We start from the raw sequence: 124442 nt of genomic DNA, 5'->3' as shown, positions 1-124442 counted from the left end.
CAGGGGGAAGATTTAGGAAAGAAATGAGGAGAAACTGCTTTTCCCAAAGAGTGGTGAATCTGTGGAATTCTCTGCCCAGTGAAGCAGTTGAGGCTTCCTCACTAAATATATTTAAGATAGAGTTAGATAGATTTTTACATAGTAAGGGAATTAAGTGTTCAGGGGAAAACGCAGGTTGATGGAGCTGAGTTTACAGACAGATCAGCCATGATCTAATAGAATGTCGGGGCAGGCTCGATGGGCTGGATGGCCTTACCCCGCTCCTATTTCTTATGCTCTTATGTTTTTATGTTCTCCTCCCTGCCACATTTTGCGAACACATCACCCTCATATTTCACTCACGCGCTCCTTGTTGGGGATTTGACAATTCCGTCTTTAATGAGCTTCCAAGATCACAGACAGTGACCCCACTTGTGCTGGTTCCAGAGTACGGATCAGTGTCCCTGATACCTCTGTGTCTGGGCTGATTTTGTTCGGCTTTCTCTGCGGCCGGACTGCATCCGCCTGGGACACCGCTCTCAATCCGACGCTGCTTTGGTACCTTGCTTCCCGTGTCCTGATTATCTTCCATCGATGCATTGCCTGGGAAGAATCTCTTGACTGCTGTCCAGAACCATTTCCCACCTGAAATAAATGATGAATTGCAGGTTATACTGGAGTGATTTAGAGCTGAGCAGAACAAGGATTCACAATGGGTGGGTACAACTGAGCCGAAACTCTGGCTGACCAGATTTGGATTGGGACCGAGCTGGTGAACATGAACTGCACGTCCTACTAGTTACTGATTCTGATAAGCCGGTGACAGGACACATGCACTCCCAGAAAAAGAACAGGATAGACACAGTAATACTGATCACTAACTTGGTGCTGATGACCAGGGAATCTAAAGGGAACAGTGTCAGGTGATACCGGGTAATATTACTGAGTGTATTTTCCACAAGCAGAAAAATCCCTGGGTTACACGCTGTCCAATCGCCTGTGTCACACACAGATGAGCCACTGGATTACAGACTGTCCTATCCGTTTGATCACACATACTTCATGCACTGTGCAACAAACTGTCCACACCACTGGGTGAAAAACAACTATTTGCTATGCATCTCCTGCTCTCTTTAACTTTACAAAATGAACCTATTCTTTGGTGCACTTTTCACGTTCATCTCAGACCCCTTGTAAATTTACATAACCCCCTTCACTGTCCGTTCTACCACCAATATTGCTGACACCTGCAAACTTCCAAACAATATTAACAACTTTACCTACCTGATCTTTAAAATAAGGAGCAAACAATAGACCTTGTGCCCATCCACACTACAGGTCATAAGCCTCCAAACTGAATAGCCCACCAATTATTAACCTTTGTATTCCTTCCTCCTAGCCAGTTTTGTATCCAGGTGGCTGGCTTGCCCGCAAGAAAATAACCTCAGTATTTTTTGTGGTGTCTATATGTACATTGATAATAAATTCAATTAACTTTGAACCCCAAAGTTTCCAGGTATACAATGTGTGGAGTCGACAGAATGTTTGCTGTTATTAGCTGCAGCGCAGAATATAGGTGCAGGGAGATCTTGTGACAAGGTTATAAACTATTGGTTGGATCAGTTGGAATAGCGTGTGCGGATCTTGTAATAATACCTGAGGAAGGATGTATTAGCACCCGAGAGATTGCAAATTGAACATTTCAATGACAAGAGATTGGATTGGATGATCACATTTTCTGATTCAGAGTCTCAGCTCAGACTTAGATTATTCATTTCCCTCCATAGTTGCTGCCTGACCTGCTGAGTTCTTCCATCATTGTGTGTGTGTGTGTGTGTGTGTTACCCGCTCTAGATCCCATCTTGAAATGCAGTGGGATTCATTTTATTCCTACACACCGATAACATTATATTGACCCGATTCCTTATTTGATTCTATGTTTGTCTCCAGCTGTTTTATTTTTCCTGTGGCATTTCAGCATTCAACGTCGTAAAAACTTTTTTTTTGAGAAACCAAATTCACCATTTGTCAACAGCGCAGACATTCATTGGGGTAGTAAAACACTGAAACAAACCACAAGTATATCTACATATCTACAGTAAGTCATCTCCTGATCCTTTGCCATTCCCAACGCTGGCAATGTTCTCGGCTCGGCTACAAAAAATACATTTCGTAAACTCCCCTCATCTCCTTTCCGCAGCAGCCAAGAAAACCGGGGGTGGGGGGTATGATAGCTGCCTGTCCAAAACATGAAATGCTGTGTTATCACGCAATTTCTGAAATTGTGGAAAAGTTCCTATCAGCTGGCACTGAGTTTTATTAATGAAAGTTGGAGATGTCTCACACATCAGTACCTCTCTGGAAGCAAAACAGACCCTGACTCTTGACTTTTATATAACCTAAAAGCCTACTGTTGCATTACTGTGTTTCACTCACCACCACCTAATTCAGGACGTCCTGCTCCTTTTACACAACTGAAGCTTTGCATGGCGAGCGGAGTGATTTCACCATTACCGGTGACAGGTCCCTGAGCTGCAACTGTTACGTTGATCAATTACTCAAGGCCGCAATACCAGTAGGATCAATGGCCCTGCAGGATGATACTTTTCTGTGCCCTGTTAACAACTGTGCAAGTTTCTTCATCTTAACTAACAGGACATAAGGTTAATTATAAAGATCCGAGTGAACATACCTGTAGCCATTCTGATTCTGACTGAAGATTGCTAATAGTCATCGACTTGTTTACACTTTGTTTCCAGTGCAGGGAAGCTCCACCTGTTGGTGATTCTGTGAATTACACAACAAGCAGACGGTGAGTCAGAGAGAGTATGACTAAAAATATGGCAATAGGTCTATCCCCTGTATCAGAGCAGCAGTTGGCTTAGGGGGCCAACCCTTCCCCGTTCCAGTGATATCTGACGCTTCCTATCGATAGAGTCACAGATCAACAGAGCACTGATACAAACCCTTCAGCCCAATGAGACAATGCTGACCACAGTGACCACCGAGATGGCCCCAGTTTCCTATGATGGGTCCATTTTTTCTCTTGGCTTCCTCACTCCATCCACACATCCCAACTACTTCTGTAATTAGACAATTGTGCCTGCCTCATATACTTCCCCTGGCACTAACCTCTGCATGAAACCGTAGTGGGTTTTGCAATCTATTTACCACTCCTGCCCACTTAGATCACCTATAAGCTCCGATAATCTTCACGGTGAGCACCGTCTACTAATTTTGTGTCATCCGCGAACTTACTGGCCAAGCGTTGTGCACTCGCAAGAGAATGATGCAAAAACACCAGACATTAAATTCACTGGGTCTCTTATTTGTTAGAGTGTTGAATGATTAACAGGACATTCCTGATCCACCATTCTCTATGATCACAGCTGGACCGTGATCTCAGTGGCACATCCCTGCGACCGGCTGCAACACTTCACTCCCTTGTCTGTAGAGAATCTGTGTCTGCAGAATTAAACACATTGAAAAAAAAACTCTCCTTCTCTTTCCCTTTGAGGACGAGAATTCCAAACGCACGGAATTTCCACCTCATAACAATAACCTCATGTATCTTCGCCAGTTTCAGCTATCCCTACAGCAGCAAACTTGTTCTCCACATTCCTGCCCGGACTCCACTTATTATTCAATGTATCCAGCAAGGGCTCAATTCATTTATAATATATATATTTATAAAATCTCCTCTCCATCTAAATAATAGTGACTACATTCAACTCCCGTGATTTTTTAATAACCATATAACAATTACAGCACAGAAACAGGCCATCTCGGCCCTCCTAGTCCGTGCCGAACGCTTACTCTCAATTAGTCCCACTGACCTGCACACAGCCCGTAACCCTCCATTCCTTTCCTGTCCATATACCTATCCAATTTTATTTTAAATGACAATACCGAACCTGCCTCTACCACTTCTACTGGAAGCTCGTTCCACACAGCTACCACTCCCTGAGTAAAGAAGTTCCCTCTCATGTTACCCCTAAACTTTTGCCCCTTAACTCACAACTCATGTCCTCTTGTTTAAATTTCCCCTACTCTCAATGGAAAAAGCCTATCCACGTCAACTCTATCCATCCTCCTCATAATTTTAAATACCTCTATCGTCCCCCCCTCAACCTTCTACGCTCCAAAGTATAAAGACCTAACTTGTTCAACCTTTCTCTGTAACTTAGGTGCTGAAACCCAGGTAACATTCTAGTAAATCTCCTTTCAATACCAGCGAATACAGTCAAATGCGCCCATCCATCCAGTACCCGAGGGTAAAATCATTCTACCTGTATTTCTACTAAGTCAATGAAAACAAGCTGAGGTTGATAAATGTGGTGGTGCGGTATCGTAGTGGCCAGCATTGAAGCGGACGGTAGCGCAGTGGTCAGCATTGAAGCGGACAGTAGCACAGTGGTCAGCATTGAAGCGGACGGTAGTCAGTGGTCAGCATTGAAGCGGACGGTAGCTCAGTGGTCAGCATTGAAGCGGACGGTAGCGCAGTGGTCAGCATTGAAGCAGATGGTAGTCAGTGGTCAGCTCTGAAGCGGACGGTAGTCAGTGGTCAGCACTGAAGCGGACGGTAGTCAGTGGTCAGCTCTGAAGCGGACGGTAGTGCAACGGTCAGCATTGAACCGGACGGTAGCGCAGTGGTCAGCATTGAAGCGGACGGTAGCCAGTGGTCAGCATTGAAGCGGACGGTAGTGCAGTGGTCAGCATTGAAGCGGACGGTAGTCAGTGGTCGGCACGGAAGCGGACGGTAGCGCAGTGGTCAGCACGGAAGCGGATGGTAGCGCGGTGGTCAGTATTGAAGCGGACGGTAGCGCGTTGATCAGCATTGAAGTGGATGGTAGTGCAGCGATCAGCAGTGAACCGGACGGTAACGCAGTGGTCAGCATTGAAGCTGGAGTTAGTGCAGTGGTCAGCACTGAAGCAGACGGTAGTGTAGTGCTCAGCATTGAAGCTGACGGTAGTCAGTAATCAGCATTGAAGTGGACGGTAGCCAGTGGTCAGCATTGAAGTGGACGGTGGTCAGTGGTCAGAATTGAAGCGGCCAGTAGTCAGTGATCACCATTGAATCAGACTGTAATACAGTGGTCAGCATTGAAGCGGACGGTAGTCAGTGGTCAGCATTGAAGCGGACGGTAGTCAGTGGTCAGCATTGAAGTGGATGGGGAACAGCAGCAGAAGCCCCCGGACATGCACTCAGTGGCCACATTATTAGGTACAGGGGGTACACACTAAAGTGGCCAATGAGTATAGAATTGGCTTTTTTTTGTCTTCGACCAGTGAGAATAACCACAATATTTTTTAATATAAATATCACTGTCTGATCTACCTTGTCTTTGCTAAAAAAATGCGCAGTGAATAATGAAGCACACAGACCCTAAAGCCGCGTGATTTTAAAGTCAATATTGATATGGTTGCAATGCTATGGTTGCCGTGACAGGTGGGCTTATTAAAACACCAAACCCTGTTCTCACCTGGTGCCGGGCTCCTGACTCTGTTCTCAGCGAATCCGAGCATCTGAATTTTATTGGCCCTAACAGTAAGTGAACACACCCTGAGCAATGTTCAGTTGATAACACGCTCATAATCCTGAACTTGTCTATTCTGCATGTAACGCCACACCTTGTTCCACAATGCTTGTGTTAAACCACACAGAGACTCATTTTGCTCAAATGTCTTCCTAACATGTGGATCAGGCCAGAATTACTACTTCAGTACACCTTTGCAATGGTTACCTTTCTCTCTAAAATTTGTTCTGCTCCAGAGTGGAATCATACCCCGCATCCAGGTTCAGTTTATCTGTCCAGTCTGATTCATTGTTCACCTTAGAATCAGTTTATCGCCAGACTATAAACCGCAGCACCAGCTAAGGGCAAAGGTCGCTGTGGGTTTATGGCACATAGATAGTAGAAGGAAGGGCGCTGTGAACTCTGGCGAAAAGTTATATATTTGGGATAATCTTTTGCATTTAACACTGCACACTTCCTTTCTCCAGATTTAACTGTGCAGCAACTGCCTGGAGATGCTGTCACCTCAAGTTCAGCTTTTTTAGAAAGTCATTTCCAACAGTCGTCTGCTGTTGGATCATAAGAGAAATGGGCCAGTTGGGGAACAGCTGTGCTGAGATTACCATCTCCCAGGGATAACAACCGGTCAAAGTCGACAGCAGGAGAAATGTGCCCTTCTCCTTCAGTTTATTGCTCAATTACTGGAAACAGGTTACCATGGCAGAGCAGCAATCATGAAATTACTTTGAATTTGCCTTACATCGCCTTTATTTTACAGATATTTCAACTGGTTCTCATCAGTCAGTGATGGGAAATGGCTGTAATTTAAATTCACTTTGTCTCCTTTTTGTCTGAGCCTGATGCTGCAATATTGGATTAGTAGCAGGACATTCGGCCGCTCGATCCTGTTCCATCATTCTATATGCTGAACTGTCAGCTGAGCTGCCAGACCCTGCTTCCGCCTGCAAGAACATTTCCTGTGCTCAGCGGAATTAATCACATTGGCAAAAAACTGTTTCATCTCCCCCTGCAGTAGCAAACATATTCTCCACACTCCTGTCAAGATCCCGCTTGATGTTGTGTGTTCCAAGCAAGCGCTCAACTCGTTTATCCAATTATTATCAAATACAGCCAAGTCTCCATATTTACCTAATACCACAAATACAGGCATTTTCTCCATTCATCCACTAATAGCACATCAGTTAGAGTCAACTCTAATTCTTCCAATTCAGTGAAAACAAACGAAAACTCAGAGATACTTCCTGACAAAGGAATTCATACAAACCAGCTATCAATGTACTAACTCTTCTTTGAACTACGGCATTCATTCTGAAAAAAGAAATAAAACATCATGGCATGCGGTGACCCCCATCAGGTCTGAGAAACAGGCAATGAAATGAACACATCAACTCCTTATATCAGCAATATGGATAGAATCCACCTCCACATCCTTTGCACTGTATTCGGAACTGTACAGAAAGTGCGGTGTGGCCAGTAGTACCGGGTTCCCAATGGAACTGCTCAGAAAGTTGCTTCAGATATCTGAAGGAAATAGTTAATCCCTTCAAGAGTGAATTTGCCACAATTCCACTATTCAATAGTCGAACAATTTCTTCCCATTGACCTTCCACAGCCATGTATCTCTTTTACCAATCAAATTCCCATCTCTTCCCTGTAAAGAGGTTCTAAAGAGAAGGTACTTGTCTTTAGAAGGTTCACATTTATGTATCTCACCTGGGCCAGGTGTACTACATCTCAGGGTTCTGCAAGTGTTAGCTGTAGAGATTGTGGTGGCATTATAACTGACCCTTCAAGAAAAGAAAACCAACTGCTGAATATTTTAAAGTAATTATATTTTCTAACTGTTCGCTGTTCAACACTTTGCTGAAAATGGTTGGTTCTTAGCAGAGGCTTGCAGAATGATATACTCGAAGGTAAGTAAATCATTGCAGCTTGCAACAGTCGGATGAAACAATAGCATGTTGCTGTACTTCATGGTAATTCCACATTTCTGAAACCAGGACAGCTCGAAGCATTTCAGGCATCTTATAAAGGGACAAATTGTCAATGCATTTTGAGATGATTGTGACATAACACAGCCAAGCAAAGAAACATCAAAACTGACCAAAAGCTGCTGCAGAAGATGCAAGATCTTGAAATGAGCAAGCACTGAAGGAGTTGGAGTGGCTTTTAAGAGCCGGGCTGCTGACAGCACATTAGCAGTTCGGGGGTGATAGCAACTGGGTCTGACAGAGGTATAACTGGTACTTCTGGGCACATTCAGTCTCACTCCAACTATTTCGTACCTTCCCTTGTACAGACATGTGCTGTCTAAAGGACCAGTGTTTGAGTAAATGAGACTCACCAAACTTTCTCCTGACTGATTCACTGGAATCTCCGAGTCAGATGGGTTCTCTCCAGTTAGATAGAGATAGATAGATAGATAATTTATTCATCCCCATGGGGAAATTCAACATTTTTTCCAATGTCCCATACACTTGTTGTAGCAAAACTAATTCCATACAATACTTAACTCAGTAAAAATATGATATGCATCTAAATCACTCTCTCAAAAAGCATTAATAATAGAAGACCACAAAGAAGAGGGCGCTCTCCACAACTGACCTATAGAACATCTTCAGCATCTCACTGCAGACATTGAATGACGCCAACCTTCTAAGGAAGTACAGTTGATGCTCTCAGTCCTCTGGTCGGTTCACTTGTTGCTATTCCCTCATCTTTAGTTGTGGTTCTATTTTAGTTATGTGCTTTTCTTCCAATTAATATCTCACCACAGGTTTAACATTAACCAGAGAGTTGATGAAGCAGGTTAAAAATACAAAGAAGAACAGAACATTTCTGCACGATGTCCCTAAAAACTAAACTCACTGAAATTTCAATGTTGAAGGCAAATATCTCTGTGAATAAATCTGTAATTGTCCCTCGCACTTCACCAAACCTCATATGGGATATGAAGGAATCATCATTCAGTCATGGTAAGATATAAGATATCGGAGCAGAATTATGTGCTTTGGTCTATCGAGTTTGCTCCACCATTCAACCATGACTGATTTTTCCCCCAATGCCATATCCCTGCCCTCGTCCTGTAACTGATGGTACTTAGCAATAAGAAATTAATCTCTGCATAAATATACTCAATGACAGCCTCCACCGCCATCTGTGCCAACGAATTCCACAGATTAACCGTCTATTATCTTAAGATATTTTTCTCATCTCAGTTTTAAAGTGAAGCATCTTTATTCTGAGCCTGTACTGTCAGACCCCAGACTCTACGTCTAATGGAAACATCCTCTCCATGTCCACTGTCTCCAAGTTTTTCAGCATTTGTTGGGTTTAAGATACGACCAGCATTCTGAACTCCACTTGCAAACTCCTTGTGAACATTGTTAGCAACACGATGCTGCACAAATTCCCGGGAATAAGAGGCAAATTGGTATCAGAATAAATTAGCGGGGGGGGGGGGGGAACTGTGGTTTCTTTACTGTTCTCCTAACTAGCACGAAACAAGCGCCTGTGCACAGGCCAATTTCCAGGAGACTAAAATCATTTCAGGGTGAATGTAATTTTTTTAAAAAGCACGGGAATTACCGAGCAGTTAAGGGACAGTTGTGGGGAGAGGGATAAAGTGCCTATCTAAACATGTGCCTATCTAAAAGTCCCTTAAAAGTCTCCAATGCATCTGCCGCTACCACTACCGCAAGCAGCGCATTCCAGGAACTTAACACACTCTGCATAAAAGACCTTGCTTCTCACATCTCAATGAAAATTATCCCCTCTCACTTTAAACTCAAGGCCTCTGGTGTTAGATATTTCAACCTTCTGGGGAAAAATATTGTTTATCTACTCTATCTATGCTTCTTGCAATCTTATAAGCATCCATCCAGTCTTGCCCCAGCCTGCGCCGCTCTGGAGAAAACAACACAAGTTTGTCCAGCCTCTCGTTATAGCTCATGCCCTCTAATCCAGGCAGTATCCTGGTAAACCTCTTCTGTGCTCTCTGCAAAGCCATCGAACCCTTTCCAGAATGAGGCAACCAGAACTGCATGACATATTCCAGATGTTGACAAAATGCAGTTTTATGAAGCTCCTGATTTTTTGAACTCAATGCCTCGACTACTAAAGGCAACCATGCTATTTGCCTTCTTGACTATCTGACCAAACTGTGTAGCCATTTTCAGGGAGTGATGAAGATGGACTCCAAGATCCCTCTGTTCATCCATACTGTTAAGGGTTTATTTACATTTGACCTGCCGAGGTGCCAATACGATCATCACCTCTCAAATTTGATGAGTTTTCCCAGTTCCTGTTGAATTTATTGCCAAGTGTACAAGTACGGGAAGGTACAGGTACAGAGAAACACTGACTTGTGGCAGCATCACAGGCAAGTACAGTCAGATAACACCCGGAACAGAAATTCTACGATTCTGTGTGATTAACAATATAGAAATATATTTATGTCATTAACATAGAAACATAGAAAACCTACAGCGCAATACAGGCCCTTCGGCCCACAAAATTGTGCTGAAAATGTCCCTACCTTAGAAATTACTAGGCTTACCTACAGCCCTCTATTTTTCTAAGCTCCATGTACCTATCCAACAGTCGCTTAAAAGACCCTATTGTATCCGCCTCCACCCCCGCTGCCGGCAGCCCATTCCACACACTCACCACTCTCTGAGTGAAAAACTTACCCCTAACATCTCCTCTGTACTTACTCCCCAGCACCTTAAACCTGTATCCTCTTGTGGCAACCACTTCAGCCATTCTCTGTCAATAACAAAATAGAAACATGTTTTACGTCATCCTACTAATAGGACCAGAACAACAGGGGCCGAGCGGCGGCTCATCTCAGACGGTTCGGTGTGAAGGTCTCACAACCCGGACCGACCCCGGCAGATTCTGTGAAGGAAGCGAGGCGAGGCCGCCAGTTCGGGAAAGTTCATCCCCTCCCCCTTCAGGTTTCACCGATCACCTTGTGTTTCTCTCTCCCTCCCCACCCCCACCTTTTATTCTCCAGTCCTGCCGAAGGGTTTCCGCCGCTAATTTCGACTGTATTTTTCCCCTAGATGCTGCCCGGTCTGCTGAGTTCCTCCAGCATTTTGTGCACGTCGCTCGCATTTCCAGCAACTGCAGATTTTCTCTTGTTTGAGTTCGGGAAAGGTAAAGGGACTCACTGCCCAACATCAGACCTCACCGCTTGGGACTGACTTCAATACTCACCGAATGTTGGTGTTGTCCCGCTGAGAATAATCCGTCTCCGGCTCCCCACCGCAGGGGGCAAGGACCCCCTCCTGATCCCGATCCCACCCGCTTGAACGAAGTACGAAGAAACGATGCTCATGCAGGACTGAGCATGCGCGATGTCGTCAGCGAGTCATCAGGACGGTGGGCGGGGCCTCAGAAACAAACTCGTAGATGGTGCGGATCCGCGGCAAACGGGTCACGTGACGGGTTGAGAGCCTCTCACGTGACCCGGTGACTCCGCTCCTCACTCTTCACATTGACATCGCTTCGCACCAATGGGAATAGCGCAGCGCCTGAATTCTCTGTTGACAGCAGTGGGGGAAGGGGCTGGTCACGTGATTATTATCCCAGCCGTTCAACCCATAAAGCTCGAGCACAGCAGCGCATGGGTGACGTAGGACACCACGCACATGAGGGCAGATCCCGGTGTGGGGACTCCATGTGTGACGTCAGGCGCGTGGGGGGAGGAGCTGTGTGACGTCACATGTGGGAGACCGCTGGCATTCAAAAGCACCTTAATGGACTTTTCGGTGGCACAACAAAATTAATCACGGGTTTCATCACTGAATCCAAAGTTGTGGGATGTAAAGTCCCCTGTTATGTGTCCGGCTGTGCCGTATTCTTGGTGGAGTGGGCAGCGTGGTGTTTGTCTCGATTCGGGTCACAACACCAGAATTGCCAGCAGCGTCCACACACAGTGTATTAGTCAACAGAAAACCTCTCGTCCCTGCAGTCTTTGTCTCCTGGTAAACTCAACACCCTGACAGTGTGGACCATAGATACCCCTTCCTCTCAGAGTCAGGGGATCATTCAGACAGCTGATCGCTGAGAAGAATTATATTTATTGGTCATTAAAGTTCGCCCAGATTCGTTTGGACGGATTTGATGTGGAGTTCGGGGTGTCACAGTGAAAGGGCCGGACGGCCGAACTCTCTCCGTTGTCCAAACATCCTTCCAGGTGAGGCGACACTTCACCTGTGAATCTTCCGAGGTCGCCCGTTGTGTCCGCTACTCCCGATGCGGCCGCCTCTACATTAGTGACACCGGCTCCTCCGCAGTTGTGCGGGGTAGGGTTGTTATCTTAGAATACGTACACTGGGTTGTTTTCTTTATCGGGGGTCGATATTATTGTTCCCTTTTGTGCGGAAGGGTGGGTTTTGGGGGTTGATGATCGGGATGCTGTCCTTTTTTATGCGGGGGCTGGGGTGGGTGTTTGATTTTTCTATCTGAACGACTTTCATGCTTTTTTTGTTTCGTGGCTCTGGAGAAGAAAAAACTCAGCGTTATTTATGGATACCTGCTTTGATAATAAATTACCCTTTGAACTATCCGCTCCGAGCGGGACTTCCCGGTGTCCAAACATTTAAGTTCCGATTCCCATTCCCGTTCCGACGTGTCAGCTCATCCTGTGCCAAGATGAAGCCACCCTCAGGGTCCAGGATCAGCAACTTATACTCCGTCTGGGCACTCCCACCCCCACAACCTGATAGCTTAAATATAGATTTCTCCTTCCGGTGAACAAATTTCCCTCACACCCCTCCCTCCCACTCCCTCTCTTCCTCTGACTTTTCACGTCCTCTCACTTGCTTATCACTTCTCTCTGGGTCCGCTGCTCCATCCCTTTCTCCTATTCTGCACTCTCCTCTCCTAATAGGCTCTATTTTCTTCTGCTCGAGCTTTCCCACCTACCTGGCTTCACCTATCACCTTCCAGCGAGACATTTCCTCGCCCACCCCGATTTTATTCAGATATTTCTCCCATTCGATCTCAGTCCTGAAGGAGGGTTCAACTGGAAACGTCGACTGTTGATTCTTTCCGATAGATGCTGCCCGGCCTGCTGAGTTCCTCCAGCATTTTGTTTGTGTTGCTCTGAATTTCAAGCATCTGCAGACTTTGTCGTGTTTGTGATTTACCTCTCCGTTGTCCCTCCCGCCGCCTGCCACTGGTCCCTCTGTAGGGACCTCCGGCCACGGCTGGTGCAGCCCAGAACCTCCTGCTAAACGCAGGCGCAGTGCCGACCGTAGCTATTATTCTGTTCAGGCGTCTGTGAAGAAGGGTCTGATCTCGGGTTTGTGGAAATCAGGAGCCGGCTGCCGTGGAATCACAACTTTGTGGGCCGAAGGGCCTGTATCGTGCTGTAGGTTTTCTATGTTTCTATGAAAAGTGCCGGGAACGAGCTCTGCCGGACGGCTGGAGGCTCCGGGCTCTCCGGTCCCGCAGCCCCGGTTTTAGCTTTGCGCCCGAGCCCGGGCTGTGGGATCAGTTAGTTGTGGTTCCCAGGCTGGGAGTTGTTTGGGGTGAAGGGGGATCTGTTTGTGTGTTATGGGTGGACTCTGGGTGTGGGGTGAAGGGAAGGAAGGTGTGGAACCGTAGTCGGGGGGAGGGGGGAGGTGTGGGTGGGGTTGCTGTTGTGAGAAAGTTGGATGATCGGACGTTCCGTGACCCGGGTCAAATAAAGTTGTAAACAGGGGAGGATCTGCTCCGTTGTATCGGACGCTCGCGCGTCCTTTCAGGAAGCAGCAATTCTCTCTTCAAATGAATTGCTGTTTAATCTTGCTGTTAACATGGTGTTTGTTACAAAGCCCCAGTGTCTGGAAGAGCTGTCAGCGTCATGGGCTGTTGGTGCAGATTGGGATGGCGGTGGGGTGTCAGTGACCTCTGTATCAGAGAACAACACGGGTTTCTACATCCTCCTGTGAGATATAAATGTCCTCACAGTGGGTTCGGATCAGCTGGCATATCTGGAGTTTGCAAAGGGAAAGGGAATAGGGAAGGGGCTGAGGAGAGAGAGTTTTAATCAGCAAACCATCGTCCGGGATGGAGGGGTACAGGAGCTGTCTGATAGATCGTTTTACAGTTATTGTATTTTTATATAATCTCACAGATAGTGACTGAGGGAGAAGCTCGTTGAGGGAGGATACCCGGGGGTGAGCAGGTCAGACACGGTATCAGGAGAGTGACAGTGATGTGATTTCCTGTGTCACGGGTACAGACAGTCGTCTCAAGTGAGGAGTTTGTGTGGAGATGCAGCTTCCCTGGAGGTGGAGGAAAGAGGACACACCAACAGGTGGAACCAGCTGCGGGAAGACATGGTTTGTCAGGTCTGACGACGAGCTGAATGTACCATAACCTTCAGACTGAATCAGAAAACCATTCTGAGGGTATTTGAAATGTCAGAAGCAGGGGAGATGTGATCCCATGTCTCCGTCAGACACTCAGTGAGATGGTTCCAGTTATAACGTGCAGGGATGAAAGCACAGTGTTTGGGGTCTGATTTAATCACTGATTCTGACACAGTGAGAGGGTTAGTTTTGCTGTAAGGCAGCAACATTAATGGAAGAAGACACAGAAATTTCATCAATTGTCAGTTGTTTAGCAAAAGTGAACAATTTGTATGTTACCTTGACAGAAACAGATATTCCCAGTGGTGACAAAGGGGTGCAGTCTTGTTTATTTCAGGTTAGAGAGGGGTGTGGAGTTTTGAAATCAATGTCTTGCAGTGCCAGCATCATTAATTTAGCATGTCCGGAGTGGTGGATCACACAGCACGGAAACAGGCCTTTGGCCAGCCATACCTGTTCTGACCATCCACTCACTGTCTACACTGGTCCCATTTATCAGCACTTGGATCATACCCGACTGTATATCGGCAGTTTCAATGCTTATCCTCTTCGTAAATGTTGTGAAGGGACCTGCCTCCACCACCACCTCGGGCAGTGTGTTCCAGATTTCAGCTACCCTCTGAGTGAAAAGTCTCTTCCTCAGATCCCTCTAAACCTCTTCATCCTCTGCTTGAATCTATGCCCTCTGATCGGTGACACCTCTGTCCCAGGATCGGGGTCGATATGGGCATCAGTGAGGCCTTTGATAAGGTTCACATGGTAAGTTGCTGTGGAAAGTCAGATCACACGGGATCCAGGGAGAGCTGGCTCACTGGATGCACAGTTGTCTTGATGGTAGGAAGCAGAGAGTGATGGCGGGAGGCTGTTTATTTGACTCGAGGCCCGGACCTATTGAGGTTCCCCAGGGTTACACCCCATTGCTCTCATTATTCATTGATGTTTAATGATATTTCCATTTGCACAGTTTGTTGAATTCTATGCTCCACTTGATCTTTCATTGATCCTGTTACTATTCTATAGATTTGCTAAGTGTTCCTGTAGGAAAAACAATCTCAGGGTTGTATGTGGTGACATATATGTACTCTGATAATAAAATTTACTTTGAACATCACGCATTGCTACTTGTCATCTAGATCAATAATTTGATTAAGAATGTACAGGGTATGGAGAGTAGGTTTGCAGCAAATTCAAACAATTACATTTTTCTGAAAGATATTCAGTATAATCTCTCTGCTCTGTTTCCCTCTCTGCATTTGACCACCCCCTCCCCTTACTGTCTTCCCTCTCTGCCCCGTCCTCCCGCTCACCCTGACATTGGACATACGTTCAGGGTGAAAGTGAATTATTTTCGGGGAATCTGAAGGGGAATTCTTCACTCAGAGGTTGGTGAGAGTGTGGAATGAACTGCCAGTGGAAGTGGAGGATGTGGGTTTGATTTAGACACTGAAGAGGAATTTAGGTGAGGATGTGGATGGGAGGTGTATGGAGGCTCTTGTGCAGGTAGCTGGAACTAGGCAGTAAAAACAAAAACAGGTCGACATTGACTGCAAGGGCCGAAGGGCCTGTTACATTGCTGCTGCTCTCTTTGACTCCAGTAATATAGTGATTTGTAACTTCCACAGTCAGTACTTTGTTGTTTATGACTGAACCCAGACATTTACCCAAACAAGAATTGTAAGACTCTTGGCTGGCTACAAAAGGCGTTTACAAGCTGTGTTTCTTGCCAAATGGGTTGTTACTAAGTACCGACCATGCAGGGCACCCAAACTTTTGCTTCGGGCCCTTTTCCTTTTTTGTTATTTTGAAACTGTAAAAGATGGAAATTAAAATGTAATCTTGCTTAAAATATTAAAGAAATGTGTCATCTTTGACTTTATGCCTTTTCGAAATCAGGTCATCTTTTACTCGCTGAGCTATTCACAGTAACAGAAATTTTGACCAGGGGTGCCCAAACCTTTGCAAGCCACTGCTGGACTAAGTGTGTAAATGCAGGACGGGACCACGTTGAAAAATAAATGTACTAGGTTTTCCGAAATTGACCCCTTCCACCTGAGGCCACGAATATATCAATCACCCCTCATATAAATGTTCATCCAAAATGAAGAGGATTCAGCACTCCATGTGTGTACATGCAATCGTGATAAGAAATACAGAACAGAAAACGTAAATGAGAGGCCAGCTCAGAAAAATGAATCACCACTCTGGAAGAAAACATGAACGAGTGGAATGAGTATGACCCTCCATGGGAGACATCCCAACAATCTGAGCAGACGAGATGGTGACAAATGAGCCCTGAATAAGGACGTTAACTCCCAATGTCATTCTTCCTCAGCCAGAGATCTGAGGGGCGAAGAACATCTCAGACTGAACTGCAGTCAGCTCGACTTCTTCAGTCTGCAGGAAATTCAAGGGAAACCTCTTCACCCAGATTGATGGCAATTTGGAACCCATCACCACAGGGAGAGCGAGAGTTGAACAACAGGTGAGGATTTGAAAGATCTGTTGTGGAAGAGAATCAGGTCCAGCCGGCCTGAGTTGACACTCTACTGTACACTAGGTGTGTTATAAATTCACTAAGTACCAGAGACAGTGATTAAAATAGAGCTGATTTATTTGTCACAGAGCTAGTCCCATTAAAGGTGAATATGCAGCAGAAGAACTCCTCCCATGCCCAGTGACCAGGGTGCAGACTTGGGTGTGGTGAGCAGCAGCAATAACTGCAGAGTTCAGCACCGACAGTCACTCTCGAAATTGCATTCAGCAACAGTGGTGGACAAATATCCAGCATCCAGCTCATTGAAACTTTCTCCCCAGTTTGAACCCGGTAGTGTTCGTAAGTGCAACATGCTGTAAGGTTTCACTGCTGATGTAATGGACTCTCGGCAATGTTTCACTGCTGAGTTATTTGCTTCCCTGTTGCAGCAATGTTTAGGGTACGACTAGAGATAACAGGGTTTTGGAGTGTGGGACTATCCAATGACAGAAATGTTCTTTCTTGTGAGTCTGGAAGAGAGATTTCCGTGGTCTTTTGCCGGGGAGAGATGAGAAGAAGAGAGAGTGGGCCCTTTTTCTTTCTTTTTGATTACTTAACTAACCATATAGTCAAAGTAAGAATTATACATCTCAGTCATTTAATCACATATTGTGTACTGTTTGTTATTTCAAGGTACTGAATTGTAACAGGGGACACATCACACAGCATCCACCCAAACAAGATTTCTTAAGTTTGGCCGGGCTGGGGGGATATCACCCCCTGTATTAAGCTGTTAGCCGAAGAAAGAGTTGCATAGGGTTAGATTACTGAGTGAATCGCTTCCAAAATACACAGCAGGTGAACGGTCTCTCCCCAGTGTGAACTCAGTCATGCACATTAGGTTGATTTCGCTGAGAGAATCTCTTCCCAAAGTCTGAGCATGAGATCGGCCTCTCCCCAGTGTGAACTCGCTGGTGTCTCTGCAGTTGAGATGTCCGAGTGAATCCCTTCCCACACACTGAAGCCTGAATTATGCTTCACCATGGAAGCTACGCCGTACGCTCCGCGTAGCCGCATACCTTACGCGGCACCCTAGGCCATACCGTACGCCGTAGCCTAATGCGCACCTTACGAAAATGTAACTGTGCGTCACAGACCGCGAGAACTGTGATCGGTCAGCTTGGTAGCAGCACATTCGTCCTAGGGATTCCCTGTTGCTTCGATGTTGGAAAATGGACTAAATCGAGGAGAGGTTAAGTCAGGAAGTCAGAAAATATGTACATTTGTACGACTCTTCATTGGTATACTATAAAGACGTGCAAATGGCACGAAATTCGTGCAAATAAATTTCCACAAACATCAGTTTGGACGTCACGGACTGCACAAAGAAATGGAAAAGCTTCTCTCTTTTCTGTGCTGCAGTAATTTCAATAATAGTAACTCTTGTTCAACATCGATTAGCTCCAACTCCCAACAAGATGTACTCAGCAGTCGCCATCGTTCCCAACGCCACATGAGTCAATTCAACACAGTGGCATAGAACTCCAACGCCAACTAGCGCAGACTACACACCCTGCATGGTCGTCGCCCGACTTGGTAGACTTGGTTCTGTCATGTTTTGGCTCAGCCCTGGTTTCTCTTCTACTCGGCTCTTCATCCCTCAGTTGCTCGAGCTGCTCATCTATGTTCTCTTGCTCTTTGAGGAATCCCAAGAGACTGTCAATCCGATTATCTGCTGCCACAGCATTTCCCCCTGTCAGCGACATAGACCGGCCATTCCTTTTTGAGAGTTCTGGAAGTTTACTTTCAATTGATCTCGTCACCAGCGGATTTTTGATCGCACCCGTGTCTCCAAGGTCACTCAAGTCTTGAAGTGCCTTCTCCACAGTTTGAATTAATTCCACTATTTTCCGTGGCTGATGATTTCTGACAGCTGGCATTTTCTGTAACTCTTCCACTGTTGCATTAGCAATGCACGTTCGATTTCCATAGCGGTTTTCTAGAACACGGAAGATGTCATCTGCAGTTTTATAAGTTTTGAGGCGAACGTCTCTTCTGACTTTGTCGTCAAGACTGTCCAGCAGTTGAACCTTTTTCACATCTCTTGAACCGGTCGGCTCTCCCTGCCTCTGGAGTGCTTCCCAGTCCTTTCTCCACCTGTGAAAATCACGTCTGCTGCTACGAAACTTGGGAAGGGACGTCGGTTTCAGTCTGATGGCTGGCGTGGGAAAATTGGAGGAAAAGCCCAACGCCGTCGGTGTTAGTCTTTCAGCATCCTCCTTTCTCCTTGCCTGTATGAAGTGGGCCTTCTTGGAAACCAGCTTGGGGATGTGGAGTTCCAGCCCCTTTAGGTGACTCTGAAGGTGCTTCTGATCCCCTGGCGGGATCCATCATTCCCACCTACCATGCACCTCCTTCGCTGTCTTTACCAGTCCTTGCAGGTGGTTAAGCATGAAGCCATACGCCTCCTGGTGGCCATCAGGTTGTACAGCAGCGTCGTCTTCACATTCATCCTCTGCTGCTTGTAATACTGTGAGCAATTCAACATTTCCAAAGTTATAGACAATAGGTGCAGAAGTAGACCATTTGGCCCTTCGAGCCTGCACCACTATTTTGAGATCATGGCTGATCATCCACTATCAATACCCGGTTCCTGCCTTGTCCCCATATCCCTTGATTCCCCTATCCATAAGATACCTATCTAGCTCCTTCTTGAAAGCATCCAGAGAATTGGCCTCCACTGCCTTCCGAGGCAGTGCATTCCAGACCCCCACAACTCTCTCGAGGTTTTTCCTTAACTCTGTCCTAAATGACCTACCCCTTATTCTCAAACCATGCCCTCTGGTACTGGACTCTCCCAGCATCTGGAACATATTTCCTGCCTCTATCTTGTCCAATCCCTTAATAATCTTCTATGTTGCAATGAGATCCCCTCTTAATGTCCTTAATTCCAGCGTGGAATTCCAGTTGGTCCAAAGAGTCTCCTGGATTAGCCTTCTGATTTTCTTTAGTTTCAACTCACACTCATTTGCCGTCTTTGCCAGCTCGGCTTTTTGCTGTTCAGTTGACACAGCTACTTTCTCTGTGTTCAGCTCCGCCTCCCGTTCTGCAGTGAGTCCGGCCTCCGCATCATCATTGGCTTCCATGACTCTCTCGGCTTCTATTGTGAGTTTATTGAAACTCACTCTGAGTTCCTCTTCAGACATGTCTTCATAGGTCCTGGTAATACTGTTGGCCAGACGAGAAAACAATCTTTTTGCTGTCATTCTCTCTAGGTTGAATTGCTCAACTGATTTCCCAATAGCTTGATCAGCCATGTTTGATTCCCTCTGCAGGCTGTTCACAGGCGAGAGTACAACTTTTTACTGATGCTTTGATGTTGTTTTATCTAAACTTGATTTCCTTCCTTTTTCAGGACTCCAGGTTATTGCTCTTGCTGTTCCAGCTCAAAGCTCCCAGATTTCTGTTTCCTAGTCAAACAGTTTTGTCAAGCAGTATTTTCACTGTCAACCAGTTTTTCACTGTAAGGTCGGAGTTCTTGCTCCCATGTGCAGCTTCCCCACTTGAAAGGGACTGAATACGCCTACCCGAAGGTTTTAACCGGATTCCACTCAATGAACAAACAACTTTCCTTCTTTTTCCTTTGTTATTTTTATTTTCGCAAGTGTGGCAGTTGATAATTATTAGTCAGTAGTCATAAATAATCAGTGGTAAGTCAGTCATTAGTCTAGTCAACGTGTTACGTATTCAGGCAACAATGAACAGATGAGTTAGGCAAGTGTTTTTATAACAAGTAACAAGTTTATTAAACACTGAAAACAAACCCCCCCAAAAGTAAAAAAATACTAACGTAACCGGAAATCAGCTGCTGTGCGGCAGCTTAACAGTTCTTAAAGCGATGCAGCTCAAACAGTTCTTAAAGCGATGTTGCCAAAAGTTCAAAATGTTCACAGGCCATTTAAAAGGAGAGACTTTTTAAGGCGATTTAAATTCTCTTCCACGTCGTTTTGTTTCGATCCCCGGCATCAAACTCTTCCCACGAAGAATTTTATGAAACGTAATGGCTTAAAGGCACTGACCTTTCCTTTATCACACTGTCCTCAATCTTCTGCTATCCCGCAGAGATTAACACGAGAACAGTCAACCAATTCCTTTCGAATCAGGATCAAATAAGGTCAAACCCGTTTCACCATCGAAATTCGATTCTCCTCGATCTTTAACTCCCGAACTCCGATCTTCACACTCCACCGATTCTTAACCAACAGTATTGTAAAGAAACTGCTGGCAATGACTGTGACGCTGCTCTCGGACTGTCACTATGACGCTGCTCTCGGACTGTCACCGTGACGCTGCTCTCGGACTGTCACCGTGACGCTGCGGGTTCCGCCCAAATGGCCTCTAATCGGCCTCTACCCAGTGTGAACTCGCTGGTGTGCCAGGAGTTTGGATGACTGACTGAATCCTTTGCCACATTCTGAGCAGGTGAACGGCCTCTCCCCAGTGTGAACTCGCTGGTGATTCCCTAGGGTGGATAAATGTGTGAATCCCTTCCCACATTCTGAGCAGGTGAATAGCCTCTCCCCAGTGTGAACTCGCTGGTGATTCCGTAGGGTGGATAACTGTGTGAATCCCTTCCCACAGTCTGAGCAGGTGAATGGCCTCTCCCCAGTGTGAACTCGTTGGTGACTGCGTAGGGTGGATAACTGTGTGAATCCCTTTCCACAGTCTGAGCAGGTGAATGGCCTCTCCCCAGTGTGAACTGATCGATGTGCCAATAGGGTGGATGACTGTGTGAATCCCTTCCCACAGACTGAGCAGATGAATGGCCTCTCCCCAGTGTGAACTCGCTGGTGACTGCGTAGGGTGGATGAATGACTGAATCCCTTCCCACATTCTGAGCAGGTGAATGGCTTCTCCCCAGTGTGAATTCGTTGGTGACTGTGTAGGCTGGATAACTGTGTGAATCCCTTTCCACAGACTGAGCAGGTGAACGGCCTCTCCCCAGTGTGAACTCGTTGGTGACGGCGTAGGGCGGATGAATCACTGAATCCCTTCCCACAGTTTGAACAGATGAATGGCCTCTCCCCAGTGTGAACTCGTTGGTGACTGTGTAGGATGGATAACTGAGTGAATCCCTTCCCACAGTTCGAGCAGGTGAACGGCCTCTCCCCAGTGTGAACTCGCTGGTGATTTTGTAGATCAGATAATTGAGTGAATCCCTTCCAACAGTTCAAGCAGGTGAATGGCTTCTCCCCAGTGTGAACTCGCAGATGTCTCTCTAGGGTGGATGAATGACTGAATCCCTTGCCACAGTCTGAGCAGGTGAATGGCCACTCCCCAGTGTGAATGTGTTGGTGACTATGTAGGTTGGATGACTGAGTGAATCCCTTCCCACATTCTGAGCAGGCGAACGGCCACACCCCAGTGTGAACACGCTGATGTACCTTCAGTTCAGATGACCGAGTAAATCCCTTCCCACATTGTGAGCAGGTGAATGGCCTCTCCCCAGTGTGACCTCGCTGGTGACTCTGTAGGTTGTATAACTGAGTAAATCTCTTCCCACAATCTGAGCAGGTGAATGGCCTCTTCCCAGTGTGAACTGACTGGTGTCTCAGTAGGTGAGATGACTGAGTAAATCCCATCCCACAGTCTGAGCAGGTGAACGGCCTCTCTCCAGTGTGAACTCGCTGATGTACCTTCAGTGCAGATAACTGACTGAATCCCTTCCCACAGTCTGAGCAGGTGAATGGCCTCTCTCCAGTGTGAACACGTTGGTGTGCCCATAGGTCAGATGATCGAGTGAATCCCTTCTCACAGTCTGAGCAGGTGAATGGCCTCTCTCCAGAGTGAACACGTTGGTGAACCAGTAGGTGAGATGACTGAGTGAATCCCTTCCCACAGTCTGAGCAGGTGAATGGCCTCTCCCCAGTGTGAACTGACTGGTGTCTCATTAGGTGAGACGACAACATGAATCCCTTCCCACAGTCCGAGCAGGTGAATGGCCGCTCCCCTGTGTGAACTCGCTGGTGAGCCATTAGATCAAATGACCGAGTGAATGCTTCCCCACAAATTCAGCAGATCACCAGCCTCTGCCCAGTGTGATCTGAGTGCTGTGTCCACAGGTGGAAAGACCGACTGAATCCTTTTGCACACACAGAACATGTGAATGGCCTTGCCCAGTGTGAACTTGCTGATGTACCTTCAGATGAGATTACCGACTGAATCCATTCCCACTGTCTGAGCAGGTGAACGGTCTCTCCCCTGTGTAAAATGACAGACGTGCTAGTTGGTCAGATGACCGAGTGAATCCCTCCCCACAGTCTGAGCAGGAAGGATGGTTGATTGAATCCCTTGCTCCTTAAATATCTAGACAGAGACAGCACAACTGGTGCGCTGTGTTTGAATTCCCATAGACAAATTCCTTGTCGATTTTAACCTGTAAAAAGATTTAAAAATCCATCAGTGGGTGAAGGACAACATTTGAGATGAGATCACTTGAGTTGCCAAGGTGTGATCTGACATCACACTGTCACAGTGAACTTCAACCCAAGTTGGACAGAGAAATCACCTTCTAACTGGGCACAGTGCTGGGATCTGGAATGATACGTTGATTCATGAAGGCCAATATGTCAAAATCTTTCTTTCTGTCCCTATCGAACTGTGGCACCACTTTCAGTGAATTATTGACCTGTATTCCCAGATCCCTTTCTTCTACAGCACTCCTCAGTGCCCGGCCAGTCACTGTTTAAGACCTAGTTCCTACCAAAATGCAACACCCCACACTTGTCTCCATTAAATTCCATTTTGCATTTCTTAACACATTTTTCCAGCTGATCCAGATCGCACTGCAAGCCATGACAGTCCTCCCCGCTGTTCATTACACCCCAATTTTGGTGTCATCCAAAAATTTGCTGATCCAGCTAACCATGATATCATCCAGATTACTGATATAGATGACAAACGACAACAGATCCAGCACTGATCCCTGTGGCAACCACTAGTCACAGGCCTCCGGTCAGAGAGGCAACCATCTGCTACCACACTCTGGCTTCTCCCAAAGACAGTGTGTCATTCAATTTACTGTCTAATCCTGAATGCTGAGTGACTGAACCTTCTTGACCAACCTCCCACATGAGACTTTGTCAAATGCCTTGCTAAAGTCCATGTAGACAACATCCACTGCCTTGTCTTCATCAACTTTCCTGATAACTTCCTCGAGAGACTCTATAAGATTGGTTAGCCATGACCTACCATGCACAAAGCCATGCTGTCTATCCTTAATCAGTCCACATCTATCCAAATACTTATATATCCGGTTCCTGCACATATGTTCTAATAACTTTCCCACAACTGATGTCAAGCTCACTAATGTAACATTTCCTCGTTTCTCTTTAGAGCCCTTCTCGAACAGTGGAACAACATCGGCTGTCCTCCAATCCTCCAGTACCTCACCTGTCACTGAGGATTATTTCAATATCTCTGCTTGGACCCCGACAATTTCTGCACTTGTCTTCCTCAGGGTCCCAGGGAACAACTTGTCAGGCCCTGGGGATTGATCCATGCTAATTTGCCTTAAGGCAGCAAAAACCTCCACCTCTGTAATCTGTCCAGGGTCTCTGAAGTTGATGCTGCTTTGCCTCACCTCTATAGACTCTGTGTCCATCTCCTGAGTAAATACGGATGCAAAACTACTACTTAAAACCTCCGCCATCTATTTTGTGTCCCGTATAGATTACCATTCTGATTGTCCAGAGTTTCTGTTCTGACCTTCTCTATGTTTCTGTGACAGAGAAGCTGGCCACACTTGAGTGGAAGGGCAATCTGGTAGGAGTGACGACGGAGCAGCAATGGCTGGAGTTTCTGGGAGCAACTTAGGAGCTGAGTAATCGATACATCCCAAAGAAGTGGAAACATTGGAAAGGCAGGAGGACACAACTGTAGCTGAAATGAGAAGCCTAAGCCAAAATAAAAGCCAAAGAGAGGGCAAATAACAGAGCAAAAAACATTGGAAAGCTTTTAGAAACCAACAGAAGACAACTAAAGAAAGTCAGATGAGCTCAGGGTGTGGAAGTATGATATTGTAGTCTTTAATGTGTCTTGGTAGCACCCAACAGCCTGAGGAATTTAGTGGAACAAAATATCCGGGGCCTCGATATCAGTTGAAAACAAAGGTTCCCTGCACCAGTTACCTTTCACCTTTTATTTTGGTAGGCACATACAAACTCTGCACCTTCAAAATTTCACTTCTGAAGAACCCCCACTCACCAAGTACTCCTTTGCCAGAAAACAGCCTGTCCCAGTCCACACCTGCCAAATCCTTGCAAATACCATAAAAATTGATCTTGCTCCAATTTAGAATCTCAAGAGAGGTCCAGACCTCTGTTTTTCGGTACTTACTTGGAATCTCATGGCAATATGATCACTAGACACAAAGTGTTCCCATACACTAATTTCTGTCACCAGCCCTGGATCGTTTCCCAACAGCTTATTGCACACTTCTACGCCGGATGTTTTACGTACTGATTAAGGAGCATTTGACAAACTCTACCCCATCTAGTCCTTTTACAGCATGGGAGTCCCAGTCAATATATGGAAAGTTAAAATCACTTACTATATCAACTATTGTTTCTTGGTGTAGTCTGTGAACTCTCTACAAATTTGTTCCTCTGAATCCCTCAGACTGTTGAGTGCAACCAATTCCCAGTAATGCCTACGATATCATAATTCCATGCCCTGGGCTCATCTGGCTTTCCTACAATGCTTCTTGCATCGTGATTTCCACAGCTCAACACATTCATCGCACCGTGCTCAAGCATTTGATTGCTGACTCTATCTGAGCTCTGAACAACATCTGTCTGGTGTCAAGAAAACAACCTCTCCCTCAATGTCAGAAAAAGCTCTAACGCTGAATTTTGTGGTGGGGATGCAGGAAAGGTTTTCTTCTGATGACTCTTCCATGAAGGTCATGTTTGTGCAGGTGTTGCTGCACAGTAGAACAGTGCACCACCACTCCAGAGTCTGCTAAATCTTCCTGAATGTTTTTTTACAGTCAAATGGGGGTTTCGATTTGCCTTTCTAGGAATCCTACGAGTAGTTCTCTCAGAAAGTTTTCTTGGTCTTCCAGACATCAATTTGACCTCCACTGTTCCTGTTAACTGTCATTTCTTAATTACATTGTGAACTGAGGAAACGGCTACCTGAAAACGCTTTGCTATCTTCTTATAGCCTTCTCCTGCTATGTGGGCATCAATTATTTTAACTTTCAGAGTGCTAGGCATCTGCTTAGAGGAGCCCATGGCTGCTGATTGTTGGGACAAGGTTTGAAGAGACAGGGTATTTATAAAGCTTTGCGATTTGCATAACCTGGCCTGCCCTAATGATGACTGTGAACAAGCCATTGTCCTAACAAGCTAATTCAGGTCTGAGACCGTGGTAAAATTTAACTGAGAGCTCAAATCTCTTGGGGTGCCCAAACTTTTCCATGGTGCTCCTTTCCTTTTTTTCCCCCACTCTAAAATTGTACAAAACAGAAATAATACACTAAACTCCTCATGAAGGGTTTCAGCCCGAAACGTCGTCACTACCTCCTCCCATAGATGCTGTCTGGCCTGCTGAGTTCTGCCAGCATTTTGTGTTTTTAATAACACACTAATCTTACTTAAAATGTTGAAAAGAATGTTTTGTGAATAACTTTATGACTTTTGGAGATCAGTTCACCTTCTACTCACTAAATTATTCACAGTAACAGAATGTTTGACCAGTGGTGCCCAGCTGTTTGCATACCACTGTATTCAATGAGGTGGTGAGCATGGGGTGTGATGGGGGGGGGGGGGGGTGAGGAAGAGGACTGACAGGGAGCAAAGAGGGAGAATGCGTGGGGTGAGTGGTAGATTTAGAGGGTGATAAAGAGGGGAAGACAATGTGGGATACAGGAGCCAGCAGGGAGAGTGTTTGAGAGAGGGGGGAGGGTGGAAGGTAGGGAGAGAGATAGAGAGGGTGAGAGCTGGAAATGGAGGTTACAGAGTGGTGGAGGTGACTGAGTGAGAGAGACAAATTTGATTGAAGTGAGAGGGTGCATGAGAGAGGGGGAGATGGAGAGGGGAAGGCAGAAGGTGAAAGAGAGTGGGAGAATGGTCAAGTAGCAGTGTCACTGAGGCGGATAGAGAAGAGGGAAGGGGAGGGTAGAGGTGGGGAGGAAGCAAGAATGATTGAGAGGGGTGATGATATGGAAGGGGTGAGGGAGAGGTGAGATGGCGAGGGAGAGACTGAATAAAAAGGGAGGTCTGGAGTAGAGGGCAGGAGGATGAAGAGGGACTGTGAGGAGGGAGTGGTGAGGGAAACGGGGTGCGTAGACAGGGATGAGGAGAAATGTGAGAAGATGGTGTGTCTGATTAGAATTGTTAGACTAACTATTTATTCAGTCCCCAGTTGCAGGGTCGTTAATCACATATGTTCACAATCACCGAACAAATCCACCATGCGATTACGGTTCCATGCCTTGAGATTTACTGTGTATGATTCTGGTCAACATATCCGACAGTGGGGAGCTCTAACACGTACGGTTCTGGTCAACATATCTGACAGTGGGGAGTCTTAACGCGTACGGTTCTGGTCTACATGTCTGACAGTGGGGAGTTTCACAGCATACGGAGACCTACTGCAAATCGCAGCGCAATGCCAACCCCAGCTGATGCTGGTGTTTCTCCTGTTCAGGTAGTGGTGAGGAAAGAGTTAATCTCGGGTTTGTGTAAATCGAGGGCCGGTTGCAGTGGGAATGGGCTGCGATCGATCCAGACAGCTGGAGGCACCGGGTTCTCCAGTCTTTTAGATTTGCGCCCGAGTCGGGATTGCGGGATCAGTTTGTTGTGTTTCTCCTCCAGCTTGGGAGGGTGGATGTAGGTGAAGGGGGCCTGTCTATGAGTGGGTGTGGGGTGAATGGTCAGAAGGGTGTGGGGCCACTGGTGGGACGGAGGGTGGTTGGGGTACTGTGGGTGATCGGATGTAACATGACCTGGGTGGATGTGCAAGGGGTAAATTACATTGTCAACGAGGGTGGATCTGGTCCATTGAATCAGACAGCTCAGCTCACGTGTCCTTTCAGGAGGCCACAATTCTCTCTTCATCTTAATCACTGACTAATCTTCCTGTTAACATTGAGTTTGTTACAGAGCCCCAGGGTCTGCAAACAGATGATTGCTAAGAGGCAGAGTGTTATGGTGAGAGGCTGTTTCTTGAACTCGAGTCCCGAACTTAGTGACGTTCCCTGGGGTTACGCCCATTGCTACTTGTCTTCTATGTCAATAATTTAGTGAGAAAGTACAGGGTATGGGGAGAGAGTTTGCAGCAAGTTCAAACAATTAATCTTTTTGAAAGACAGTCAGCATAAACACTCCCCTCTCTTTCCCTCTCCCCACTCAGAACTGACCAAAAGCTACAACAGAGGATGCAAGATCTTGAACTGAGTAACCACTGTGAGGGAATGGGAGTGATTTCAAAGGGCTGGACTGCTGGAAGCACATTACCAGACCTGGAGTGATTGCACCTGGGTCTGACAGAGGCATAACTGGTTCTTCTGGACACATTCAGTCTCACTCCAACTATTTCCTACCTTCCTTTGTACAGGTATGTAATGTCTAAAGGACCAGTGTTTGAGTAAATGAGACTCACCAAACTTTCTCCTGACTGAATCACTGGAATCTCCGAGTCAGATGGGTTCTCTCCAGTTGATGCTCTCAATCCTCGGGCTGGTTCACTTGTTGCTGTTCCCTCGTCTTCAGTCGTGGTTTGCCTCCAGTTGCGGTTTTTCTTCAAATAAATCTCTCACCACAGGTCTAACTTTAACCAGAGAGACAATGAAGCACATTAATAATGAAAAGGAGAACCAAACATTTCTGCGTAATGTTACTAAGAACAAAACTCACTGAAATTTAAACACTGAAGGCAGATTTAATTATCTCAGTGAACAATCTTTTATTGTCCCTCACATGTCACAGACGATATGGGATAAGAAGGAGCCATCATTCTGTCATGGTAAGACATAAGACACAGGCACAGAATTAGGTGATTCAATCCATCTGGTCTGCCCACCATTCAACCAGGGCTGATTTTCATTCCAACACCATATTCCTGTCTTCCTCCTGTAACCCTGAAGCTACTCAGCAATCATGAATATATTAATCTCTGTCATAAATATACCCAAATGGCAGCCTCAACCAACTTCTGCGGCAACAAATTCCACAGATCAGACATCTTTTAGCCAAAAAATTCTTCTCATCTCAGTTTTAAAGGGAAGCATCTTTATTCTGAAACTGTGCTGTAAGATCACAGACTCTGCGTCTAATGGAAACATCCTCACCATGTCCACTGTATCCAGGCTTTTCAGCATTCAGTAGGTTTAATTAACCATACATCTCCCACCACCCCCACCGTCCCTCTGAACTCCATTGAGCACAGGTCCAGAACCATCAGAGACTTGCAGAGACTCCAACGGAGGCCTACAAACTATCACAGCCATTTTCATTTCCAGGTTAAAACAGGTCCATTTCATGAAATATAAACCAAGAAATAAAAAGAAACTGGAATTACCAGAAACACTCAGCAGGTAAGGAACAGCTTACAATACAATTCAATTAATAACATTTCATCAGAATGACTTCAAATATTTTCAGTTTTTAGTGTAGATCTCCAGCACAGCTACATGATTTCCACTGTGTGACAGTGAGGGGGGGGGGGGGGGTGGATTTCCAAACACAGTTTGAACACCAAACTCAGGGTCTATTTCTACTGTTTAAACACGGAACAGCCCATTTACTCACAGCCGAGACAAAACACATTTCCAAACCTCCCAAATGGTTGCTCTCCTCCCGTTAACATTTATCACTTCCAAAATACAATATTTTCTATTCGTATAGATGTGATAATAATTTATGTAAAGATTCAAGCTTCTTTAAATTTTTATATATTTAAAGACTAAACAGGATCTGTAAAGGTCTAACCATGTAACAACCGATGTGTGAGGATATTGTGAGTATCGACACTCACAGGTACACTTCCTGTCCAACCATTTCTCCGAGAGAAACGGTACAAGGCAGAGTTGCCAACCTACAGCTTTTGAGACTAATATTCACCAATATTCATGGCTTTAGCAATAGTTCATCAGACGTTCTTTTTTCATACTCGATTACTTGGTTCCAATTTAGGGGCTAAAAGTGTAAAAAAATGAATTGCTTTATTTCTGTTATTTTTATACCTCTGAGTAACACTGCTAAGCGCTGCGGGCCCTGCCGTCTGCTCCAACTCAGTCGTATTAGTAAGGCTACATCTGTGGTGGTCCGTGGATTACTCGCTAAGCCTAAAGTACATTTTTCTCACTAAAAACCCTTTGACTTCTAAGCAAACAAAGTTATTTTACTTGCTTGATAATTATATTCTATGATAATCAGTTAAGTGCAACTGTGTAATACTTTGTCATATTATTAAATTAAGTATTATATGTTTAATTGTACCAGATATACACTGAAATGTAGTGAGAGGCTATAACCTTGTTAATGTCTTAGCTATCACTATATTTCTGTGGAGCTCTGGAATTCATATATTTCTTTAATCTTGGTTTACTGCTTGACGTTACAAGAAGCCCTATATATGTCACACCCAATTTGTGTACCTGCTCATTACACGAATGGGGCAAGGAAGTTGTTCAGTACATGAAATGAGCAGGTACACAAATTGGGTGTCACAAACTAAGGGTGATTGATACGTTCGTGGCCTAAGGTGGAAGGATTCAATTTTACAAAACCTAGCAATTTTCAATTATCTGAAACAGAAATACCACAAAAGTTATTAATTTCAAACTTTCTGCATAATCACTCAAAGAGTTGAACTACACGTGCAGGTACCGAGCGCTGGATAACTTCAGGCCGCGAACTTATCAAACAACCAACCTCCTCCCCCCGTACAGATCCGGCAGCTAAAAAATTGCCACTGCACCCCTGCTCCAGCCGTCCGGTAGAGCTCGGACCCGGCCCTTTCCCAATGCAACGGGCCCACATTTACACAACACCGGGATCATTCCCTACTCACCCCTGCTCGAATCAGAGAACCGCCAAACAGCTGCAGTCGGCACCGCGCATGCGTTCACAGGCGTTTCTCCGCAGCACCACCGGTGGCCGGCGATCCACACAGCGCCACCAGTGGCCGGAGATCCGCACAGCGCCACCAGTGCCCGGAGGCCGGAGGGACAACGGAGAGGAAAATCACAAACACGACAAAGTCTGCAGATCCTGGAAATCCAAAGCAACACAAACAAAATGCTAGCCAAACACAGCAGGCCGGGTAGCAACGGGAATGGAAACCGGAATGAAAATGTTTGGACACCGGGAAGTCCCGCTCGGAGCGGATAGTTCAAAGGTTAGTTTATTATTAAAGCAGATATCCATAAACCACTGAGTTTTTTTCTTCTCCAGAGAACCACGAAACAAAGAAAGAGCATGAAAGTCGTTCACAGGGAAAAATCAAACCTACCCCACCCCCCGGATCAAGAAGTACGGGATCCCAATCTTCAAACCCCAAAAACCACACCTCCCGCACAAAAGGGAACAATAATATCGACCCCCGATAAGAACACTCCTACCCCGCACAACTGCGGAGGAGCTGGTGTCACCAGTGTGGAGGTGGCCGCATCGGGAGCAGCGGACACAAGAGGCGACCCCGGAAGATTCACAGGTGAAGTGTCGCCTCACCTGGAAGGATGTTTGAACAATGGAGAGAGATCGACCGTCCGGCCCTTTCACTCTGATACCCCGAACTCCACAGCAAATCCGTCCAAACGAATCTGGGTGAACTTTAATGACCAATAAATATAATTCCTCTCAGCGATCAGCTGTCTGAATGATTCCCTGACTCTGAGAGGAAGGGGTATCTATGGTCCACACTGTCAGGGTGTTGAGTTTACCAGGAGACAAAGACTGCAGGGACGAGAGGTTTTCTGTTGACTAATAACTGTGTGTGGACCCCGCTGGCAATTCTGGTGTTGTGACCCGAATCGAGACAAACACCACGCTGCCCACTCCACCAACAACACGGCACAGCCGGACACATAACAGGGGACTTTACATCTCATAACACTGGATTCAGTGATGAAACCCGTGATTAATGTTGTTGTCCCACTGAAAAGTCCATTAAGGTGCTTTTAAATGCCACTGCTCGCCCACAGGTGACGTCACACAGCTCCCCCCCACGCGCCTGACGTCACACATGGGCTCCCGACACCGGGATCTGCCCTCACGTGCGCGGTGTCTTACGTCACTCACGCGCTGCTGAGCTCGAGCTTTATCGGTTTAACGGCTGGGCTAATAATCACGTGACCAGCCCCTCCCCCACCGCTGTCAACAGAGGAGTCAGGAGCTGCGCTATTCCCATTGGTGCGGAGCGATGTCAATCACAGCTTACAACCAGTCGCGGGGGCGGACAAGCCGAGTGGGCGTTACCCCGCTGAGTCTGTCTCCCGCTCAAGCGCCGACCGCCTCATCAGAGCGGAGAAAACCTCAAAGTAAATGTCCGCTTTCTGATTTATTTCCATTTCCCTCCGAGGGAAGTTGGGGCGTTTGTGAAGCGTCTCCCGCGGCCGGAGTCTGATGTATCGCTGAGAGGTAGGAGGAGACCGCTCGGCCCGTCGGTTTGATGCCGGTTCCCCGGGGAGGGAGGGAGAGGGGGGGATTTTATTGAAAGGGTAAAGATGGTGAGAGAGGGGGCGGACAGGATGTTTGTCCTGGTGGGGACAGGAGGGGCTCATCTGTGGAAATGTCTGAGCCCACGGTGGTGTCGAGCAGAGGATTCACCACATTGGGGGCAAACACCGGCAGACTGTTGCCCTGCAAGCGGGGCCAATGGTCCGGGCAAAGTGACAATTATTTGGGCTTTGTTGAGATTGTACCTGGAATATGGTGTAAAATCCCGCTCCCCATACTAACACGGGTTATACAGACCAAAGGACAAACTGCCGGAGGAACTCAGTGGGTCGGGCAGCATCTGTGGAGGGAAATGGACCGTCAACATTTCGGGCCGAGACCCTCCCTCTGGACTGAGTGTGGACGGGAAATAGTCAGAGAAAAGAGGTGAGGGGTGGGGATGGGTCAAGAGCTGGGGAGAGAGAGGTGGATCCAGGTGAGGGGGAGGTGGGAAGGTGGAAATAGTGACAGGGGTGGGAGGTGAGTAGTTGGGGCAACACGGGGCTGCAGAAGATGGAAATTAATTCCATAGAGGATGAACAAAGAGGTTAGAGAGTATTTGTTACAGAGAGTGCAATGAAGATTCACCTGACTGATCCCTGGAGTGGTGGGGTCATCATATGAAGAAAGATCAAATGTGATAACCCTTTCATTTAGAGAATCGGGGACTGAGAGGTGAACACATTGAAATGCACAACATCATTACCGGTTGAACCAGGGATCCCAGTCTCTGAAACAGGGATGGACGGTCCGGGACTGTGATGAGGGTAAATGTCTCCATTCCGAGGGTGGTGAATGTCTTTAAATCCACACCACAGCGGGGCGGTGAAGTCTCGGTGATCGTCCTCACATAAAACAGAGGCCGGCAGATGTGTGGGGACCGAAGGGATCGAGGAAATGAGGATCGGACAGAAACATGTGGCTGAGAAGGGAGAGCAGCCGCCATCTTGCTGATGGTTAGAGGGGCTGAATGGCCGCCTGCTGTTTCTCACTTGATGTTTCAGTGTTCCTGTCCAGCAAGGCTCCAGAGGAATGTGAATAGAAATTAGTGTTTATAAACACAGAACTGATATAAATGAAATGTGAATATTTCCTGATTTGGTCTAAATTATGTTTTGGACCGGGATGGGAATTGAGCCGGTGACTCTGTGACCTGGAGGTGGAGGGAAAGGGATCGGGGAAGATATGGTGATCAAAAATAATCATGTATCTGGGGTCAATATGGAGTAATGTGGAGAATGCGGCGGATGGGTCGGGCAGTGTGTGAGGGGAGAGGAGCAGAGTCACCGGTTCAGGAGGGAGACGCTCCACCCGTCACCTGAACCCGTTTCCTGTTCACATTTTTTCTGCAGATCTGCAGCATCTGTGGGTCACTGCTCTACGTGTCCGTGTAGCTTCACCTTTCCCCGTTCAGACAAGGCAGTGAGATCCGGATCGGTCACGTCCTCTCGCTGTGGGTGGACAATGTTTTTTTCTCTGCAACAGTTTCTGCATGTTTCACTCCACTGTTTTGAGGTGCTGAAGTGCAGCCGATGTTTCTGGGTGGCTGACCCGTTTATGTGAGAATTTAGCCTTTTCTATTTATCTGAGCTTCTCATAAATGTGTAAAATTTAGTTCAGCTTCACCTCAGAATTTCCAAACCAACACCCAGTCAGTCAAATTGCTCCACACAATTAAAATAGCTTATTACATTTTTTTCCATTTTTGTACTATATATATGTATATTCTTATTTTAAATCACAATTGTTAAAATCTTTTGTTATGAATTAGGATCTACTGCTGCCACAGGGACAACGAATTTCATGACATATGCTGGTGCTATCAAACCTGATTCTGATATGATATGGGAGACCCACCACCGGTCAACTGATCCCAGTTACTGCAGATCGTAATGTGAGATTGAAGCATTTTCCACATATTTGCTTTCCTCAGAAATGACAACAGTTCAGTTTCCTTCTGAGGTTCCAAAGCAGAAGCTCAGTCTGTCTAATATTTCCACACAATTAAAATCGGAAATTTGTTTATTATCATCATGTACTGAGCTACAATGAAAATCCTGCCTGATGTACCATCCACACAGATGGATACATTACAACGGTACATTGAGCTGATATACGACAAAACAATAACTGTAACAAAGCATTATTGCTGCAGAGAAAGTGCAGTGCAGATAGACATATGGTGCAGGGTCACGTCGAGTTACATTGTGAGGTCGAGTCCATTTTATCATTCATTTGGCTTATAACTGTAGACAGGAAGCCGTCCTTCAGCCTGGTGTTACGCACTTTAAGGCTTTTGTATCTCTCCGCCAATGTGGGAGCGGGTTTGCAGCAAGAATGTCCAGGTTATGAGGGTCTTTGTGTACATGGCCTGCTTTTCCGAGGGAGGGGAAGTGTAGGGAGAGTCCATGGAGTGGAGGCTTGTTTCTCTGATGTTCTCTGCTCTCCAAAGTTCTCTGCAGTTCCTTGCAGTCATGGGCAGAGCAGTAGCCAGACGAAGGTGTGAAGTATCGACAAGGAGCTCAGAGACCTCGGCCTTCACCCTGCCTTGTGTAGCTGGATCCTGGACTTCCTGTCAGATCGCCGGCAGGTGGTAACAGTGGGCTCCATCTCCTCTGTCTCTCTGACCCTCAGCACACATAACCCACAGGGTTGTCTCTTTGGCCCTCTCCTTTACTCTCTGTGCACCCATGACTTGTGTTGCCACCCACAGCTCCAATCTGCTATTTAAATTTGCTGACAGCACTACATTGATTGGCCTAATTTGAAATACTGATAACAATCAATCAAATGCCTTCTGACAAGGCTCGGTCCAAACAAACTTTTCACCCTTCTTCAGGAGATTGGTCAGAGGAAGAGCAATAGCAGCAAAGTTCTTACAGAACTTACGATAAGATCAATCCATTCCCAGAAACCTTCTAAGAGCCTTCTTAGCAGTCAAAATAGGAACTTGAGAAATTGCCTGGACTTTTGCCCGAACAAGAGCCAACTTGCTTTGACCTACAACATAGCCAAGACAGGTCACACTGGCATGGCCAAATTCACTCTTAGCCAAGTTAACTGTAAGGTTGTCCTAGGAAAGCCTGTCAAATAGCTTTTCTACTGCAGAGATATGCTCTTCCCAAGTGCCACTCCCTGTAACTAAGTCATCAATATAGGTATCTGTGTGTTCTAACCCTCGAATTACAAAATCAGTCATTCTCTGGATGTTCCTGGAGCATTTTTTCTTCCAAAAGGCAAAACATTGTATTCATACAATCCAGATGGTGTCACAAATGCAGAAATTTCTCTACCTCTGTCCGTCAATGGAACACACCAATACCCTTTCAACAGATCAATCTTTGTAAGAAATTAGCTTTTCCAGCCTTATCGATGCAATCATCCACCCTAGGGATAGGATAGGCATCTGTTTTTGTTACTGCATTTACCTTTCTATATTCAGTGCAAAATCTAACACTGCAATCAGGTTTGGGCACAATAATGCAGGGTGACTCCAATCTCATTTTGAAGGCCTAATAATACCATTCTCCAGCAAATACTCAATTCCCTGGTCAGCCAATTTACACTTTTCTACGTTCATGCGAAGTGGGTGTTGTTTAATCAGTTTGGCTTCACCAACATCTACATTATGTACTACGACTGTGGTTTGCTTGGGAACATCGGGAAATAAATCTTTAACCTTCAGAATTAATTCCTTCAGCTGCTGTTGTTGCTTTGGCTGCAGATGAGACAACTTGTTAGCAATGTTTTCTGGAACAACCGAGTTCATTAGCCTAACTGGGACCATGTTTGGCTTGTAAAAAGTCTCAGACAAGTGAATTGTTTCATTCTCAGGGTTGCCAGTTTCATTTGTTTTGACAACAACACACATAGATGGTACCTGCTTGTCAAAAAAGGCTTTATCATATTTATGTGTACCACCTGTGTTAGTTTACGTCGGTTGGATGTTTTAATAACATAATTCACATCATTAATTTGAGAGACTATTTCATACGGTCTATTGAATTTCGCCTGAAGTGGATTCGTTAACATAAGGCAAGCACCTTATCTCCCACCTGGTATTTTCTTTCGCTAGCCCTGTTATCAAACCAACACTTCATTTTGTTTTGAGAAATCTTTAAGTTTTGTCTCGCTAGACTACTGGCTTGGTGTAGTTTATTTTTGAACTTCAAAACATAGTCTAACAAGTTAAAATGTACATCCCCATCAATCCACCTTTCCTTTTAACAATGTCAAAGGTCACTCTGCGACCAAATACAAGTTCAAATGGAGTAAAGCCCAGTGATTCCTGTACTGACTATCTTTCTGTGGACAAAAGCAAATGTATTCCTTCATCCCAGTCTTTTCCATTTCCAACGCAATATGTCTTAATCATTGTTTTGAGGGTAGAATGAAATCTATCTAATGCCCCATGTGATTCTGTATGGTACGCAGATGATGCAAGTTGTTTTGCTCCCAATTCAGAAATTACCTGCTGGAATAATCCAGATGTAAAACTACATCCTCGATCAGACTGGATTTCTTTAGGCAAATCGAATAAAGTGAAAATCTTGGTAAGAGCCTTCGCCACAGATTTAGCTTTAATATTTCTGAGAGGTATTGCCTCTGGGAATCTGGATGCAGTACACATAGTAGTTAGCAGATACTGATGGCCAGCTTTAGTCTTTGGCAATGGGCCATCACAATCCACTATAACTTTGGAAAAGGGTTCACCGAATGCAGGTACAGGCCACTGGGGTGAGCTCATTCGGTTTACCCACAACTTGACAAGTGCCTTTTGGAAACTCTTATTCAGGGTAAACATAACTTTATGAGTTAAAGCAAACTGTTCTGCTAATCCAGCAGATTCCTGCATAGTGGCAGCATCTAAATTTCCATCTAAATACGTCTTTATGTCATCAGGGACATAATTCTTCAATTAAAACCAACTCTTTCAAGCTGTTAAAATCATCATTTACATGTTCAGATGTACACCAGCGGTCAATACACACAAATTTCTCATCAGCAAATTCCATATAAGTCTGGTTCACAGATTTCATCAAATTTCTAAACTTTTGCCTGTCTGCTTCTGGGACCAACTCATAAGCTTTGAGCACAGCCTGTTTCACTATGTCATAATGTGTGGTGCGTGGCCATGTGGTTAAGGTGTTGAACTAGCGATCTGAAAGTCATGAGTTCGAGCCTCAGCCGAGGCAGCGTGTGTGTCCTTGAGCAAAGCACTGAATTACACACTGCTCCTGCACATTTATAGCCCAGTGGCGATGATTGGGGCAGCATAAATAAATAAATAATAAGCTGCTTCAGCAACTGTCAAAGCAGAATAGGCTTGCTAAGCCTTCCTCTTAATTACACTTTGTAAGATAATTTTCTTTCTGCTTTTCTGCCTCTCCAGCCTGAAACTGCCTCCATCTTTAATTTTTCTAACTTGTACTGGAGCTCAAGCTCACTAGGTTTACTTTCAGGAAACTCCAACTCCTCCACTTTAAACACACCCTCAGATACATAATGTTCAGCTATTATCCTCTGCATCTGTGCCCTCCTCATTGTCAATTTCACCTTAGCAAGTATTAACGTTTTAGCAATACTCAACAACTCAATCATTCTGGTGTCCTCTAATGCCTGAGAGGTTCACACTTCCAGATATCTATCAACATCCATTGCTGCTGATTTTCCACACACAAATAAATCAAAAGAGATTTCCTCAATGAAATTGATATCAAATCAATCCTTAAATTTGTTCATATCCCAGACGCAGGCCCCATTTTGTTACAAACCGTAACACTTTAGAAACGAACCAGCAGCAACAGACTACTCCCAGAGGCCACACATTTTAATTCCACGTCCCATTCCCATTCTGATATGTCTATCCATGGCCTCCTCTACTGTCAAAATTAATCCAAACTCAGGTTGGAGGAACAACACCTTATATACCGGCTGGGTAGCCTCCAACCTGATGGGATGAACATTGACTTCTCTAACTTCCGTTAATGCCCCTCTTCCCCTTCTTACCCCATCACTGACATATTTAATTGTTTGCCTGTTTTCCATGTCTCTCTGGTGCTTCCCCCCCACCTTTCTTTCTCCCAAGGCCTCCTGTCCGATGATCCTTTCCCTTCTCCAGCTCTGTATCACTTTCGCCAATCACCTTTCCAGCTCTTAGCTTCTTCCCACCGCTTTCGGTCTTCTCCTATCATTTCACATTTCCCCCTCCCCCCACTACTTTCAAATCTCTCAGTATCTTTCCTTTCAGTTAGTCCTGACGAAGGGTCTCTGCCTGAAACGTCGACAGTTCTTCTCCTTATAGATGCTGCCTGGCCTGCTGTGTTCCACCAGCATATTGTGTGTGTTGTTTGAATTTCCAGCATCTGCAGATTTCCTCGTGAGCGTTATGTGTATAAATATAACTCCCAAACTATTGAGCTCGTGGGAAACAAGGCTTGGAGTCTTGAGATGGTAAAGTATGAAAGTTCAGTTCAACCACAGAATAGGTGATGAGAGAGATATTTGTAATCCAGGATAAATGTTGAGAGAAGGCAATTATGTCGTATTCCACAGGTTCCATGGTGGTAAAATGAGACCAACAGTCGCTGTAGATTTTATCTGTCATCCTTCCAAATCCACATACTAATTATCACCCGAATTGTCTTGTCATAACGGGTATCATCTTCAAATGAATTACCACACCACAGCCAGGCAAGGGTTAACACATAAGTCCTCTCCACAGGATACCCCAAATCAGATCCACTCCTATGGATCAAATAAGGTGACAACCACACATTTGATGTACGGTGAATCGATAATTAACCCACCCTTGTGGGCAAAGGAAAGTTCCAAACAGTGACCCTTGGCCACTAGTTCCCTGGTTTTGATCCTTCCATTTTTCCTCCTTCGTCTCTGTCTGACTCTGAGTGTCTGTGTCCTCGGTTAAAACTAAACAAGCTGCAAGTCAGACTGATTTGCCTTCTTAATCTCTCTATTTCTCTCTCTTAAAATGACAGTCCACAGCAAACAAAACCTAGGGATTCATAACAATGGCCACTCCCCATTGTGAGCTGACAGGTGTGCCAGTAGGTGGGATGACTGAGTGAATCCTTTCCCACATTCTCAGCAGGTGAACGGCCTCTCTCTAGTGTGAACTCGCTGATGTTTCTGTAGGGTGAATGACTGAGTGAATCCCTTCCCACAGATTGAGCAGGTGAACAGCTTCTCCCCACTGTGAACTCGCTGATGACTCTGTAGGTGGGATGACTGAGTGAATCCCTTCCCACATTCTGAGCAGGTGAATGGCCTCTCCCCAGTGTGAATTCGCTGGTGTCTCTGCAGGTTAGCTAACCGAGTGAATCCCTTCCCACAGACTGAGCAGGTGAACGGCTTCTCCCCAGTGTGAACTTGCTGATGTCTCTGTAGGGTGGATAAATGAGTGAATCCCTTCCCACAGACTGAGCAGGTGAATGGCCTCTCCCCATTGTGAACTCGTAGATGATCCTGTAGGGTGGATGACCGAGTGAATCCCTTCCCACAGACTGAGCAGGTGAATGGCTTCTCCCCAGTGTGAACTTGCAGGTGATTCTGTAGGTTAGCTAAGTGTGTGAATCCCTTCCCACAGATTGAGCAGGTGAACGGCTTCTCCCCAGTGTGAACTCGGTGATGACTCTGGAGGGTGGATGACTGAGTGAATCCCTTCCCACATTCTGAGCAGGTGAACGGCCTCTCTCCACTGTGAACTCGCTGATGACTCTGTAGGTGGTGTGATTGAGTGAATCCCTTCCCACAGACTGAGCAGGTAAACGGCTTCTCCCCAGTGTGAACTTGCTGGTGTACCAGTAGGGTAGATGACTGTGTAAATCCTTTCCCACAGACTGAGCAGGTAAACGGCTTCTCCCCAGTGTGAACTCGCTGGTGTACCAGTAGGGTAGATGACTGTGTAAATCCTTTCCCACAGACTGAGCAGGTGAACGGCCACTCCCCAGTGTGAACTTGCTGGTGACTCTGTAGGTTGAATGGATCAGTGAATTCCTTCCCACACTCTGAGCAGGTGAATGGCTTCTCCCCAGTGTGAACTCGCTGGTGAGCCATTAGGTCAGATGACTGAGTGAATCCTTTCCCAGAACTTCAGCAGATGACCAGCCTCTGCCCAGTGTGGTGTGAACTGATTGGTGTGTCCACAGGTGGGATGACCGACTGAACCCCTTTCTCACACACAGAACAGGTGACTGGCCTTGCCCAGTGTGAACTTGCTGATGTACCTTCAATTGTGATAACCGAGTGAATCCATTCCCACTGTCTGAGCAGGTGAAAGGCCTTTCTCCTGTGTAAAATGATGGGCTTGCGAGTTGGTCAGATGACCGAGTGAATCCCTCCCCACAGTTTGAGCAGGAAGAGTGGTCAATTGGATTCCTTGCTCCACTTCTTAACTGGTGTGCTGTGTTTGAGCTTCCTGGAGATGAATTCCTTCTCATTTTTAACCTGTAAAAAGATTTACAAAATCCATCAATGGGTGTAGGACAACATTTCAGATGAGATTACTTGAGTTGCCAAGGTTTGATCTGGTATCACACTGTTACAGTGAGGTTCAACGAAAGTTGAACAGAGAAATCATCTTCTAACTGGGCACAGTGCTGGTATCTGGAATGACCATCAATTCTCTGATGCTCTTCCTGTCTCTATAAGAATGGGGCATTTCTGCCGTCTCCAGTCTGTGCCTTGGCTCAGTTTTACTCTCTCCATTGATATTATTCCTTGTTCCCACTGAGCTGCATGGGTGCCTGGCCCCACAGTAACTGAAACAGTCTCACACAAATAGTTTTTCTTGACGTGCAGCTGGGACCTTCTTTTATGTATTATTAACTTAAAGTGCCACAGTTTTAACGCCATATAAAAAAATCCTGCTGAAATGACTGGTTGGTTCACACAGCTATCAAAAGGGGTTAGAGTGAATTTTTGTATTATTTCAGGTTCTTGTCACAATCATAGAAAATTTCAACACAGAAACAGGCCCTTTGGGCCATCTAGTTTGTGCTGAACTATTTAAACAGCCCACTCCCACACCTCTACCATCCAGGTACCAACACAAACCTCTTAAATGTTGAAATCGAGCTCGCATGCACCACTTGTGCTGGCTGCTCATTCCACAGCCGGATAACCATCTGTGTGAAGAAGTTTCCCCTCATGTTCCCCTTAACATTTCGCCTTTCACCCTTAACCCATGGCCTCTGGTTGTCGTCCCACCCAATCTTCGTGGAAAAAGCCAGCTTGCTTTAACACTAACTGTGCCTCTCTATCACAATCAAATCTCCCCCTCAATCTTCTGCATTCCAAGGAGTAAAGTCCTGATTTGTTCAATCTTTCCTTATAACCTCCAGACATGGCAACATTTCTCTGAAATCTCTGAACTTCTTTTACATCTTTCCTGTAGGTAGGTGACCAAAACTGCACAGAATTCCCCAAATTAGGCCTCACCAATGTCTTCTGGAAGTCAACTTAACATCCATCTATTATTATCAGTACTTTGGTTCATGAAGGGCAATGGGCTGAAATCATTCTTTCCATCCCTATCTACCTGTGATACCACTTTCAGTGAATTAAGGACTTGTATTCCTAGGTCCCTTTCTTCCACAACACTCCTCCATGCCCGACCAGTCACTGTGAAAGACCTCCCTTGGTAGGTCATACGAAAGTGCAACAACTCACACTGGTCTGCTTTAAATTCCATTTTCCATTTCTAAAACCATTTTCCCACCTGGTCCAGATCACACTGCAAGCCATGATAGTCTTCTCGCAGTCCGATAAACCCCCAGTTTTGGTGTCATCCACAAATTTGCTGATCCAGTTAACCACACTATCATACAGATTACTGATATACATGACAAAGAACAACAGATCCAGCACTGATCCCTGTGGCACACCACTAGTCACAGGCCTCCACTCAGAGAGGCACCCATCTGCTACCACACTCTGGCTTCTCCCAAAGACAGTGTCTCATCCGATTTACTGTCTCATCTTGAATGCTGAGTGACTGAACCTTCTTTACCAACCTACCATCTGACACTTTGTCAAGTGCCTTGCTAACGTCCATGTAGACAACATCCACTGCCTTGTCTTCATCCACTTTCCTGATAACTTCCTCAAGAGACTCTATAAGATTGGTGAGAGCCATGCTGTCTATCCTTTATCAGTCCACACCTATCCAAATACTTACAGTATATACTTGGTTCCTGCACACACATTCCAATAACTTTCCCAGTTCTGATGTCGAGCTCACCAATGTATAATTTCCTAGTTTATTTTTACAGCCTTTCTTGAACAGCAGAACAACATTGTCTGTCCTCCAATCCTCCAGTACCTCACCTGTCACTAAGGATGATTTAAATATCTGTGCTAAGGCCCCAATAATTTCTGCACTTGTCTTCCGCAGGGTCCTAGTGAACAACTTCTCAGGCTCTGGGGATTGATCCACACTAATTTGCCTCAAGACAGCAAACCCCGCCACCTCTGTAATCTGTACAGGGTCCATGAAGTTGATGCGGCTTTGCCTCACTTCTATTGACTCTGTATTCATCTCTTGAGTAAATACGGATGCCAAAAAAATCTCCCCAACTCTATGTTATCCCTTCATATGGATTACCATTCTGATCTTCCAGAGAATTATTTTTTTCCCTTGCAATCTTTTTGCTCTTAACATATCTGCAGAATCCCTGAGGATTCTCCTTCACCTTGTCTGCTGGGGCAACCTCATGTCTTCTTTTATTTCTTTCATAAGTGTTCACTTGAATTTCCTGTATTTCATAAGTACCTCATTTGTTCCTATCTGCCTGTACCTGGTATGCACCTCCTTTTTATTGATCTGGGAGAGGAAAGCCAAAGGGGTGATAGATCTGCATGGTGGGAGGTGGGGGTAAGGAGGGTTAAACTAAAGTTGCAGGGGGAATGGGAGCCTGAATAACAGAACAAGTAGTGGAGGGATTGTGGAGACAGTTGTTGATCAGGCCTCAGACAAAGTCAGGAATGAAAACGTTGAGCATGGTGCAGTGAATATGCTGAGCCCTGTATATTTCAATACAAGGAGCAGTGTTGGAAAGGTGGATGTGTTCAGGGCATGGATCAACACCTGGAATTATGACACTAGGATCTGGCAACAGTGGACTGAGACAGGCTGATTTATGGCAAAGGTGTGCTTGGTAAATGGGAGGCCTTCAAAGCGAAATTTTGAAAGTACAGAGCGGGAATGTCAGAATAAAAGGTAAAGATTGAAACTGTAGGGAAACTTGGATTGCCAGAGATATTGAGACCATGGTAAAGCACAAAATGGAATTCCATAACAGGGATAGGCAGTCCGTTTCTTATGGAGTATCAGAAAAGCAAGAGAACACATAAGAAATAAATCAGGATGGCTAAAAGATGGCATGAGGTCGCTGTCACAGAAAAGGTGAAGGATAATCCTCAGGGATTCTAGTGATAGATTAAGAGCAAAAGGATTGCAAGGCACAAAGTTGGTCCTCTGGAAGCCCGGAATGGCAATCCACGTGTGGAAACAAAGCAGATGAGGGAGATCTTAAATATTTTTCCATCTCTATTTACTCAGGAGATGGACAAAGGGTCTATGGGAGTGTGGAAAAGTGGCATTAACCATTTCAACCCTGGGGGGAAAAAACACTCCTCTGGCCACTCACACGCTCAATACCCCTCATCATTTATACACCAAAATATGTCTCTAAATATAAACAAGGAAATTATACATTGCACAATCTACTTTCCACGATTCAGTACATTTACACAGACAGGTGTGTAAAAAGGGCCCAAAGAATATCAGGGACAAACAGGCCCAATTCACCAGAACCACAAACTGTTCCTGCTGCTACCATCCAGGAAACGGTATCACAGCAAAAGGAGCAAAAGGCTCCGGGACATCATCTTCTACCAGGCCATCAGACTGATTAATTCATGCTGATATAATTGCATTTCGATGTTATATTGACTGTCCTATGTGCAAACTATCTATTATAAATTACTATAAATTACACATTGCACATTTAGATGGAGATGTAACGTAAAGATTTCTACTCCTCATGTTTATGAAGTATGTATCTAATAAAGTCAATTCAATTCACCCTCTCCACTATCTGTTCTGTCATTCTGGCTCCCATTCCCCCTACAACTTATTTTAACCACATCACCCCCTCCCCTGCTCATTACCACTAGCAAGCCTTACCACTAGGATATTCGTCCCCTCTTGTTCTGTTCCTCTAACTAACGAATCCCCTATCAGCCTTTTGACTTTCCTCTGCCAGGTAATTCCCCCCAACAGTTTCTAAAGTGATCCACCTGTTGTTGTGGGGGATGGCCACTAGAGTACTCTGTAATGGCTATTTAACCTCATTCCCCTTCCTGACTCTCACCCAATTTCCTGTGTCCTGCACCTTGGGTGTAACTCACCTCTATGCATGTCACATCTATCACCCCCTCCAACTGCTGGATGATCTGGAATTCACCCATTTCAAGTTGCAGCTCATTGAAGTGCAGGGTTACAAACTGCAGCTGGATGCACATCTTGTAGGTGAGGGCATCAGGGACACTGGAGGTCTCCCCTCCTTCCCTCCAATACCTCTCTAATTTGTAATAATCTCCCCTCTAACTTATAATAACCAGTGTGCAGATAAATCTTGTACTGTGCATGTTTTACCCAGTGACAAGATGTGCACAGTGAATTTTATATAAAGAGGTATTCATCTTAACAGCTAGCAAATCACTGTCAATAGGAACTTTGATCTCCTCTGGGTTTGATCCAGTTCATCTGCACTCTCACACAACCTATGTAGCAGGCCTGTAACAGGAAATGGAGGATATTCTCACCAAAGTTTTTGCACATTGTCCATATGTGGTTTGCTTGCTAAATTATGCTTTAAAAAGTCAGATTTCCAAATATCACTCCACTTCTTCCCACTTGCAAATTCTCCAGCAACTCTTGCATCACCAAAATGCAAACAGGCATCACTAGTTTCTGTATTCTACATAAATATTTCCTCTGAACCCTCCCCCAATGACTGACGGTGCTGGACTCAGTGATGGTATATGAAGGGGAGGGCAGTAGCCTGTCTCACCGGAGTCTGGCACATGTGTGATGTGAAAGCTACTTGTTGCCCAAGACAAAGGTGTTTGATATCATTATGTACACAGAGAGAATTGGACAAAACATGTTCTCACCGGTAGAAAAGTCCAGAGCAAGAGGAGGTAGAGCAAACAACACACACAAAAAAATGGAGGAGCTCAGCAGGCCAGGCAGCATCTATGGAAAAGAGTACTAATGCTGATTTTCTGAACTGCTGATGTAAAAAATTTTGTTCCCTTTCTCTGAGTTCCTAATCCTTACATTTAGATAGCTGGAGCTCAGCTCTGTCTGAGAGATCCATCGGTTCCCATTCCCTCATCAACCGGAAGCTCCCCGGGGCCCGTGTACGGATCGTGGGGCTGAGAGAGAGGGAAGAGGGCAGGACTGTCCCGGGGTTGCTGGTCACGGTGTCAGAAATTCAAAGGAATTATCCCGAAGTCGGTGTTTAAGCTAAAAACACGGAGAATCGCTCTTACCCGCAGCCGACATTTTCAAGGCCTTCTGTGTACTGCGCGCATGCGTGATACTCGGGGACGTCCTCAGCCTGACGCCTGCGCATTTCATCGGCGCTTCAGCGCCGGCGAAATTCTTAACGCCTGGCCCTATGGGTAATCACGGTGCCATTAAATATTTCTGCAAGCACCTGTTCAATGTCCATACCTCATTTTTTCGTGTGTGTATAGAAAAATCTGCAGCTGTTTTAACGCAGAAAGCGGCTCCTATAAGCAATATACTCAATATCAACGTGTATCTAATGCCAAAGTAAAATGCAGATATAAAACACAGGAGATTCTGCAGTTGCTGGAAATACACAGACGCACACACACAAAACGCTGGAGGAACTCTGCAATTCAGAGAGCAACTAAGTAGCGGAGTAGACAGGCTAGACACGCTGAAGGTGCTCGGCCTAAACGTTTCCTTTTTATGCCTCTCCACAATTGCTGCCTGACTGTTGATTTCCACCAGTATTTTGCAGAAATTAACCACCTTTTTTTTCGATCAACCAGTTTCCAAATGCTTCTAATCTTTCTTTTGTAGCCACATCCTGTTGGTCTGATTCCTCCTCCTCGTAAACTCTAGACCCCATCTCTCTTTGCAGCCCCAAAGCCCTGACTCAATCTGGCAACTCTTTGGTTTCTGACACTGCACCATCGAAGATTCACTCGCTAGCCTGCTGTCACACTTCAGAGGCGCATTGTGGTACGAGACCGCAGGTTCGCTAACTGTGAGTGTCGCTTTAAGTGCCTGAGTGAGGCGGGGCAGTGACGTCAGACACAAAGGGGGAGGGAGGGAGAGAGAGAGGGGGAGGGAGAGGGGGAGGGAGAGGGGGAGGGAGAGGGGGAGGGGGAGGGGGAGGGGGAGGGAGAGGGGGAGGGAGAGGGGGAGGGGTAGGGGAGGAGAGGGGGGAGGGAACGTCAAAACCACAGTGAGCTCATCGTCTTATTCAGACTGGAGAAAATCATGCGGGTGTATAGGATGATGAGAGGCATTGGTCGTGTGGATATCCAGAGGCTTTTCCCCAGGGCTGAAACGGCTAACACGAGGGGGAATAGGTTGAAACTGCTTGGAAGTAGGTACAGAGGAGATATCAGAGCTAAGTTTTTTTTTAAGCAAACACTGATGTGTGTGTGTGTGTGTGTGTGTGGAATGCACTGCCAGCGATGATGGTAGAGGCGGATACAATAGGGTCTTTTAAGAGACTCTGAGATAGGTACATGGAGCTTAGGAAAATAGATTTCTATGATTCTGTGAAATTTATGGGAAATCTCCTATCCCACAGAGTGGTGACTAGTTGCAACCTGTCACCTCAGGGAGAGTGAGAGGGGAACAGCAGGGGTAGATTTTGATATACGGATATGGAACAGAAACATGGGCAGGACCAGATGGGCTGAGTGGCCTTTCTAGTGTACATTGTGAGTGTGGTAGAGACAGTAAGTACCTGAGACACGGGATTTGATACAGAACTGATTTACCTTTCACAGATCCACAATATTAAACACCAGTCTAGTTTAAGGCTAACATCAGCAGTACAGACTCCTCCAATGCTCAGTGACCAGGGTTCAGTCCTGGGTGCGATGAGCAGCCACAAGAAATGCAGAATCTGACAGTAACCGTCCCTCATGAACCTGCAGCTGCCTTCAGTTACTGTGATGGTTAGACTTTTAACACAGAGATGATTTGAACTTCCTCCCTGATGTAGGAGGTTTCAGACCAAATATGTAGGGGAGAAGGAAAACAAAAAGATAATAAAGTTGCGTGCACTGTTAGGGATAAGCAGAGAGGGTAAGAGGTGGAGAGTTTCTTAAATGCATTTATTTTAATGCTAGGAGCATTGTAAGAAAGGTGGATGAGGTTAGAGCATGGATTGATACCTGGAAATATGATGTTGGAACTATTAGTGAAACATGGTTGCAGAAGGGGTGTGATTGGCAACTAAATATTCCTAGATTTCGTTGCTTCAGGTGTGATCGAATTGGAGGGGCAAGAGGGGGAGGCGTTGCATTGCTTGTCCAAGAAAATATCGGGGTGGTGTTTTGACAGGATAGATTAGAGGGCTCGTCTAGGGAGGCTATTTGGGTGGAATTAAGGAATGGGAAAGGTATAGTAACACTTATAGGGGTGTATTATAGACTACCTAATGGGGAGTGAGAATTGGAGGAGCAAATTTGTAAGAAGATAGCAGATATTTGTAGTAAGCACAGGGTTGTGATTGTGGCAGATTTTAATTTTCCACACATAGACTGGGAAGCCCATTCTGTAAAATGGCTGCATGGTTTGGAGTTTGTAAAATGTGTGCAGGATAGGTTTTTGCAGCAATACATAGAGGTACCAACTAGAGAAGTGGCAGTGTTGGATCTCCTGCTGGGAATGAGATAGGTCAGGTGATGGAGGTAAGTGTTGGGGAGCACATACCATTTGATCACAATACCATTTGTTTCAAAATAATTATGGAGAAGGATAGGACTGGTACCAGGGTTGAGATTTTTGATTGGAGAAAGGCTAACTTTGAGGAGATGCAAAAAGATTTAGGAGTGGATTGGGACTATTTGTTTATGGAAAGGATATAATAGAGAAATGGAGGTCATTTAAAGGTGAAATTTTGAGGGTACAGAATCTTTATGTTCCTATTAGTTTGAAAGGAAAGGTTAAAGGTTTGAGAGTGCCATGGTTTTCAAGGGATATTGGAAACTTGGTTAGGGAAATGAGAGAGATCTATAATAAATATAGGCAGCATGGAGCAATTGTGGTGCTCGAAAAATATAAAGAATGTAAAAAGAATCTAATATAAAGAAAGTAAAAATGTAAAAATAAATTAGAAAAGCTAAAAGAGGATATGAGGCTGCTTTGGCAAGTAAGGTGAAAATGAATCCAAAGGGTTTCTACAGTTATATTAATAGCAAAAGGATAATGAGGGATAAAATCGGTCCCTTAGAGAATCAGAGTGGACAGCTATGTGTGGAGCCAAAAGGAGTGGGGGAGGTTTTGAAAAAATTATTTTCATCGGTATTCACTTAGGAGAATTATATTGAATTGTGTAAGGTAAGGGAAACAAGTAGGGTAGTTATGGAAACCAAGAGGATAAACGAAGAGGAAATACTAAAGCTTTTAAAGAATATAAAAGTGGACAAGTCTCTGGTCCTGACAGGATATTTCCTAGAACCTTGAGGGAAGTTAGTGTAGAAATAGCAGGGACTCTGACAAAAATATTTCTAATGTCATTTGAAAGGGGGATGGTGCCGGAGGATTGGCGTATTGCTCATGTTGTTCCATTGTTTAAAAAGGGTTCTCAGAGTAAACCTAGCAATGATGGGCCTGTAAGTTTGACATCAGTGGTGGGTAAATTAACGGAAAATATTCTTAGATATGGTATATATAATTATCTGATTAGACAGGGTCTGTTTAGGAACAGTCAATGTGGATTTGTGTGTGGAAGGTCACGTTTGATAAAACATATTGAACTTTTTGAAGTGAGTATTAGGAAATTTGACAAGGGTAAAGCAGTGGATGTTGTCTATATGGACTTCAGTAAGGCCTTTGACAAGATTCCACATGGAAGGTTAGTTAGGAAGGTTCAATCGTTAGGTATTAATTTTGAAGTAGTAAAATGGATTCAACAGTGGCTAGATGGGAGATGCCAGAGAGTAGTGGTGGATAACTGTTTGTCAGGCTAGAGGCCGGTGACTAGTGGTGTGCCTCAGGGATCTGTACTGGGTCTAATGTTGTTTGTCATATACATTAATGATCTGGATGATGGGGCGGTAAATTGGATTAGAAAGTATGCAGATGATACTAAGATAGGTGGCGTTGTGGACAATGAAGCAGGTTTTGAAAGCTTGCAGAGAGATTTAAGCCAGTTAGAAGAGTGGACAGAAAGATGTCAGATGGAGGTTAATGCTGATCTGTGAGGTGCTACATTTTGGTAGGTCTAATCAAAATAGGACATACATGGTAAATAGTAGGGCATTGAAGAATGCAGTAGAACAGAGTGATCTATGGGCATAGATAATAGAATGATGGTGAATAGTCCCCTGAAGGTGGAATCTCATGTGGATAGGGTTGTGAAGACAGCTTTTGGTATGCTGGCCTTTATAAATCAGAGCATTGAGTATAGGAGTTGAGATGTAATGTTAAAATTATACAAGGCATTGTTCAGGCCAAAGTTGAAGTACTGTGTACAGTTCTGTTCACCGAATTATAGGAAAGATGTCAATATAATAGAGAGGGTACAGAGAAGATTTACTAGAATGTTACCTGGGTTTCAGCACCTAAGTTACAAAGAAAGGTTGAACAAGTTAGGTCTTTATTCTTTGGAGCATAGAAGTTTGAGTGGAGACTTAATAGAGGTATTTAAAATTATGACGGAGATAGATGGAGTTGTTGCGGATAGACTTTTTCCATTGAGAGTAGGGGAGATTCAAACAAGAGGACATGATTTGAGAGTTAGGGGGCAAAAGTTTAGGGGTAACACAAGTGGGAACTTCATTACTCAGAGAGCAGTAGCTGTGTGGAGGAGCTTCCAGTGGAAGTGGTAGAAGCAGGTTCGATATATTTTTTTAAATGGATAGGTATATGGACGGTAATGGAATGGAGGGTTATGAGCTGAGTGCAGGTCAGTGGGATTAGGTAAGAGTAAGCTTTCAGCATGGACTAGAAGGGCTGAGATGGCCTGTTTCCATGCTGTAATTGTTATATGGTTATATAATAACCATCCGGAAATTATATTACAGGATGAACAAGCAGGAATAACTCCCTCAATAGATATAACCATTCCCAACACCCACATCTTCGTCAACCAATGGAGCACCTCACAACAGGTATTGTTTCTGTCATCAGTCAGGCAACCGAATTATTTTCTGTCAATCAGCTTCGAAGTGTTCCTACTCTGTTATTCGGTTCCACTCCCTGCTGCTGATTCCCTTCTCATGATACGTTCTTACCCCAAACATCTTCCAGAGCCCCACACTCTACCCTGTGCAGACCTGCCTCTGGTTTCTGATCATGATTCTTTGAACATCCAACTGATGGTTTCCAATTCTACTTCCAGTCTTTAAAGGACACTGGTGTTTTCAACAACCCTTTGTAAGCAGGAAAAATGACCCATAAAATGGAAATGAGTCATGACTGAGGAGGTTAACTACCAATGTCATTCTTCCTCAGCCCAGAGATTTGAGGGGCGAAGAATTTCAGACAGAACCGCAGTCAGCTCAACTTCTTCAGTCTGCAGGAAATTCAAGGGAAACCTCTTCACCCACAGAGTGGTGACTGTTTGGAACCCATCACCACAGGGAGAGTGAGAGGTGAATAACAGGGGATGATTTAAAAGGACTGTCGTGGAATTGAATCTCGGCAAGGTCGAGGCAGCCTGAGTTGACTCTCTACTGAGCACTACGTGTGTTATATATTCACTAAGTACCAGAGACAGAGTTTAAACTAGAACTGATTTATTTGTCTCAGGTCCAGAGTATTAAACACATCTCATTAAAGGTGAATGTGCAGCAGAAGAAACTCCTCCCATGCCCAGTGACCAGGGTGCAGAACTGGGTGTGGTGAGCAGCAGCAATAATTGCAGAGTTCAGCACCGACAGTCAATCTCGAAATTGCATTCCCAACGGTGATGGACACACATCCAGTGAACGGTCTCTCCAGTGTGAACTCAATGATGCACATTTGGTTGATTTGGCTGAGTGAATCTCTTCCCAAAGTCCGAGCAAGTGACCAGAGTCTCCCCGGTGTGAACTGACTGGTGTGCTCGCAGGTGGGATGACTGAGTGAATCCCTTCCCACAGTCTGACCAGGAGAATGGCCTCTCCCCAGTGTGAACTCGCTGATGTACCTTCACTTGAGATGGAAAAGTGAATGCCTTCCCACATTCTGAGCAGGTGAATGGCCTCTCTCCAGTGTGAACTCGCTGATGTGCTTGTAGGTGGGATGACTGAGTGAATCCTTTCCCACACTCTGTGCAGGTGAACGACCTCTCCCCAGTGTGAACTCGATGTGCTTGCAGGTGGGATGACTGAGTGAATCTTTTCCCACAGTCCAAGCAGGTGAACGGCCTCTCACCAGTGTGTACTAATTGGTGTTTCAGTAGGTGAGATGACGACCTGAACGCCTTCCCACAGTCTGAGCAGGTGAATGGCCTTTCCCCACTGTGACCTCGCTCATGTAGCTTAAGATTAGATGACGAAGTGAATCCTTTCCCACATTCTGAGCAGATGAACGGCCTCTCCCCAGTGTGAACTCGCTGATGTAACTTAAGTTGGAATGATGTAGTGAATTCTTTCCCACAGTCTGAGCATGTGAATGGCCTCTCCCCAGTGTGAACTCGCTGATGCACCTTAAGGTTAAATAATGAAGTGAATCCTTTCCCACAGTCTGAACAGATGGAATGGCTTCTCCCCAGTGTGAGCTCGCTGATGTGCTTGTAGGTTGGATGATGAAGTGAATCCCTTCCCACAGACTGAGCAGGTGAATGGCCTCTCCCCAGTGTGAACTCGCTGATGTACCTTAAATTGAGATGATGAAGTGAATCCTTTCCCACAGTCCAAGCAGGTGAATGGCCTCTCCCCAGTGTGAACTGACTGGTGTGCTTGTAGGTAGGATGACTGAGTGAATCCCTTCCCACAGTCTGAGCAAGTGAACGGTCTCTCCCCAGTGTGAACTCGCTGATGTACCTTAAGTTGAGATGATGAAGTGAATCTTTTCCCACAGTCCGAGCAGGTGAACGGCCTCTCACCAGTGTGAACTGACTGGTGTCTCAGTAGGTGAGATGACAACGCAAATCCCTTCCCACAGTCTGAACAGGTGAACGGCCTCTCACCAGTGTGAACTGACCGATGTGCTTGTAGGGTAGCGAATCGTGCGAATGCCTTCCCACAGTCCGAGCAGGCGAATGGCCTCTCCCCAGTGTGAACTGACTGGTGTGCTTGCAGATGAGCTGACAACGTGAATCCCTTCCCACAGTCTGAGCAGGTGAATGGCCGCTCCCCGGTGTGAACTCGCTGTTGAGCCATTAGGTCAGTTGACTGAGTGAATCCTTCCACACAAATTCAATGTGCACTGACTGGTGTATGCAACAGGCAGGAAGACTGTCTCAATCCATTCTCACCCACAGAACAGATGAATGGCCTTGCCCATGGTGAACCTGCTGATGTACCTTCAGTTGAAATGACCGTCTGAATCCATTCCCACTGTCTGAGCAGATAAATGGATTCCCCCGTGTAAATTGACAGCATGCCAGTCGGTCAGATGATCGAGTGAATTCCTCCCCACAGTCTGAGTAGGAACGATGATCGAGTGAATCCCTTGTTCCACTTCTTAAATATCTGGACATAGACAACAAAATGGCGTGATGTGTCAGACAAACCCGTAGATAATTTCCTTATCGTTTTTAACCTGAAAAAAGATTTATAGTACATCATAAAGTGAAGGACAACATTTCAGATGAGATCAATTGAGTTGTCAAGGTGTGATCTGACATCACACTGTCACAGTGAGGTTCAACCCAAGTTGGAGAGAGAAATCATCTTCCAACTGGGCACAGTGCTGGTATCTGGAATAAGAATGGGGCATTTCTGCCATCTCCAATCTGTGACCTGGCTCAGTTTGACTCTCTCCATTAGTATTATTCCCTGTTCCCAATGAGCTGCAAATGTGCCTGGCCCCACAGTAACTGACCTCTCTCACACAAATACCCTTTGTTGATGTGTAGCTGGGATTTTCTTTTATCTACTGTCAATATAAAGTGCCACAGTTTTGAAGCCATGTAAACATTTCCTGCCCAGATGAATGGTTGGTCCACACAGCCGTTAAAAGGAATTAAATGAATAATCATATTATTTCAGGTTCTTGTCAGTCATAGAAAAGTACAACACAGAATCCAGCCCTTTGGGCCATCTAGTTTGTGCTGAACTATTTAAACTGCCCACTCCCATATTCCTACCATCCAGGTACTTATACGAACCTCTTAAATGTTGAAATTGAGCTTGCCTGCACCACTTGTACTGGCTGCTCATTCCATACCCGAATGACCGTCAGTGTGAAGACGTTTCCCCTCATGTTCCCCTCACCTTTCCCCCTTAACCCATGGCCTCTGGTTGTAGTGCCACCCCATCTCAGTGGTAAAACCCAGCTTGCATTTACCCCATCTATAAACTTCATAATTTTGGTATACTTCCATCAAGTCTCCCCTCAATCTTCTACATTCCAAGGAATTCCAATTGTGGGGAATTTTAACATGCGAGTGGATTGGGAAAATCAGGTCGGCACTGGATATCAAGAGAGAGAATTTGTAGAATGTCTCCAAGATGGCTTTTTAGAACAGGTTGTTGTTGAGCCCACTAGGGGATCGGCTGTACTGGATTGGGTATTGTGCAATGAACCGGAAGTAATTAGAGAGATGGAAGTGAAGGAACCCTCAGGAAATTTTCGAATGGAAAAAGGATGCAACCATTGCTGACAAGAGAAGTCAAAGCCAAAGTAAAAGCGAAGCAGAGGGCATACAAGGAAGCAAAATTATTCGGAATACAGAGGATTGGGAAGTTTTTAAAAGCTTACAAAAGGAAACTAAGAAGGTCATTAAGAGGGAAAACATGAATTATGAAAGGAAGCTAGCAAATAATATCAAAGAGGAGACTAAAAGCTTTTTCAAGTATATAAAGAGTAAAAGACAGGTGACAGTAGATATAGGACTGATAGAAAATGATGCTGGAGAAATTGTAATGGGAGATAAGGAGATGGCGGAGGAACTGAACGAGTATTTTGCATCAGTCTTCACTGAGGAACCATTTGACAAGGTGCCACACATGAGGCTGCTAAACAAGGTAAGAGCCCATGGAATTATGGGAAAGTTACATATGTGGATAAAGCGTTGGTTGATTGGTGGGAAACAGAGAGTGGGAGTAATGGGATCCCATTCTGGTTGGCTGCCGGTTACCAGTGGTGTTCCACGGGATTCTATGTTCGGGCCGCTTCTTTTTACATTGTATATCAACGATTTGGATTATAGAATAGATGGCTTTGTGGCTAAGTATGCTGACAATACAAAGATAGGTGGAGGGTCTGATAGTGCTGAGGAAACAGAGAGTCTGCAGAGAGATGGATAGATTGGGGGAATGGACAAAGAAGTGGCAAACTAATTACAATGTCGGAAAGTATCGTCATGCACTTTGGTAGAAGAAATAAACGGGCAGACTATTATTTAAATAGGGAGAGAATTCAGAGTTCTGAGATGCAATGGGACTTAGGAGTCCTCGTGCAGGATACCCTTAAGGTTAACCTCCAGGTTGAGTCGGTGGTGAAGAAGGCAAATGCAATGTTGGCATTCATTTCTAGAGGAATAGAGTATAGGAACAGGGATGTAATGTTGAGGCTCTGTCAGGCACTGATAAGACCTCACTTGGAATACTCTGTGCAGTTTTGGACTCCTTATTTAGGAAAGGATGTTCTGTCTTTGGAAAGGATTCAGAGAAGATTCACTAGAATGATTCCAGGAACGAGAGGGTTAACGTATAAGGAATGTTTGACCATTCTTGGACTGTACTCCTTGGAGTTTAGAAGAATGAGGGAAGACCTGATAAAAACATTTCGAATGTTGAAAGGCATGGACAGAGTGGATGCGGCAAAGTTGTTTCCCATGGTGGGAGAGTCCAGTACAAGAGGGCATGACTTAAAGATTGAAGGGTGCCCATTCAGAACAGAGATGCAAGAAATGTTTTTTAGCCAGAAGGTGGTGAATATGTGGAATTTATTGCCACGGGCCGCAGTGGAGGCCAAGTCATTGGGTGTATCTAAGGCAGATATTGATAGGCATCTGAGTAGCCAGGACATCGAAGGTTATGGTGAGAAGGCGGGAGAATGGGACTAAAGGGGAGATTGACTGGATCAGCTCAAGATAAAATGGCAGAGCATACTCGATGGGCCGAGTGACCGACTTCTGCTCCTTTGTCTTATGGTCTTATGGAATAAAGTCCTGACCTGTTCAATCTCTCCTTACAACCCAAGTCCTCCAGACCTGGCAACATCCTTGTGAATTTTCTCTGAACTCCTTCAAAGTCTTTACATCTTTCCTGTAGGTTGGTGACCAAAACTGCACTCAATACTCCAAATTAGGCCTCACCAATATCTTGTACAATGTCAACATAACATTCATCTCCTGTACTCAGTACTTTGGTTCATGAAGGCCAATGTACCAAAAACTTTCTTTCCATCCACATTGAACTGTGACACCACTTTCAGTGAATTATAGACCTGTATTCCCAGAATCCTTTCCTCTACAACACTCCTCAGTGCCCAAACAGTCACTGTGTAAGATCCACCCTGGTAGGTCCTACCAAACTGCCACACCTCACATGTTTCTGCTTTAACTTCTACCTTTCATTTCTCAAAACATTTTTCCAGCGAGTCCAGGTCACACTGCAAGCCATGATAGTTTTCCTCGCTGTCCACTAGACCACCAATCTTGGTGTCACCCACAAATTTGCTGATCCAGTTAAGCACACCAACATCCAGATTACTAATATAGATGACAAACAACAACAAAACAAGCACTGATCCCTATGGCACACAACTAATCACAGGCTTACAGTTAGAGAGGCAACCATCTGCTACCACACTCTGGCTTCTCCCAAAGACAGTGTCTCATCCAATTTACTGTCTCATCTTGAATGCTGAGTGACTGAACCTTCTTGACCAACCTCCCATATGAGACTTTGTCAAGTGACTTGCTAACGTCCATGTAGACAACATCCACTGCCTTGCCTTCATCCACTTTCCTGATAACTTCCTCGAGAGACTCTATAAGATTGGTTAGACATGACCTATCATGCACAAAGCCATGCTGTCTATTCTTAATCAGTCCACATCGATCCAAATACTTATATATCCGGTTCCTGCACATAACTTGCAATAACTTTGCCCCTACTGATGTCAAGCTCACCAACGTACAATTTCTTATTTATTTTCAGAGCCTTTCTTGGACAGTAGAACAACATCGGCTGTCCTCCAATCCTCCAGTACCTCACCTGTCACTAAGGATTATTTAAATATCTGTGTTTGTGCCCTGACAATTTCTGCACTTGTCTTCCGCAGGGTCCCAGGGAAGAACTTGTCAGGCCCTGGGGATTTATCCACACTAATTTGCCTTATGACAGTAAACAACTCCACATCTGTAATCTGTACAGGGTCCATGAAGTTGTTGCTGCTTTGCCTCACTTCTATAGACTCTGTGTTCATCTCTTGAGTAAATACGGATGCAAAAAAAAATCTCCCCATCTATTTTGTTTCCTCATATGGATTACCATTCTGATCTTGCAGAGGATTAATTTTTTTCCCTTGCAACCTTTTTGCTCTTAACATATCAGCAGAATCCCTGAGGATTCTCCTTCACCTTGTCTGCTGGGGCAACCTCATGCCTTCTTTTATTTCTTTCATAAGTGTTCACTTGAATTTCCTGTATTTCATAAGTACCTCATTTGTTCCTATCTGCCTGTACCTGGTATGCACCTCCTTTTTATTGATCTGGGAGAGGAAAACCAAAGATGTGAGAGAGCTGCATGCTGGGAGGTGGGGGTAAGGTGGGGGGGCGGTTAAACCAAAGTTGCAGGGGGAATGGGAGCCTGAATAACAGACCAGATAGTGGAGGGGTTGTGGAGACAGATGTTGTTCAGTCCTCGGACAAAGTCAGGAATGAAAAACTTGAGCATTGTGCAGTGAATATGCTGAGCCCTGTATATTTCAATACAAGGAGCAGTGTAGGAAAGGTGGATGTGTTCAGGGCATGATCAACACCTGGAATTATGACACTAGAATCTGGCAACTGTGGACTGGGACAGGCTCCTTTATGGCAAAAGTGTGCTTGGTAAATGCGAGGCCTTCAAAGTGAAATTTTGAAAGTACAAAGCGGGTATGTGCTTGTCAGAATAAAAGGTAAAGATAGAAACTCGGAATCAGAATCAGGTTTATTATCACCGGCATGGGTCGTGAAATTTGTTAACTTTGCAGCAGCAGTTCAATGCAATACATAACCTAGCATAGATAATAATAATAATAATAAAATAAATACATTAAAACATTATAAACAGTTAAATCAATTATGTATAATGGATAGATAATTAAAAATGTGCAAAAACAGTAAAAGTGAGATAGTGTCCAAAGCTTCAAAGTCCATTTAAGAATCAGATGGCAGATGGGAAGAAGCTGTTCTTGAATCGCTGAGTGTGTGCCTTCAGGCCTGATGGTAACAGTGAGAAAAGGGCATGCCCTGGGTGCTGGTGGACATTAATAATAAACGCTGCCTTTCTGAGACACTGCTTCCTAAAGATGTCCTGGATACTTTGTAGGCTAGTACCCAAGATGGAGCTGACTAGATTTACAACCTTCTGCAGCTTCTTACGGTCCTGTGCAGAAGCCCCTCCACAACAGACAGTGATCCAGTTTGTCAGAATGCTCTCCACAGTAAAACGATAGAAGTTTTTGAGCGTATTTGTTGACATACCAAAACACTTCAAAGTCCTAACAAAGTATAGCCACTGTCGTGCCTTCTTTCTGACTACATCAATGTGCTGGGACCAGATTAGATCCTCAGAGATCAGGACACCCAGGAATTTAAAGTTGCTCACTGTCTCTACTTCTGATCCCTCTATGAGGATTGGTACGTGCTCCCTCATCTTACTCTTCCTGAAGTCCACAATCTGCTCTTTCGTCCTACTGACGTTGAGTGTCAGGTTGTGACACCCTTCCACTAGCTGTCATATCTCACTCCTGTACGCCCCCTCGTCACCATCTGAGATTCTACCAACAATGGTTGTATCGTCAGCAAATTTGTAGATGGTGTTTGAGCTATGCCTTGCCAGACAGCCATGTGTATACAGAGAGTACAGCAGTGGGCTAGGCACACACCCCTGAGGTGCAGCACTGTTGATTGACAGCGAAGAGGATATGTTAAACTGTAGGGAACCTTGGATTTCAAGAGATATTGGGACCCTGGTGAAGCACAAAATGGAGTTGCATAACAGGGATAGGCAGGCAGGTTCTAATGGAGTATAAGAAATGCAAGAGAACACATAAGAAATAAATCAGGATGGCTAACAGAAGGCATGAGGTTGCCCTCACAGAAAAGATGAAGGATAATCCTAAGTGATTATCGTGATAGATTAGGAGCAAAAGTATTGCAAGGGAGAAAGTTGGTCCTCTGGAAGACTAGCGTGGCAATCCACGTGTGGAAACAAAACAGATAGGGAGATCCTCATTTTTTTAAAATCTCTGTTTAGTCCGGAGACAGGACACAGAGTCTATGGAAGTGTGGAAAAGCAGCATTAACATCGTGGACCCTGTACTGACTAAAGTGGAGGAGGTGTTTCCTATCCTGAGGCAGATTAGGGTGGATAAATCTCCAGGGCATGAGAAGGTGCTCCCTCAGACCCTGTGGGAGGCAAGTGCAGAAATTGTCGGGTCCCTGGCAGAGATCATTAAGTCATCCTTAGTGACGGGGGTGGTACCAGATGATTGAAAGTTAACCAAAGTTGTTTTGCTCCTTAACTATAACAGTGATACCTACAGCACATTACAGGCACTTTGGCCCATGATCCTGTGCCGACCATGTAACCTACTCTAGAAGCTGCCTGGAACTTCCCCAGCACACAGCCCTCTATTTTTCTGTGTACCTATCTAAGAGGCTGTTAAAAGACCCTATTGTATCTGCCTCAAACACGGCTGCTGGCAGTGCATTACGCACATCCAGCACGCTCTGTGTAATAAACTTACCCCTGACATCCCCTCGGTATCTATTTCCAAGCACCTTAAAAGACTGTATGCCCCCCATATTAGCCAATTCTGCCCTGGGAAAAAACCTCAGGCCATCCACACGATCAATGCCCCTCATCATCTTCTAAACGTAATAAAGGCTCTAAATATAAACAAGGAAATAATACATTGTTTTGAGGATTTGTTTGAAGTATAGAAGATAGTTTTTTTCCTCTCACACAGAGAGTGATGAGTGCATGGAATGGGCTGCCAGCGGCCGTGGTTGAGGAGGAAATGAAAGGGTCTTTAAGAGACTCCTGGATGGATACATGGAGTTTAGAAAGTTAGAGGGCTAGGGGTAAGCCTAGGTAGATTTATGGTAAGGATATGTTTGGGCCAAAAGGCCTGTATTGTGCTGTAGGTTTCTATGTTTCTGCACAGACAAAATATAAGGGAATACAGTGGGTAAATTCAAGTAGGTTTTTCCAACTGATTTTAAGTGTGACGACAACCAGAGGTGATGGGTAAGCGGGGACGTGAAAATTTATGTGGAACAAATTATTGGCTTTGAGAGTGTGGAATGAGATGCCAGCACAAGTGGTGTATGGTAGCTCGATTTCACCATTTAAGTGAAGTTTGGATGGGTATCTGGATGGTAGGTTTATGGAGTGCTATGGTCCCGGTGCAGGTCATTGCATTCCACAGCTTGAATATTTTTCCAGCATTGAGAAGATTGGCCAAATGGCATGTTTCTGTACTGAACTTCTCCATGTTTCAATGACAGAGAGGCTGGCCAGACTTGATTGGAGGGGAAACTGGCAGCAGCAACAATGGAGCAGCAATGGCTGGAGTTTCTAGAGCAATTTGGGAGCTGAGTGATGGATACATCCCAAAGTAGTGCAAGCATTGGAAAGCCAGGAGGACACAACTGTGGTGAAATGACAAGCCAAACCCAACATAAAAGACAATTCGAGAGGGCAAACAAAAGAGCAAAGATTATTGGCAGGCTTTTAGAAGCCAACAGATGACAACTAAAAAAAAGGTCAGATATGCTCAGGGCATGGAATGATGATATTGTAACCATTAATGGCTCTTGGTTGCACTAAACAGCCTGAGGCTTTTAGAGGAACAAAATAAATGGGGCCTCGATTCCTCTTGAAAACCAAGGTTCCCTGCACCATTTGCATCTCAACTTTTATTTTGACAGACACATACAAACTCTACACCTTTAAAATTTCACTTCTAAAGGTGTCCCACTGACTATTTACTCCTTTGCCAAAAAACATTCTGTCCCAGCCACACTTGTTAGATCTTTCTGATACCATCAACATTGACCTTTCTCCAATTTAGAATCTCAACCTGTGTTCCAGACCTCTCTTTTTCAATATTTACTTGGAATCTAATAGCATTATGACCTCTGGATACAAAGTGTTCCCATACACTAATTTCTGTCACTAGCCCTGGATTGTTTCCTAACAGCTTCTTGCACACTTCTACATCAGGAATTCTACGTCCTGATCAAGGGCACATTTGACAATCTCTACCCATTTTAGTCCTTTTACAGTATGGGAGTCCCACTCAATATATGGAAAGTTAAAATCGCTTACAATCTCAGCCTTTGTTTCTTGGAATAGTCTGTGATCTCTCTACAAATTTGTTCCTCTAAATCCCTCAGATTGTTGGGTGTAACCAACTCCCAGTAATGGCTACAATATGATAATTCCATGCCCTGGGCTAATCTGGCTTTCCAACGAGGCTTCTTGCATTGTGATATACACATCTCATCACATTCATCTCACCATGCTCAAACTTTTGATTGCTGACTTTGTCTGAGGTCGGAACAACATCTGGCTGGTGTCTAGAAAACAACCTCTCCGTCATTGTCACAAAAACAAAGGAGCAGGTTGTGGACGACAGAAAGAATGGATACAGGATAAACCCTACTGACATCAATGGATCTGCTGTTCAGAGGGTGAACAGCTATAAGTTCCTCAGCATACACATTACCGAGGATCTCACCAGGTCTGTACATACCGGTTGTGTGGTGAAAAAGGCACAACAGTGCCTCTTTCACCTCAGACTGTTGAAGAAGTTTGGAATGGTTCCCCAAATCCCAAGAACTTTCTGCAGGGGCAACTTGAGAACATCCTGAGAGTCTGCATCACTGCCTGATATGGGAACTTTACTTCCCTCAGTCGCTGGACACTGCAGAGAGTGGTGCAGACAGCCCAGCCCATCTGCATATGTGAACTTCCCACTATCCAGGGTATTTACATTATTGTGTAAAACGGACCCATAGAATTATTGGAGAGCTCATTCTCCCCAACCAGAGACTGTTGCAGCCACTACCATCCGGGAAACAGTACCGCAGCATAAAAGCCAGGACCAACAGGATCCGGGACAGCCTCTTTCACCAGGCTATCAGACTGATTCATTCATGCTGATACAATTGTATTTCTGTTATCTTGAATGCCCTGTTGTACATATTGATTATTATCAATTACTTTAGGACTTTAGGAGATCTAGGCCTCATATGGAGCCAGTGATCATTAATGGAGAATGTGTGGAGCAGGTTAAGACCTACAAGTATCTGGGAGTACAGTTAGACGAGAAGCTAGACTGGACTGCCAACACAGATGCCTTGTGCAGGAAGGCACAGAGTCGACTGTACTTCCTTAGAAGGTTGGCGTCATTCAATGTCTGTAGTGAGATGCTGAAGATGTTCTATAGGTCAGTTGTGGAGAGCGCCCTCTTCTTTGTGGTGGCGTGTTGGGGAGGCAGCATTAAGAAGAGGGACGCCTCACGTCTTAATAAGCTGGTAAGGAAGGCGGGCTCTGTCGTGGGCAACGTACTGGAGAGTATAACATCGGTAGCAGAGCGAAGGGTGCTGAGTAGGCTACGGTCAATTATGGAAAACCCTGAACATCCTCTACATAGCACTATCCAGAGACAGAGAAGCAGTTTCAGCGACAGGTTGCTATTGATGCAATGCTCCTCAGACAGGATGAAGAGATCAATACTCCCCAATGCCATTCGGCTTTACAATTCAACCGACAGGAGTAAGATATGTTAAAGTGCCGGGGTTAGGACTCAATGTATTTAAGTAAACTACTTAAGAACTTTTTTAAAGCTATTATTAATGCTTTTTGAGAGAGTGATTTAGATGCATATCATATTTTTACTGAGTTAAGTATTGTATGTAATTAGTTTTGCTACAACAAGTGTATGGGACATTGGAAAAAAGTTGAATTTCCCCATGGGGATGAATAAAGTATCTATCTATCTATCTATCTATCTATCTATCTATTATAAATTGCACACTTAGATGGAGACATAACGTAAAGATTTCTACTCTTTAAGTATATGAATGATGTATGTAATAAAGTCAATTCAATTCACTCTGTCCACTATCTGTTCTGTCATTTTGGCTCCAATCCTCCCTGCAACTTTAGTTTAACCACCCACCCCACAGGGGAGCACTTGCAAGCCTTGCCACTAGGATATTAGTCCCTTTCTAGTTCTGTTCCCCTAACTAACAAATCCCCCATCTCCCCTTTAACTTTCCCCCATCAGGTAATCCCCCCCACAACAGTTTCTAAAGTGGTCTACCTATTCTTGTGGGGGATGGCCAGACGATTACTCAACAATGACTATTTAACCTCAGTTATCTTCCAGACACTCACCCAGTTTCCTGTGTGCTGCAACTTGGATGTAATTCACATCTCTTCATGTGATATCCATCACCCCATCCAACTGCCGGATGATCCAGAATTCGTCCATTTCAAGTTGCAGCTCCTTAAAGTGCAGGGCTACAAGCTGCAGTTGGATGCACATCTAGTAGTTGAGGGCATCAGGGACACTGAAGTCTCCCCTCATTCCCATTAATGTCCCCTCCGGTTTGAAATATGTGCGCAAAAACCTTGTGCTGTGCAATGTTTACCCAGTGACAACAATATGGTCTGCTCTGAATTTTATATTTTGAGATATTCATTTCAAAAGCTACCGAATCACTGTTGATAAGTACTTTGATCTCCTCTGGGTTTGATCGAGTTCATCTGCACTCTCACACAGCCTATGTAGCAAGCCTGTAGCAGGTAATGAAGGATGTTCTCGACAGAGCTTTTGCATACTATCCATATCTGATTTGTTTGCTAAATAATGCTTTAAAAAGTCAGATTTCCAAATATTACTCGATTTCTTCCCACTTGAAATTCTCTAGCAACTTTTGCATCATCACAATACACACCGGTGACTCCACTTTCTGTATTATACATAAATATTCCCCCTGAACCCTTCCCCAAGGGACTGACAGTGGTGAACTCAGTGAATGCAATGCCAATGTATATGAAGGGAAGGGCAGTCCTCTGTCTCACTGGAGTCTGGCGCATTTGTGATGTGAAAGCTGCTTGTTGCCCAGGGCAAAGGTGTTCAATATCATTATGTATCCGGAGAGAATGGGACAAGGCATTTTCTCACCAGTAGAAAATTCCAAAACAAGAAGTGGTAGAACAAGGAGCACACATAAAATGCTGCAGGTCAGACAGCATCTAAGGAAAATTATATCAATGTGGAGTTCCTCTAGCATTTTGTGTGTGTTTCTTGGATTTCCAACATCGAAAAAGTAAGCCTCAACCTCCGGCCCCCAATGCTGTGCCGAACATTACTTACGTTAAAAATTACCTGATATTCCCCACAGCTTTCTATTTTTCTACGTGTCATGTACCTATCGAGGAGCCTCTTCAAAGACCCTATTGTATCCGCCTCCATCACAGTCACCAGCAGTCCATTCCACGCACTCGGCACTCTGCGTAAAAAAAAACCTCACCCCTCGTGGTGATATCACGTGTCAGAAAGGGATGGAACGGAGTTCCGAGCATGCGCAGAAATGAAGAATGATCGAGAAGCGTGGCAGTGTAAAACGTGGTTTTGTTGTTGTTAAATAAAAGGTAAATTCTTCCAGAATATGGTTTGTGATGAGTAACCTACAGTACGTATAAAGAACACAACCCCTGACATCTCCTTCGTACCTGCTTCCAAGCACCTTATAACTGTGCCCTCTCCACAAGTTTTCTCTTGTTTGTGATTGGAGGTAGAAAAAAAGGTGATTTTCTCAACAGCTGATATAAAAGCTTTTGTTCCCTTTCTCTGAGTTCCTAATCCTTGCATTTAGATAGCTGGAGCTCAGCTCTGTCTGAGAGATCTATCGGTTCCCATTCCCTCATCAGCCGGAAGCTCCCCGCGGCCCGTGTACGGATTGTGCGGCTGAGAGAGAGGGAAGAGAGCAGGACTGTCCCGGGACTGCGGGCCACGGTGTCCGAAGTTCACAGAAATTTTCCTAAAACTGTGTTGAAAACTCCACGTGGCGAACACTCTTACCTGAAGCTGATCCTTCGGTTTGTGCACTGCGCGCATGCGTGATGTTCGGGTATAATTAACAACGCTAACGTCTGCGCATTAGATCGGTGCTTCGGCGACAGCGAAATTTTTAACGCATGGATTTATGGGTAATCACGGTGCCATTGAATGTCTCTGCAAGCACCGGCTGCATGTCCATAGCTCAGTTTTTTTTTGTGTGGCAGCTCCCAGAAACAAAAAAGTCGATACTAACAGGTATTCCGTGTATCTAATGCCAATGTACAATCCTCTTACACATGCAGGTATGAAACAGAAGAGATTCTGCAGTTGTTGGAAATAGAGAGACTCAGACACACAATGCTGGAGGAACTGTGCAGTTCAGGCAGCAACTAAGCAGAGGAGTATACAGTCTAGGCGTACTGAAGGGGCTCGGTCTAAACGTTGTCTATTTATTCCTCTCCACATTTGCTGCCTGATCTGTTGATTTCCTCCAGTACTTTGCAGAAATTAAACACATTTTTTCAATCAAACAGTTTCAAAATGTTTCTGATCTTTCATTTGTAGCCACATCCTGCTGGTGTGATTCCTCTTCCTCCTACTCATCATAAACTCCAGGCCTCAATTTTTTTCTGGTGTCCTAAAGCCCTGATTCAGGCTGGCAACTCTTTGGTTTCTGACTCTGGTCCATCGAAGATTCACTCGATAGTCTGCTGTCAGGGTTTAGAAGCACATTACAACAACCCAGCTTCCTGAGGCACAGTCCTTTAAAATTAGTGAAAATGACCCAAAATGTTCAAAAGAGCAGGGAAGAACCACCTTAGCCCAGAGCTCTGAAGAACTTTAAAACCACAGTGTGGCCATCGTCTTATTCACCCTGGAGAAAATCATGCAGGGAATTCATGCAGGTGTATAAGATGATGAGATCCATTGGTCGTGTGGATAGCCAGATTTATCTAATGTAGACTTTTTTAGATAATTACATCTGGAACCACAACCTAATTCACTTACGTTGAATATTCCTGATTCCACTCAACGTATGATAGCCTTTTCAACTTCATTGAATAGGACAGCCATTTTATTGAAGTGGAAGGATTCTAATCCACCCATGGTCTTTTATTGGTTTTCCTCCATTATGTCCTGTCTAAGTTTAGAGGAAATAAGAAGTCGGACATTAGATACATCCTGTAAATTTGAGCAAATCTGGCGACCATTTATTCAATATTTTCATTTGGTTTGATTTGTTACTTTTACAATTTTTTTTCGAAGTTCTAGATTTGATCAGAAATTCTTTCTTTTTTTATAGTGTTTTATTTTCTTCTTTTCATAATTTAATTTTTTTTCTCTATGTATAGAATGGAGGAGAATCAGCTGTCGTCTTTTTTTATTATATATCACATAATAGCTTAACACTATGTATGACTTTGATCATCTTTATTTCACTTTCTGTTTGTATTGTTATTGATACGTACATTTGAGATAATTCTCTTGTTTGTATTTATATTCCTTTTATATCAATAAAAAGATTAATAACTCAAGAAAGAGATTTACTCAATCATCCCAGCTGTGGCAACACCAGCACCTTCACATCAGGGAGGAAGTTCAAATCAGCTCCGTGTTAAATGTTTAACCATCACGGTGACTGAAGGCAGCTGCAGGTTCATGAGGGACTGTTACTGTCAGATTCTGCAGTTCTTGCGGCTGCTCATCGCACCCAGGACTGAACCCTGGTCACTGAGCATTGGAGGAGTCTGTTCTGCTGATGTTAGCCTTAAACTAGACAGAAGTTTTACATTGTGGATCTGTGAATGATAAATCAATTCTGTATCATTTATCCCGTGTCTCAGGTACTTACTGTCTGTATCACCCTCACAATGTAAACTAGAAAGGCTACTCAGTCCATTTGGTTCCTGCCCATGTTTCTGTTCCATATCAGTTTATCAAAATCTATCCCTGCCGTTTCCCTCTCACACTCCCTATGATGACAGGTTGCAACTAGTCACCTCTCCGTGGGATAAGAGATTTCCCTTGAATTTCATAGAATTATAGAAATCTACAGCATATTATAGACGCGTTGAGCCATAATGTTGTGCCGACCATGTAACTTACTCTAGAAACTGCCAAGAATTACCCTACCGCGTAGCCACCTATTTTCCTAAGATCCATGTACCTGTCTAAGAGTCTCTTAAAAGACCCTATTGTATCCGCCTCTACCATCGTCGCTGGCAGTGCATTCCACACAAACACCACTTTGTTTAAAAAAACTTAGCTCTGACATCACATCTGTACCAACATTCAAGCAACTTAAACCTATGCCCCCTCGTGTTAGCCGTTCCAGCCCTGGGAAAAATCCTTTGGCTATCCACACGTCAAATGCCTCTCATCATCAAATATACCTCCATGAATTTCCTGCATGATTTTCTCCATGCTGAAGAACTGTGGTTTTAACGTTCTTCAAAACTCCGGACTATGGTTGTTAACTCCTTCTTCCCTGCTCTTTTGAACGTTTTGGGTCATTTTCACTAATTTCAAAGGACTGTGCCTCAGACAGTTGAGCTGTTGCAATGCGCCTCTAAAGCCTGACAGCAGACTAGCGAGTGAATCTTCGATGGTGCAGAGTCAGAAACCAAAGAGTTGTCATCCTGAGTCAGGCCTTTGGGACTCCAGAAACAAATGGGACCTGCAGTTTACGATGAGTAGGACGAAGAGGAATAACGCCAGCAGGATGTGGGTACAAATGAAAGATCAGAAACATTTTGAATCGTTTTGATTGAAAAAGGTGGTTAATTTCTGCAAAGTACTGGAGGAAATCACATGCCTAGACTGTGTACTCCTCTGCTTAGTTGCTGTGTGTGTGTGTGTGTGTGTGTGTGTCTATTTTTCCAGCAACTGCAGAATCTTCTGTGTTTCGTATCTGCATTTGTAATTGGTTTTTACTTTGGCATTAGATACACGAAGTGCTTGCTGATATGGAGTATATTGTTTATGGGAGCCGCCACACAAAAAAAAGCACTGAAGTATTGTCATGGAACCGGTGGTTGCAGAAACTTTCAATGGCTCCCTGATTACCCAGAAATCCGTGCGTTATAAATTTCGCTTTCGCCGAAGGACCGATTGAATGCACAGGCGTCAGCGTTTTTCACGTACCCGGATATCACGCATACGCGAAGTGCACAAACGGAAGAATCAGCATAAGGTAAGAGTGTTCACAACGATTTAGGGAAATTTCTCTGAGTTTCGGATATCGTGACCCGCAATCCCGGCACAGTCCTACTCTCTTAACTGTCTCTCAGCCCCACGATCCGTACACGGGCCCCGGGGAGATTCTGGCCGATGAGGGAATGGGAACCGATGGATCTCTCAGACAGAGCTGAGCTCCAGCTATCTAAATGCAAGTATTAGGAACTCGGAGAAAGGGAACAAAATCTTTTACAGCAGCAGTTGAGAAAATCACCTTTGTTTTGTTTCCAATCATAAAAAAAAGAGAATCTGTGGAGAGGGCACAGTTTAAAGGTGCTTGGAAGCCGGTTGGAAGGAGATGTCAGGGGTGTTGTGTGGTTTATACATACTGAGAGTTACTCATAACAAACCATATTCTGGAAGAATTTGACCTTTTATTTAACACCAACAAAACCACGTTTTACACTGCCATGCTTCTCGAACATTCTTCATTTCTGCGCATGCTCGGTACCATCGCGTTCTGACACGTGATATCACCACGAGGGGTGAGGTTTTTTTTACGCAGAGTGGCGAGTGTGTGGAATGGGCTGCTGGTGACTGTGATGGAGGCGGATACAATAGAGTCTTTTAAGAGGCTCCTGGATAGGTACATGGCACGTAGAAAAATAGAGGGCTGTGGGGAATATTAGGTAATTTCTAAAGTAAGTAATGTTCGGCACAGCATTGTACGCCGAAGGGCCTGTATTATGCTGTAGGTTTTCTGTTTTTTCTGTTTTTTTTCCTATGTTGGAGATCCAAGAAACGCAAATGCTGGAGGAACTCAACTATAATATTCTTTTCCATAGATGCTGCCAGGCCTGCTGAGTTCCTCCAGCATTTTGTGTGTGTTCCTTGTTCGACCACCTCGTGTTCTGGAATTTTCTACCGGTGACAACATGCTTCAGCCCAATCTCTCTGGTTACATAATGATATCAAACACCTTTGCCCTGGGCAACAAGTAGCTTTCACATCACAAATGTGCCAGACACCAGTGAGACAGACTACTGCCCTTCCCTTCATATTCATTGACATTGCCATCACTGAGTTCACCACCTTCAGTCCCCTTCGGGAGGTTTCAGGGGGAATATTTATGTACAATACAGAAAGTGGAGTCACCTGTGTGTATTGCGATGATGCAAAAGTTGCTGGAGAATTTGCAAGTGGGAAGAAGTCGAGCAATCTTTGGAAGTCTGACTTTTTAAATCATCATTTAGCAAACAAATCAGATATGGATAGTATGCAAAAGCTCTGACGAGAACATCGTTTATTACCAGCTACAGGCATGGTACATAGGCTGTGTGAGAGTGCAGATGAACTCGATCAATCCCAGAGGAGATCAAAATTCTTACTGACAGTGATTCGCTAGCTGTTGAACTGAATACCTCAAAATGTAAAATTCAGAGCAGACCATATTGTTGTCACTGGATAAGCATTGCACAGCACAAGTTTTTTGCGCACATATTTCAAATCAGAGGGGACATTGGTGGGAAAGAGGGGAGACCTCCAGTGTCCCTGATGCCCTCACCTACAAGATGTGCATCCAGCTGCAGCTTGTAACCCGGCACGTTAAGGAGCTGGAACTTGAAATGGATGAATTCCAGATCATCTGGCAGTTGGACGGGGTGATGGATGTGACATGAAGAGATGTGAGTTCCACCCAGGGTGCAGGACACCGGAAACTGGGTGAGAGTCAGGAAGGTGAATGAGGTTAAATAGCCATCGCCGAGTACTGTTGTGGCCATCCCCCACAAGAATAGGTGGACTACTTTAGAAACTCTTGTGGGGGGATTACCTGATGGGGGAAAGTCAAAGGGGAGATGGGGGATTTGTTAGTTAGGGGAACAGAACTAGAAGGGGACTAATATCCTAGTGGCAAGGCTTGCTAGTGCTCCCCTGTGGGGTGGGTGGTTAAACTAAAGTTGCAGGGAGGATTGGAGCCAGAATGACAGAACAGATAGTGGAGAGGGTGAATTGAATTGACTTTATTACATACATCCTTCATACTCTTTAAAGAGTAGAGATCTTTAAGTTATGTCTCTGTCTAAATGTGCAATTTCTAGCAATTTATTAATTAATATGTACAACAGGACATTCAATATAACAGTAATACAATTGTATCAGCGTGAATGAATCATTCTGATGGCCTGGTGAAAGAGGCTGTCCCGGATCCTGGTGTCCTGGCTTTTATGCTGCGGTACCGTTTCCCGGATGGTAGCGGCAGCAACAGTCTCTGCTTGGGGAGAATGAGCTCCCCAATGATCCTACGGGTCCGTTTTACACAATAATGTAAATATCCTGGATAGTGGGAAATTCACATATACAGATGGGCTGGGCTGTCTGCCGAGTCCTGCGACTGGGGAAGTACAGTTCCCATACCAGGCAGAGATGCAGACTCTCAGGATGTTCTCAAGTTGCCCCTGTAGAAAGTTCTTGGGATTTGGGGAACCATTCCAAACTTCTTCAACCGTCTGAGGTGAAAGAGGCGCTATTGTGCCTTTTTCACCAGACAGCCGGTATGTACAGACCTGGTGAGATCCTCGGTAATGTGTATGCTGAGGAACTTAAAGCTGTTCACCCTCTGAACAGCAGATCCATTGATGTTAGAAGGGTTTATCCTGTATCCATTCTTTCTGTGGTCCACAATCTGCTCCTTTGATTTTGTGACAATGAGGGAGAGGTTGTTTTCTAGACACCAGAGAGATGTTGTTCAGAATGCAGACAGAGTCAGCAATTAAAAGGTTGGGCATGGTGATATGAATGTGCTGAGCTGTGTATATCACAATGCAAGAAGCATTGTAGGAAAGCCAGATTAACCGGGCATGGAATTATGATGTTATAGTCATTACAGGGAGTAGAGTACACCCAACAATCTGAGGGATTTAGAGGAACAAATTTGTAGAGAGATCACAGACTATACCAAGAAACATGAAACTATGTCAAGAAACAAAGGTTGAGATTGTAAGCGATTTTAACTTTCCATATATTGACTGGGACTCCCATACCGTAAAAGGACTAGATGGGGTAGAGTTTGTCAAATGTGCCCTTAATCAGTACATAGAATTCCTGATGTTGAAGTGTGCTATAAGCTGTTAGAAAATGATCCAGGGCCAGTGACTACAATTAGTGTATGGGAACACTTTGTATCCAGAGGTCATAATGCTATTAGATTCCAAGTAAATATGGAAAAAGAGAGGTCTGGAACACAGGTTGAGATTCTAAGTTGGAGAAAGGTCAATTTTGATGGTATCAGAAAGGATTTGACAAGTGTGGTTTGGGACAGAATGTTTTTTGGCAAAGGAGTACTTAGTCAGTGGGACGCCTTCAGAAATGAAATTTTAAGGGTGTGGTGTTTGTATGTGTCTGTCAAAATAAAAGTTGAGATGCAAATGGTGCAGGGAACCTTGGTTTTCAAGAGGAATCGAGGCCCCATATATTTTGTTCCTCTAAATGCCTCAGGCTGTTGGGTGCAACCAAGATGCATTAATGGCTACAATAACATCATTCCGTGCCCTCAGCATATCTGACCTTTTTTTTAGTTATCATCTTTTGGCTTCTAAAAGCTTGCCAATAGTTTTTGCTCTTTTGTTTGCCCTTTCTTTGGCTTTTATGTTGGGTTTGGCTTGTCATTTCGCCACAGTTGTGTCCTCCTGCCTTTCCAATGCTTAGGGATGTATCCATCACTCAGCTCCCAAATTGCTCCAGAAACTCCAGCCATTGCTGCTCCATTGTCACTGCTGCCAGTTTCCCTTCCAATCAAGTCTGGCCAGCTTCTCTGTCATTGAAACATGGAGAAGTTCAGTACAGAAACCTGCCATTTGGCCCATCTTCTCAATGCTGGAAAAACATTCAAGCTGTGGAATGCAATGACCTGCACTGGGGCCTTAGCACCTACCATCCAGATCCCCATCCAAACTTCTCTTAAATGGTAAAATCCAGCAACATACACCACTTGTGCTGGCATCTCATTCCACACCCTCATGGCCAATAATTTGTTCCCCATAAATTTTCACGTCCCCACTTACCCATCACCTCTGGTTGTTGTCACACTTAAAATCAGTTGGAAAAGCCTGCTTGCATTTACCCATTCTATACCCTTATATTTTGTGTACACAGAAACATAGAAAACCTACAGCACAATACTGACCTTTTGGCTCAAACGTATCCTTACCTTGGATCTACCTAGGCTTACCCCTAGCCCTCTAACTTTCTAAACTCCATGTATCCATCCAGGAGTCTCTTAAAGACCCTTTCATTTCCGCCTCCACCATGGCCGCTGGCAGCCCATTCCATGCACTCACCACTCTCAGTGTGAGAAAAAAAAACTATCTTCTATACCTCAAACAAATCCTCAAAGCAATGTATTATTTCCTTGTTTATGTTCAGAGCCTTTTTTTACGTGTATCAGATGATGAGGGGCATTGATCGTGTGGATAGCCAGAGGTTTTTTCCCCAGGGCAGTAATGGCTAATATGGGGGGCATACAGTCTTTTAAGGTGCTTGGAAATGGATAGCGAGGGGATGTCAGGGGTAAGTTTATTACACAGAGAGTGCTGGATGTGCGTAATGCACTGCCAGCAGCCGTGTTTGAGGCAGATACAATAGGGTCTTTTAACAGCCTCTTAGATAGGTACACAGAAAAACAGAGGGCTGTGTGCTGGGGAAGTTCCAGGCAGTTTCTAGAGTAGGTTACATGGTCGGCACAGGACTGTGAGCCAAAGTGCCTGTAATGTGCTGTAGATATCTCTGTTATATGTTAAGGAGCAAAACAACTTTGGTTAACTTCGCATTATTCAGGCTCCCGTTCCCCCTGCAACTTTCGATTAACCCCTCTACCCCCACCTCCCACCATGCAGCTCTATCACCCCTTTGGCTTTCCTCTCCCAGATCAATAAAAAGGAGGTGCATACCAGGTACAGGCAGAGAGGAATAAATGGGGTACTTATGAAATACAGGAAATTCAAGTGAACACTTATGAAAGAAATAAAAGAAGGCATGAGTTTGCCCCAGCAGACAAGGTGAAGGAGAATCTTCAGGGATTCTGCAGATATGTTAAGAGTGAAAAGATTGCAAGGGATGAAATTAATCCTTTGCAAGATCAGAATGGTAATCCATATGAGGAGACAACATAGATGGGGGAGATTTTTTTTTGCTTCCTATTATTGCAGTAGATGAACACAGTCTGTAGAAGTGAGGCAATGCAGCATCAGATTCATGGATCCTGTACAGATTACAGAGGTGGAGGTGTTTTTAATTTGTGAGATTGACAACAGTAGTGGAAAAGTTACTGGAATGTATGTGCAGGAACCTGATATATAAGTATTTGGATAGATGTGGACTGATTAAGGATAGACAGCATGGCTTTGTGCATGGTAGGTCATGTCTAACCAATCTTAGAGAGTCTCTCGAGGAAGTTATCAGGAAAGTGGATGAAGGCAAGGCAGGAGGTGTTGTCTACATGGACTTTAGCAAGGCACTTGACAAAGTCTCATATGGGAGGTTGGTCAAGAAGGTTCAGTCACTCAGCATTCAAGATGAGACAGTAAATTGGATGAGACACTGTCTTTGGGAGAAGCCATAGTGTGGTAGCAGATGGTTGCCTCTCTGACTGGAGGCCTGTGACTAGTGGTTGCCACAGAGATCAGTGCAGGATCTGTTGTTGTTTGTCATCTATATCAGTAATGTGGATGATAGTGTGGTTAACTGGATCAGCAAATTTGTGGGTAGCACCAAGATTGGTGGTCTAATGGACAGCGAGGAAGACTATCATGGCTTGCAGTGAGATCTGGACCAGCGGGAAAAATGGTTTGAGAAATGGAAGGTAAAACTTAAAGCAGAAACGTGTGAGGGGTTGCAGTTTGGTAGGACCTACCAGGGTAGATCTTACACAGTGACTGGTCGGACATGGAGGAGTGTTGTAGAGTAAAGGAATCTGGACATACAGGTCTATATTTCACTGAAAGTGGTGTCACAGTTCGATAGGGACAGAAAGAAAGATCTTGACATATTGGCCTTCTTGAACCAAAGTTCTGAGTACAGGAGATGGATGTTATGTTGACTTTGTACAAGACATTGGTGAGGCCTAATTTGGAGTACTAAGTGCAGTTTTGGTCACCAACCTACAGGAAAGATGTAAGGACTTTGAAAGAGTTCAGAGAAAATTCACAAGGATGTTGCCAGGTCTGGAGTACTTGGGTTATAAGGAAAGATTGAACAGGTCAGGACTTTATTCCTTTGACTGTAGGAGATTGAGGGGAGATTTGATTGTGACAGAGCGGCATAGATAGTGTAAATGCAAGCTGGCTTTCTCCACTGAGCTGGGGATGGGACTACAACCAGAGGCCATGGGTTAAGGGTGAAAGGTGAAATGTTAAGGGAAACATGAGGGGAATCTTCTTCACACAGACGGTCATCCGGATGTGGAATGAGCAGCCAGCACAAGTGGTGCATGTGAGCTCGATTTCAACATTTAAGAAGCTTGTATAGGTACCTGGAAGATAGGGGTATGGGAGTGGGCAGTTTAAATAGATCACCACAAACCAGATGGCCCAAAGGGTCTGTTTCTGTGTTGTAATTTTCTATAACTGTGACAAGAACCTGAAATAATAGAAAAATTTACTCTGTCCTTTTAACAGCTGTGTGGACCAGCAATTCACATCAACAGGATTTTTTTATATGGTGTTAGAATTGTGGCACTTTAAGTTAATAAGACATAAAAGAAAATCCCAGCTGCACGTCAAGAAAGACAATTTGCGTGAGACTGTTTCAGTTACTGTGTGGCCAGGCACCCATGCATCTCAGGAGGAACAGGGAATAATACCACTGGAGAGAGTCAAACTGAGCCAGGTCACAGATTGGAGATGGCAGAAATGCCCCATTCTTATAGAGACAGGAAGAGCATCAGAGAATTGATGGTCATTCCAGATACCAGCACTCTGCCCAGTCAGGATAGATAGATAGATAGATAGATAGATAGATAGATAGATAGATAGATACTTTATTCATCCCCATGGGGAAATTCAACTTTTTTTCCAATGTCCCATACACTTGTTGTAGCAAAACTAATTACATACAATACTTAACTCAGTAAAGAATATGATATGCATCTAAATCACTATCTCAAAAAGCATTAATAATAGCTTTTAAAAAGTTCTTAAGTCCTGGCGGTAGAATTGTAAAGCCTAATGGCATTGGGGAGTATTGACCTCTTCATCCTGTCTGAGGAGCATTGCATCAATAGTAACCTGTCGCTGAAACTGCTTCTCTGTCTCTGGATGGTGCTATGTAGAGGATGTTCAGAGTTATCCATAATTGACCGTAGCCTACTCAGCGCCCTTCGCTCAGCTACCGATGTTAAACTCTCGAGTACTTTGCCCACGACAGAGTCCGCCTTCCTTACCAGCTTATTAAGACGTGAGGCGTCCCTCTTCTTAATGCTCCCTCCCCAACACGCCACCACAAAGAAGAGGGCGCTCTCCACAACTGACCTATAGAACATCTTCAGCATCTCACTACAGACATTGAATGACGCCAACCTTCTTAGGAAGTACAGTCGACTCTGTGCCTTCCTGCACAAGGCATCTGTGTTGGCAGTCCAGATGAGAGATGATTTCTCTCTCCAAGTTGGGTTGTACCTCACTGTAACAGTGTGTTACCAGATCAAACCTTGGCAGCTCAAGTAATCTCATCTGAAATGTTGCCCTACACCCATTGATGAATTATGTAAATCTTTTCACAGGATACAAATGAGAAGGAATCTGTCGCTGGGAATCTCAAACGCGGTAGACCAGTTTTGCTGTCTCTGTCTAGATATTTAAGAAGTGTGGCAAGGGATTCAATCATCCATCCTTCCTGCTCAGACTGTGGAGAGGGATTAGGTTGGTCATTTGACCAACTGGCACACTCGTCATTTTAGACAGGAGAAAGGTCGTTCACCTGCTCAGACAGTGGGGGTGGATTCACTCGGTTATCTCAACTGAAGATACATCAGTCAAATTCACACTGGGCAAGGCCATTCACCTGTTTTGTGTGTGAGAAAGGATTCAGTCAGTCTTCCCACCTGTGGACACACCAGTCAGAGGCTGGCCATCTGCTGAATTTGTGGGGAATGATTCACTCGGCCATCTGACATAATGGCTCACCTGCGAGTTCACACCGGGGAGCAGCCGTTCACCTGCTTGGACTGTGGGAAGGGATTCACTTGCTCATCTAAATTAAAAGTACATCAGGGAGTTCACACTGGGGAGAGGCAGTTTACCTGCTCAGACTGTGGGAAGGGATTCACTCGGTCATCCGTCCTACTGGTACACAAGTCAGTTCACACTGGGGAGAAGCCATTCACCTGCTCAGACTGTGGGAAGGGATTCACTCACTCTTCCACACTATGGAGACACCAGCGAGTTCACACTGGGGAGAAGCCGTTCACCTGCTCAGTCTGCGGGAAGAGATTCACTCAGTCATCCATACTACAGATTCATCAGCGAATTCACACTGGAGAGAGGCCATTCACCTGCTCAGAGTGTGGGAAGGGATTCATTCGGTCACACCATCTGCAGAGACACCAGCAAGTTCACACTGGGGAGAAGCCGTTCACCTGCTCAGACTGTGGGAAGGGATTCACTGAGTCATCCACTCTATTGGTACATCAGCGTGTTCACACTGGGGAGAAGCTGTTCCTCTGCCAAGACTGTGGGAAGGGATACACTCAGTCATCCCACCTACATAGACATCAGCGAGTTCACACTGGGGAGAAGCCGTTCCTCTGCCAAGACTGTGGGAAGGGATTCACTCAGTCATCCAACCTACAGAGTCACTTGCGAGTTCACACTGGGGAGAAGCCGTTCACTTGCTCAGAATGTGGGAAGCGATTCACTCAATCTTCCACCCTACAGAGACATCAGCGAGTTCACACTGGGGAGAAGCCATTCACCTGCTCAGTCTGTGGGAAGGGATTCACTCAGTCATCCAACCAACAATGTCATCAGCGAGTTCACACTGAGGAGAAGCCGTTCACCTGCTCAGAATGTGGGAAGCGATTCACTCGGTCATCCCAACTACTGGCACATCAGTCAGTTCACAATGGGGAGTTGCCGTTGTTATGAATCCCGAGGTTTCGTTTGCCGTGGACTGTCATTTTAAGAGAGAGAGATAAAGAAGTCAAATCAGTTGGACTTGCAGCTTGTTTACATCGCTCGCAGCTTGTTTAGTTTTAATCGAGGACACAGACACTCAGAGTCAGACGGAGATGAAGGAGGAAAAATGGAAGGATTGAAACCAGGGAACTGGTGCCCAAGGGTCACTGTTTGGAGCTTCCCTATGCCCACAAGGGTGGGTTAATTATCGATTCACTGTACATCGAATGTGTGTTTGTCACCTCGTTTGATCCATAGGAGTCAATCTGATTTGGGATATCCTGTGAAGACAACTGATGTGTTAACCCTTGCATGGCTGTGGTGAGGTAATTCACTTGAAGACAATACTCCTTGTGACAAGTCCCTTTCGGTGATAATTTGTATGTGGATTTGGAATTACGATGGATAAAATCTACAGTGACTGTTCTCTCATTTTACCACCATGGAACCTGTGGAATTCGACATAATTGCCTTCTCTCAACATTTAGCCTGGATTACAAATATCTCTCTCTCATCACCTATTCCATGAATGAACTGAACTTTCATATTTTACCATCTCAAGACCATTGTTTCCCCTAAACTCAATAGTTTTAGAGTTACATTTATACACATATATACACATTACTCTGTTAACTTTTATCTTGCACAAGTTTCTACATAGTAAGTAGGTACTAATAAAGAGGGGGGTTTTCACATCAAAGCCAGACTCCAGTGTGAACTCTATTTGCTGCTGGTTTGTTTCTAAAGTGTTATGGTTCGTAATGAAATTGGGGCCTGCATCTGAAATATGAACAAATTTGGGGCGTTTTGATTGATTTATGATCAATTTCATTGGGGAAATCCCGTTTGATTTATTTGTGTGTGGAAAATCAGCAGCGGATGCTGATAGGTTTGTGGAAGCGCCAACCTCTGAGGCATTAGAGGATGCCAGACTGATTGAGTTGTTGAGTATTGCTAAAACGTTAAAACTTGTAAGGTGAAATTGACAATGAGGAGGGCACAGATGCAGAGGATAATAGCGGAACATTATGTATCTGAGGGTGTGCTTAAAGTGGAGGAGTTGGAGGTGTTTCCTGAAAGTAAACCTCATGAGCTTGAGCTCCTGTAGAAGTTAGAAAAATTAAAGATGGAAGCTACAGTAAGACAGAGGCAATTTGAGGGTAGAGAGGCAGAAAAACAGCAAGGAAGCAGAAAGAAAGAGGCTGCTCGAGCTGGAAAGGATAGAAAAATTGCAGGAAAGGTACTCTGGTGATGTTTGAGGCCAGTCGGGAAGTTAAATTGGTACCTGCGTTTGACGAGGCAGAGGTTGTTAAATATTTTCAGCGTTTTGAGAAGGTTGCTCAGAGTTTAAAGTGGCCTATTCTCATTTCATTCTTTTTCAATCTTTTTATTGATTTTCCAATAAAAAAATACAAATCAGAGGCGATAACACAAAAGACATGTAAACAGCAAAAAAAGTATATATTGTGAAAATCAGATAAGTTTCTTTTTACTGTGTCATGTAACACCATGGTCCTCAAAAATGTTGTTTCATTTTTACTATGTACTGTGCCAGCAGTTATGTTCGAAATGACAATAACAGTGACTTGACTGGACTTGAAGTAGAATGTTATGCTGTTATAAATATAATCAAGAAACCACAACTCCTCTTAACAAATAAAAAAATAGGCCTATTCTCTTCAAAAGTGTAATTAAGGGGAAGGCTCAGCAAGCCTATTCTGCTTTGACAGTTGATGAAGCAGCTGATTATGACATAGTGAAACAGGCTGTGCTCAAAGCTTATGAGTTCGTCCCAGAATCATACAGACAAAAGTTTAGAAATTTGGTGATGAGACTGAAAATGGTGAGGTAAATCTTATTAAAGGCATTGGGGGCGGTATGGTTTTCGTGCCATTGTACAAGGTAACTTTACAGTCAGGGTTGGTTTCGGGACCTGTTAAAATTGGATTATTCTCCAGTTTACTGGTGGAAGATGTTACCTTGCTATTAGGGAATGACCTGGCAGATGGTAACGTTGTTCCTGCAGTGCTGTTGACAACTAAGCCAACCACTGACGACCCACAGATGGATTTTAACATTTATCCTTCCTCCGCAGTAACTTGAAGTATGGCTAAAAAGTCTGCCGATGCAGACGGTTCTGTGCAGCATGACTCTGATACCCATGATAGCCAAAATCGGGATTCAGGTTATGATGACTTGTCAGGGACTTTTCTGCCTTCATTGTTTCAACAGGATTCAGGTAGTAAGTCTGATGAGAAAGATCTATCCCTGTCTAGGAAGGAGTTTATAGCAGAACAGAACCGAGACCCTGAGATTGAAGCTTTAAAAGAAACAACTCTCTCAGATGATGAGATTAAGAAAGTGCCAGTAGGGTATTATCTCAGGGATGGAGTGTCAATAAGGAAGTGGAGGCCACTGGCTATACCTGCGAGTGATGAATGAGCAATTGTTCGCCAAGTTGTAATTCCTAAGGTTTATAGGACTGAAATGTTAACTTTGACCACAGTATGCCCTTAGGACGACATTTTGGAGTGAATAAAACTGTAAACAGGATTATGAAATACTTCTACATGCCTAATTTGGGGAAAGATGTTGTGACCTTTTGCAGAACCTGTCACACTTGTCAAGTCGGTGTCAGTTAGATAGGAGGCCCCACTGCGGCCTATACCTGCATTTGGTGAAACCTTTCCAAAAGTTATAGTGGATTGTGCTGGCCCATTGCCAAAGACTAAAGCTGGCCATCAGTATTTGCTAACTATTATGTGTACTGCATCCAGATTCCCAGAGGCAATACCTCTCGGAAATATTAAAGCTAAAACTGTGGCAAAGGCTTTACCGAGTTATTTTATTTGGTTTTCCTAAAGAAATCCAGTCTGATCAAGGAAGCAATTTTACATTTGGATTACTCCAGCAGGTAATTTATGAACTGGGAGCTAAACAAATTACATCGTCTGCATACCATCCAGAATCATGAGGGGCTCTAGAAAGATTTCATTCTACCCTCAAAACAATGATTAACACAAACTGTGTACCACACAATCTCTCTCTCTCTCTCTCTCTCGCTCCATGCCTTGTAAAGGCTTGAAAAAGACATCATCGGACGCACGCACGCACATGCCAAAAAAAAGACATACTGTGTTGAAAATGGAAAAGTCTAGGATGAAGGAATATATTTGCTTTTGTTCCCAATAAGAGAGTTGGTACAGGATTAACTGGGCTTTACTCCATTTGAATTTGTATTTGGTCATAGAGAGAGGGGACCTTTGACCTTGTTAAAGGAACAGTGGATTGATGGGGATGTACATGTTAACTTGTCAGACTATGTTTTGAAGATCAATGATAAACTACTCCACGCCTGTAGTCTAGTGTGACAAAACTTAAAGATTTCTCAAAACAAAATGAAGTGTTGGTTTGATAGGAGGGTTTCTAAAGAAAATAGCAGGTAGGGGATAAGGTGCTTACCTTATGTTGAAGAATGTTGACAAATCCACTTCAGGCGAATCTCAATGGACCATATGAAATAGTCTCTCAAATTAATGATGTGAATTATGTTATCAAAACACCCGACCGACGTACACTAACACAGGTGGTACAGATAAATATGATAAAGCCTTATTTTGACAAGCAGGCACCATCTGTGAGTGTTGTTGTCAAAACATATGAATCTGGCAACCCTGAGAATGGTACAATTGACTCGTCTGAGACTTTTCACAAGCCAAACATTGTCCCAGTTAGGCTAATGAACTCGGTTGTTCTAGAAAATACTGATAACAGTTTGGCTCACCTGCAGCCAAAGCAACAACAACAGCTGAAGGAATTAATTCTGAAGTTTAAAGATGTATTCCCTGATATTCCCAGGCAAACCAGGGTCGCAGTACATGATGTAGATATTGGTCAAGCCAAACCGATTAAACACTCATATCGCATGAATGTAGACAAGTGTAAATTGGCTGAGCAAGAAATTGAAAATGCTGGAAAATGGTATTATTAGTCCTTCAGCATCAGATTGGAGTCACCCCCCGTTATTGTGCCCAAACCTGATGGTAGTGTTAGATTTTGCACTGATTATAGGAAGGTAAATGCAGTAACAAAAACAGATGCCTATCCTATCCCTAGGGTGGATGATTGCATCAATAAGGTTGGAATAGCTAATTTCTTACAAAGATTGATCTGTTGATAGGGTATTGGTGTGTTCCATTGATGGACAGAGGTAGAGAAATTTCTGCATTTGTGACACCATTTGGGTTGTATGAATACAATGTTTTGCCTTTTGGAAGGAAAAATGCTCCAGGAACATCCCAGAGAATGATGGATTTTGTAATTCGAGGGTTAGAACACACAGATGCCTATATTGATGACTTAGTCACAGGGAGTGACACTTGGGAAGAGCATATCTCTGCAGTAGAAAAGCTTTTTAACAGGCTTTCCTAGGACAACCTGACAGTTAACTTAGCTAAGAGTGAATTTGACAATGCCACTGTGACCTGTCCTGGCTATGTTGTAGGTCAATGCAAGTTGGCTCCTGTTCGGGCAAAAATCCAAGCAATTTCTCAAGTTCCTATTCTGACTGCGAAGAAGGCTGTTAGAAGGTTTCTGGGAATGGATGGATGTTATCTTAAGTTCTGTAAGCACTTTGCTGCTATCGCTCTTCCTCTGACTAATCTCCTGAAGAAGGGTGAAAAGTTTGTTAGGACCGAGCCTTGTCAGGTGGCATTTGATCGATTGAAAGTTATTATTTGAGATTAGGTCAATCAATGTAGTGCTGTCAGCAAATGTAATTAGCAGATTTTGAGCTGTGGGTGGCAGCACAAGTCATGGGTGCACAGAGAGTATTGGAGAGGGCCAAAAAAACAACCCTGTGAGTTATGTGTGCTGAGGGTCAGAGAGACAGAGGAGATGGAGCCCACTGTTACCACCTGCCGGCGATCTGACAGGAAGTCCAGGATCCAGCTACACAAGGCAGGGTGAAGGCCGAGGTCTCTGAGCTCCATGTCGATACTTCATGCCTTTGTATGGCTACTGCTCTGCCCATGACCCCAAGGAACTGCAGAGAACTTTGGAGAGCAGAGAACATCAGAGAAACAAGCCTCCCCTCCATGGACTCTTCCTACACTTCCCCTCCCTCGGAAAAGCAGGCCATGTACTCAAAGATCCTCACAACCTGGACATTCTTGCTGCAAACCCGCTCCCCCATCGGGGAAGAGATACAAAAGCCTTAAAGTGCGTAACACCAGGCTAAAGGATGGCTTCCTGTCTGCAGTTATAAGCCAAATGAATGATAAAATGGTCTCGGCCTCACAATGTAACTCGACGTGACCCTGCACCATATGTCTATCTGCACTGCAGTTTCTCTGCAGTGTTATGCCCGCAGCCCCCTCCTTTGTGAGAATCGCAAGGGCACTAGTGGGTTGGGTCAGTGGACCCAGGAAATGGGAGAGAGACGTGCCGAATGCCTCGTTCCCCGACGATGCAAAATGACGCGACATTGGCCATTGTCTCTTGGAGACATATTTGTGGATTGGGGACTGCTACGTGCAAGTCCTCAGGCAAAGTGGGCTGGTTGAGAGAGAGATTGCATCACCCCCATCCTGATTGACATCTACTACCCTGTGAGTCAAGATAAAAGAGGGGCTGTAGAGACGGCCCCTCAGACGCACCAGAAGAAACGCTAGCGATCCCGTAATAGCGGGAGGCCATTTGAAGGAAGCCACATGCTTGTCCCTTGTCTGGGAACCGGTGGCTGATACCACAGAAAACGACTTTGAACTAACAACGGGGAACCAACTCCCCCGACGCAACGGATTGGCCTCATCAAAAGACCCGGGCAAGTTTAAGACTGTCTCTCTCCCCAACCCGAAAAAGAGCTCAATCTTTAATGACAATTGACTTTTACTTCTTCATCGGACAATACAGTAACCCCGAGACAAACGATAGAGTTATTTCTTATTGATGATTATGAATATACCCGCGCTTTAGATTGAGTATTGACGACATATATTATCTGATTGTTTGTATTAATCCTATTTTTGTGCCCCTTTATGAATAAAGACTTCTAAAAATAGTACCATCAGACTTCAACAGACCTCTCTATCTTTGCTGGTAAGTGACTCAGTTACGGGGTACGTAACAGCAGCCACAATGCTTAGTTACAGTGAGTGTTTTGTCATATATCAGCTCAATGTAGTGTTGTAATATATCGATCTGTGTGGATGGTACATCAGGCAAGACTTTCACTGTAGCTCAGTACATGATGATAATAAACAAATTCCCCATTTTAATTGTGTGGAAATATTAGACAGACTGAGCTTCTGCTCTGGAACCACAGAAGGAAGCTGAACTGTTGTCATTTCAGTGGAAAACAAATATATGGAAAATGCTTCAATCTCACATTACGATCTGCCGTAACTGGGATCAGGTGACTGGTGCGGTGGTGTGTCTCCCATATCAATATCAGAATCAGGTTTAATAACACTGGCATATGACATGAAATTCGTTGACCCTGAGGCAGCAGTAGAACCTAATTCATAACAATAGATTTTAACAATTGTGATTTAAAATAAGAATATACATATATATAGTACAAAAATGGAAAAAAATGTAATAAGCTATTTTAATTGTGTGGAGCAATTTGACTGACTGGCTGATGCTTTGGAAATTCTGAAGTGAAGCTGAACTGAACTTTACACATTTATGAGAAGCTCAGAGAAATAGAAAAGACTAAATTCTCACATAAGCGGGTCAGACACCCAGAAACATCGGCTGCACTTCAGCACGTCGAAACAGTGAAATGAAACATGCAGAAACTATTGCAGAGAAAAAAAACATTATCCACCCACAATGAGAGGATGTGACCGATCCGGATCTCACTGACTTGTCTGAACGGGGAAAGATGAAGCTACATGGACACGTAGAGCAGTGACCCGCAGATGCTGCAGATCTGCGGAAAAACATGAACAGGAAACGGGATCAGGTGACGGGTGGAGGGTCTCCCACCTGAACCGGTGACTCCGTTTCTCACCCTTCACACACTGCCCGACCCATCCACCACATTCCCCACATTATTCCATATTTACCCCAGATACATGATTATTTTTCCACACCATATCTTCCCCGATCCCTTTCCCTCCACCTCCAGGTCACAGAGTCACCGGCTCAATTCCCATCCAGGTCCAAAACATAATTCAGACCCAAACAGGAAATGTTCACGTTTCATTTAAATCAGTTCTGTGTTTATAAACACTAATTTCTATTCACATTCCTCCGGAGCCTTGCTGGACAAGAACACTGAAACATCAAGTGAGAAACAGCAGGAGGCCATTCAGCCCCTCTAACCATCAGCAAGGTGGCGGCTGCTCTCCCATCTCAGCCACATGTTTCTGCCCGATCCTCATTTCCTCAATCCCTTCGGTCTCCACACATCTGGCGGCCTCTGTCTTATGTGAGGACGATCACTGAGTCTTCACCGCCCTCTGTGGTGGGGATTTACGGACATTCAACACCCTCGGAGTGGAGACGTTTCCCCTCAACTCAGTCCCGGACAGTCCATCCCTGTTTCAGAGACTGGGATCCCTGGTTCAACCGGTAATGATGTTGAACATTTCAATGTGTTCACCTCTCAGTCCTCGATTCTCTAAATGAAAGGGTTATCGCATTTGATCTTTCTTCATATGATGACCCCAGCACTCCAGGGATCAGTCTGGTGAATCTTTATTGCACTCTCTATAACAAATACTCTCTAACCTCTTTGTTAATCCTCTGTGGAATTAATTTCCATCTTCTGCAGCCCCGTGTTGCCCCAACCACTCACCTCCCACCCCTGTCACTGTTTCCACCTTACCACCTCCCCCCTCTCACTTGGATCCACCTCTCACTCCCCAGCTCTTGCCCCATCCCCACCCCTCACCTCTTTTCTCTGACTATTTCCCGTCCACTCTCAGTCCAGAGGGAGGGTCTCGGCCCGAAATGTTGACGGTCCATTTCCCTCCACAGATGCTGCCCGACCCACTGAGTTCCTCCGACAGTTTGTTCTTTGGTCTGTATAACCCGTGTTAGTATGGGGAGCGGGATTTTACACCATATTCCAGGTACAATCTCAACAAAACACAAATAATTGTCACTTTGCCCGGACCATTGTCTCCGCTTGCAGGGCAACAGTCTGCCGGTGTTTGCCCCCAATGTGGTGAATCCCTCCGCTCGACACCACCGTGGGCTCAGACATTTCCACAGATGAGCCCCTCCTGTCCCCGCCGGGACAAACATCCTGTCCGTCCCCTCTCTCACCATCTTCATCCTTTCAATAAAATCCCCCCTCCCCGGGGAGCCGGCATCAAACCGACGGGCCGAGCGGTCTCCTCCTACCTTTCGGCGATACATCAGACTTCGGCCGTAGGAGACGCTTCACAAACGCCCCAACTTCCCTCGGAGGGAAATGGAAATAAATCAGAAAGCGGACATTTACTTTGAGGTTTTCTCCGCTCTGAGGAGGCGGTCGGCGCTCGAGCGGGAGACGATCTCAGCGGGGTAACGCCCACTCGGCTTGTCCGCCTCCGCGAATGGTTGTAACCTGTGATTGACATCGCTTCGCACCAATGGGAATAGCGCAGCTCCTGAATCCTCTGTTGACAGCGGTGCGGGAGGGGCTGGTCACGTGATTATTAGCTCAGCCGTTCAACCGATAAAGCTCGAGCACAGCAGCGCGTGGGTGACGTAAGACACCGCGCACATGAGGGCAGATCCCGGTGTGGGGAGTCCATATGTGACGTCAGGCGCGCGTGGGGGAAGGAGCTGTGTGACATCACCTGTGGGAGAGGCTGGGATTGAAAAGCACCTTAATGGACTTTTCAGTGGGACAACAACATTAATCACGGGTTTCATCGCTGAATCCAGTGTTGTGGGATGTAAAGTCCCCTGTTATGTGTCCGGCTGTGCCGTGTTGTCGGTGGAATGGGCAGCATGGTGTTTGTCTCGATTCGGGTCACAACACCAGAATTGCCAGCGGGGTCCACACACAGTGTATTAGTCAACAGAAAACCTCTCGTCCCTGCAGTCTTTGTCTCCTGGTAAACTCAACACCCTGACAGTGTGGACCATAGACTTCCTCTCAGAGTCAGGGGATCATTCAGACAGCTGATCGCTGAGAGGAATTATATTTATTGGTCATTAAAGTTCACCCAGATTCGTTTGGACGGATTTGATGTGGAGCTCGGGGTGTCACAGTGAAAGGGCCGGACGGCCGAACTCTCTCCGTTGTCCAAACATCCTTCCAGGTGAGGCGACACTTCACCTGTGAATTTTTTTTTTGGTGGGGGGGGCTGTCGATGATATTGTTCCCTTTGTGCGGGAGGGGTGGGTTTTGGGGGTTTGATGATCGGGATGCTGTCTTTTTGATGCCGGGGTTGAGGTGGGAGTTTGATTTTTCTCTGTGAACGACTTTCATGCTCTTTCTTTGTTTCGTGGTTTTCTGGAGAAGAAAAAAATCTCAAGAATTGTTTACGGATATCTGCTTTGATAATAAATTAACCTTTGGACTATCCGCTCCGAGCGGGACTTCCTGGTGTCCAAACATTTTTATTCCTATTCCCTCTGGGGAATCTATTGATGTTGAAAATGATCATAACATGATAAGGAATGGCTACAAGTGGCGGATGCAACTCGTTCATTATCTGATCCAGAAACACGTTGTGCCCAGATTGAAAAAGAATTGCTCAGCATTATGTTTCCTTGTGAGGCATTTCATCAGTTTGTGTCAGGGCAATCTTTTGATGTTGAAAATGATCATAAACCTCTGATTGCATTGTTTTATGCGGGGGTGGAGTGGGAGTGTGATTTTTCTCTCTAATAGATGCTGCCCGGCCGGCTGAGTTCCGCCAGCGTTTTGTTTGTGTTGCTCTGAATTTCCAGCATCTGCAGACTTTGTCGTGTTTGTGATTTACCTCTCCGTTGTCCCTCCCGACTCCGTCCACTGCTCCCTCTGTAGGGACCTCCGGCCACGACTGGTGCAGCCCAGAACCTCCTGCTAAACGCAGGCGCAGTGCCGACTGGAGCTGTCGCCGGCGGTTCTTCTGTTCAGGCGTCCGTGAAGAAGGGTCTGATCTCGGGTTTGTGGAAATCGGGGGCCGGTTGCCGTCGAATCACAACTTTGTGGGCCGAAGGGCCTGTATCGTGCTGTAGGTTTTCTATGTGTCTATGAAAAGTGCCGGGAACGAGCTCTGCCGGACGGCTGGAGGCTCCGGGCTCTCCGGTCCCGCAGCCCCGGTTTTAGCTTTGCGCCCGAGCCCGGGCTGTGGGATCAGTTAGTTGTGGTTCCCAGGCTCGGAGGGGTTTGGGGTGAGGAGGATCTGTCTGTGTGTGTGTGGGTAGAAGTTATGGGTGGACTGTAGTCGGGGGGGATGGGGGGTGGGGCTGCTGTTGTGAGAAAGTGGGATGATCGGACGTTCCGTGACCCGGGTCAAATAAAGTTGTGAACGGGGAAGGATTTGCTCCGTTGTATCGGACACTCGCGTGTCCTTTCAGGAAGCAGCAATTCTCTCTTCAAATGAATTACTGTCTAATCTTGCTGTTACCATGGTGTTTGTTACAAAGCCCCAGTGTCTGGAAGAGCTGTCAGCGTCATGGGCTGTTGGTGCAGATTGGGATAGCGGTGGGGTGTTAGTGACCTCTGTATCAGAGAACAACACGGGTTTCTACATCCTCCTCTGAGATATAAATGTCCTCACAGTGGGTTCAGATCAGCTGGCATATCTGGAGTTTGCAAGGGGAAAGGGAATAGTGAAGGGCCTGAAGAGAGAGCGTTTTAGTCAGCAAACAATCGTCTGGGGTGGAGGGGTACAGGAGCTGTCTGATAAATCGTTTTACAGTAATTGTGTTTTTATATAATTTCACAGATGGTGACTGAGGAAGAAGCTTGTACCCAGGGAGTGTACCCAGAGGTGAGCAGGTCAGACACGGTATCAGGAGAGTGACGGAGATGTGAATTCCTGTGTCACGGGTACAGACAGTCGTCTCAAGTGAGGAGTTTGTGTGGAGATGCAGCTTCCCTGGAGGTGGAGGAAAGAGGACACACCAACAGGTGGAACCAGCTGTGGGAAGACATGGTTTGTCAGGTCTGAGGACGAGCTGAATGTACCATAACCTTCAGACTGAATCAGAAAACCATTCTGAGGGTATTTGAAATGTCAGAAGCAGGGGAGATGTGATCACATGTCTCCATCAGACCCTCAGTGAGATGGTTCCAGTTATAACGTGCAGGGATGAAAGCACAGTATTTGGGGTCTGATTTAATCACTGATTCTGATACAGTGAGAGGGTTAGTTTTGCTGTAAGGCAGCGACATTAATGGAAGAAGACACAGAAACTTCATCAATTGCCAGTTGTTTAGCAGAAGTGACCAATCTCTATGCTACCTTGACAGAAACAGATATTCCCAGTGGTGACAAAGGGGTTCAGTCTGGTTTATTTCAGGTTGGAGAGGGATGTGGAGTTTTGAAATCAATGCCTTGCGGTGCCACCATAGTTAATTTAGCATGTCCGGAGTGGTGGATCACACAGCACGGAAACAGGCCTTTGGCCAACCATACCTGTTCTGACCATCCACTCACTGTCTCAATTGGTCCCACTTATCAGCACTTGGTTCATAGCCGACTGTATCTCGGCAGTTTCAATGCTCATCCTCTTCGTAAATGTTGTGAAGGGACCTGCCTCCACCACCACCTCGGGACGTGTGTTCCAGATTTCAGCTGCCCTCTGAGTGAAAAGTCTCTTCCTCAGATCCCTCTAAACTTCTCCATCCTACGCTTAAATCCATGCCCTCTGATCGGTGACACCTCTGTCCCAGGATCTGGGCCGATATGGGCATCAGTGAGGCCTTTGATAAGGTTCACATGGTAAGTTGCTGTGGAAAGTCAGATCACACGGGATCCAGGGAGAGCTGGCTCACTGGATGCACAGTTGTCCTGATGGTAGGAAGCAGAGAGTGATGGTGGGAGGCTGTTTATTGGACTCGAGGCCCGGGCCTAGTGAGGTTCCCCAGGGTTACACCCCATTGCTGTCATTATTCATTGATATTTAATTATATTTGCATTTGCACATTTGATTGAATTCTGTGCTCTACTTGATCTTTCATTGATCCTGTTATTATTCTAAAGATTTGCTAAGTGTTCCTGTAGGAAAAACTATATCAGGGTTTTATGTGGTATGTGACTATATAAAATTTATGTACTCTGATAATAAAATTTACTTTGAACATCAGCCATTGCTACTTGTCATCTCGATCAATAATCTGGTTAAGAATATACAGGATATGGAGAGTAGCTTTGCAGCAAGTTCAAACAATTAGTTTTTCTCAAAAATATTAAGTATAAACACTTCGCTCTGTTTCCCTCTCCGCACTCGACCACCCCTCCCCTTACTGTCTTCCCTCTCTGCCCCGTCCTCCCTCTCACCCTGACATTGGACATATGTTCAGGGTGAAAGTGAATTATTTTCGGGGAATCTGAAGGGGAATTCTTCACTCAGATGTTGGTGAGAGTGTGGAATGAGCTGCCAGTGGAAGTGGAGGATGTGGTTTTGATTTAAACACTAAAGAGGAATTTGGGTGAGGACGTGGATGGGAGGTGTATGGAGGCTCTGGTGCAGGTAGCTGGAACTAGGCAGTAACAACAAAAACAGGTCGGCATGGACTAGAAGGGCTGATGGGCCTGTTTCATTGCTGCTTGGCTTTGTGATTCTAGTAATATTGTGATTTGTAATTTCCACAGTAAGTACATTGCTACTAATGTCTGAACCCAGAAATTTGCCCAAACAAGAATTGAAAGACTCTTGGCTGGCTACAAAAAGTGTCTACAAGCTGCGATACTTGCCAAAGGGGGTGCTACTGAACATGTAGGACACCCAAACATTTGCTTCTGGCCTTTTTCCTTTTTTTGTTATTTTCAAACTGTAATAGATTGAAATAAAAATGTAATCTTCCTTAAATATTAAAGAAATGTGTCATCTCTAACTTTATGCCTTTTGGAAATCAGGTCGTCTTTTACTCGATGATCTATTCACAGTAGCAGACATTTTGACAAGGGGTCAAAATCAAGGAAAATCATTGGGAAAATCAGATCGCTACTGGAAGAGTGGATTGGGAAAATCAGGTCGGCAATGGATCTCAAGAGAGAGAATTTCTAGAATGTCTACGAGACGGCTTTTTAGAACAGCTTGTTGTTGAGCCCACTAGGGGATCGTCTGTACTGGATTTGGTATTGTGTAATGAACCAGAGGTAATTAGAGAGATGGAAGTGAAGGAACCCTTATTGATGACAACATGATTGAGTTCACTGTGAAATTTGAGAAAGAGAAGCTGAAATCAGATGTGTCGATATTTCAGTGGAGTAAAGGAAATTACAGTGGCATGAGAGAGGAACTGGCCAAGGTTGACTGGAAAGGGACACTAGCAGGAAGGACGGCAGAGCAGCAGTGGCTGGAGTTTATGCAAGAAGTGAGGAAAGTGCAAGACAGATATATTCCAAAGAAAAAGAAGTTTTTGAATGGATAAAGGATGTAACCGTGGCTGACAAGAGAAGTCAAAGTCAAAGTAAAAGCAAAGCAGAGGGCATACAAGGAAGCAAAACTTAGTGTGAAGACAGAGGATTGGGAAGTTTTTTAAAAAAAACTTATGAAAGGAAAGTATGAAGGTAATTAATAGAGAAAAGAAGAACTATGAAAGAAAGATAGCAAATAATATCAAAAAGGATACTAAAAGCTTTTTCAAGTATATAAAGAGTAAAAGACAGGTGAGAGTAGATATAGGACCAAAAGAAAATGATGCTGGAGAAATTGTAAATGGAGATAAGGATATGGCGGAGGAACTGAACAGACTCCATGTGTGTATATGCAATTATGATAAGAAATACAGACCAGAAAACTTAAATGAGAAGCTGGCTCAGAAAAATAAATCATCACTCTGGAAGAAAACATTAACCAGTGAAATGAGTATGACCCTCCATGGGAGACATCCCAATGATCTGAGCAGATAAGATGGTGACAAGGAAGCATCGAGCACCTAACTGAGTGTTGGAGACCTCTTCCCAAAAACAGAGGAGTTCCTTGCGGAAATACAGGACGAGGTGGGTAACAAAAGTAAAACAAATCGAAACTTCATGAAATACAAACAAACAAGGCAGTAAGTGCAGAAAAGGCCAAGAGAAACCAGACACAATCCAACACATTCCAGGATCCTGCAGCAGTTTAACTCAATCTGATTACTTACGCAGGTACAATCAAGTGGCAAATATCATTCACCAAAATCTTGCTTTAAAATACAAATGGATGAATGACCATGGTAACTTCATTAAGGCACCCTAAATTCAAGCCTGATTCAGTTAAGGACATAATCCACCAATTTATATGATAATCAATACATTATTTCAGATAGGATAATCTCAAATAACCATTTGGATATAATATTACAGGATAAACAAGCAGGAATAACTCCCTCAATAGGTATAACCATTCTCAACACACACATGTGCCTCCACCACAGGCATTGTTCGTCAGTCAGATAACCAAATTATTTTGTCTGCCAATTAGCGTCCAAATACAGGACAAAGTAGTTAACAAAAGAAAAAAAATGCAGAATACTTGAAATATAAACAAACAAGACAGTAAGTGCAGAAAAGGCCAAGAGAAACCAGACACAATCCAACACTTTCCAGGATCCTGCAGCAGTTTAACTCAATCTGATTACTTACGCAGGTACAATCAAGTGGCAAATATCATTCACCAAAATCTTGCTTTAAAACACAAACTCACGAATGCCCTCCATCACCTTATGAAGGCACCATAAATTCAAGCCTGATCCAGTTTTGGAGTCAAAATCTTACCAATTATATGATCATCAATACATTATTTCAGATAGGTCAATCCATCTGGTTATAATATTACAGGATAAACAAGCAGGAACAACTCCCCCAATAGATAAAACCATTCCCAACACACGTGTTCCTCAACCAGTGGAGCACCTCACCACAGCTAGTGTTTGTGTCGTCAGTCAGATAACCTAATTACTTTCTCTGTCAATCTGCTTCCAAATGTCATTCATTGCCATGCCCCACTGCTGAATCCCTTCTCCTCATCATACGTTCTTACCTCGACCATCGTTTAGAGCCCCAAACTCTGCTCTGTGCAGACTCGCCTCTGCTTTCTGACCCAGCTTCGTTGAAAATCCAATTGATGGTTTCCCACTCTGCTTTCAGTCTTTAGAGGACAGTGGTGTTCGCTAACAACACTTTAGAAGTGGGGAAAGTGACCCATAATGTGGACATGAGTCGTGATTAAGGAGGTTAACTCCCAATGTCATTCTTCCTCAGCCCAGAGACTAGAGGGGCAAAAAACATCTCAGACAGATGTGCAGTCAGCTCCACTTCTTCAGTCTGCAGAAAATTCAAGGGAAACCTCTTTGCCCACACAGTGGTGACTATTTGGACCTCATCCCAGGGAGAGTGAGAGGTGAACAACAGGGGAGGATTTGAAAGATCTGTTGTGTAACAGAATCACTGGCAGGGTTCAGCCGGCCTGAGTTGACTCTCTACTGTATACTAGGTGTGTTATAAATTCACTAAGTACGGGAGACAGTGATTAAAATAGAGCTGATTCATTTGTCACAGATCTAGTCCCATTAAAGGTGAATATGCAGCAGAAGAAACTCCTCCCATGCCTGGTGAGCAGCAGCAATAATTGCAGAGTTCAGCACCTACAGTCACTCTCGAAATTGCATTCAGCAACGTTGATGGAAAATATCCAGCATGCAGCTTATTGAAACTTTCTGCCCAGTGTGAACCCGGTAGTGTGTCGTAAGTGTAACACGCTGTAAGGTTTCACTGCTAATGTAATGGCCTCTCAGTAATGTTTCACTGCTGAGGTAGTGGTTTCTCTGTAGCAGCAATGTCGAGGTTACAACTAGAGATAACAGGGTTTTGGAGTGCTGGGCTATCCAATGACAGAAATGTTCTTTCCTGTGAGTCTGGATGTGAGAATTTCATGGGCTTTTTCTGGGGAGAGATGAGAAGCCACAAATGGGGAGAGTGGGCCCTGTTTTTATTTACTTCACTAACCCTATAGTCAAAGTAAGAATTATCAATCACATATTGTGTACTGTTTGTTATTTTGGGGTATTGATTTGTAACAGGGGACACGGCACAGCATCCATCCACATTTGGCCGAGCCAGGGGGCTATCACCCCCTATATTAAGCTGCTAGCCGGAGTGAGAGTTACATAAGGTTAGATGACTGAGTGAATACATTCCCACATTAACAGGAGGAGAACGGCCTCTCCCCAGTGTGAACTGACTGGTGTGTCAGTAGGCGAGATGACCGCGTGAATCCCTTCCCACAGTCTGAGTAGGTGAATGGCCTCTCCCCTGTGTGAATTCGCTCATGTACCTTCAATTGAGATGATTGAGTGAATCCCTTCCCACAGCATGTGCAGGTGAACGGCCTCTCCCCAGTGTGAACTGACTGGTGTGCTTGTAGGCCAGCTAACTGTGTGAATCCCTTCCCACAGTATGAGCAGGTGAACGGCCGCTCCCCAGTGTGAACTCGCTGATGTACCTTCAGTTGAGATGACCGAGTGAATCCCTTCTCACACTCCGAGCAGGTGAATGGCCACTCTCCAGTGTGAACTGACTGGTGTGTCAGTAGGCAAGATGACAGAGTGAATCCCTTCCCACAGTCTGAGCAGGTGAACGGCCTCTTGCCAGAGTGAACTGACTGGTGTGCTTGCAGGCTAGATAACTGTGTGAATCCCTTCCCACAGACTGAGCAGTTGAACGGCCTCTCCCCAGTGTGAACTGACTGGTGTGCTTGCAGGCCAGAGAACTGTGTGAATCCCTTCCCACAGTCTGAGCAGGTGAATGGCCTCTCTCCGGTGTGAACTCGCTGATGTACCTTCAGTTGAGATGACAAAGTGAATCCCTTCCCACAGTCTGAGCAGGTGAATGGCCTCTCCCCAGAGTGAACTGACCGGTGTACCTTCAGTTGAGATGACCGAATGAACCGCTTCCCACATTCTGAGCAGGTGAATGGACACTCTCCAGTGTGAAATGACTGGTGTTCTCGTAGGTTAGCTAACTGTGTGAATCCCTTCCCACAGTCTGAGCAGTTGAACGGCCTCTCCCCAGTGTGAACTCGCTGATGTACCTTCAGTTTAGATGATGAAGTGAATCCCTTCCCACAGTCTGAGCAAGTGAACGGCCTCTCCCCAGTGTGAACTGACTGGTGTGCTTGTAGGTTAGCTAACTGTGTGAATCCCTTCCCACAGTCTGAGCAGTTGAACGGCCTCTCCTCAGTGTGAACTCGCTGATGTACCTTCAGTTGAGATGACGAAGTGAATCCCTTCCCACAGTCTGAGCAAGTGAACGGCCTCTCCCCAGTGTGAACTGACTGGTGTGCTTGTAGGCCAGCTAATTGTGTGAATCCCTTCCCACAGTCTGAGCAGGTGAATGGCCTCTCCCCAGTGTGAACTCGCTGATGTATCTTCAGTTGGGATGAGTAGGTGAATCCCTTCCCACATTCCGAACAGGTGAATGGCCTCTCCCCAGTGTGAACTTGCTGGTGAGCCATTAGGTCAGAAGACCAAGTGAATCCTGCCCCACAACTTCAGCAGATGACCAGCCTCTGCCCAGTATGAACTGACTGGTGTGTCCACAGGTGGGAAGACAACTGAATCCCTTCTCACCCACAGAACAGGTGAATGGCCTTGTCCAGTGTGAACTTGCTGATGTACATTCAGTTGAGAAGACCCACTGAATCCATTCTCACAGTCACAGCAGATGAACGGCCTCTCCCCTGTGTAAAATGACCGCTGTGCCAGTGGGTCAGATGACCAAGTGAATCCCTCCCCACAGTCTGAGCAGGAAGGATGATCGTGAATCCCTTGCTCCACTTATTAAATATCTGGACAGAGACAGCAAAATTGGCGTGTTGTGCTCGAGATTCCCGTAGATAAATTCCTTGTTTTTAGCCTGTAAAAAGATTTACAAAATCCATCAATGTGTGTAGGGCAACTTTTCATATGAGATCACTTGAGTTGTCAAGGTGTGATCTGGCAACACACTCTTACCTTGAAGTTCATCCCAAGTTGGAGAGAGAAATCATCTAACTGGGCACAGTGCTGGTATCTGGAATGACCATCAAACTCTCTGATGCTCTTCCTGTCTCTATAAGAATGGGGCATCTCTGCCATCTCCAATCTGTGACCTGGCTCAGTTTGACACTCGCCATTGGTATTGGTCCCTGTTCCCACTGAGCAGCACGGGCTCCTGGCCCCACAGTAACTGAAATACTCTCACACAAATAGCCTGCAGTGCATTCCATGCACCCACCACTCTCTGGGTAAAAATCTTACCCCTGACATCCCCTCGGTATCTATTTCCAAGCACCATAAAACTATGCCCCCTCGTGTTAGCCATTTCAGCCCTGGGAATAAACCTCTGGCTATCCACACGATCAATGCCCCTCATCATCTTATACACGTAAAAAAGGCTCTAAACATAAACAAGGAAGTTATACATTGCTTTGGGAAATTGTTAGAAGTATACAAGATTATGAGGGTATAGATAGGGTAAATACAAGCAGCTTTTTCCACTGAGGTTGGGTGGGATGTCAACCAGAGTCATGGGTAAGTGGGGAAGGTGAAAATTTAACAAGAACATTTGGAAAAGCTCTTTACTGAAATGGTCGTGAGAGTGTGGAATGACATGTCAGCACAAGTGGTGAATATGAGCTCATTTTCACCATTTCAAAGAGGTTTTGATGGAAGCCTGGATGGTAGGGGAATGGAGGGCGATGGTCTCGGTGCAGGTAGTTGCAATAGACAGCTTAAATGTTTTTTTGGCATTGACTAGATGGGCCAAATGGCCTGTTTCCGTATTGAACGTCTCCATTATTCTATGACAGAGAAGCTGGCCAAACTTGTTTGGAAGGGAAAAGGTTGGAGTGACAACGGAGCAGCAATGGCTGGAGTTTCTGGGAGCAATTCGGGAGCTGAGTGATCGACACATCCCAAAGAAGTGAAAGCATTGGAAAGGCAGTAGGACACAACCATGGTTGAATTGAGAAGCTAAAGCCAACATAAAAGCCAAAGAGAGGGCAAACAAAAGAGCAAAAGCTATTGGGAAGCTAGAAACCAACAGAAGACGATGAAAGAAAATGTTCAGATGAGCTCAGGGCATGGATGATGATTAATGAGTCTTGGTAGCACCCAAAAGTCTGAGGCATTTAAAGGAACAAAATATCCGGGGCTTCAATATCTCCAGAAAGCCAAGATTCCTTGCACCAGTTACGTTTCAACTTTTACGTTGTTAGGCACATACAAACTCTACACCCTCAAAATTTCACTTCTGAAGGCCTCCCTCTTACTAAGTACTCCTTTGCAGAAAACAGCCAGTCCCAATCCACACTTGTCAGATCCTTTCTGATACCATCAAAATTGACCTCTCTCCAATATAGAATCTCAACCCATGGTCCAGACCTCTCTTTTTTCATCTTTATTTTGAATTTCATGGCATTATGATCACTAATGTCTGTCACCAGCCCTGAACATTGCCTAACAGCTTATTGCACACTTCTACATCGGGAATTTTACGTACCAATTAAGGGCACATTTGACAAACTCTACCCCATCTAGTCCTTTTACAGTATGGGAGTCCCAGTCAATATATGGAAAGTTAAAATCGCTTACAATCTCAATCATTGTTTCTTGGCATGGTCCGTGACCGCTCTGCAAATTTGTTCCTCTAAATCCCTCAGACTGTTGGGTGCAACCAAGCCCCAATAATGGCTACAATATCATAATCCCCTGTCCTGAGGTCATCTGGCTTTCCTACGGTGCTTCTTGCATTGTGATATACACAGCTCAGCACATTCATCGCACCATGCTCAACCATTTGATTGCTGACCCTGTCTGAGGTCTGAACAATATCTGACTGGTATCAAGAAAACAAACTCTCCCTCATTATCACAAAAACAAAGGAGCTGATTGTGGAGGACAGGAGGGATGGAGACACAGATAAGGGCATCACCCTGGGACTAGTGAACAACCGACAGCTTCCCCAGTTTCCGAATCCCCAGTGGTGGGCATTTAATGTGGACTCCACCACTTTTGAACCCCTTCCGCCAGCGGCCGACCCTCATGTGACTCTGTGCTATGACCCTCCGGGGTGCTCATTGAGGAAAGCCAATATTATGCACCCCTCGAGCGAGAGAGGTTCCCAGTCATGGTGATTGGACAGGATTAAGGAAAAGAGGGCAGTGCATTACTGGCCGAAGTTCCGGATTTCCTTTGGTGACAGACAGGACTGGTGGCTCCCCATACCATCGTTAGGGTTTGCCCTGGGTTCAAGTCAAAGAGCCTAGAGTTCATTGCCTACACCCTGAGGAAACAAGCCTCCAGCACCGAGGGAGACTGGCAAGACTTGGCCGCGGGCCAACTCCGATACTGGAAGGACTGTGAGGTGAAGACAGGACATCTGGTAAGACGCTCTTTTAATATTGACTGAACCCAAGACATTGCACACAATCTCTGCTCAATTTCAGGCAATGAAGTTGACTGCACCAACTACCCCCCATCCAGATCACCATGAAAGGAGGACAGACTCTCCCATCCATTCCGCAATACCCACTCTAGCCCGAGGTAACGTTTCTTGAGGATGGAAGCTCTTTTGTGGATCCATCAGGAAAACGACATTCTGACTATGCGATAGTGACGGACAGTGAAGTAATTGAACAGGCCTCTTTTGAAGCAGCTGTCTCCGCCCAGAAGGCTGAGCTGTTTGCTCTGACTCGTGCCTGTATCCCAGCAACAGACTAAAGTGGGAACATTTACACAGACTCCCGTTATGCATTTGGAATTGTACATGACTACGGGGCTCTCTGGGAACATGGGGATTCCTGACTTCTTCTGGCCACCCCATTAGTAATGCCACCTTTGTAAACAACCTACACAGCGCTCTACAGCCTCCTCGAGTTTTGGCTATTATTAAATGAGCAGCCCACACCCACATGTCGACTGAGTCACTAAATGCAATGCTTTAGTGGATGAGACAGCGAAAAGTGCGTCACAATCCTCAGTAGTTGTAGTCCCCTCGGGTTCCCGTCAAGCAACCCTCTGTGACTTATGCAGAACGGGTTTGCCGGACATGTGGGAGGTACGTACTTTTCAGGGGGACGTCTCTGAGGAGGAGCGCAAATTGTGGTCCCAGATGGGGTGCCAGAAAGAACCCAACCTAGCTTTTTGGATTACCCAGCGGGACAGGTTTGTGTTCCTACACAGTTTTTACCAATATTGGTCAATCATATACATGATTTAACACACCTGGGAAAGGAAGGAGTAGTTGGTAACCTGTACCCTGCACATCGGGTAAGACTCCTTGCCAGGTGGACCCTTTTTGTGTCTACAAGTTGATTTTATTGAATTGCCTAGAGTACATTGCTATAGATACTGCTTAGTTATTATCGATGTGTTTAGTAGATGGATTGAAGCTATTGCAACTACAAATAATACTGCTATGTCTGTTGTGAAGTTATTATTATGGGAAATATTTCCCATGTACGGCCTGCCAAAGAAGCTGAGCTCTCACAATGGCCCACACTTTGTGGTGGAAGTAAACAAAGGGGTACGTAACAAACTAGCTATCAAGCAACAATTCCATTGTGTACACCACCCACGGGCCGCTGGCAGAGTGGAAAGAGTCAATGGCATTCTGAAGAGTAAACTGGCCAGACTAACAGCGGAGACTGGACTCACTTGGTTGAAGGTCCGACCATTGGCCCGATTCCACATGAGGGTTACCCCGCAGGGGAAAACAGGGTTGTCACCAGCTGAAATCATTTCTGGACGGCCCATGAAGACACCCTGGGGACTAAGACCTTGTGTAACATTGCTCCCAGAAAGTCTACCAGCAAAATTGGATATGCATACCCGAAGGGAAGAGATTGGGAAATATGTATGCCAACTAACCAAAATTTTCCAAGCATTACATTCACAGGTACGACAGGCTTACAAGGAAGAGAACTACCCCGCAGAGAGGAGTGACTATCCCACCACAAAACATGGGAATTTTGTCCTAATCCAGAACTGGGATTGAGGGAAACTCTGACCTCAGTGGAGAGGAACATATCAGGTGTTACTGACCACTCTCACAGCTGTGAAACCGAAGGGGCAATCTCGATGGATACAATGAACAGACTGAAAATGTGTTACAGAAGGAACTGAGTAGAAGGGCTCTCTTGGACTTAAGGAAAATGTATTCGTTGATAGTGGTCTTTGTGTTTTGTCTTATTGCTCAAACAACATCCGTGGGCCCCCATGTTAACATCTTTCTGTCTCTCTGTCACACCTATGCCAAACAGGCAGAACTAGGGGCCTGCTGGGTTTGTGCTGCAATTGCACAGCATGATAAAACTATGATTCCAATGTCAGTAATCCCGCTCAACCAGCGTGAGGAACTCTCAGCCTGGGCTTTCTCAAATGACACTCGGGGAAGTGAGGTGAGTAACTGTGGTCCAGTCAGAGATGACTGTGACTGTCAGTGTTTTGAGGGATGGTATCTCAAGTTCCCATCAAATGGAACTTCCTACACTGGGAAACATGCATCCTGGTCTTACTTGCAAGGTGCCCAGCAGCGGAGAGGAATAACAGATTGAGTGCTTTTGGATAATCGCTTTTCTCTCCTATGGAGTAGCCAGGAATTCACGAGAGATAACCAAGTTACCTACAGCACTTGAGGAGCTGGGCACAATACTGCAGGGGCCCTGACAGAAACACAGGCCCAAGTAACAGAAATATCTACTGAAATGATTGCAATCTGGCAAACAGTCATGCAGAATTGTATGGCTTTAGATTTTATCCCAGCTGAGAAAGGGGGAACCTGTGGTATTATTGACACAGAATGCTGCACCTATATCCCTGATGAATCTACTAACATTACATCCCTCTCCAAGCACACTGCCTAGGAGATTGACAGCATCTAGAAAGTAAGGCAGGATTTACACCGGTTCACTGAAGGGTTAAAATGGTGGTCTTTGTAGGTCAGTTCAGTAATACATGGAGCAGGATATTGCATTATGGCCTAATAATTGTCCATATCATTGTTATAAATACTGTTGTACGCTGTTTTTTCCCCACTGTTAAGTCAATGTAGTACTCGTTTGCTTTCCCTGCAAAAAATTACTGCTTTGTTGATTATGTAATGATCAAAAGGAGGGAATGATAAAATGTGTAAAAGGGTTAACACTTTGTTAAAAAATAGCAGCCTGTTTTTCTGAAAGAAACTGCTGATAATCAACAGATGTTCTAAGCCATGCTGAGCCATATTTCTTCTTGCGGGTAGCTAGCTAGGGTTTCAAGATGCTTATCTCCTTGCGCATTCACATCTAGAGATAGGATAGCTTCGGTCTGTTCTGCGTGTGTAAGCCATTATGACTGTTTTGTAATCTGTCTTTAGGGGCTCCAGCTTGTCATGTAGTAAATAACTTTGGCTCCAGACTGTCTTGTGTGGGGAGTATCTGGATGGATATATCTGTGGTGTAAGGGGAATTGTTAGTCAGTTAGTGGATTGGGCGGGAACAGTCATCAACTGTTCCTTTTTGAGCGACTAACTGAGTAAGCCCGATGCTTGGAATAAAGAGTTTGTACTTATACAGTCTCTCAGTGACTTTATCCGGATTCGACTTCCACATAATGGGAGTGGTTTCAAAGGGCTGGGCTGCTGGATGCACATTACCAGACCTGGAGTGATTGCAACTGGGTCTGACAGAGGCATAACTGGTTCTTCTGGGCATGTTCAGTCTCACCCCAGCTATTTCCTACCTTCCTTTGTACAGGTATGTAATGTCTAAAGAACAGTAAATGAGACTCACCAAACTTTCTCCTGACTGAATCACTGGAATCTCCAAGCCAGTTGAGTTCTCTCCAGTTGATGCTCACAATCCACGGGTTGGTTCACTTGTTGCTGTTCCCTCGTCTTCAGTCGTGGTTTGCTTCCAGTTGGGGTTTTTCTTCCAATAAATCTCTCACTGCAGGTCTAACTTTAAATTGAAAGATAATGACGCAAATTAACAACAAAAAAGAGAACCAAACATTTCTGCTTAATGTTATTAAGAACAAAATTCACTGAAATTTAAATATTGAAGGCAAACATACAGTAATGATCTCAATGAACAATCGTTAATTGTCCCACACACGTCACAAAACGATATGGGATAAGAAGGAGCCATCATTCAGTCATGGTAAGACATAAGCAACAGAATCAGATGATTCAATCCATCTGATCTGCTCCACCATTCAACCATGGTTGATTTTTATTCCGACACCATATTCCTGCCTTCCTCCTGTAACCCTGTAGCTACTTCGCAATCTTGAATGTATTAATCTCCGTCATAAATATATCCAAACGGCAGCCTCAGCCAAACTCTGCGGCAACAAATTCCACACTTCAGACACTTTTGGCCAAAAGATTTTCCTCAACTGAATTTTAACAGGAAGCATTTTTATTCTGAGACCATGCTGTCAGATCACAGACTCTCCGTCTAATGGAAACATCCTCTCCATGTCCACTGTATCCAGGCTTTTCAGTATTCTGTAGGTTTACTTAACCATACATTCCCCCACCACCCCCACCGTCCCTCTGAACTCCATCGAGCACAGGTCCGGAACCTATCAAATGCTCCTCATACATAAAGCCGATCGTTCCTGACATTATTCATGTCAACCTTGTTATCAACACGCCACGTGATCTTGCGTCACAAAGCGGAGGGCGGGGGAGATCTCCGGCACACAGCCTTACGTGACCTGTTCGTGGGTCTCCTATTTCAACCCTGCGGAAACAGACAGCCTGTGCTCCTGGTTTGAATCGTTCAATGCAGATTAAGTGAAGTCGACACATTTATGCCGAGCCCATATAACTGGAAAATAAATGAGTAACTGGCCCTCAGTTCGGGGCTCACGGCCAACATCGGATCTCCCCGCTCGGGATCGGTCTCAATACTCACAAATAGAAAAGTGATATCTTCAGCCTGGAGACAGTAATCCGGATCCCCGGCTCCCCAATATAGGAGACGCGAAGCCTTTCTCAATCCCGCAGACTTCAGCACTGAGCGTTAGGGAAAACACCACACACCCGGAGACAGTGAGCATGCGCGAAGTGTGCTGTACGTCATCAAGAGGGCGGGGCCTCAGAAACGGATGCGCGATGTTGCCCTCCTGCGGTTTAATGGGGGGGGGGGGGGAGGGAGGAAACTGGATCACGTGACCCCAGACAGCTGTCCAGTTACCAACCACTCTGTGGAAAGAAGCAAACTTGCCGCTCACATCTCCTCTCACCTTAAATGTATTAGACATTTCAACTCCCAGGAAAAATATATCGTCTGTCCACTCTATCTATTCCTCTCGTAATCTTATAAACATCCATCCAGTCTCACCCCAGCCTGCGCCGCTCTGGAGAAAACAACACAAGTTTGTCCAACCAGGACGGGCAGCATCCGTCGAAACGAGCAGTCAACGTTTCGGGCCGAGGCCCTTCGTCAGTCCTGAGTTCCTCCAGCGTGTGTGTACGTGTTGATTTGACCACAGCATCAGCAGTGTACTTTGTGTTCGTCCAACCTCTCGTTATAGCTCTTGCTCTCTAACCCACGCAATATCCTGGTAAACCTCTTCCCCGCCCTCTCCAAAGCCCCGACATCCTTCCGAGAATGGGGGCGACCAGAACTGTATGAAACTCTCCAGATGTGGTCTAACTAGTTTTATAACACTGTGTAACGAACCGTAACGTTTTTGAAACGAACCAGCAGCAAGAGAGTTCACACTGGAGTCTGGTTTTGATGTTAATACCACTCTCTTTATTGGTCTCTACATATAACATAGTAACTTAACGAAATAAAGGAAAGTTAGCAGTGTTAACTGTATATATGTGTAAATATTGCTCCCAGACTATCGAGCCTGAGGAAACAAAGCTCAGAGTCTTGAGATGGTAAAGTAGGAAAGTTCAGAAATCCATGGAATAAATGATGGGAGAGAGATATTTGTAATCCAGGGTGAAACGTAGAGAAAAGGCCGTTACATCAAAATAACCGTCGACGAAGTTCTTATCCGTTGAATCCGTCCACATATGAGTTATCAGCGAAAGTGACCTGTCACAGGAATACCGTCTTCCAGGGGTTACCACACAACATACCCAGGCAAGGGTTAACACAAGATATTCCAAAACCCACTCCTATGGTTTATACGAACTGACAGCCACACACATTCGTTGTGGTTCCGTGTACCGATGATCAACGCACTCTTGTGGGCATAGGAGAGTTCCAAGCCTCCGCTGCGACTAACTGAAGCGATCAGCTTTTCCAGTCTCTCTCTCTCTTTAGACTGTCCGACTGCCTGTCTGCAGATCTCTCTCTCTCTCTCTCATGGTTCAGTCCACAGTCAGCACTGTCAGCCTGTGACTGACGTCATAGCCCCGCCTCCTCACGCCGGCGCTCTTAAAGAAACAGTCACAGTACGACCGCAGGCTCGTAACAGCTGCAACACAACTTCCCGACTTTTGAACTCAATGCTTCAACTAATAAAGACAACCATGCCATTTGCCTTCTTAACCACCCGGTCAATCTGTGCAGTCTCTTTCAGGGAGCGATGAACTTGGAGTCTAAGATCCCTCTGATCATCAACACTGTTCAGGGTTTCGCATTTAACAGTGTACTGTCGCATACATTCGACCTACCGAGCTGCCAAGATGACAGAGAAACACTGGCTTGTGGCATCATCACAGACAAGTACATTCAGATAACACACGGAACACAAGTTATACGATTTTCTGTCAGTAACAATCTGTAAATATGTTTTATGTCATTAACAATGTACAAAATACATTGTGTCATGATCAATATTAAAATGTGCATTTTGTGTCAATAACAGACTTGGAAATGTTGAATTTGGTCCCTGTCTCCATTCCTCCTGTAATCCACAACCAGCTCCTTTGTTTTGCCACAATGAGGGAGAGGTTCTTGACACCACTGTGTCGGGGTGATGACTTCTTCTCTGTAGGCTGCCTCGTTATTTGGGATCCGGCGGATCAATGTAGTGCCGTCAGCAAATTTAATTAGCAGATTGGAACCCGCCACTGCAGCCCCACAGTGCACTATGTACTGATTGCAAAGCTACGAAATTGCATGTGAATAGCCTCCCTCCCCCAACTCCACTCTTTCTGCGTCACCAGCAGACTGGGACATCTCACATCTCGCTGCCTCCGCCAGGACATTAAACTGTGAACAACTATGGTCAGGGACTGATCTCTGGGGTACTCCAAACGCTACCTCCTTCCAGTCTGAAAACGACCCACTCATCCAGACACAAACTACCGGCAGTTTATCGATCTCCAACGGAAAAGCCTAATCAGCTAATCCTGAGGTTCAATACCATTGAGTTTACCACCGTCAAATGCCAGGAGGGACATAATAATCAGAAAGTCTCTCGTCGCAGCCGTGTAAATAAAATGTGATCTCAGTAGGTGTGTGGCGCATGCAAGGAATGGGAAGAAGACAGACAAACTGAGCCAAGTCACAGACTGATGAAGGGGAGGAATGATCCATTTTGATACAGAGAGGGAAGCAGAGAGTTTGATGTTGTGCCTGATGCCGAAACTGTGGCAGGTTAGAAGATGAAGTCTTGTTCCTCCAACTTGTTTTGAGCTGTAACAGAGTTTTTATCCGAAGGCACCATGGAGATGCTAGAGAACACAAGGAGGGAACGAACACGTGTCCATGTCCGTGATCTGACTTGATACATTGCCATGACGTTATAGCAGTTTGACGTCATTCATCGCAGATACTCCAACAGCTTCGCACTGGGAAGCAGCCGTTCAGTTTTTCCGTGTGTGCGAAGAGACTCATTCAGTTAACCCGCCATGCAGTTAATCCGGTGAGTTCACAATAAATAGAGGCCACATTTCTGTCCGGAGTGAGCAAAGAGTTTTACTCAATCATCCCAGCTGCTGCAACACCAGCAACTTCACATCAGGGAGGAAGTTCAAATCAGCTCCGTGTTAAATGTTTAACCATCACGGTGACTGAAGGCAGCTGCAGGTTCATGAGGGACTGTTACTGTCAGATTCTGCAGTTCTTGCGGCTGCTCATCGCACCCAGGACTGAACCCTGGTCACTGAGCATTGGAGGAGTCTGTTCTGCTGATGTTAGCCTTAAACTAGACTGGTGTTTAATATTGTGGAGCTGTGATATATAAATCACTTCTGTATCAAATTCCGCGTCTCACTGGAGAGGCCACTCGGCCCATCTTGTCCCTGCCCATGTTTCTGTTCCATATCAGTATATGAAAATATATCCCCGCCGTTCCCCTCTTGCTCTCCCTGAGATGACAGGTTGCAACTAGTCACCACTCTATGGGATAGGAGATTTGTTACGTACCCCGTAACTGGGTGTTTAAACAGCAGAGAAAGAAGAATCCGTTGGAGTCTGGTGGTACCAAACTAAAGGTGTTTATTAATAAAAATAAGCAAAACCATATCAATAATGCAAATATACATATAAAACAAGTTAGCAGTAATAAACCTAAAAGTGTAGGAATAATAATAAGCAATAATAAACAAGCTCTATCGATGTCTAGGGGTAAATGAATTGTCATAGAAAAATATAAAGTTCTTTTCAGTTCAGTTCATGATGCTGATGTAGTTATGGTTGTTGTATTGTAATCGTTGGAGAGAGAGAGAGAGAGAGAGAGAGAGAGAGAGAGAGAGAGAGAGAGAGAGAGAGAGAGAGAGAGAGAGAGAGATAACAGCTACAGCAGCCAAACCTTCCTTTGCTTTCTTAATCCGTCGTATCGTTGTGGTCATTCAGTTATGACCCCTCTGTTCTTCAGCCAGACCGTTCTTCTGTGGTGGACTCATCACTCTGGCATGAGTGGACACACACACAAGCCCCCACCAGCCCTGCTTTTACACTGATAGCCTTAATGACCGACATCCTGGTTCGGTCCTCGAAGCCCCCCACCTTTCTTGTGGGTTCCAACACTCAATCAGTGTCCACTGGCGTGTCTGAGGGGTGTCTCTCCAGACCTGTCTTTTATCCCTACTAACGGGGACTCAGCTATCCATCAATCCTGAATGACAGTGTCCGTCAAATCAGGCCACTCCTTCAGTCCACTGAGGAATGTTTATCAGCAAAATAGTAAAAGATAAATAACCCTTGCAGAAGTCATAATACAGTAAATCAACAGTCTCTCTCCCCTCTCTTATCTGTAGCAAATATTCTTGCCTGTTTTTCGTCTCATTCTCATGGTCAGCATAGCAACAGTAATAGTTCGTGTTTCTCGGGGGGGGGGGGAGGATGGTTAACTCTTCACCCCATTGCCCATCAGATCTGTTCATCACTCATAACAGATTTCCCTTGAATTTCACAGAATCATAGAAATCTACAACACATTACAGACGCTTTGGTCCACAGTGTTCTGCCAATCATGTAACTTACTCTAGTAACTGCTTAGAATTACCCTGCCGCATAGCCCTCTATTTTCCTAAGCTCCATGTACCTATCTAAGAGTCTCTTAAAAGACCCTATTGTATCCGGCTCTATCACTGTTGCTGTCAGTGCATTCCACACACACACCACTCTTGGCTTAAAAAACTTAGCTGTGATATCTCCTCTGTACCTACTTCCAAGCAGCTTAAACCTATTCCCCCTCGTGTTAGCCGTTTCAGCCCTGGGAAAAAGCCTCTGGCTATCCACACGACCAATGCCTCTCATCATCTTATACACCTGCATGAATTCCCTGCATGATTTTCTCCGGGCTGAATAAGACGATGAGCTCACTGTGGTTGTGACGTTCTTCAGGGCTCTGGACGAAGTTGGTTAAACTCCTTCTTCCCCGCTCTTTTCAACGTTTTGGGTCATTTTCACCAATTTTAAAGGACTGTGCCTCAGACAGCTGGGTTGTTGCAATTGTTACGTACCAGCAGCAACAGATCACTAACGGAGTCTGGTTTCGATGTCAAAACCACTATCTTTATTAGTATTGTGACGGGGTCCTGAATTACCCCTATGAACTGTGTTTTTGAAAAGAGAGGAGTTGTTGTTCAACACCGAACACCTTGTTGGAGAGAGGGAGAGGTGGGGGGGGGAGGGAGGGAGAGAGAGAGAGAGAGAGAGAGAGAGAGAGAGAGAGAGAGAGAGAGAGAGAGAGAGAGAGAGAGAGAGAGAGAGAGATGGTTTCTCTGCAAGCTTGTTTACACTTTTACAAGGACACTGTCAACTTCTGTGTTCTTACAGAGAGAGAAGGGAGGAACTGTTTGATGGACAGCTGGGGCTCAGCACGGTGAGATAAGTAGGAGGTCCGCTGATAGACCTCCAGACACATGGTTTTGGACACTGAATGAGCTTTGTTGTGTCCACAGAAAAAGGTGGACTTTGGAAGATCGATCAGGAGCATCGATCAGTGGCTCTCGTAGTGTGAAAAGGCTGTGACCGGTGGGGAGTTATTCGTGTGTCCATCCCTCGCCTGGGTTAATAACTCCACCACAGAAGAACGGTCCCGTTTGTAGTGGTCACAGTCGGTGACTTCCAAAGGATTTCAGAGGACGACGGGACTATCGACGGCGTCAGCTTACCTGAAGACTCAATACTCTCCGTCTCTCTCACTCCATCACTACTCGACTCAATCCCTCGAACCGAACAGTCATTCAATGTCTGTAGTGAGATGCTGAAGATGTTCTATAGGTCAGTTGTGGAGAGCGCCCTCTTCTTTGTGGTGGCGTGTTGGGGAGGAAGCATTAAGAAGAGGGACGCCTCACGTCTTAATAAGCTGGTAAGGAAGGCGGGCTCTGTCGTGGGCAAAGTACTGGAGAGTTTAACATCGGTAGCTGAGCGAAGGGCGCTGAGTAGGCTACGGTCAATTATGGATAACTCTGAACATCCTCTACATAGCACCATCCAGAGACAGAGAAGCAGTTTCAGCGACAGGTTACTATCCATGCAATGCTCCTCAGACAGGATGAAGAGGTCAATACTCCCCAATGCCATTAGGCTTTACAATTCTACCGCCAGGACTTAAGAACTTTTTAAAAGCTATTATTAATGCTTTTTGAGATAGTGATTTAGATGCATATCATATTTTTACTGAGTTAAGTATTGTATGTAATTAGTTTTGCTACAACAAGTGTATGGGACATTGGAAAAAAGTTGAATTTCCCCATGGGGATGAATAAACTATCTATCTATTGTTAGGGTTAATTTGCGACTGCCAGTTCAGGTCAGCGTGATATTAGCAGACAGAAATACAAGGGAGGGAGCGAAACAAGGGATCCTTTGTCTCTAAACTGCTAGTGTCACGTGATTCAGTAAAACAGGGAACTCGTGAAGAAATGGCATCGGACCAAGGACACAAGTGTCCAGCATTACCAAATATGTGTAGCGAGGGTTGGGCTAAGGGAAAGGGGTATAAATAAGAAAAGAATGTAAGGGGAGGGGAGAACGCGCCTTCCCAGCGGGGTCTTGTCACCTCGCTGTGCCAGTTACGCTTCTGCATTAAAGCCAAGTTTTGTAATATTCCGGTGTTGGTTGTCTCTCTTCCTAAACGAACACAGGGCAGAATTTAAAGCATAACAATTGGTGACCCCGACGTGGGGAGGGAAGAGACAACAGGCTGGCGGATCCGACAGCAGACAAATTGCGGCCGCACCCCGACTAAGGTCAGGAAGTGCCTGTTATATCAAAGACTTCCACTAGATAGTTAAATTACTGAGTTAGATCTTGTCTGCCGACGGATCCTCACCAACCCCAAATTACCTCGGGAAAGATTATTCCCGGTGCAGAATCGTGACTGGTAAGTACTAACTTTGTCTTGTTTTGGTAAGTACTAACTTTGTCTTGTTTGTTTGTAGAAGAATCCTCCGCCGCCCACGAGGGGCATAAAAGTCTTCTGAGTGAGGGTACCCGCCGCCCAGAGGGGCATAAAAGTCTCAGGAGTGAGGAGGATAAAAGTGTTGCCAGGTACACCACAGTGCACAGAGATACTGACGGCGCCTACCTTAGACTGGTTGTTAAGAGGAGAAATCTCCCACGCGAAGGTTAGGTTTTGAAAAGAGACTGTCCCACATTTGATTTTCTCCGTGCACTGGGGAGCCATGGAGCACTTCAATTTTAAGTTACCGAAACTCAGACATTTGTGTGTTGAGTAACAGAGTATATGAGAGTTTTTAGAAATATGGTAAAATTGATAACTGTGCTTGTCTGGAAGCTAAAGATAATGAAAAGAAAAGTATCTCTGATTTCAAATCATTGTTAAAGGAAGCAGAGAAGGAAAATTTCCAGAAAATGATGAATTGAAACAGTTGCGGGAAGCTATTGTTGAGGCAGAAAAGTGTGCCTCTGTTGCTCAGCAACTACTTAATGATAAACGGCGGGAGGGCAGTGGTGTGCCTCCTGGGATGATGTTTGGTGGGGAACGGGGTGGACCAGACGAAAAGCTGACCAGGAGCCTGATAGAACTCCGGGCGTTGGCCAACGAGCTGAAAGAGCAGTCCGGGGTAAACAACCCAGTGGTAGATTGGCTAAATAAGACCTTTGGTAAGTGGGGAGCGTTCCTGGGACAGTTGGCGTTAGGACTGTCTATTTCAATTGCTATTTTTATCACGTGTGGTTGTTGTTGCATACCCTGTATCAGGACCCTAGTCGTCCGGACTATAGATCGAGCTTTGACTGGAAAGGATGGACCTCCACCGGCGTACCAAACGCCGGTGTTCCCGGTGGAGGGAGAGGACACGGCCCTCCCTGAAAGCGGACGCGCTATGGGAGGACACGGACTGGAATGGACCATGGCAAAGGGGGGATTGTGAATTTGTTCTTGAATAAGTTTTCAGAAATGTTGCGTGCTACTTGTAAAAATTGCTGATGCTTAGGGAACCCCTACCCATACTTTGTGACCCTAGGTCGGACAAATCAGGAAATGCAAAAAGGGAGGGCATACCAAAGAGTGCCGGGGGGACGCTCGCCTCCCTGCCTGGTCCCGACAGCCGCGGAAAAGCTTGTAAGGGATGTGGCCTCGGGGAGGCCAAGGGAGGGAATGTTAGGGTTAATTTGCGACTGCCAGTTCAGGTCAGCGTGATATTAGCAGACAGAAATACAAGGGAGGGAGCGAAACAAGGGATCCTTTGTCTCTAAACTGCAAGTGTCACGTGATTCAGTAAAACCTGGGAATTCGTGAAAAAATTGATATCAGACCAATTAGAAGGGCAAAAGTGTCCAATATTACCAAATATGTATAACAAAGTTCAGCATTATCAGATATGTGTAGCGGGGGTTGGGCTAAGGGAAAAGGGGTATAAATAAGAAAAGAATGTAAGGGGAGGGGAGAACGCGCCTTCCCAGCGGGGTCTTGTCACCTCGCTGTGCCAGTTACGCTTCTGCATTAAAGCCAAGTTTTGTAATATTCCGGTGTTGGTTGTCTCTCTTCCTAAACGAACACAGGGCAGAATTTAAAGCCCAACAGTCTGAACCCGGGTGTGTGTGATGGGACGATGTGGGGGTAGCTTCACTCTGTGACTGTGCCGGGGGAGTGTCTGATGGACGGTGTGGAGGGAGCTTCATTCTATGTCTGACCCCAGGAGTGTGTGCTGGTACAATGCAGAGGGAGATTCACTCTGTGTCTCACCCTGGGAGTGTGTGATGGGACGGTGTTGAGGGAGATTCACTCTGTGTCTGACCCCGGGAGTGTGTGTGATGGGACGGTGCGGAGGGAGCTTCACCCTGTGTCTGACACCGGGAGTGTGTGATGGGACGGTGCGGAGGGAGATTCACTCTGTGTCTGACCCCGGGGGTGTGTGATGGGACGGTGTGGAGGGAGATTCACTCTGTGTCTGACCCCGGGAGTGTGTGATGCGACGGTGTGGAGGGAGATTGTCTCTGTGTCTAACCCCGGGGGTGTGTGATGGGACGATGTGGAGGGAGATTCACACTGTGTCTGACCCCGGGAGTGTGTGATGGGACAGTGTCGAGGGAGATTCACTCTGTGTCTGACCCCGGGAGTGTGTGTGACGTGACGGTGTGGAGGGAGATTCACTCTGAGTCTGACCCCGGGAGAGTGTGATGGGACGGTGCCGTGGGAGATTCACTGTGTGTCTGACCCCGGGAGAGTGTGATGGGACGGTGCGGACGGAGATTCAATCTGTGCATGACCGGGGAGTGTGTGATGGGACGGTGTGGAGGTAGATTCACTCTGTGTCTGACCCGGGGAGTGTGTGATGGGACGGTGCGGAGGGAGATTCACTCTGTGTCTGACCCCGGGAGTATGTGATGGGACGGTGCGGAGGGAGATTCACTTTCTGTCTGACCCCGGGAGTGTGTCATGGGACGGTGCTGGGGGAGCTTCACTCTGTGTCTGACCCCGGGAGTGTGTGATGGGACGGTGCTGAGGGAGCTTCACCCTGTGTCTGACCCCGGGAGTGTGTGATGGGACGGTGCGGAGGGAGAATCATTCTGTGTCTAACCCCGGGAGTGTGTGATGGGACGGTGTGGAGGGAGATTCACTCTGTGTCTGACCCCGGGAGTGTGTGTGACGTGACTGTGCGGAGGGAGATTCACTCTGTGTCTGACCCCGGGAGTGTGTGTGACGTGACGGTCTGGAGGGGGATTCACTCTGAGTCTGACCCCGGGAGAGTGTGATGGGACGGTGCGGAGGGAGATTGTCTCTGTGTCTGACCCCGGGAGTGTGTGATGGGACGGTGTTGACGTAGATTCACTCTGTGTCTGACCCCGGGAGTGTGTGTGACGTGACGGTGTGGAGGGAGATTCACTCTGTGTCTGACCCCGGGTGTGTGTGTGACGGGACGGTGTGGAGGGAGATTCACTCTGTGTCTGATCCCGGGAGTGTGTGATGGGACGGTGTGTTGGGAGATTCACTCTGTGTCTGATCCCGCGAGTGTGTGATGGGACGGTGTGGAGGGAGATTCACTCTTTGTCTGACACCGGAAGAGTGTGATGGGATGGTGTGGAGGGAGATTCACTCTGTGTCTGATCCCGCGCGGTGTGGAGGGAGATTGTCTCTGTTTCTGTCCCCGGGAGTGTGTGATGGGACGGTGTGGTGGGCGATTCACTCTGTGTCTGACCCCGGGAGTGTGTGATGGGACGGTGTGGAGGGAGATTCACTCTGAGTCTTCCCCGGGAGTTTGTGATGGGATGGTTTTGAGGGAGCTTCACTCTGAGTCCGACACCAGGAGTATGTGATGGTACGATGCAGATGGAGATTCACTCTGTGTCTCACCCTGGGAGTGTGTGATGGGACAGTGTGGAGGGACATTCAGTTTGTGTCTGAACCCCGGTGTGTGTGATGGGACGATGTGGGGGTAGCTTCACTCTGTGACTGTGCCGGGGGAGTGTCTGATGGACGGTGTGGAGGGAGCTTCATTCTATGTCTGACCCCAGGAGTGTGTGCTGGTACAATGCAGAGGGAGATTCACTCTGTGTCTCACCCTGGGAGTGTGTGATGGGACGGTGTTGAGGGAGATTCACTCTGTGTCTGACCCCGGGAGTGTGTGATGGGACAGTGTGGAGGGAGATTCACTCTGTGTCTGACCCCGGGATTGTGTGATGGGACGGTGTGGAGGGAGATTCACTCTGTGTCTGTCCCCGGGAGTGTGTGATGGGACAGTGTGGAGGGAGATTCACTCTGTGTCTGACCCCGGGAGTGTGTGATGGGACAGTGTGGAGGGAGATTCACTCTGTGTCTGACCCCGGGATTGTGTGATGGGACGGTGTGGAGGGAGATTCACTCTGTGTCTGTCCCCGGGAGTGTGTGATGGGACAGTGTGGAGGGAGATTCACTCTGTGTCTGACCCCGGGAGTGTGTGATGGGACAGTGTGGAGGGACATTCAGTCTGTGTCTGAACCCGGGTGTGTGTGATGGGACAGTGTGGAGGGAGATTCACTCTGTGTCTGTCCCCGGGAGTGTGTGATGGGACAGTGTGGAGGGACATTCAGTCTGTGTCTGAACCCGGGTGTGTGTGATGGGACAGGCCATCTTGGCCCTTCTCTTCCGTGCTAAACACTCACTCTCTACCATGTCCCACTGACCTGCACTCACCCCATAACCATCCATTCCTCTCCTGTCCATATACCTATCCAATTTTTTTTTAAATTACAAAATTAAACCCGACTCTGCCACTTCTACTGGAAGCTCGTTCCATACAGCTACCACTCTCTGAGTAAAGATGGGAACGTTCACTTGCTCAGAATGTGGGAAGCGATTCACTCAATCTTCCACCCTACAGAGACATCAGCGAGTTCACACTGGGGAGAAGCCATTCACCTGCTCAGTCTGTGGGAAGGGATTCACTCAGTCATCCAACCAACAATGTCATCAGCGAGTTCACACTGAGGAGAAGCCGTTCACCTGCTCAGAATGTGGGAAGCGATTCACTCGGTCATCCCAACTACTGGCACATCAGTCAGTTCACAATGGGGAGTTGCCGTTGTTATGAATCCCGAGGTTTTGTTTGCCGTGGACTGTCATTTTAAGAGAGAGAGATAAAGAAGTCAAATCAGTTGGACTTGCAGCTTGTTTACATCGCTCGCAGCTTGTTTAGTTTTCATCGAGGCCACAGACACTCAGAGTCAGATGGAGATGAAGGAGGAAAAATGGAAGGATTGAAACCAGGGAACTGGTGGCCAAGGGTCACTGTTTGGAGCTTTCCTATGCCCACAAGGGTGGGTTAATTATCGATTCACCGTACATCGAATGTGTGTTTGTCACCTCGTTTGATCTAAGGGAGTGAATCTGATTTGGGATATCCTGTGAAGACAACTGATGTGTAAACCCTTGCATGGCTGTGGTGAGGTAATTCACTTGAAGACAATACTCCTTGTGACAAGTCACTTTCGGTGATAATTTGTATGTGGATTTGGAATTACGGTGGATAAAATCTACAGTGACTGTTCTCTCATTTTACCACCATGGAACCTGTGGAATTCCACATAATTGCCTTCTCTCGACATTTAGCCTGGATTGCAAAAATCTCTCTCTCATCACCTATTCCATGAATGAACTGAACTTTCATATTTTACCATCTCAAGACTCTAAGCATTGTTTCCCCTAAACTCAATAGTTTTAGAGTTACATTTATACACATATATACACATTACTCTGTTAACTTTTGTTTATCTTGCACAAGTTTCTGCATAGTAAGTAGGTACTAATAAAGAGAGGGGTTTTCACATCAAAGCCACACTCCAGTGTGAACTCTATTGCTGCTGATTTGTTTCTAAAGAGTTAAGGTTCGTAATGAAATTGGGGCCTGCATCTGAAATATGAACAAATTTGGGGCGTTTTGATTGATTGATGATCAATTTCATTGGGGAAATCCCTTTTGATTTATTTGTGTGTGGAAAATCAGCAGCAGATGCTGATAGGTTTGTGGAAGCGCCAACCTCTGAGGCATTAGAGGATGCCAGACGGATTGAGTTGTTGAGTATTGCTAAAACATTAAAACTGGTAAGGTGAAATTGACAATGAGGAGGGCACAGATGCGGAGGATAATAGCTGAACATTATGTATCTGAGAGTGTGTTTAAAGTGGAGGAGTTGGAGGTGATTCCTGAAAGTCAACCTCATGAGCTTGAGCTCCCGTAGAAGTTTGAAAAATTAAAGATGGAAGCTACAGTAAGACAGAGGCAATTTGAGGGTAGAGAGGCAGAAAAACAGCGAGGAAGCAGAAAGAAAGTGGCTGCTCGAGCTGGAAATGATAGAAAGATTGCAGGAAAGGTACTCTGGTGATGTTTGAGGCCAGTCGAGAAGTTAAATTGGTACCTGCGTTTGACGAGGCAGAGGTTCTTAAATATTTTCAGCGTTTTGAGAAGGTTGCTCAGAGTTTAAAGTGGCCAAAAGAGGGTTGGCCTATTTTCATTTCATTCATTTTTCAATCTTTTTATTGATTTTCCAATAAAAAATACAAATCAGAGGAGATGTTAGCAAACAGATAACACAAAAGACGTATAAACAGCAAAAAAAGTATATATTGTGAAAATCAGATAAGTTTCTTTTTACTGTGTCAGGTAACACCATGGTCCTCAAAAATGTTGTTTCATTTTTACTATGTACTGTGCCAGCAGTTATGTTCGAAATGACAATAACAGTGACTTGACTGGACTTGAAGTAGAAATTTATGCTGTTATAAATATAATCAAGAAACCACAACTCCTCTTAACAAATTAAAAAAAAGGCCTATTCTCTTACAAAGTGTAATTAAGGGGAAGGCTCAGCAAGCCTATTCTGCTTTGATAGTTGATTAAGCAGCTGATTATGACATAGTGAAACAGGCTGTGCTCAAAGCTTATGAGTTCTTGAAGTATGGCTAAAAAGACTGCCGACGCAGACAGCTCTGTGCAGCATGACTGACACCCATGATAGCCAAAATCGGGATTCCGGTTATGATGACTTGTCAGGGACTTTTCTGCCTTCATTGTTTCATCAGGATTCAGGTAGTAAGTCTGATGAGAAAGATCTATCCCTGTCTAGGAAGGAGTTTATAGCAGAACAGAACCGAGACCCTGAGATTGAAGCTTTAAATGAAACAACTCTCTCAGATGATGAGATTAAGAAAGTGCCAGTAGTGTATTATCTCAGGGATGGAGTGTCAATGAGGAAGTGGAGGCCACTGGCTATACCTGCGAGTGATGAATGGGAATTGTTCACCAAGTTCCTAAGGTTTATGGGACTGAAATGTTAACTTTGACCACAGTATGCCCTCAGGACGACATTTTGGAGTGATTAAAACTGTAAACAGGATTATGAAATACTTCTACATGCCTAATTTGGGGAAAGATGTTGTGACCTTTTGCAGAACCTGTCACACTTGTCAAGTCGGTGTCAGTTTGATAGGAGGCCCCACTGCGGCCTATACCTGCATTCGGTGAAAGCTTTCCGAAAGTTATAGTGGATTGTGCTGGCCAATTGCCAAAGACTAAAGCTGGCCATCAGTATTTGCTAACTATTATGTGTACTGCATCTAGAATCCCAGAGGCAATACCTCTCGGAAATATTAAAGCTAAAACTGTGGCGAAGGCTTTACCAAGTTTTTTACTTTATTTGGTTTTCCTAAAGAAATCCAGTCTGATCAAGGAAGCAATTTTACGTTTGGATTACTCCAGCAGGTAATTTATGAACTGGGAACTAAACAAATTACATCGTCTGCATACCATCCAGAATCACGAGGGGCTCTAGAAAGATTTCATTCTACCCTCAAAACAATGATTAAGACAAACTGTGTACCACACAATCTCTCTCTCTCTCTCTCGCTCCGTGCCTTGTAAAGGCTTGAAAAAGACATCATCGGACGCACCATGCACATACCAAAAAAAAGACATACTGTGTTGAAAATGGAAAAGTCTGGGATGAAGGAATATATTTGCTTTTGTTCCCAATAAGAGAGTTGGTACAGGATTAACTGGGTTTTACTCCATTTGAATTTGTATTTGGTCATAGAGAGAGGGGACCTTTGACCTTGTTAAAGGAACAGTGGATTGATGGGGATGTACATGTTAACTTGTCAGACTATGTTTTGAAGATCAATGATAAACTACTTCACGCCTGTAGTCTAGCGAGACAAAACTTAAAGATTTCTCAAAACAAAATGAAGTGTTGGTTTGATAGGAGGGCTTGCGAAAGAAAATACCAGGTGGGGAATAAGGTGCTTACCTTATGTTGAAGAATGTTGACAAATCCACTTCAGGCAAATCTCAATGGACCATATGAAATAGTCTCTCAAATTAATGATGTGAATTATGTTATCAAAACACCCGACCAATGTACACTAACACAGGTGGTACAGATAAATATGATAAATCCTTATTTTGACAAGCAGGCTCCATCTGTGAGTGTTGTTGTCAAAGCATATGAATCTGGCAACCCTGAGAATGAAGCAATTGACTCATCTGAGACTTTTCACAAGCCAAACATGGTCCCAGTTAGGCTAATGAACTCGGTTGTTCCAGAAAACATTGATAACAAGTTGGCTCACCTGCAGCCAAAGCAACAACAACAGCTGAAGGAATTAATTCTGAAATTTAAAGATTTATTTCCCAATGTTCCCAAGCAAACCAGGGTCGCAGTACATGATGTAGATATTGGTCAAGCCAAACCGATTAAACACCCATATCGCATGAACGTAGACAAGTGTAAATTGGATGAGCAGGAATTGAATATATGCTGGAAAATAGAATTATTAGTCCTTCAGCATCAGTTTGGAGCTCACCCTGCGTTATTGTGCCCAAACCTGATGATAGTGTTAGATTTTGCACTGATTATAGGAAGATAAATGCAGTAACAAAAATAGATGCCTATCCTATCCCGAGGGTGGATGATTGCATCAATAAGGTTGGAAAAGCTAATTTCTTACAGAGATTGATCTGTTGATAGGGTATTGGTGTGTTCCATTGATGGACAGAGGTAGAGAAATTTCTGCATTTGTGACACCATTTGGGTTGTATGAATACAATGTTTTGCCTTTTGGAAGGAAAAATGCTTCAGGAACATCCCAGAGAATGATTGATTTTGTAATTCGAGCGTTAGAACACACAGATACCTATATTGATGACTTAGTCACAGGGAGTGACACTTGGGAAGAGCATATCTCTGCAGTAGAAAAGCTATTTGGCAGGCTTTCTCAGGCCAGCCTTACAGTTAACTGGGATAAGAGTGAATTTGACAATGCCACTGTGACCTGTCCTAGCTATGTTGTAGGTCAAAGCAAGTTGGCTCCTGTTCGGGCAAAAGTCCAGGCAATTTCTCAAGTTCCTATTCTGACTGATAAGAAGGTTCTTAGAAGGTTTCTGGGAATGGATGGATGTTATCTTAAGTTCTGTAAGCACTTTGCTGCTATCGCTCTTCCTCTGACCAATCTCCTGAAGAAGGGTGAAAAGTTTGTTAGGACCGAGCCTTGTCAGGAGGCATTTGATCGATTGAAAGTTATTATTTGAAATTAGGTCAATCAATGTAGTGCTGTCAGCAAATGTAATTAGCAGATTTTGAGCTGTGGGTGGCAGCATAAGTCATGGGTGCACAGAGATTATTGGAGAGGGCCAAAAAAAACAACCCTGTGGGTTATGTGTGCTGAGGGTCAGAGAGACAGAGGAGATGGAGCCCACTCTTACCACCTGCTGGCGATCTGACAGGAAGTCTAGGATCCAGCTGCACAAGGCAGGGTGAAGGCCGAGGTCTCTGAGCTCCTTGTCGATATTTCACGCCTTCGTATGGCTACTGCTCTGCCCATGACTGCAAGGAACTGCAGAGAACTTTGGAGAGCAGAGAACATCAGAGAAACAAGCCTCCCCTCCATGGACTCCTCCTACACTTCCCCTGCCTCGGAAAAGCAGGCCATGTACATAAAGAACCTCACAACCTGGACATTCTTGCTGCAAACCCGCTCCCCCATCGGGGAAGAGATACAAAAGCCTTAAAGTGCGTAACACCAGGCTAAAGGATGGCTTCCTCTCTGCAGTTATAAGCCAAATGAATGATAAAATGGACTCGACCTCACAATGTACCTCGACGTGACCCTGCAACATATGTCTATCTGCACTGCACTTTCTCTGCAGTGTTATGCCCGCAGCTCCCTCCTTTGTGAGAATCGCAAGGGCACTAGTGGGTTGGGTCAGTGGACCCAAGAAATGGGAGAGAGACGTGCCGAATGCTTCGTTCCCCGGCGATGCAAAATGATGCGACATTGGCCAACTGGCCATGTGTCTCTTGGAAACACATTTGTGGATTGGGGACTAGGATACGTGCAAGCCCTCGGGCAAAGTAAGCTGGTTGAGAGAGAGATTGCATCATCCCCAACCTGATTGACATCTACTACCCTGCGAGTCAAGATAAAAGAGGGGCTGTAGAGACGGCCCCTCAGACGCACCAGAAGAAACGCTAGCGATCCCGTAATAGCGGGAAGCCATTTGAAGGAAGCCACCTGCGTTCGGTTCCCTTGTATGGGAACCGGTGTCTGATAGCACAGAAAACGACTTTGAACTAACAACGGGGAACCAACTCCCCCGACTCAACGGATTGGCCTCATCAAAAGACCCGGGCAAGTCTCTCTCCCCAACCCGAAAAAGAGCTGCATCTTTAATGACAATTGACTTTTGTTTCTACATCGAACAATACAGTAACCCCTAGACAAACGATAGAGTTATTTCTTATTGATGATTATGATTATACCCGCGCTTTAGATTGAGTATTGACGGCATATATTATCTGAATGTTTGTATTAATCCTATTTTTGTGCCCCTTTATAAATAAAGACTTTTAAAAATAGTACCATCAGACTTCAACGGACCTCTCTCTCTTTGTTGGTAAGTGACCCATTTATGGGGTACGTAACAGCAGCCACAATGCTTTGTTACAGTGAGTGTTTTGTTGTATATCAGCTCAATGTACTGTTGTAATGTATCTATCTGTGTGGATGGTACATCAGGCAAGATTTTCACTGTAGCTCAGTACATGATGAGAATAAACAAATTGCCCACTTTAATTACGTGGAAATATTAGACAGACTGAGCTTCTGCTCTGGAACCACAGAAGGAAACTGAACTGTTGTCATTTCAGTGGAAAGCAAATAAATGGAAAATGCTTCAATCTCACATTACGATCTGCGGTAACTGGGATCAGGTGACCGGTAGTGGGTCTCCCATATCAATATCAGAATCAGGTTTAATAGCACCGGCATGTGTCATGAAATTTGTTGTCCCTGCGGCAGCAGTAGAACCTAATTCATAACAATAGATTTTAACAATTGTGATTTAAAATAAGAATATACATGTATATAGTACAAAAATGGAAAAAATGTAATAAGCTATTTTAATTGTGTGGAGCAATTTGACTGACTGGGTGTTGCTTTGGAAATTCTGAAGTGAAGCTGAATTGAACTTTCCACATTTACGAGAAGCTCAGAGAAATAGAAAAGGCTAAATTCTCACATAAACGGGTCAGACACCCAGAAACATCGGCTGCACTTCAGCGCCTCAAAACAGTGGAGTGAAACATGCAGAAAGTATTGCAGAGAAAAAGACATTGTCCACCCACAACGAGAGGACGTGACAGATCCGGATCTCACTGCCTTGTCTGAACGGGGAAAGGTGAAGCTACACGTACACGTAGAGCAGTGACCCGCAGATGCTGCAGATCTGCAGAAAAACATGAACGGGAAACGGGATCAGGTGACGGGTGGAGGGTCTCCCACCTGAACTGGTGCCTCTGCTCCTCTCCCCTCACACGCTGCCCGACCCATCCGCCGCATTCCCCACATTATTCCATATTTACCCCAGATACATGATTATTTTTCCACACCATATCTTCCCCGATCCCTTTCCCTCCACCTCCAGGTCACAGAGTCACCGGCTCAGTTCCCACCCCGGTCCAAAACATAATTCAGACCCAAACAGGAAATATTCACGTTTAATTTAAATCAGTTCTGTGTTTATAAACACTAATTTCTATTCACATTCCTCCGGAGCCTTGCTGGACAGGAACACTGAAACATCAAGTGAGAAACAGCAGGAGGCCATTCAGCCCCTCTAACCATCAGCAAGGTGGCGGCTGCTCTCCCATCTCAGCCACATGTTTCTGCCCGATCCTCATTTCCTCGATCCCTTCGGTCTCCACACATCTGCCGCCCTCTGTTCTATATGAGGACGATCACCGAGTCTTCACCGCCCTCTGTGGTGGGGATTTGCAGACATTCACCACCCTCGGAGTGGAGACATTTCCCCTCATCTCAGTCCCGGACAGTGCATCCCTGTTTCAGAGACTGGGATCCCTGGTTCAACCGGTAATGATGTTGTGCATTTCAATATGTTCACCTCTTAGTCCTCGATTCTCTAAATGAAAGGGTTATCGCATTTGATCTTTCTTCATATGATGACCCCAACACGCCAGGGATCAGTCTGGAGAATCTTCATTGCACTCTCTGTAACAAATACTCTCTAATCTCTCTGTTAATCCTCTATGGAATTAATTTCCATCTTCAGCAGCCCCGTGTTGCTTCAGCACCTCCCACCCCTGTCACTATTTCCACCTTCCCACCTCCCCTCTCACCTGGATCCACCTCTCTCTCCCCTGATCTTGACCCATCCCCACCCCTCACCTCTTTTTTCTGACTCTTTCCCGTCCACACTCAGTCCAGAGGGAGGGTCTCGGCCCGAAATGCTGACGGTCCATTTCCATCCACAGATGCTGCCCGACCCACTGAGTTCCTCCGGCAGTTTGTTCTTTGGTCTGTATAACCCGTGTTAGTATGGGGAGCGGGATTTTACGCCATATTCCAGGTACAATCTCAACAAAGCCCAAATAATTGTCACATTGCCCGGACCACTGGCCCCGCTTGCAGGGCAACAGTCTGCCGGTGTTTGCCCCCAATGTGGTGAATCCCTCTGCTCGACACCACCGTGGGCTCAGACAATTCCATAGATGAGCCCCTCCTGTCCCCACCGGGACAAACATCCTGTCCGCCCCCTCTCACACCATCTTCATCCTTTCAATAAAATCCCCCCTCTCCCTCCCTCCCCGGGGAACCGGCATCAAACCGACGGGCCGAGCGGTCTCCTCCTACCTCTCAGCGATACATCAGACTCCGGCCGCAGGAGACGCTTCACAAACGCCCCAACTTCCCTCGGAGGGAAATGGAAATAAATCAGAAAGCGGACATTTACTTTGAGGTTTTCTCCGCTCTGATGAGGCGGTCGGCGCTCGAGCGGGAGACGGACTCAGCAGGGTAACGCCCACTCGACTTGTCCGCCTCCGCGACTGGTTGTAACCTGTTATTGACATCGCTTCGCACCAATGGGAATGGCGCAGCTTCTGAATCCTCTGTTGACAGCGGTGGGGGAGGGGCTGGAACGTGATTATTAGCCCAGCCGTTCAACCGATAAAGCTCGAGCACAGCAGCGCGTGGGTGACGTAAGACACCGCGCACGTGAGTGCAGATCCCGGTGTGGGGAGCCCATGTGTGACGTCAGGCGAGTGGGGGTGTCTGACGTCACCTGTGACGGAGGGCTCGTATTTAAAAGCACCTTAATGGGCTTTTCAGCGGGACAACAACATTAATCACGGGTTTCATCACTGAATCCAGTGTTGTGGGATGTAAAGTCCCCTGTTATGTGTCCGGCTGTGCCGTGTTGTTGGTGGAGTGGGCAGCGTGGTGTTTGTCTCGATTCGGGTCACAACACCAGAATTGCCAGCGTGGTCCACACACAGTGTATTAGTCAACAGAAAACCTCTCGTCCCTGCAGTCTTTGTCTCCTGGTAAACTCAACACCCTGACAGTGTGGACCATAGATACCCCTTCCTCTCAGAGTCAGGGGATCATTCAGACAGCTGATCGCTGAGAGGAATTATATTTATTGGTCTTTAAAGTTCACCCAGATTCGTTTGGACGGATTTGATGTGGATTTCGGGGTGTCACAGTGAAAGGGCCGGACGGCCGAACTGTCTCCGTTGTCCAAATATCCTTCCAGGTGAGGCGACACTTCACCTGTGAATCTTCCGGGGTCGCCCGTTGTGTCCGCTGTTCCCGATGCGGCCGCCTCGACACTGGTGACACCGGCTCCTCCGCAGTTGTGCGGGGTAGGAGAGTTTTTTCTGGGGGGAGGCGGTCGATGATATTATTCCCTTTTGTGCGTGAGGGGTGGGTTTTGGGGGTTTGATGATCGGGATGCTATCTTTTTGATGCGGGGGTTGAGGTGGGAGTTTGATTTTTCTCTCTGAACGACTTTCATGCTCTTTCTTTGTTTCGTGGTTTTCTGGAGAAGAAAAAAAGCTCAAGAATTGTTTACGGATACCTGCTTTGATAATAAATTGACCTTTGAACTATCCGCTCCGAGCGGGACTTCCTGGTGTCCAAACATTTTCATTCCGATTCCCTCTGGGCAATCTATTGATGTTGAAAATGATTATAACATGATAAGGAATGGCTACAAGTGGCACATGCAACTTGTTCATTATCTGATCCAGAAACACGTTATGCCCAGATTTAAAAAGATTTGCTCAGCATTATGTTTCCTTGTGAGGCATTTCATCAGTTTGTGTCAGGGCAATCTTTTGATGTTGAAAATGATCATAAACCTCTGATTGCCTTGTTTTATGCGGGAGGTGGGGTGGGAGTGTGATAGATGCTGCCCGGCCTGCTGAGTTCCGCCAGCATTTTGTTTGTGTTGCTCTGAATTTCCAGCATCTGCAGACTTTGTCGTGTTTGTGATTTACCTCTCCGTTGTCCCTCCCGCCTCCGGTCACTGGTCCCTCTGTAGGGACCTCCGGCCACGGCTGGTGCAGCCCAGAACCTCCTGCTAAACGCAGGCGCAGTGCCGACCGTAGCTATTATTCTGTTCAGGCGTCTGTGAAGAAGGGTCTGATCACGGGTTTGGTGGAAATCAGGGGCCGGCTGCCGTGGAAGCACAACTTTGTGGGCCGAAGGGCCTGTATTGTGCTGTAGGTTTTCTATGTTTCTATGAAAAGTGCCGGGAACGAGCTCTGCCGGACGACTGGAGGCTCCGGGCTCTCCGGTCCCGCAGCCCCGGTTTTAGCTTTGCGCCCGAGCCCGGGCTGTGGGATCAGTTAGTTGTGGTTCCCAGGCTGGGAGGGGTTTGGGGTGAAGGGGATCTGTTTGTGTGTATGGGTAGAGGTTATGGGTGGACTCTGGGTGTGGGGTGAAGGGAAGGAAGGTGTGGAACAGTAGTCCGGGCTGCGGGGGGGGGGGGGGGGGGGGGGGGGAGGTGGGTAGGGTTGCTGTTGTGAGAAAGTTGGATGATCGGACGTTCCGTGACCTGGGTCAAATAAAGTTGTAAACAGGGGAGGATCTGCTCTGTTGTATCGGACGCTCGCGTTTCCTTTCAGGAAGCAACAATTCTCTCTTCAAATTAATTACTGTTTAATCTTGCTGTTAACATTGTGTTTGTTACAAAGCCTCAGTGTATGGAAGAGCTGTCACCGTCATGGGCTGTTGGTGCAGACTGGGATGGCGGTGGGGTGTCAGTGACCTCTGTATCAGAGAACGACACGGGTTTCTACATCCTCCTGTGAGGTATAAATGTCCTCACAGTGGGTTCGGATCAGCTGGCATATCTGGAGTTTGCAAAGGGAAAGGGAATAGGAGAGAGAGAGTTTTAATCAGCAAACCATCGTCCGGGATGGAGGGGTTCAGGAGCTGTCTGACAGATCGTTTTACAGTTATTGTATTTTTATATAATCTCACAGACGGTGACTGAGGGAGAAGCTTGTTGAGGGAGGATACCCGGGGGTGAGCAGGTCAGGCACG

The 124442-nt window shown here is 45.4% G+C and overlaps 1 protein-coding gene across 1 annotated transcript; it reads right to left on the bottom strand.

Moving 5' to 3' along the window:
• Nucleotides 1-21505: 21505 nt before the first annotated feature.
• On the bottom strand, nt 21506-102291 carry LOC140721130 (uncharacterized). Its single transcript, XM_073036006.1, is given in 9 exon segments — nt 21506-21747; nt 21749-22274; nt 39789-40056; nt 51840-52020; nt 52106-52524; nt 82012-82028; nt 93981-95124; nt 101021-101188; nt 102152-102291. Coding segments are annotated over 7 exon segments (2268 nt in total). The 5' UTR covers nt 94724-95124; nt 101021-101188; nt 102152-102291; the 3' UTR covers nt 21506-21633.
• Nucleotides 102292-124442: the final 22151 nt, after the last annotated feature.

This window comes from Hemitrygon akajei, unplaced genomic scaffold (assembly GCF_048418815.1).
Source record: "Hemitrygon akajei unplaced genomic scaffold, sHemAka1.3 Scf000050, whole genome shotgun sequence".
In the NCBI taxonomy this organism is placed as follows: domain Eukaryota; kingdom Metazoa; phylum Chordata; class Chondrichthyes; order Myliobatiformes; family Dasyatidae; genus Hemitrygon; species Hemitrygon akajei.
Note: the sequence above shows the minus strand (reverse complement) of the source record. Positions and strands in the feature narration are given on the sequence as shown.